The sequence below is a fragment of the Amblyomma maculatum genome, chromosome 1 (assembly GCF_055883805.1).
Source record: "Amblyomma maculatum isolate TAMU_Amacu chromosome 1, ASM5588380v1, whole genome shotgun sequence".
Classification (NCBI taxonomy): domain Eukaryota; kingdom Metazoa; phylum Arthropoda; class Arachnida; order Ixodida; family Ixodidae; genus Amblyomma; species Amblyomma maculatum.
Genome location: NC_139344.1, coordinates 410,087,529 through 410,231,707, shown reverse-complemented (window position 1 = coordinate 410,231,707; position 144,179 = coordinate 410,087,529). Strand labels below are relative to the sequence as shown.

The 144,179-nt window shown below is 46.4% G+C and overlaps 1 protein-coding gene, 1 long non-coding RNA gene and 2 pseudogenes across 2 annotated transcripts; 3 read left to right on the top strand and 1 right to left on the bottom strand.

The window, feature by feature from the left end:
- Positions 1–1,634: 1,634 nt before the first annotated feature.
- LOC146208923 (decapping and exoribonuclease protein-like) lies at positions 1,635–32,564 on the top strand. The gene is made up of 6 exons (XM_084596496.1): positions 1,635–2,098; positions 5,174–5,403; positions 12,754–12,997; positions 26,616–26,751; positions 29,550–29,635; positions 31,815–32,564. Exons 1-6 carry the CDS (start codon positions 1,707–1,709, stop codon positions 31,933–31,935), a joined length of 1,209 nt encoding a protein of 402 aa, XP_084452622.1. The 5' UTR covers positions 1,635–1,706; the 3' UTR covers positions 31,936–32,564.
- Positions 32,565–68,802: 36,238 nt separating this feature from the next.
- Positions 68,803–69,607, top strand: LOC146208922 (uncharacterized; annotated as a pseudogene).
- Positions 69,608–73,473: 3,866 nt separating this feature from the next.
- On the top strand, positions 73,474–127,689 carry LOC146208920 (decapping and exoribonuclease protein-like; annotated as a pseudogene).
- Positions 97,254–100,215, bottom strand: LOC146208921 (uncharacterized). The gene is made up of 2 exons (XR_014705669.1): positions 99,879–100,215; positions 97,254–97,387 (listed from the first exon to the last, which is right to left on the bottom strand). It is a non-coding gene; the product is annotated as an uncharacterized LOC146208921 (long non-coding RNA).
- Positions 127,690–144,179: the final 16,490 nt, after the last annotated feature.

Sequence of the window (144,179 nt, the reverse complement as noted above, 5' to 3'; positions counted from 1 at the left end):
AATAGCTCTTATTTTCATGACATGATTCGCACAGCAAAAACGTTCTTTGGGATTACGAATCTTTAGAACCGCCCTGCAGGCGGAGCATCGCGAAACGAAGCGTCTCGACAGCCCTGCTCCTGTTGTGTGAAATTCCCGCCGAAGATAGCGCAGATAGCTTTCTCTTCAAATGACGCCTGGTTATGGTTGGAATTCCTATCAGGGATTCTGTCATGGAGTAATGATTCCATGACCGTCAGGGCCATTACCAAATAGGGACATTCCCTTTCACAGCCTTTGGAGTGACAGCTATATTACTCCAGTTTTAGCCAGGGACACTAGGTGATGCAATTTCACCTTGAAACAAAAAAAAAAAAAGATCTTGACACTTGACCCTTGACCTTTAGCATGAAAGCTTAACCAAAAGCGTAACCAGGCCAACCAGAGCTATCATTTTGTACCTAGCTTTAGCAGAGCTAAATTTCAATGAAATGTGTGCACGTCGCAGCAGAAATTTCAATAAAATCGTAGTGTTTTGTATAGGGGCACTTTCATTTACTAGTAATTGCTGTTGAGTTTATTGTCGCGATGCCATCGGAAATGCCTTGCTCATGAAAATATTTATGGGCGGATGGTAACTTGCGTCTCAGCCGCGCATTTTTGGTTTCTGGACACGAGTACAACGATAGAGAGAGACAACGCATGAGCGACGAAGAAAGCGGGCAACTTATTAGTTCCGCCTAAACTCCCGATGCGAGGGCCACCGATCTTCGACTGTTATTACAGCGCCCGAAAAATGCACAACGCAGCTATGCACAAAGGTACGGTGATGGTAGGCCACCGCTGTTATGCATAAAAGGGAACGATGTGGCCAGTTGGCGCTTAAGGAAAAAATTCTAATGGAAACACAGATTCGTTTATGGCTCAGATTACATAAGGTTTACAGTCCCAAAGCGACTCGGGCTATGAGGGACGCCATTGTGAAGGGTTCCCAAATGTTCTGCCGGCTGACTTTCTTTAACGTGCGCTGACACCGCGTAGCACACGGGAGCCTTGCTTTTCGCGAAAAGCGACCGCCGTGGCCGCGATAGCACTCGCGTCCTTGAGTTCGGCAGTCGAGAGCCCTTACAAGAGCTCACCGCGACGTAAGACAAAAGGAATCCCCCGGTCTAAGCATTGTGCGAAGAGGTTCATCACTTTTGTGTACGCATTCATGTGATACATATAACGCTCACAGCCGACGCACGTGTTCGGTTACAGGCCGCTGTGGCGCTGTAACCTTGATCCGACCAGATCCGACTAAAGCCCCTCGACATTCCGGCACATGCGCTGTTCATAAGAATGAAGAACTCGCGATTTAGATCTCCAAGACGGATTATGGTTCCTCTCTCCTGGTGGTTGCGACGCAGTACGTGAACCCTCGCTCTTTCTCTTCATCTGACGGGGAACTCAAATTCCATGCGTCGTCAAATCAAACTGCTAAAGCCGGCAGCCCGATCTACTATGCGATGTACACGAACGATAGAAGCAGACAATTTCTTCCCTCCGCCTCTTTCCCCGCATTCTCCTCGTATGTGTCTCTCTCGCTCAAAGCCGAGCATGCGCAGAGAGCAGCGAGGAGAGGCGTGGAGGAGGCAGTACTGAGGCATTGTTAGTGGCAGCGGAGGGTCGCACATCGCTGGCGGCGTCAAGTTGGTCAAGTTGGCGCTCAATCACACCTCGGCAGCATGGCTACGGTTGGCAGCGGAGCATCGGCGCGGGAGCGGCAAATATCTACTGTCCCGGGTGATTTCGTCGCGTCCATGAATGTGCGCGAAGCCATTACCAATTCGGAAAGCGCGTCGTTCCCCAGCTTTGGCGATCCTCGCGAGATCGGCAGTTTCTCCGTGAGGGGAGAGCAGCGCGAAAACGTCGACGGCCCCGAGCAACTGAAGTACTTGCGGATGCCGAGCCGCCGGCGCGGACTTTTGTGGGACCTCAACTACGGATACGGGATGGCACTTCGCCGGGACTCCTCAGTACCGGATAAGCTGGACATGCTGCTTCGCTGGATCCTTCGAAACCGGAACAAGTTGGTTGTGGACCCGTCTCTGTACTCGTCGGGCGATCAAACTCAAAGGTAAGCAAGCATTCGCTTGCGGCCGACGGTTGATAACCGCGGCGGCACCTACGGGGCCTTATTCCATATGCCTAGCTCGTTCGCGCGTGCGACGGTTCGTGTCTCCTGCACAGTGCAAGTGACGCGTCCTGGCAAATGGGTAGAATAATTCCTGATGCGCTCTTCCTTTTTCATTTCATAATAAATTGATTGGTTCTAACTCACACTACGCATGCTGAACTAACTTGTTGATCAAGGCGCATTATAAAGTCACACTGATCGCTTCGTACTGTTTCAAGACCATCAATAGAACCGTGGGCGTTTTTGGCCCCAGACGTTGCCTCAAGCGTGGAGCCTGTTTAAAAACGGCCGCATATAAACGCGCGCAAAAGTATCCGCGCGACGGTGAAATGAGGAGAGTGTCTTATCTCCGCTTGCTTACGTGTACACTTTTACTGTGCCCTTATTCGGTCGATGTATATGATTATGTAAAAAAAACGTCAAAGCGAGAGGGAAGCTCGAATGACCATCTCTGCTTCTTGATGTCTTTCTTCCAGAAGCAATTTGTAGTTCGAACTCGCGGTCTCGCTCCGTAATTTCGCAACCTGTCTCAAATTTGCGTTTTACACCAGGTTTGGAAGTAGTGTGCTTCGTTATTAAGCCAAGCGATCGTCTTGAGCCAACGTGAAACATTCATGGAGAGCCGGCGTCTAGGCAAGTGTCAAACGATGAGTAGCTAATCGGAGTTCTCTACATGCATGATATAACGGACCGAATCGGTACCGTACACCGTGACGCCCTCTAGAGGCGCTTTAGTGCCGACCATCGGCCCACTCTTTCTCCGGCCGTCTTGATTCGGCATGTTTCTGCGCCACGTGTCTTCTTCGAGGCTCGAGCGTGTGCATTCGTCCGGCGCCAGTATGTCTTGCCATAGGACATGACTGAAGACGGCAATACCGAGCAGTCATATCCGATGGCATGGGTGGTAAGCCAGCGAGGCTTCTTCGATAGATGGGGCGCTCCGTGTTCGATACCTAAGCATCTCTCACCAAAGCTGTTACTTGAATAGTAAGCACAGGGGGTTTGTAAATACAGACAGATCGATCGAAGCAGGACAGCGACGAAGCCTATCAACGTCCTTGATGTTGATGATTAGGATGTCCTCAGTCAAAATGGCCCAATACCTACGGTGGGGAATTGGCCAGGCTATATTTCTGACACTAAATATATGCGGACAAGGAGTGGAGTATTTAGATAATTATGCGTTAAAAGTTCATCGAAGGCGCTAGACATGCATATATATACATTGTTACGTGGTGGCATGACAAGCCATGGAACACGGCGACACAACAGAAACAGAACGACGTGATGACATGACGATGAAATATGCGTTAATGGCCAGCGGGCCTGGCGCGAGCGCTCCGCCCCGCGCCACTGCCCGCTTCGTCATCTTCGTAGCACTACCGGGGGCCACCGAGCGATCATCCCGATCGACTGCTAGAAATCCATTGCATGAAGTGACGATGAACACAGACACAGGATTAGGACATGAAACGCTGGACATCACAATGAATGCGAAGATGGGATGAATGCTTGCCCCGGAGTATCAGGTCCAATCTTCATCGTTTGCCGAAGACCAAGGCTCGTGGACTCGCCGAACAGCTTGGGCGGGGGTGCTGTCTTCGCTCGAGTGGTCGTGAGGTCGCTTCGTCGTGAGGTCAGTCGGGTCGGCTTTGGGCTCTTCCTGGTCGTCGTGTGTTGTGGTCAGGGCTGGGGACAGGGCTGAGGAGAGCGGCTGGTCGGGTCTGAGCACAAAGGGCTGAGGCAAAGCTGGGCGGCGATCTCCACGGGCTCTCGGCCGATGGACCCGGCGTACGGTATGCTTCGACGGGGCAAGGCGAGGATGAGGATGAACCGCACCTCCAACCAAATGTTACGTAGTGGCATGACAAGTGATGGAACACGGCGACACAACAGAAACAGAACGACGTGATGACATGACGATGAAAAATGCGATGAGAAATCTATCATTTATACCGAAAGGGCATTGGCTCACAGTGGTGGGAAAGGACCGGAAAACTAACCAGTAATTATCTAGGAAGGTAGGGTGGAGAAATAAAGAACATTGAATGGCAGGTAAAGAGCACAGAGGTTGGAATAATTCAACGGAGAAGAACACAACCCTAGATATATATAAAAAATTGAAAACTCAGATTAAGAAGAAAACTTTCTATGACAACTAAAGAGGCAGCGCCTTCCCTTTAAAGTTAGTTCAAGATATCTTAGAACCAGAAGCTACAGAAGGTAGTTTAATCAAAAAGATGAAACTTGTGCTATGTGCGGTAGACACCCAGAAACAAGTAAACATCTTAAAGTCCAGTGTGGCAGCATCCAACCAGATGTCGATGCGGACATACATACATACATACATACATACATACATACATACATACATACATACATACATACATACATACATACATACATACATACATACATACATACATACATACATACATACATACATACATACATACATACATACATACATACATACATACATACATACATACATACATACATACATACATACATACATACATACATACATACATACATACATACATACATACATACATACATACATACATACATACATACATACATACATACATACATACATACATACATACATACATACATACATACATACATACATACATACATACATACATACATACATACATACATGCATACATACATACATACGTCCGTCCGTCCGTCCGTCCGTCCGTCCGTCCAGCAGCGCCGCCGCTCGACGCTTTGGGAGCCTATAGCTGCATACCCTTGAAGCGTGCAGCTGCGGCGAAATGCTTTATGTTGGTTACGTGTTATGTCTGTTATGTCGTTATTTTGACTCATATTTCCGCTTGCGAAACGGCTGCTGGAACTCCTGACGGTATTTGCCGCCTGCGTTAAAATGTATTTCAAAGGGTACCTCTACCGAAGCCGCCATGGTGACACAGAGGCCATTGAGGCTTGCACTGTCGGCTCTACTTCAGTATGCTTTGGTTTTAACAAACGGACCTCTTGCAGCCTGCAGGCGGATTTCGTCTTACGCCGGGGCGTACTGGTGGGACTGATGTGCACGCCATACACCATGCGGGATGACTGGTTAGTGGCCGCCTGCCGATTCCGAGGCAGCATCTACCTGTACGATTTCGAGACGGAGGCCCAGCGCAAGCGGAGCCTGGAGGACGCGGCAGACCCCCGGCGCGAGCGCATGACCTTCTGGGGGCACAAATTCGAGCAGTACATGGTCAGCAGTGAGTAATATGCCATGGTACCTCTACTTCGTCCATTTTTTTATTTCTGCTTCCTTCCAGTGTAGATACTAATGCTGAGGTATGGCCACCCAACCTGGTAACTGAGGTTACGCCGAATGTGATCTTGTTAGTGCTAGAGCACTTTCACTGTGTTGAGTGAAACGAACAATTAGAGGTGCTGCAGCTGCCAGAAAATAATGTGCCCATTGTAAGAACACGCAAAGCATATCCTACATTTATTAGAGGGCAGCCCTTCAGAAATAGTTTGAAGATTATATATGGGGTGGGTGTCTGCAAATAACGGTAATCAAGGTCGCATCACCATTTCTTGTTTTCAATGAAGTTTTTGTATGTGATGAGAAAATGTGCCGACACAAATAAATGAACCTTAATTTGCAATATACGATGTAGTTCAAAATAAATCGTATACCGCAATAGGTGGAAAACGCCTTGTTTTCTATTTCATAGTGCGGTCCACTCACTTTGACCGTGCGCCTAATGCTGAAGGAAACATGCATTCCTCTGTATCTCTTTCGTGCAGTAAAATCTTCGTCAAGGACTTCTACATGATAGACGAGCACTGTGTCAATCGCCCACAAAAGAAAAAGAGACGTGTCCTTTAATATTGCAGCCTGCATTGCAGACGACACTTTGCCGCGTATTCTCTTCTGACGTCACGCGAGCATTTAAAAATGGCGGTCGCTCTCGGTGGGAGGAGCTTCTCTATTCCGATTTCAATCGCATTCTTTAGCAATATGCGCCGTGTGCTAGGCACTAAAACTTTGCGAGTAGAATTACAGGCCTATGTATCACATAGAAGTATAAAACGGCAATACATTGAATGACCTTGTCATCGCCCCTTTAAGATCGTAAATTCAAGGAGTGGAATTGCAAATTTTCGTGTTGACAGGTCGATCACAAACACCACGAACATTTAGAGCGTGAAAAGAAAGGACACGAAAAATAAATACTGAAACGACATGGCTAGAACTATTAATGCGGAAGCATTACTTCGCTATATTCACAGATTTCTGTCCGCAGACCGCGTCAGCAAAATCGTGTTCGCAGCAGTTGTGAGTAATTGAGAAGAGGTAGAAGTTAATGAGTGGTGTCAATCGATAGAGGTTGACGTAATGTTATGTCCAAAAATAATTAGGCCAATAAGTTATTTAGGTAATTAATTAGAGGCAACACACGCAAAATCGTGTCCGCAGCAGTTGTAATTGAGAAGTAGGTTAATGAGGTTTCAATCGATAGAGGGTGACGTAATGTGTCGGAAAAAAAAATTGGCCAATACGTTAATTAAAAATTAGTTAGGGACTAAAAATGTAATAGTAAAGGCGAAAATGGTTCCATTAGCCAATGGCTTGGCGCCAAATGTCGATGTATCAAATACTAAAATAGTTAATTAAATCAGTCAATTAGGCAATCTCAAGGATGTGACGTCACTTAACCTCAAGTCGAGCCAAAAAAAAAAAAGGCAAAGGAAGGGATTGACGCGCAATTTCAAAGAACCAAAGACTAAAGCAGTTAATTAAGGCAGTCAATTAGGGTGACGTCAAATATGTGACGTCACGCAACCGGACATAGAGCCAAAAAACGGCATAGGAAGGGAATGACGCGGAATTTGAAAGTACCAAAGACTAAAATGGGTAAACAAGAAGTGAATTAAGCAACTAGAAGCAACCAACAATAGCATCCGTGCTTTCGCATTACTCCAATGCAGATTCTGCAGTGCTCTAAGGTTTGTTGTTTTTGTATTCCTTTAATCATGAGGGTCAGTCCAAGGCTGTCACAGCTTTTCATTTGATTTATCTTTTCCCTTAAAGGCTCGAGGGCATTACATAAGGGGCGAGCAAACTCAATATACAGTGCGAACAAGAAGAGGAAAACATTTAAACAACAACAAAAGGAAACAGAAACAAGAGAAAGAATGCATGGGTTAAACGAAACAATATCAAAAACAAAAATAACAATATACCGTAAGTAAATGATGCCGGAAAGGTTGTACAAATCTATGTGATATGCATGAGAAAAACGCTTTCAAGAAAGTGGTTAAACTTGAGCTGGTTGGTACGCCATCGATGGCAACGTCAGCAGAACCACAAGCACACGCAAAAAAAAGTCAAGCGTAAGCGCCGTCTCCACCGCGTACCCACAATTCTGCCTACGTCATCAGCAATGACTTCACGAAAGATGGTCGCTTAATTTCTTTTTTAATGATTTGCGATCAGTGCATGATACGATAGTGTTTGGCAGGGCGTTCCGCAGTACTATGTTTAGCACGCATTTCGGCACAAATTCTCTTATATAGTGCATCGTCAGGAAGCAGTTACCTTGACTGAATTAAATTGTGGACTACCCTTGAGGGCAACACCGTTTATCGACAACCGCTGCTGCAAAGACTTTACAAGTACTCTGTAATTGTCCACGAAGACACGCCACTTGTAGAAACGTTGGCTCGACCTTCTACCCGTGTTCAGTGCTCTTTCATGCCATGTAAGCCATCTTCATCCTCTCGATCTGCCTGCATGAGATAAAGAAATATTTGATTCTACCAAAACTATCATGCTTTCAATTCGTTTTGCTAAACGATAGTAAATAAGTACACATTAGGAATCTTGATTTCTATAATATAATGTTGCTAATTTAATAAAATATTTAAGAGTTGGATTGGATACCGTTGTACCTCACAATAAAAAAAAAAACATGGGGTATAGAAATGTTGTACGGCCAATCTTTCCACGAAATAGCGAACTTATTCCATTCTACGTTATTGCCAACCCTGGCAGAAGAAAAAAAAAAGGGGGAGGGGACTTTAAAAGCACTGAGAACGCTTTGGATATAAAATTAAAACACATTCAGTAAACACTAAACCGAACTTCTGAAGCTTCCTCACTGAGAGGAAGCCCTAAGCAATTCTATAAAATAAAAATATGCGCTACATTTTATATCTATTTTTACATTTATAAGGTATACGTACTGCAGTACACTATTAGGGACTAAAATTAATATGATGCTGAAGTCTGTTTCGAGCAGATTTAATAACAATCGAAGACGTTCTTTATTTGTAAATTCTAATCATTATTGTCAATTTTTCGATGCTTTTGAATTTTGGCCGATGTTGAACCTATGTTGAGAAACAAATTACCATTCTAGAGCTACAAAGATTGCCGTAGAAAAAGAGCATCACTTGAGTAATAAGCGCAAGAATTTCACTGCCACCACCTCATTTCATCATGCCGGGGTGGTGCAGTGGTAAGACGCCCGACTACTGTGCCGGAGTACCCGGGTTCGAACCCGACCTCGGCGGCTGCGTTTCGATGGAGGCGAAACGGAGTGGCGTCCGTGTGCTGTGCGATGTCAGTGCACGTTAAAGAACCCCTGGTGGTCAAAATTTCCGGAGTCCTCCACTACGGCGTCTCTCATAGCCTTAGTCGCTTGGAACGTTAAACCCCACAAACCAACCAAACTAACCAACCATCATTCCAGCATTCGAAAATTTCCGGCTGACTTCTTTCAGAACATGCGTTGAGTTTTATAAACAATCTTTTTAATCTTAAATATTATAATGCAACGCCTTTTCAGCCCCTTACAATTCCGAGGTATTCCGAATTGTCGAGGGGTATTTTAGCAACAATAAAAAATTTTAGTTTGTTGAAGTTGGAGTAAAATAGGTTCCTGTTTCTTTATGGTTTTAATGTTTAGCCGAATTTGAAGCGCTGTGCGGCAAAGAACTACCAGCTTAGAGGTACAAATTTTGCCTGAAGGAAAGAATGTAGCCTGCACAGCACAGAAAAAAAAGTTTCAGTGGCAACTAATTATTACATTGCACCAGAATGTAGGGCTAAAAATTGACCTTTTGTAGCGTGTTGCTGTACAGACATCTTTTCTCTGCAGACCTCTATACCAGGTGTCGTAGCTAACGTGTGCCAAGTGTTAAAGAAATAAAGAATATTTGAGATAGGCAAGGGAAACCAGTTACATATAGGGGCCAGCCGTCTTGCGCACTCTAGGTTATTTTTGTTCTCAAAATAATTTTATTCAGATTAATTGTTAATTTACTCTCTATTACTTCAGACAATAAATTGATTTGCATAGTTGTGGAGCCCTTTCATAAACCTCGTTCCATCGATTTGCGTTAATGTCGCACATTTATGTTTTTCCCGAGTTCTAGAGAAAGCCCGTGAATCCGTGACTAGCACATTCGCGCCCCACCATAGTGCTGCTCCAAATTCGGGGCTTGAGTGAGCGAAACCAGCCGCGGCCCTGGCGGCATGGCGCCGTTCGCAGCGGCAGGCCGATCTATCTGCGGTGGTTTCTAGCGCCCGCGTTATACCTGCGTGAGCCAGCCGGCGCACGTGCCGGCGCACGTTGTAGTTAAGGCGGCGAGCCAAATATCGCTGGTGAAGGGTGAATTTGCTCCAACCGCCGCCAACATGTCAGCCTGCCGCTGCAACTGGACCATCGAGACAGGGCTGCTGCTGATTTCGTTGGCTCAAAGCACGATTGAGAGCGCCACAATCGTGGCGCGCGAATGCGCTGGTCACTTGATTTTATTTGTATTTCGCGAGCTTTCTTTCGAGCTGAACAAAAAAAAAAAAAGTACACGTGACGTTCTTTATCGCATATAATGGAAAGAGGCTTTTTGAAGGTGCTTTCCAACTTTGGAAATCACAATTGTTGCCTAAAATCACTATTTAGTACATTACAAAAAGTAACCTAATTAACGAAATAATATGAAAGCGAATAGTCGCCTGTGCTGCGCAAGACGAATGGCAACACACTCTTACTTTCTTTGCCACGACGCACACGGTGCGCTGCAGCTCTCTTATTTATGCAACAAATTAACTACCCTCTTTAATTAATTTTTAGTTATCGCGGTTTGGTTGTTAGTCCCAATTTGGAGTTTGAAGCAGTGAACAAGAGGATGTGATATCGGTTTTTGAAACGATGAAATCTCAATTTCCAGAGCCCTACAGCGCGAGGCAATTAGCCATAGCTTCACTACGCGGGGTAAAGCAATGGACACCGTTTGCTTCCGATGGCCTTTAAACAGCTTCGAGCACAAAAGTTCGTACTTAAGCCACAACCACTTTGGGTAGCTACGTTCCCACCAAAGGTCAAGGTCAAAGGTAAATAGACGAGGGAAGTAGCTTAACGCGTGAGGCGATAAACATTGCTGACGTCAATATCATCGAGTATATCCTATAAAGCCCCGGCGCACGCCTCTGCCGTAGCCGCACCATGGATTCGGAGGAAGAGCAGCTGAGCAGCAATGCTCGTTACGATCGTCGGTTGGCTGCATCTGACGATCCGGAGAACATTGCGTTAAGAGCCGAAAATTTGCTGACGAGAAATAAAGGGGCCAAAAGCCAAAAGAGCGGCGGAAGCGTCGAAACAACGTGAGGTGTGTCTTGCGAAACGACGCCGCGACGATGCTGCAAGGCGTGAGTGATGAGCAGCGTAGATGGCTGCCGGCACTGCCTCATAAAGATCTTTACCATGTGTAACCATGCTTCAGCTATCGCTTCACACTAAGTTTAACCGAAGCTGAACCACAGCCAAACTTCTTTCCTGATGAATCCAAGGGATGCGCAGGACGGTGGGCAGAGACGCGACGTCCGATGATGACGTGATGTGGCTTCGGCGATCAGTTTGAGCAGTTGCAAGTAGTATTGTGCCACGTCTTGCACATTCTTTTGCCTCGAAACTGGATGCAAGGGCCAGGACAACCATTGTCAGCTTTTATTTACCTCAAGAGCTGAAACACTGAAAAAAGAAGACGGTAAAAATAATAAAGCACATCACGAATATATTTAATATAGCATGGTTGAAAAATCAGTCAACAATTCAGTAACACAAAATGTAAAGAAATCGGCATTTATAATGGAGGCGCTGGAGCCGGGGAGGTGGTTCCATTCCTTGGAGGTCCTGGGAAGTGAATGAGCAACAATGTAAGTTGGTGCCGCCGCTGGGCACGTGAACCTCGACCTGATTATCGCTGTGTGGTGAAATATATGATGGAGGTACAACTAGAAAATTCCTTAGATGACGATTAGCATAACAAATGTGGTGGAGAATTCAACATGAAATTTTTTGATGCACTGAAAGATCTGGCAAGTTTAGGATTGTCTTCATTAGGGTTATGCTCGCAGCTCCAAGACAGTAAGAATGGAACGATTTGGACATTCTATCCGCACAGTTAGCAAGTTAGTGTGCGTCCGATGCTGACGATGCATGTTCTTGGTGGTGCTTAACAAAGAATTTCAATACTAATTGGTTGAAAAATATTTGCATGGACAATGAAATTATTATTTTCAGAACGGATTTAACTACGGTGAATATTTTGGCACCACTGGTTTGGAATCCTATACCAGTTATTGTCTGATTATAGTGCGTGTGCACGTATATTTTCACCATTTCTAGCACATGAAAAGTACTGCATGATATCGAAACAATGAAAGAAATGCAGAGTATATAAACCTGAGTATATCTTCTAAACATAGGTTGTGGGGACCGCGCCAGCCACATTCAAAGTTCCCGCGGCTACCGATGCGCTGCCGCTTAACCCTTCCCTCTCCCCGCTCGTTCCGGGGATAACCGGTCCCGCGCGAGGGTATAAAGGAAGGCGCACGCCATCGCCTCTCTCTCTTCACTCCCGAGACGACCCGCGGATCGCTGCCTGCCCGCCCAGACGACGACCCTGACCTCCTGCACCGCCATGGACAAACCCCTTCGGATGTGAGAATAAAGATGTTTATTACACGGCCCGCTGTGAATCTGTCTTGCGTATGCCTCGGGCAGAGGAATTGCCCACAAGGTCTGGAGTATATCTTCGAAACATAGGTCAGGTCATACGTAGGTATACTGTAGTCCATGCCGTAGATTGCCAGTAAAGTAGGTTTCATGGATATGAATTATAAAAAAATGAAGCGAAGCATTCCGAAACGCTACACAGAGCTGCAAGGAACGTGTTATTGGAGGCCTTCTCGTTTCGAAAGCGATAGCCTAATTAAATTAGGCCAGGTCGGGTTTCTAATATGTGCTGATATCGCACAGCACGCAGGCGTTTTGCTTTCTTCAAAATGTTGCCGTGGTCGGAATCGAATCCGGGTCCTTAGTTGGGCAGCCGAATGCCAAAGCCGCCAGTGTATTTAGCATATAGACTAATAATATATGCTACCTGCGACCTTTCAGTATGCACGGAAAGGTCTGTATACCCTAGGTGTTTCCGCACTTCGGGTGCACTTAGTGAGTGAAAGCTGCGCATAAAGTCGGGCAAAGCAGCTGAATAATGCAGTATCAGTTGTGAGCCCTCATTGTGGTCTTTCCACGTGTGTGATGCAGGGGAGCCTGATGGTGCGCCAGACGTGGACGCCGTGGTGAATCTGCGCGAAAGTTATTCCGTGGTGTTGAGGAATACGCTGCACTCACATTCGCTCGTCTTTGACGCGGAAGTGGACGCCGCTGACCCCGACATCTACCACAGGTGCGGCCATGAGCCTCACCAAGCAGGCTCCATGGCCGGCTACGTCGAGCTCAAGACCTCCCGAATCTGCAGCTCCGAGCGGCAGTACTTCAGCTTCTGCCGGTCTGTGCCAGCGGAATACCTTTTTTCTCTTCCCTCCTTTCGCAATCAACTTCTTGCCTAAGCTCGTTTAGATTAAGCGATAGCTTCAGGGCCTCGTATCAGAAGAAAACTCGGCATCATGTGGCATCGTTCTGGACCAGATAATCATTGAACGTTTAAAAAAGAACAGCTGTGGGAAAGAAGAAAAAGTTAAAATCTGGAAGAAGTTTCCTGTAGCGTGGACAAACAAAGGGATGGTATCAGAAAGAGGGGTTGAATAGGGCGATTATGACAGGTACAACCCTGATTGTTGTTTGGGAGACAAACGCGTAACACGATAGCTCTGGGATTGGGTTGGGTTTTGGGGTTTAACTTCCCAAAGCGACTCCGGCTATGAGAGACGCCGTAGTCAAGGGCTCCGGAAATTTTGACCACCTGGGGTTCTTTAACGTGCACTGACATCGCACAGCACACGGGCACCTTGCTTTTCGCCTCCATCGAAAAGCGGCCGCCGAGGCCGGGAATCGATCCCGCGTCCTTGGGAACAGTAGTCGAGCGCCGTAAGCTCTGGTTCAGGTGTGTTATATATAAAGGGAGCTATAGTGAACTATTTGCGGTCCTTGACTTATTAAAGCATTTATAACCCCTTGTTATGATAATATAGTCTTTTTTTTTCGTAGACTATTTATTAATGCGCAAGCATTAAGGGGCTATGTTGGTGAGTCTCAAATGTGGTCGCAAACTGTGAAGCCATGGCGCTTCAGGTGTCGACAGAGAAAGTGTGACAGATACTGCGCCTTTCCTGGAAACCAATCACTAAAGATAGATTTTTTAAAAAATGATAAGTAGTTATGATGATGAATAATAACAATATTATTTGAAAAGTAATACTAATTATTGATGATAAATATTGATAGAGCTAAATCAAAAGAAAAATAAAACAAAAGTAACAAACAAAAATAGCATAAAACGAATATTACAAATTAAGGAATAAAATATACAATAAAAACACATTAAAAGTAAGATAAAAAATTAGAGTCGCGGCAGTGCTAATGCTTTCGCATTCTCCCATTACAGTTTCTGCAGTGAATTCTAATTTTTGTCATGTGTTAATGATACATACTGTTGCTAGAGTTTAGTAAGAGTACGCTATTCTGGATCTGATACTTACGTTCAGAGCGGAGTTTTCTTGAAAATAAGTGTCGTTGTGAACCCAAAGAACGGAACTGAAACCGAAATAAGTTCGTTGTCTTAGTGAAGCGCATGAGCAGAACTCGGTAGCGAGCGGCGAAAAAAGGCTAACACAGGGTAGAGTAACGTTATCGCGTTCCACTTCAAGGGGAACTTAAGCGCCTGTCAAGGCTTTTGCTCAGAGAAGTTTAGAAGTCATCATATCAAACCCGGCGCAACATTTCGCAGTGTACGTGTTCTTTTCCCAACAAGCAGCATCATCAACTTCGTTCTTAATGGGTCCCTTAACTTCTGTACCGAAAACAGTTATCAAGTATAGTTATATAATAGAAATGACACAGAGTGCTCATGCCGCGTACAAGGTGTCAAAAGCGATGTCATAATTCATAAACTTTACTAAACCTGTCAGCTTCGAGCAGTCTGGTGATAGAGACGCCTCGCTGTCTATTACGAGCACGTCACCTTTAGGGCACGAGACGTCGACAGTGCAGTTCTCTCATTTGTTCTGCGGGCTGCTCGCGTAGCCCTGCAGGAGACCGCGGGGCGTCTCACTCTCTCCATTGTTGTCTGACCAGGTTGGCTCTGAAGCGGGAAAAAAACCTGCAATAACGAAGATGGACATTATCTTCAGCGGCATACCTATCGCTGCGAGGGCCCAGTGCTCGACAGGGCGGAATTCGGATGATTTTCGAGCTGCTTTCGTTTCGCAGTGCTCCTTGTTAAATGCGTTTAGTTCGAGGAGGTGCTGCTGCAAAATTGGCCCGGAACTCCGTGGCTGTTTTTTTCTGGCACCTGCCATGTCTTGGCCCGTTCAAAATCAAGTCTTGTAAACGGGCCCTGCTCTTGCGAACGCTGGCTTCTTTCGCTAGCCAGAAGACTCTACCCTAGCGGGAGCGATGACCATGTTGTGACGATTGGCTGACATCCTACGAACGAGTGAGCTTGTATAAGAAATGGAGTTATCTGATAAAACTCAACCTTATTTGTTGTCTCACCGCCGTAGTTAACATGTGATGTCACTACCACGAGGGGGGCATCCAGACTTTTGCAACTTTAAAGCGATTTTCGAGAGGTCATTGGTCGCCCGGCCATCGCGGATTGCCGCTGAATTGAATGCTCGCAGCAGGTCAAAGAAATATTAGAAGCTATATATGTTCTATGTTTCATTAATCAAAATAATATACAGAAATAAACAAACGTGTGAACTTCAACACGTCGAGAGGTTACATGTGAAAAATTTTGAACAACATTTATGATGACCCTTCCAAGATGTTTGCGCGCCTTGCGCACCACTGGTGAAGCTTCGACAGCATGCCAGAACCTAGAGGAGCTGCACAAATAGAGGGTGTTCACTCCCACACCCAGATCAGGTTGCGTCACTTACCGTGGCTGACGTCTGCAGCAGCACGTCACTGTTCCCGAAGAAGTGATACATCAACTCTCCCTTTAGTCTAGCCCTCAGAGCCGCCACTATGTTTGGCTTTCAGCTTTTCGACATGCTTTGCAATAGTAGCATCCTATGCTTTACAAAAGTAGCACTTTATAAAGCGCTTCCGTCAGTAAATCAAGTATCTATACTAAAGCGAAATGGATGACTTGGTGATCCATTTCAAGGCCAAACAGCGTGAAACACATAGGTAAAAAGCAGAGAAAACACTGGACGAGCGTTGTCGAAAGACAATGTAACAACATATTCCGGTGAGCAAGTCAGCTTGGGGAAGATATTTGGGAACATTACAGCTGGGGAAGAGGTCAGCTGTGGGTAGGTAAGCAGCTTGGAGACATGCTTGCAAAAATCCCTGGTGTATTCGAAGATCGCTTCTGGATTTTCGCCGCTTTTCCTTCTAAGTGACGTCAGCCCTGGCCCATGCTGGATACGATCCTTCCATGCAGCCCTGACTACTCCGGGAAGCGCGCTGATGATCGTCGCCACCTGCCACACTTGTTGGCTACGGAAAACCAAATTCTTCAACAAGCTCGTGCCGAAACCTTTGACCCGGGCCGCCGCTTTTTATCGGGCTATCTTACTTGGCTGTGGGTTCAGGCAGTCCGAAGACAGCTGTCTCAGAATCTTCTGGCCATGCACATTAAGCTTGGGCCCATACCAAGTGACTGAGCCAACACACCGCTGATTTGTGTCCTCGAGCCCCTTACACCTTCACACTATCGGGGGGCGGAAATTTCTTATACGCCTCACGACGGACGGACGGACGGACGGACGGACGGACGGACGGACGGACGGACGGACGGACGGACGGACGGATGGATTGATTGATTGATTGACTGATTGATTGATTGATTGATTGATTGATTGATTGATTGATTGATTATAGGAGCGTCCCCTTTGAAACGGGGTGATAGCAGTAGCTATCATGCTCATTTTTCTCCCTATATCCCAATTATTGATTGAGATTGGTTAACTAAACCAGCATTGTATTTATTAAACTTTGTTTCTACATTACTAACATTATGTCACTTCTCTGCTTTTAAGCCACCAATCTTCCAGTCGTTTTTCGCTAGTTTCCACCGCCGGTTTATTCACCTGGCCACTGGTATCTCTAAACCCCAGAGCTTCAGGAACAGTGACTGCGCCTGTATCAACTTCCGGATGGATACCATTACATTCGAGTATATTATGGTCAATTGTTTCACTGGAGTTACCACATACAGCAAATGCGCCATCTTCATTATTAAATTTCTTTTTGTAGCTGCGTGTTCTAAGGCACCCTGATCTAGCTTCAAAAAGTAGGGCACTGCCTCTTGAGTTATCAAAGGAAGCTTCCTTCCTGATCTGCATTTTCCACTTTCGGTATAATTCCACACTCTGTTTCTTTTCCATCGAATTTATCCAATCTTTACCTTCTGTGTTTTTCACCTGTTTCTTAATGCTCTTTATTTCTCTGTCCTTGTGACTAGCATACTTACTAGTTAGTTTCCTAGTTTTTTTCCTCCATTGTGAGTCAACGCTTTTTACGTACAGGTATTTAAATACTTTAGCTGCCCATCTGTTACTGTCCAATTTCCTCAGACGTTCCACATATAATATTTTACTCTGAGCTTCCCGTACTTCGAAAGATGCCCAGCCCAGCCCTGTACCGCCTCATTTGTGGTTTTACCGTGGGCACCTAGTGCTAATCGTCCAACGGCTCTCTGATTTATTTGTAATGTCGACTCTATACCTCTGATTTTAGGCACAAAACCGTATTTCCGAAAGTAAGTCCGAGCATCATAATTCCAGTAAGTACGGGCACCATAAAGCGACGACCACGCCACAGGGCGATGGAGTTGAAGAATGAATCCGGGACTGGAGCCGGCCGCGTCGTCTGCTAGCCGTGTGTTCATGTGCAGAAATTGTGTCATGAATTCTTTTTCCCACGGCGTTTTCGTCGTTGTATTAACAGAATCTGTTGCCAATACACTGCGACACAATCTACGGGGCATCTCCAGAAATATTTTATCCTTGGGTAAATGTACGAAAGCTATAAAAATGCATTGGAATTTGTATTTACTTGCCCCAAATCGGCGAGCAATACGATCGAGAGCGGACTGTTTGAGTTCACTAAGTGTCAACGAGCCTTTGTAATAACTGTCTAATTATTCAATTCTGAAGTACTTAAAATAATATCGGCACTTCATTGTGCATTGTCTTACGATCGCTATCATTCGCTTCTGGTACAGGACACAAAATAGGTTCGCTACTACGTAGACCTGTAATAGTTCATTTATTTAGTGCAGTGCTGCATTTTTGTGGCGCTTTATTTTGCAAGGTATTTCATGGGCCCTGGGCGCAAAGTAAAGAAAGATATGATGAGCGTCATGGACGAGATTCAATGTATTAAACATTGTGCCCCTAGCGCGTGGTTCATGCATTTAATAGCTTATAAGCGGTGCTTGCTAAGAGCTTGTGTGTCTAAATATTTTGTCCTTTTACCTAGGCGCATACTAAGCGTAGAAATTATTGAAGGTTGTAAGCTCTCGCTTTATCGCCTTTCACCCATTTCCGATTGTACACGCCACAAAACGTGTCATTTCCACGATCCAAGCCATCGCTATGGGTAATTCCGTGGGGGATGCTTCAAGCATGGGGCATTTAGTGAAGCACCGGCCTTTAACATCAGAACGCGACTGCGTTGTGGCACCCCTTTCCTGTCACGAAATCAGTAGGTCTGCCTTTATTAAACTTGAACCGGCGAGGCTTCGCTACCTATTAGCAATACGAATGTCAGTCGTATTAATCGTTGTGGTCGTCGTGTCTGCGTTGAGATAATTTGGTCACAGAATAAAACTCCGGTGAAACTTAACAAACTGATTTAATGGCTACATATTAAAGAAACTGTACAGGAATTCAAACTGACGACCGTTTCGTTGGGCGCCTTGCAATCTACTGTCTTTCGACGACGGTTGGCCGTGTTCCTCTCTCCAGGCCTTCCCTTCTTTCCCTTTTTTTTAGGGGGGCCCCACGCTTGCGTGGGCCCTTGGAACCTGGCAGTCGCGGCGCTCGTTCGGCGGTGTCGGTAACAGAGGAATCCTCCTCACTCACTCCTCGCGTCCCCGGTGCTGGTCCGCAGCCCCCTAGTAAGCTCGGATTTCAGGACAGGCGGGCGTCCGAGTCTTGTTAGGCCCATCGCTGTGCCCTCAACGATCGGGACGCTTTGAGGGGCGACGAGCCGTTGGTCCACTGGCCGGCAGTGGCAAGAAGCAGCCGTGCCATTTCCGAAAAGGGCACTGCGGCGCGTAAACATACACACACACACAAGCGCGCACAAACACACACACCCGCGAGTGGCCGCTTGGCCGGCGATCAGGGGAACAAAACAGCCGTCTCCTGACACGTCCTTCTGATCTGGTTTTTGTCCGTTTTTGTCCCCGACACATTCCCCCCCGAAATGACGAAGTCATTTGTTAGTCGGAGAGTTGCAGAGGGTAGAGCAACTGAATTGGACGGCGAAGTCTGGTCCCCCCTGGCAGTCGGACTTCAAAAGCTCTTGTTCGGTTGTCTCTTCCCGTGAATGCCCTTTCGATTATTTCCAGCTTCCACATTTGCCGCGGCTGTAGGGCTTCTTTCAGGAGGACCACGTCTCCAATTTTAACTTGCTTTCCCCGTTGAGCTCCTTTGGAATGGGTCAGCTGTAGCTCCTTTAAGTACTCAGTGCACCAGCGTCTCCAGAACCCTTGCAATGCTTTGTTGCGAGTTGAAATCATTTGTCGCAGGTGGTTACAGGACAGGGCAGAGATTTCCTTTCTTTGCAGCTCCGGAAGAGAGGTCAGCCGTCTTCCGGTAAGAAACATAGCGGGACAGAGCGGTTCAGGTTCGTTCGGCTCTGTGTAAACATGAGTAAGTGGTCGGGAGTTCAGCACCGCTTCCACTTCAGCCAGCGTAGTTGACATTTCCTCGAACGTCAAGTAGCTCGTTCCTAGCGTCTTCTTTAAAGCTTGCTTCGTTAGTCCGACAAGACGCTCGTAGAAGCCGCCCCACCATGGTCCGCGTTCCACAATAAATTTCCATTGAACCCGCGAGTTCATAAGGTGATCTTGTACCGGGTCACCTCGCATCACATCCCAGAGGCAGCCCAAATCCCTGTTGACCTTCTTGAACGTGAGGGCATTATCACTGTAGATGGTGCTCGGGAGTCCTCGTCTGGCAGCGAACCGGCGAAACGCGAGCAGAAACGTGCCTGCCGACATGTCGGCAACCAGCTCCAGATGGATGGCTCGAGTCACCGCGCAGGTGAACAGCGCTACATAGCACTTCGTAGGCGAGAGCCCCTTGACGACAAGTGGTCCGGCAAAGTCGACGCCCGTCACCTGAAAGGGTTGGGCTTCTGTTATGCGGTCTGTTGGCAGCGGTGCTGTTACTTCGTTTGCCGGCTGTACGTTGAACCGCTGGCACGTTATGCATTCTTTTACAATTCTTTTCACCAGCTGCCTTGCTCCGATCACGTGATATCTTTCTCTGAGCTGCGTAAGCGTGTGGCGTATCCCTCCGTGCAACACTTTGAGGTGGCAGTAGTGGGCAAGCAGCTTCGCTAGGTGGCTTCCCTTTGGTATGACGACAGGATGTTTGGAGTCATAGCTCAAGTGGCTCCGTTGTAGCCGTCCGTCAATCCTCAGAACTCCGTTTTCGTCCACCACAAGAGAAGCATTTCTGAGCGGAGAGTCGTTGGGCACCGCTTTCTGATTTCGAATGCTGTGCAGTTCCTTTGAAAAGCCTTCTTTCTGCTCATTCCGTATCCAAAATAGTTCGGCCCGATCTAGCTCTTCGGGGGTGAGGGGTCCGGCTTCATCGCTTCGTCGTCTTGCCTTAAAGATGAAACGAAGCACCCAAGCCGTGACTCTGATCAATCTCGTGAAAGAGCTGTAGCTGCTAACGTTCATTAATGCAGGCGCGGTCACCTGAGATGTCATGGCCGGCAGTGCCTTGGTTGGCTGCCTGCTCTCTAATTCCTTGTCCGTGAAGGTTGCCGGCACCAGTCCATTTGGCCACTCGCTTTCATGTGCGCAGAGCCACTTGGGTCCCGTCCACCATATCTCACTAGTCGCAAGGCGGGAAACTGTGACGCCACGCGTCAGGAGATCCGCAGGGTTCTCTTTCCCCGGGCAGTGCCTCCATTCATAGCATCCGGTGCTTTGCTGTATCTCACGGACGCGATTTCGCACAAACTGCTGCCAGCGCTCAGTGTCACCTCGAATCCAATGGAGAGCGATCGCGGAATTGGTCCAAAGAGTAACGCAATCAGGGTGCTTCCCGAGAGTCTTTACTATGTAGCTGCACAATCGAGTTGCAAGCAAACATGCCATCAACTCCAGCCTTGCTAGCGTGAGTTCTTTAAGTGGAGCCACCCCCGATTTGCTCATTACAATCGTTGAAGTTAGGCCGTCTTCCGAAGCAATGGTGAGGTAGGCGACTGCCCCATAGGCCGCGGGACTGGCGTCTGCGAAGATGTGCAGGTGCGTTTTTGTAGCCGGCCCACTGAAGTCCGCTCCGTAGTACCTTGGTACCTGTATCTCGGGAAGATGTTTCAATTCACAATACCAGGTTTTCCAGCCTTCAGCTATGTCGTTTGGTAGGGCATCGTCCCATTCGACGTTCTGGCGCCACAGCTGCTGAAACAGGATCTTAGCCCGTACGATAAAGGGTGACAGCCATCCCAGTGGGTCATAGATCCGTGCGGTAGCTTGCAGCATGGAACGTTTGGTGTCTGTCTCCATTGTTTTGGAGCTTGCGACACATGGCGCAAATGTCAGGCGGTCGGTAATGGGGTCCCAGGTCAGTCCCAGCACTTTCAGCACCCCTGAGAGGAATCCTAGAGACTTATTTTTGCTGCCGTCTTGCCCAAATAGCCGGCGTAGCCTCTCGTTATTCGACGACCACTTGTGCAACTTCATCGAGGCGGAGTGGAAGATCGCGTTGGCTTCGTTGTAGAGCTTCAGAGCCGCCTCTTCGTCATCTGCACCGGTTAGTAGGTCGTCTACATAAAGGCTTTGCTGCAGCTGGCTGGCAGTGTGGGGAAACTCTTCCTCGCAAGCTTTCAAGTGGTGCTGAAGGGTAGCGGAGAGCAGAAACGGGCTTGCGGTGGTTCCAAACGGTACTCGCTTCATGCGTCACGTTTCAATGGGAGGCAACGAAGTACCGGCCTGAGGAGTCTCTCGGAACCAAAAAAATCGCAGAGCGTCTCTGTATTGCTCTCGCACTCCAATTTGCAGAAAGGCCTGCTCAATGTCCGCGACAAGCGCAACTCGATACTTGCGAAAATTGAGCAAAAGCCCGACGAGGTCTGCCGTTAAGTTGGGTCCTGTTTCAAGGTTGTCATTAAGGCTCCTTGTACTTTTAGCGTGGGAAGAAGCGTCAAATACAACTCTCAATTTTCTGGAATCACGGAGCACTGCTTGATGAGGCATGTGGTAAACGCAGTAGTTGCGGTCGGCCTTTTCTTCTACCCGTTCTGCCATGTCTAGAATGCCGTACTGCCTGATCACCGCGTCGTATTCTTCGAGAAGGTCAGGAGCTCTTTTGAGTCGGTTCGCCAATTGATTGAGGCGCTTCAGAGCAATTTCTCGGTTATCCTCGAGCGAAATCTCGGATTTCCAAGGCAATGCAACCTCATAGCGGTTACCGACTCGCTTGATGTTGTCCTCAAAGAACTCTAAAGCTTGACAGATTTCGTCGTTCTCCTCGACCTCCTTTACTCCAATCGATTCCAAATCCCAGAATTTGGTCAGAATATCTGTCGTCTGCCTCTCGATTACAGATGTTCGTAGTGCCACGGTTTGGAAGCAGTGGGTCTGCTCGGCATCGTCCTCAATGGGCCCTTGAACAGTCCAGCCCGCTGATGTTTCCACGGCTCTCAGTCGGTTTTCTAATTTGACCGATCTACCTGTGGTAAGGTCCCATATGTGGTCAGATCCGATAAGCTGATCAACACATTCTGTCCCGTTGTTGTTTGAGAATTCGGCCGGTTCGTAACCAAGGGACTTTAGTCGTTTCATTATTCTCTCTGGTGGTGAGGGAATAGGTTGATCGCAGATGGTATCTGTTTCCAGTACTTCGAGTTCCCGATCGTCTCCGCGGTTAGTCTTTAGTGTAACCTTTACTCTTCGGAACTCGCGTTCGGCTTGGTGGCCTCCGAACACCCCGACGGTCAACCTCTCATGCCCGAGAAGCGTACATCCCAGTTTCCGCGAGGTGTCAGCTGTGATGTAGGAGCGCTGACTTCCCCCGTCGAACAGAACTCGTACCTGAGCCTTACCAGTCTCTCCACTACATAATGCAGTTGCGGTCTGCAGCAAAACGGTTTTTTTGGAAGTAGAGCCGTTTCCCGTCGTAGTAGTTTCGAGGCTTACTTGCGCGTTCGTTATGGTGCGGTTCGGCTCAGGTGGCCTGTTTCCGGTGTACGAAGGGTCGCACATTGTGCTAGCATGCTTCTTGCGACATTTGTTGCACTGGATGCTTACGCGGCATGCTCGTGACGGGTGTCCAGATTTAGTGCACTTGAAACATCGGCCGGACGACCGCAGAAGTTGTTTCTTCTCTTCCAAAGTTTTTGCGGCGTCACAGCTCTGCGTTTTGTGCTCGTTGGAACCGCAGAAAAAGCAGGTCAATGGGGTAGCGTTTTGATGTAGCATCGCAGCCGATCGGACATGCCTGTCATGCGTTTTCCCATGCAGCCTCAAATTGCCTTTAAGTTCTTCTCTAGGTTGCTGCTTGAGGTCCATGCATTGTAATGCATTTAAATTCTCCCGACTTTCGACTTCTACTCTCAGAAAGGAGAGTAGCTTTAAAAGGGAAGAAACCGTACCTTGGCCGCTTTCGTTAGTTGCGTGTGACGACGCATCGGAGAGGGAGCTCTGTTCGCAGGCGAGGCTGTCGGTGTCGACGACGCACTTTCGGCTAAAGTCCAACAGGATGTCACGTGGCATCGCTCTTTGCACGATCGGAATTAGCATCGAGCTGTAGGACTCCAGCTTTTGTCCGAGCGTCTCGAGGCCTTTGATGTGTGCCGCCAAGGTATCGTAGAGACGGCGAAGACCACGGATATCGTCTGATGAGCGCACGGGCTTCAAGTCGATCAGCCTCTTGAGATGTTCCTGAACAAGAAGCTCCTCGTTGCCAAACCGTTTCTTGAGCAGCTGGATGGCATCGTTGTAGCACCTTACGGTCAGTGGAAGACCCGCGAGTGCCGCTGCCGCGTCGCCCGTGACTGATGCTCGCAGGTAGTGAAATCTGTCGATGTCAGACAAATCTTCGTTTTTATCCACTACCTGCTCGAACACTTCCCAAAAGGGTTGCCAGTCAGAGCGCCGTCCTGTGAATTTCAGTAGGTCGATCTTCGGCAGCTTCACTCTTGTCTTCCCAGATGTGGCCGTTTGGGGGGCTGGCGTGGTCGTTTGAGTGGCTGGCATGGCCGTTTGACTGATGATGCCACTACCCGCCGATTCCACGGCAGCCTGCGTTGATAACGGACCACTATCAACTTGAAGCTTTAGTCCAGCGAGGCAGGTTATGATCCGGTCTTGATATTCAAATACTTGCTCGTAGTCGTTTTCTGCGTCATCTTCCGGTACCAATGGTTCAATTTCCGTGTTGACAGTATCGAGTTGTTGCTCCAGCTTGCTGAGTCTAGCATGTAGCAATGTAGCTTCAGTAGTTGTTAGTGACGTTTGCCGCTCGTTGAATTCGTTGATGACCTTTGTAACTTGCGAGCGCAAAACCTTCCGTTTCTTTAAAAGGCGTTCCATTTTCTTCGAAATTAATTAGCCAATAAGTAAGCTCACCGGATCGATGACGTCGGTAGTTGTGACCAATCGTTGCCGAGACGTCCCTGGCGTGGATCCGTTGACGTGAGCGTTGAAAGAAAGCGTTGAGCTCACAAATCCACGGCAGATCGAGTCCCGGGTTTCGGCACCAAACTTTTTGTCAGTCGTATTAATCGTTGTGGTCGTCGTGTCTGCGTTGAGATAATTTGGTCACAGAATAAAACTCCGGTGAAACTTAACAAACTGATTTAATGGCTACATATTAAAGAAACTGTACAGGAATTCAAACTGACGACCGTTTCGTTGGGCGCCTTGCAAGCCACTGTCTTTCGAAGACGGTTGGCCGTGTTCCTCTCTCCAGGCCTTCCCTTCTTTCCCTTTTTTTTAGGGGGGCCCCACGCTTGCGTGGGCCCTTGGAGCCTGGCAGTCGCGGCGCTCGTTCGGCGGTGTCGGTAACACAGGAATCCTCCTCACTCACTCCTCGCGTCCCCGGTGCTGGTCCGCAGCCCCCTAGTAAGCTCGGATTTCAGGGCAGGCGGGCGTCCGAGTCTTGTTAGGCCCATCGCTGTGCCCTCAACGGCGCCAGTGGATCGGGACGCTTTGAGGGGCGACGAGCCGTTGGTCGACTGGCCGGCAGTGGCAAGAAGCAGCCGTGCCATTTCCGAAAAGGGCACTGCGGCGCGTAAACATACACACACACACAAGCGCGCACAAACACACACACCCGCGAGTGGCCGCTTGGCCGGCGATCAGGGGAACAAAACAGCCGTCTCCTGACACGTCCTTCTGATCTGGTTTTTGTCCGTTTTTGTCCCCGACAACGAAAGTTCTGGATTCGAATTCCACCACCGCTCAAAGTTGACTGAGTTCTAATTTCTGCTTAATTATCTTCCTTTCCTTAGGGAACCTCTTCGAGAAATTTAGCGTCAATGTAAACATGTCAAACTGCTCCAGAATTATCCATCGAGATTTTTCGCTCATGGATAATGACGACAGGTCACTGTGTGCGCTCGCCTCGCTACGCTCGTTCACTGTTTCCCAAAACGTATCGGTTCTGCTTGTCGAATTTAATTAACGTGTCGATCCGAGTCGTATCCGAAGACGTTTCAAAAGAGACAACGCATAAGTGGTGCCGTCCAAAGTGAAACGTACCTTTTTCGGTGGCTTAGGCAAGGAATCTTCAAAGGCACGAGTTGGCGCTTACTTTCATTGTCGAACTTAGCGGTGGTGAGCGAGCCCTATCACACACGATGGTCGCGAACAAAAATGGTAATCATCACCGAGAATGTAGTGTGTGTGCCGACGCACAAAGGATTCACGGCGCTAAACGATCGGCCCAAGTTGCATAAGCAAAACCGAACTAGGGCGTCACGAGACATTGTTATCGGGCTTCTAGCCGTGGTTCCCGTTCCGCCTTCCACGGTAGAAGACTTGAGCCGAGCGGGTGCCGGCGAGCGCCTGACGCCCCACTCTAAGCCCCAGTGCGCTCCGCATGGCACCAATGCATTGAGAAGAAGCTTCGGCGTCAGGCTTGTCAGGACTCGTCATTGCAGTTGCCAGACTCCATGGCACCTCAACGACCGCCGGCGCCAAAGGGATGCGCCCTCCTCCCCTTCCTCACGTCGCGACAGATACGCAACGTGTGTCTAGTGATCATTGTGGCTCTTGAATGGACCCTTAACACTTTTTATATCGTATTCGGAGTAAATCTCGAGGCTTTATTCTTTGTGCATGGGGTCTGTCAGCCCCCCCCCCCCCCCCACACACACACACACACACTCAAATAAAAATCTGAATTATTGGTGAGAAAATTCCCACCGCAGTGTTTGTTGGTCCGACTTGAAATGGTCACCATAAACCAATAATGGCAATAATGGCATTCAAGTGAATAGCCACAAAGCATAGCCACGAAAATTCGTGCGTAAAATTTTCTGTCATCAGATGTAGTTTACTCGCAAAGTTTGATTGTGACAACACTGAAGTTTCGTCGTTTTTCTTGTAATAGCTCTGCATCGGGTAAGAATGACACATTTTTTTTTTCATGAACTTGAAACTTCGTCTATACAGGGCAATAATAACATGCCTTGATTTTCTTCATGACGACGTCTAAATTAATCCGGAAACTTCTACTACGTCGTCCATTGTAGAGCATGAGCTGCTTCGAGACGTTAAACTCAACGTTTACAATGCGCAGGTTTAAGCTGCTCAAGTGGTGGGCGCAGTCATTCGTGGTCGGCATCCCTCGGGTCATTTGCGGTTTTCGCGATGACGATGGCCTAGTGCGAAGACTCGAAGAGTTCCATGTCAGCAGGATGGCACAGACAGCCCAGGTAAGGTTGGTGGTACACTATTTGCCTTTGTGTCACATTCTGCTGGCGCTCTTAGAAGAAAAATTGTCGCTTGCACTTTACTGGTGCAGTTGATACCATTCCCGTTTAAGATACCGTATTTGTTCAAGCGCGACATGAAGAGGTAGGTCAGCCTCATGATGAGAAGGACCTTCCTTTGCAAGCTTTTCTAACGCAAAAAAAAAAAAATGCTCTCTATGGCTGACAACGTTCGCTGAGAGTCACCGTGTACATTCATATCACCACAAAGGCATGCATATTTCTCCTCGTCTTTCTTGTGTCGTCAGCTCTTGCCTTCCTCGTCTATAGCCTTGTCTTGGGGACATCGGAACTCATATAATGCGGTGTCAGAACATGTAACAGCTATCATCTACAGCCTACTACAGTGGTTCTCAACAATGGATGTCTGTGGTCCCCTTGTGGGCCTTTGGAAGGCCCCTTGAGACCAGGGGAAGGGTAAGGAGTGCGGCGGTTTTATGCGGACTATATCAAGGCTTTATTCAAGGTTTAACTGGCCGCTAAAAATGTGCGCTTGATAGGCCCTCCTGTCACAGCCTACAAGGGCGTGGGGGAAGAGGCTAAGGACACACGAGATGCATTGCATTGCAGCCCCTTCCAGCAGTGCAGCCAGAGCTAGAGTTTCACTGATCCCGGCATCAACAAATAGTGGAGAGCCCCCCCCCCCCCCCCCCCTCCCCCCTTCCCTCCGTGCGCTCTATGTTTCAACACTTCTTTCATGTTTATTTCAGTTTGAGAAAGTAATGCTGGCTTTGGGGGGACCATCCGTGCGTTTAACCCTACACAAGCGTGTATAGTGAGGTCAGAGCTATAGTATTGTCGTGGGTTTCGCGGACCACTTTGTGAGAAACACTGAGCTACACTATACACAGCGAGGGCTCCCAATAACTTATTTTGTCGTGAAAGTGTGAAATATGAGGCCAGAACACGTATATTTGATAGGTATGTTTTCAGGCAGGCACACAGGAGTGTAGGCAACCTTTCTAGCAAACGCTGTCTGGACGTCGCCATTTTCCTCACTGGATTGTGCCTTACATGACGCCAGATGTAGTATGAAGTGTCCTCGCTGATTTTCACTAGTTTGTACAGTAGTTTTGGCATCATCTGTCCATACACTGTGTTGGCGACAATGAATGCCCGCACTCCATATGCGAGCAACGTGTGCTGGAATGCGAGTATGAATGGAAAGAGCACGGAGGCCGACGTAACTGCTTCGTTTAAACTTCGAGTTGCCACATTTTGAGCATACAATATAGTTCCTGGAAATATGAATATAGATAGAAAAGAGTACTCACCTTTTCAAGAGATGTAAGTATGAAATCGTCTTCTGTCTTCTGCTGTGGCGTAGAACTCTTGAACCGTCGCTTTTCATTAGGCACTTCCTGCCTCTTCTTATCACGCTTCATTGCTCAGCCTAAGCGCTCGTGACGGTGTCGGCATTGAAATGCAGAACAATGCACCTACACGTCATTGCACTTTAATTATCTTACAGTAAGCCGTTCTGAACGCGTGACTCTAAGCACGACGTGATCCTTTCCTTATGCATTGCGTTCTGCAGTTTCAATGTTATCCATGTGCACTTCACGGATCATGCTGCGAGCTTCCATCTCGATACCAAAGATTCTGCAATAGTTTTAGGTTACTCCTAATTCTTGTGCACGGTTGCGTGTTCTCTCTCTCTCTCCTTTTTTTTGCTGGGGCATAAATTTGTGAATGTAATGAGATTTGTGATCAGTTCAGTTCAGTCGTTCAGTCGTGTCCGACTCTTCGTGAACCTATGGACCATGTCACGCCACGCTTTCCGGTCTCTCACTATCTTCCTAACATCAAATAACTTCATCTGCAGTGCCTCGAGGATGCCATCTAACCATCGCGTTCGCTGCCTACCCCTTCTCCGGCGACCCTCAACCTTTCCCAACATCAAATCTTTCTCCAGCGACTCCTCTCTTCCCATCAGATGACCAAAGTAGCTGAGCTTTAACTTTAGAATTTGACCCTCCAATGAGCAGTCAGGGTTTATGGTCGACAATATCGACTGATTTGATCTTCTGGCAGTCCAAGGAACTCTCAAGAGTCTTCGCCAGCACCACAATTCAAACGCGTCAATTCTTCGGCGGTCAGCCTTCTTCACAGTCCAGCTCTCGCATCCATACATCACAACTGGAAAGACCATAGCACGAGTTATACGAATCTTGGTTGGCAGACTAATGTCTCTGCTCTTTACTAGGCGGTCAAGGCTAACCATTGCTCTCTTTCCCAGAAGCAGGCGTCTCCTAATTTCATGGCTGCAGTCTCCTTCCGAGGTAATCTTGGAGGTTTGTGATAGCTTCGATGTATAAGAGAATAAACACCTCTGTTGGCTCATCCAGCAGCGTGCAGCGTAGAAAGCTGGGCTAGTTGGTTATCAGTGCATTTGTGAGACAATATTCTAGTGATCAACAAACACACGAACGAAAGTAGTGAAGACAGCACAAACGCTGGCGTTCTGCTGTGTACTTTCGTTCATGGTTTTTTCGCTACTGGAATAATCTCTCACAAATGATGTGCATTGTTCCCCACAACGGACAGGAATATTTATTGCTACGCGAAATCCATGCCTCGAGTAATCAGTGATCTGAAATGTTTAACGAAGAGCAAATTTCGTCCGGAGAGGGTATAATTATATTAAACCACCCGATATTCGTTCATTGCAGGCATTAACTCTAAAACGCCATCAACATCGAATTAACGGGAATTTTTTTTTTTTTTTTGCTCTCATGCAGCGACTGTGGTCTAAAGCAGTGTGCATGAACTTCTGTGACCAGGTTCTTTCCTTCATCAAGCAACACGTCGAAGAAGATGACCCAGGGTTAGTTCTGTCTCACAGTTTTTGTTCTTGCTTTCACCTGCTACTCATGCAGCCTGCATACGCAATGTATCAATGCATTCCATAGAAAGATGCATTGTTCACCCACCAGCGCTGCAGGTTATAGAGCTGTAGCACGTGCCACATATAGCTCCTTGTAGGCAGTTAACAACAAACTTATGTTGTGGCAAGCATGCATATTCACAAAGTCTGTAAGGAAATAATGGTATAGTTCAGAGCATTGCTACATAACCAAATTACCAGAAACAATCCATATGAAAGAGAGGCATGGAGAAGAGTGTTTATGGGGGGGATTTTTTTTGCATATTTGCTGTATGCTATCTTTATTAAGATGTTTGGTATTTCCTGGTGCATATAGTGTGCCCGCTGGGACTTTTGCTTCAATGTACTTTGTCCATTCGCAATTTTTTTTTTTGCGACACAGCACCAATCAGCTTCTTTATTGTATTTAGCCTTTGTCCATTTGTATGTAATAAATTATCATTCTTGTATTGGATGCTTGCATCGCCATTTCAATCAGCTTTGTTTTCCCATATATTAGATATCACTAAGGGCCATTTCATGTCTTAAATAAATAAGCTATAAAATGCTGGGTGCCTTAGGTGCCTTATTTAAGAATAATAAAATTATAACATAAAGAATGTTTTTTACAATTTATGATATCTGAACGGCAAACCATCCCAAAAGAGCTTGCTATAATGCCAGTTCATATGCTATATCATAGGGGAAATGGGAAATTTACAATTTCTTTATGATCTGATTGAAATCCTAGATTTTTGTATATTTGGGCTACTGTTCAAAATGAATTATTTGTCAGCTGCATTTCTTTGAGCGAAAACCTCGACCATGCTTTGGTCGCTTATTGCAGAAGGGAAATGTCTAGCTATGCTGGTATTTCATGTAGCTCTGCCAGTATAATTTATTGTTTTCACATTGTCCACTCGGTATTCAAAGTGGTTAGCTAGGAACTTCAAAAGTGTTGTGATTTTTTTCTGTAACGCTTTTACCCTCACTTTTTTTTTTACTATCAGTGAACATGTTAGCGTCCAGCATCAGACAGTTAAATCAGGCAAGAATAGTCGGAAGGTGCAAAACTGTGTGCTGGTTATCGCTCCATAGTCATGGTATCTATCAGTCAAGTTTGCTTGTAATCTATAGAGATAGAAAATCGAGAGAACCATGTGAGTTCTTTAAAGATCATTTGTTTCTGATGAGCCACGTGCATTCAGAGACAATGAATAGTTTTTGTGCCTGGGCATCTCAGGAGCGTATGATCCCTGGGGCAATGGCAACGAAATATATCTTGAAGGCATGATGCTTTTACAATGCCTAGCTTTCTGAAGCTTAGTTTGTGCTTTCTTTGTAATAAGAGGATAGGTCCTGTTTGCAGGTTATTTTTACACCTTGCTTTGAAGAAGTTTAGAATGTTTACGTGGACCTATAAAGCTAAGAATGATAATAATTAACAGAGGCTGACTATGAAACCACTATTGAGAAAAGAAATGCCACACTTGTAAGCAGTTACATCTATGGGTTATATTGGCTTTGAGCATCCTTCTGCAGTAAGTTTTGGGGGTGGGAGGAGGGGGGGGGGTAATGAAAATAATAATTGGGGCAAAACAGTGACCTTGTTTGCCATGCAGGATATTGCCGCATTGTGGTTTTACAATAATGTGCAAGTCTACAACTAATCAATTAAATACAAAATACAAACATTATTTATTCTGAGATGGAAGACGGTGGTAACAGCACATGTAGAAACCCTCCCCCTTTACCTGCCCTATTAGATATTAATTATAAGGTCGTCAATACTCAGAGTGGTATGGGTGACCTCGTTCAACGCCAATGACCAGCCCTGAAACATGGGCTTTGAGTTCCTGTATGCTGCCGTTTAACTGTGTGAAGCCGAGAATACTTAGAGTGCCATGGGTTACCTGGTATCAATACTCAGAATGCCACGGGTTACCTGATACCAAGTTAATGAATATCTATGAAGTGCGGGTTTTGAGCTCCTGTATGCTACACGTATTCAACAGTCTCTCTCCATCTACGGAGGTGCTATTACCAATACAAGGGCTACTTGGAGAGTAAATGTGAGATGGTTTTTATAGTTCTGCACCTTATCTAATCAATTGTTACCACTCACTGTTGCACTATGCAGGGTGGTCTACCTGTTCAAGTACCTGCCGTCATCGCACGAGATAGTTTGCACACACCTCAAGGAACCCGGAATGTTCACCTTGCTGCCAGACTGGTACCTGCAGGGATTCGATTCTGTGTGAATACACACCTTTGCACCTGCTGCAGCCCAGGACTACCGTTTTGATAATGGAAGACTGTTTTAAACATAGCTTTTTAGTGAACACAGTCAAATTATCAAATTTTCAGTGAACATAAGTTTTTACATTGAATCCAGACACATATTTAAACTTCAATGTTTCGAAGTCACCCACTTTTGTAGCATGATTGACTGTTTTTGTCTGGCGTTTTTAGATGTTCTACTAAAGGAATCATTTCATGGCAGCTTGAAGGGCAGTTTTAGAAAAGCCATTATACAGGTTTTGATTGAACTTCCAGCATATTAAAGTTGCCACATTATAAATTGGAGTTCGTGTCTTGTTCCGAATAGCAGATTGAATACACTGGAATTTACCTTCCAATAAATCTGTATAAAGCCCTCAGAACTTCCCAATGTAAGAGGAAAGAATAATATGAGGAATTTTACACAATTAAAGTTTTCCGTGGTGCATTTTCTTAAAAGCTCCAGCAAAAAAAAAATGCTTGGTTAACTCATAAGAACTTACAAATGGCTGTCTTACTTATGAACACTGGTGTACTGTAGAGCACTGTCATTTCTCACATTTTTATCTTTTTTCATTTTTATATATTTGAAAATAAATGCTGTAATGAACCATCAAATTGTGTGCATGGTCTTCTTGAACACTGAACACACCTTGTCAAGAGTTTGCTTTACCAGCCATGGTGTTGCCTCTGAATTGTGCAAAATCTTATGATTTTCACTCATTGTGATTACTAGCATTGGAGGCCTTTCTGCTTTTTTTTTACTGCAGTTTGCTCTGTCAACAGGGCAGCACAAGGTGTGGTAGTGTTTAGCTATCGATTTATTCAACTGAGCTATATCTCAATATCTCACCTATCTCATTACAGATCAAACAATAGCTTGTGTTATTAGCACCTGCAGGATTTTGGCACGCTTAACTCTTGATTTCTATCTCTGCAACATTTAGCAGGTAAGAGTAGGTTCAATAAGACAAAATAAAATTACAGGTTCAACTATCCTTCAACCAATTTTCGTGAGAATTACCCATCGGCCGAAGCAGCAGTAGGAGGCCGAAAAAACAGCAAATGACGTCTATACAGAGAAGAGTGTGCACGTCTTTCCTAGTGACCGCATTTAGGAGACGGTAGTCAACGCAAAAACGTGATGTGCCGTCCTTCCTGACAAGAATTGAGGGGCAGCCCAAGGAATTGACAACTCTTGGATAATATCCTTGGTTAACATCTCCCATTTATAACTTTTCGTCTAAACGGGGACACTCGGTAGGGCTTTTATGGAATCGGATATGTGAAGCGTCAGTGTCGATGGGGAGTGTCGCCCTAGAATGGGCAGCAGTGCACGGCACTCCTTAGTTGAGAGCCAGGTGTCGATCATGCGAAGCAACTGCGATTCATCTTGGATATCAGTCAATGCTTCCTCGACGGCATTGGTAATCAAGCGAACAGACATTTTCGGGTCGGTACCGCAGGGCGCAAGTTTAAAACCTGTGGGAAGAATGACAGATTCGATGGGGAAATTCACTTCTCTCAGCACAGTGCGGCATTTGGCGACAGACATCATGGTTTGAGGCATCGAGAATATTTTTTTTTTTTTATGTAGGGGATGTGCATCGGTTCTAAAGTCGCATCAGATATGTCGAGAGTGGCGTCGCGGCAAGAAACCGGGTACGCATACAGCCGAAGATGAAGGCACACTGTATCTTCGGAAACAAAACACACACCGCTACGCGAGTCTTCTATCAGACAAGGGTTACATATTTGCAGACGCTAAGCTCACCAGTGTGGCAGTACACACTGCGTAAGACATCTTCAAAAAGTCGAGCCCGAGGATGACGTCGTACGCTTATCGTGCGAAAACTGCTATATCCGCACGTAACACTTCACCACCAAAAGAAAGTTTAACGCTGCACACCGCAATAGCAAGCAATGGTTCGTCACGCGCACCACAAAACTGAACGCATTTATTCCCTCAAATACCACTTTCTTCTGAGGAGACGCTTAAAGAAGCACTCCTTATGGATATGGTGGCCTCGGTATCAACTAAAGCCATGACAGGCACACTAACTAAAACGCGGACTTTGTTCCGTAACATCAGCACAGGCGGGGGTATCTCTTCCAGCAGCGAACTCACCCCACCAGTCGTGCCGGCCTAGTTTCCCGCCGGCAGTGAGCGGCGCCGGGCCGATGGAGATCGCCGCGCGCGGGAAGCTGGAGGTGGTGTGATGCTCCTGTTCGGTGCTAGTGAAAGGTCCCGAAACGACGCATGACATCGGTCCACGGAATCGGGGGTAGCGTGAACGCCGAGAAGAGCCAGGATTATAATACTGCTGCTCAGGATAGTTCATGGAGCCGTAACGGGAGGCTTTCGGCAAGAACATGATGGCGAGATGTGACCGCGTTGGCCGCAGCGGTAGCACACAGGAGGCCGACGAAAAGGCGTTGCGGGTAAGTACAGTCGCCACTCAAGCTGTCGCATCGACCATTGTAATGCTTGATATGTGTCGGCTGGTAGCAACGGGTCCGTAATTTGTCTTGGGGGTGCCCTCGGTATGTTTCTCTGCCGCTGCTGTGGCAGTCCCTGGTATTACTCGATGCCCGCTGCATTAACGGCGCGTGCAAGAGGCGGACACGGCGGATGCGATCGATCAAGGCCGCTGATGAACCCCAAACTAATTCTAGTACCGGGCCCCTTCGCGAACGATCTGACGGATCATGGATCGCCACCCAAGCAGCAAGCATATATGGTCGACCCGCGCTCGACCCTCGCCAATATGGCCCACAAGATCTCATCGGGTCGAGCTTGGCCCTAGATCTGCGATTGACAACGGCCTAAGAATGGCCGATCGTCGACAATCTACCTCGGGCCGACGAGTATGGCCGACTTGGCCACCTTACTGCCTCGCTAGGGTCATACATGGACCATGGCGTACCCACGCACGGCCCAACCACGTCGGCGGCTCTCTCTGCCCGGTGGCTTCTCTATATCTTATAAGTGGTATACTCGTTCACGGGCCATGGTTTACCCATGCAACGTCTGCAGTTCGGTTGCACATGGACAGCATTTTTAGCTGCGCATCCTTTCCTCCAAGCGGGCTCTAACTTTGTGGCATCAACAATGGCGATGTTCTTCGGGTAGGAGAAACGGAACTCATACGTATTTAGTTTAACAAAGCCTGCGCTCCGACAAAGGTAGATTCAAAAAGCACTTTTTATTTATTTTTCTTAAATAATGGAAACTGGCCCGAGCCTTCCCAATAAAAGGTAGCACTTTTCTTAAAACTTTTTTACGTTTGTAAGGCTTCCCTGCAATTTATTCCGGCTTTCATCTTCTAGAAGGTTGACGGCTGGGCAAGTTGGTAAGGGTTCATTTTTAACCAGCCAAAAGACGAGACACAGGGAAGAAGAGGACAGGACAAGGCTGGGCTAACAACTGAATGTTTATTGAACGAAAAAAGACAACGAAGACTCGTTGTGAAAAGCCCGCGCACAACCCAACCGGTGAAATGGCAGGAAATTGAGAAGATGAAGAAAATTCAATGTCACAGCCTAACTAGCGACTCTCATCTTCATTTTCTAGGCTGAGTTGAAGATGCCACAGTTCCTTGCTCATTGTATCCGCCGTCCCATTCCTTCACTGTTACGAGCCATCGCTTGACGGCTGTCGCGGCCTTTCCGCACAGAACGTCACTCAGGGGCACGCTGTCAATCCGCAGGCATCATAGAAAATATATCAGATTTCATTCTGCATTCATGTGAATGATATTCCAGCCGGTTAAAGTGACTGTTACTCAGGCAATCATCATAAGGACCTTCAGTGTGATCAGTGGTGAGGTTCATTACTGTAGTCATCAGATGATACATGAAGTCTATTGAAATATGGAGTGCATCATTGTTACACATATACTGCGTGTCCCAGGTAATTTGATCCAAGGACTAAAAAAGACATTTCAGAGGCAGGCGAAGGAAGCCAGTTACATATTGCCTGCATCTACCTTGAGCTCCACTAAAGTGTTCGTTCGCAGTTTTTAATTAGTATTATTTGCCTAAATTACTAAATATTGGCCTTACGCAATAAATGCTAATTGCTACGTTGAAGATCACCGGCACAAACAAAATGGTGCTCCGCAGTTTTATTGCGGAGGCGTCCAGAACGCGGCCAGCTGACACTGCATATCACCGAACACCGTTAATGCGCCATAATGTTTTGCAGCTGGCAGGCTTTTTATTGGGAGGTAAAAAAAGTATGTAAATGGTATCTGGTTGTAAACATGTCAGACCAGTGATTTCCAACAGGAACTGGTACAGATTGCATATTGTAAGTTTCTATTTCATTACTGCCCTTGGAAACGTATGTTTCTTTAACGTTATGTTTATAGTTCAGCACCACATGACGCACAATGAGGCCTTTCTCGCTCAGTAAAAAAACGAATTCCCCAATTTCTTTCTGGAACGCACCTCATATTTCTTTATTCACTGCATCGTGTGCATTTAAAGGTAAAGATGCACGGACTGAATTAGTGGAATGAAAAAAGCTGACATTTCTTTTTTTGTCCCCAATACATCAGTTCTTGACAGGAAATTTGCAATACGGCGCAGCAGGCCCATCGCGCACAAATTGTAATGCGATGCGCGATCTAGTACTGCTTTTTTTTTCTTTTTTTTTTTTGCTGGTGTCTACTTATGAAACCACGTTGAAATGTTGCAGTGACAATGACCGATTCCGCTGCATAGCCATAGGGCTCTCTTGTATCGAGGTTTCTTAACTAAATTGAGTCTTGTTGCTCCCTGCATTACTAAGGCCCAGGCACTGTTACTTTTTTTTTTTCAAGTTGATTACCAGTGACCACAGGGTCTCTGAGTAAGTACCTGCTTCGTTTCGGTGCCCATCCTGCCAAGACTCTAGAAATTGTTGATTCCTTTTCCATGTTTAAATAATGTAGTCACTATTCGCACTTCGCCCTACGCAGACACTCCTTAAAGGAACAATGCAATTCCTTGGCATTTTAGGTTGCTGCCACTAAAAAGACCTTTCGGTGGCAAGCCTTATTGCTGTTGTATATTTTAAACGGTAACACCTGCCTACAAAGGCAGTGGTCCGTAACCTTTCGTCATGCCTTGGTGGTGACCACTGGGGGGGCGCTAGTTATTCAATGTATTCGTTTGCGGCTTCCGCCATCTAAATTTAAGATGTAATAATTAATGCAACTTAGAAGATTAGAAGTATTCAGTGACTTGTAATGGGAGCCGTTAGGGATAAGAGTAGATGGAGAATACCTCAGTATTCTGCGACTTGCTGATGACATTGCCTTGCTAAGTAACTCATGGGATTGATTGCAAAGAAATATTGATGACCTAGAGAGGAAAAATAGAAAGCTAGGCTTGAAAATCAATACGCAGAAGACTAAGGTAATGTTCAATAGCTTAGGGAAGGAACAGCAGTTTACGTTAGGTAGCGAAGCACTGGAAGTAGCAGGCGAATATGTCTGCTTAGGACAGGTAGTAACCGCAGATCCGGATCATGAAAGGGAAATAACAAGGAGAATAAGACTGGGATGGAGCGCGTTTGGCAAGCACTCCCAGATTATGACTAGCAGCTTACCGGTATAGCTCAATAGCAAAGTATAAAACAGTTGCATCTTACCTATACTTACATATGGGGCTGAAACGACAAGGAGGATTCTACTTAAGTTTAGGACAACGCAGAGGGCTATATGGAAAGAAAAATGGTAGGGATAACGTTAAGAGATAGGAAACGTGTATAGTGGGTCAGAGAAATAACTCAAGGCACTGACATTCTAGTTGAAATGAAGAAGAAATGGGCATAGGCAGGACATGTAGCGCGAAGAAAGGATAGCCGATGGTCGCTTAGGGCAACAAACTGGATTCCAAGGGAAGGAAAGCGTAGCAAGGGGCGGCAGAAAGTTTGGTGGGCGGATGAGGTTAAGAAGTTCGCAGGGGTCAATTGGATGCAGCTAGCACAGGACCGGGTTGATTGGAGGAATATGGGGGAGGCCTTCGCCCTGCAGTGGGTATAGTCAGGCTGAGGATGATGATGATGAACTAATACAATTTGAAGACACCCGAGAAAAAAATTATTTGTCCCTTTTTTTTCTGAGAAAAAAAAATTTAGAAAAGAAGAAAAAGCGATTGCCCACACCTATTCTAACAACCGATATGTTTTTCGTTAACACCAAAATGGAGGTAATTCCAGTATAAGGGCATTATTATTGTCCCAGCAATGCTACGGGGTTGAGCATCTGCACAAGATTCCATGTCACGCGTATTTGCATCAGCATCTAGGCTTCATGGTTCCAAGCTTCGCGGCACACCGGATAAAGGCACATGTTTCCATTGAGCCGGTTTAGTAGCTTATACTGTACACATTCCCAAAGTCAGGCCAATTTTATCCACAGGCAACAGGCCACAGATCTCAAAGGCTGATTGGAAGAAATGTTAGTGCGAATGCACTATTTCACGAGGTCTATCTGGGCCTTCAGGATGTGCGCTACAAATATTGCGCCTTTCCTTTCCTGTAAACCAATTTCTAATGAAAACAGGGCATGTAAAATGATAGTAATTATGGTAATCAATAACAAATAAACAAATAATAATAAATAGTAATCCATAATAATTAGAGGGTAAAGAATAAAAACTAGAAACGCGCAATTGCTACGGCAAGTCAGACCACGACAGGATGGCGAGTGAGCCGGGTCCTTCTACTGCCTGGGCCGAAGAAGCGCGCCATGTCTGGCGGATTGTATTGGAACCGGAGAGAAGACGCCGTAAACGCAAACACATTGCCTAATGTGTGTATATCCTAGAATGTAACCAAATCGAAACTTAGAACAACAAAATAAATGAAAATATAGACTAACTGTAAAACCGAAATAAACCACGCTTCCGCACGTCTAACTCGGTTTAACTTTAGTTTAAACCTTGCTAGTGTTAATTTTTGCTACGCACGTTAAATTGTTTCCAAAAGTGAACCACCTGTAAACCACAGCGAAAAGTTGTACTAATCACTCTATTGAGAAGTACAAACCAATAGTCGAGCCATAAGCTTCTCTGATATATCTAAACATGAAAACTACGGCGCGCCATTCGAAAATTAGGATGGCCAGCCTTTACCAGTTTCGTTTGGAGGTGTGTTATCGCGACTTGACCGCGAAACCACAACTCACGGTCAAGAATGAACCACATTTCAAAGTAAATAATTATGTCAGAAGAGTTTCGTTTTTTTTTTTTCGTTATATTACACTGACTCATAAATAAGAAGAAAAAAAAAAGACTTCCCCTTTATTTTAAGTGTTTTCACTTGGGTTATTACGTCTGCAATCTTAATATATCTCATGCAATGTGAAAGAATTCTGTTGCACTATTATGCTTCCTCCTCGAAATTTATAGGAAACATTCAGTCGCAAAAATTCATATAAAAAAAAGAAAAAAAAAGATTTTGGGAGAGGGGGGGGGGGGGGGGTTGCAGGCACGGGGCGCCGATTGGGGTAAGGCCGGCTGTGCATCTGGATATGACCGTCGCTCATTAAACGTCACCAATGCTTCAAGCGTATACCTTCAGCTCGCAGTGCTACAGGCTCGATCAGTTCAGTGAAACATTTTTTGGTGTGCGTAAAAATGTTCGCTGCACTTAGAGAGAGCGCAGGTAGACTCACGCGTCGTGTAGCAGTACAGATACATGCAGGCAGACCCAAACTCTCCACAGGCGCCAACAGCCGCATCGTCGTCTTGGAGGATCGTCGCAGCGGCCGTGCGATGCTAGGCACGTGCCAATACAACGTATTCCCAACCAACGTTTGTTCTAGTAACGCTATTCTCGACAGTAGCGCAGACTGCGCTTAGCGAAAACTTTACTGTCCTCGTCGAGATAAGTTCACCGGGCCCCCAGTATGCCTAAGGAGCGGTACGAGGAGCAGACGCTGTGCTTCCTATTCGCACGTGCGGCGAATACTACTTGTCACACCTGGTCCTTCCTCTTCACACGCCTGCAAACTTCATTTGCACCGGCATTGCCAGACACAATTCCAAACAGCCTTCCCGTTCCTTCCCTTTCCCTCCTCTGCCACCACTACCCATCTGGATCGCCTCCTGGTACTTGCCGCTTCAAAATACCCTCTACACCTTCGGGTCGTCCAGACCCGACTCTGGTGTCCTTGAGGTCTGCAGAAAGCCAAGGAGGAGCAGTGTTGTAGGCGTTACCGAAAAAAAAAGTAACTGAGTACGTTACTAGTTACATTAAAAAAAAAAAAGTTACGAGTTACCATCCTGCGTTACCTACAAAAAAAAAGGTGACGCGTTACCGATACCGTTACCAAGAAAAAGTAACGTACGTTACTAAGCCGTTACTTCATGGCACGAACTTCAGTGCACGAACTCATGATAACAATTTTATAACGCTCATATTTCACATACAACTCACAATAACAATTTTTTAAAGCTCATATTCCACATAAAACTCACAATAACAATTTTATAAAGCTCATGTTTCACATAAAACTTCTCGCGCAAACAAAACTTTTACCCAAAATCCTAATTTATTGAGAATACATCGTACAAATGGGCAGGGGGAGGAGGAGGAGAAGAAAAGGAGGGCGGAAGGCGGGGATGTTAACCGGAACTGCACTGGGGAAGGGGCATGGGGGGATTAAAAGGGGAGGGTAAAAGAGGAGAGGATGAATTCACTAATGCTATTGTGGCCTAAAATTGCCTGAACACTAACTGTGATGGCTTCTGCTATGTGGCACATAATAAAGACATTTTCTGAATATGACACCAAAAACAAAATGGCTTTCGAATGGCATAGGGAAATGACGCGCGTACGTTGTGGCTCTCTCCGACCACTCTGTCCAATCCCAACTCTGTGAATGCAATCCTTGCATTCCCTCCTTGTGTATGTCTGGCGTTTTAACTTTTGAGCCATATAAGCGGACAGGGATTTTTGAAAGTATTGTACCTAATGTCTGCAACTCGCGACCACCAGAAACCGGCACCTGTTGATTTTGTTTGTTTTCAACATCACTTTCGGTGATCTGCGCTTGTTTGTCCCTCAAATTAAATAGGGTGGAGAGGGATCAGTTGGAATAAAAAGTAACGCCGGTAACGCCGTTACTTGTAACGCGTGACCGCCAACGCTGCGAAGGAGCTACGCGCTCCAGTTCCTCGGCTGAGGTTCCTTGACGTTCGTAGACAGCCATGGAAGACTTAAACCACAGTAAACCGGATCTAACCATGCTCAATCGCGGTTCCGCTTTATAAACTAGGTTCTATTACGAGTCTAACCTGACTTAGAAGCACGACATAACCAAGCATAACGAAGATTTTGCTTGCATAACTGCGCTTAGCCGTGCTAAGCCGCAGCCATTTTTTTTGCATATATATGTTTATTGCGTTGTGTTCATTCTATCTCTTTCATGTATACGAACCTCCAAAGGTGGTTAACTGCATAATCAAATAAAAGAAATGCAGAGGGTAAACTATACTTGAACCAAGTTTCACGATCTATAGCCATCGGCCGCAATCGCTTTTGTCGCTTAGATTAGACTCGCTTCCAGGCTTGGCAAGCTTCTCGGCAACGGGCTATTCCGGATTGCCGGTGTGCGATACTCTCGGCAGCCTGACTGGCACAACGAGAACGGCGCTTTGAAAGCCACACCCCCTATTTCTGTCGCGCCGCCTGGTACATTCGCCCGAAACTATACGCTCGTAGCCCTCGCCTGCACTTTCTCAGATTTCGTAAATGTGTGGTGTATTTAACTACGTTAAATCAAGGAGCGACGCAGATGAGACTTAATGAAGACGACGATGTTCACTGGCAAGTGCGAGTGTGTGTTACAGTTCGAATTTTATCAAGATGACGCTGTCTGCTGTCCAGCGTGGCAGCGTGTATCAGTTTTACAAGCAGAGTTCTGTTCGTTCTGGCGCTGCTTCGAGACCCAATCGCGGCAATGTATTTTCACCCAGGCTGTAACGAGGGGCAATGATACTGGCGCATGCGCACTACCTAGCTTGCGTACTTGGACAATACAAAGTCCTTTGCTGCATCAGCCAATTGGGGCACTATACTTTCGACAATTCGCCATTGTGTTGAAATTGTGACATACGCGTCACGTGGTCAGTACGACCGGGCCAGGTTACGTAAGCGCACAATCGGATTACGCATTCTGAAGAAAAAGAAAAAAAAAGTGATTGCAAAAAAGTTCTATCGTCTCCTGCTATATATTGGCGCCAAGTATGAAAAACGACGATGCTCCATGAATGAGCCGCTACGGTGCATTCCGCGATTCGGAAGCCTCGGGTTACAGTGGGGGCGAGTGAAATATGTTGTGGCGTTGCGGTCTCAGTGTATCATCACATACTTGCGGTCAGACATTCGACAGCAGCTATAAGCACGGAGAGGCTGCGTGAGAGCCACATCGGCAACGGAATATTCGCAGTGGACTGGCGCGGAATGAGAGCGGAAAGTGGCATCGCTCCTCATAAGCGCCGATGACCTTTCACGTTCACTAATCAGCGGCTTCTATATTGCAAGAACTACAACGTTCAAGCACATCGTCGTAAACAGAAGGAACTGACATACTTCCGAAGTAGCTCCAGCACTGATGAAGAGGCGGCCGCTCAACCAGCATGGTCCATGTCCGAGGATAACGCTCGCGGTCTCAAAGTCTCAGTTACTGTTAGGTGCTGGCTGCGCTGCCCACGTTTTTCGAACGACCGCGTTATGACCGGCTACCGTCAGGTCAGCAAGTCTGCTTAAGCTTCTATATCTCTCCCTCCCCCCCCCCTTCCCCCCACACACACACCTGACAAAGGGGAAGGCACACGCTGGACCTTACATAGGAAGGCTCCTGCGAAACACGGAAAGATGTCTGAGAAACTGAGACAGAGAAAGAGAAGAATAGAACTGCAGGAAGGTTAACTATGTGCGATGCCAAGGCTACCGTGCACGTGCAGAGGGGGATAAACAGAGAATAAGGAAAGAAAACGAAAGATATGATTGAGGAAATCGTGGTATTAAGGTAGGGCTGCGCCGCGCGTGTTTTGCTTACTGTCGAAACGGTAAAATACAAATCAATGAAGAGATGTTATTTTCTGACTGTATTAAAAAAACAATCAACACAAAATGTCAATAAGCACATCATATCATAAAGGGTTCTGGAGCACATATTTCTTCTAGAACATAAGCAAATGGTGAACATGCATGCATATCAAAACAAAACTTTCATCACATGTGGCAAGCGAACATGTGCCATGCCCATGGCACATACATTCCTTCATTAAAATAGAAGCTGTCTGTATTTCCGCCACAAACTTGGAATGATGTCGCTCATACTCATTTTGCTTTCAGTTATTTAGAAGCTCCTTCTCTACCCCTTTGTAATGCTGGAGTCTTTTTCCCTTTAAGAATAAAAAAAACTGAATTTTACTTTGAATAAACAAACAATGCCAATATTTATTATCGGAGAGGAGTGGTCAACAACTTAACTCTGCTATCTTAATGCAGTTTTACATTGCTTTAGAGCATAATTATTACTCTGATTAATGGGGCCAGAGAACCCAATATTAGCGCTACAGCGATATGCTAAAAGCACCGTGCCGGAAGTTTTATTCTTCTTCTCTTCTTTACCACTGCACATAGATAGAGGCGTGCAGCGGTGGCGTAGCGGTAGAACATCCGCCTCGCATGCAAGAGGACCGGTGTTCAAATTCCGGTGCCGCGCAATTCTCCACCGGATGACAAAAAAAAAAAAAAAAATCCGCGTGTCGATGGAATTGCATATACAGGTTTGGGGTGCGACCTGATGCCGGTAAACACCTCCGGCAACGCACTCCCTCACCAGAACAGGAGCTGGCCACCCTGGTGCAGTAATTGGCCACAACCTCCTATGAGAAGCTCCATAAAACCCCGGCCCTCAGTCACCAGCGGCTGCGGAACAACTGACCACGGCGGCGGTCAGACCTGTGACGCAGCAGGGGGTGCTAAGAAAGCCTGGCTCCGCTGGACAGGCCGCCATTGGAAACTGACCCTGGCAATGTTTAATGCTAGAACCCTTGCTAGTGAAGCTAGTTTAGCAGTGCTGTTAGAGGAACTAGAGGGCATGAAATGGGATGTCATAGGGCTTAGTGAGGTTAGGAGGCCGAATGAGGCATATACTGTACTGAAGGAAGGCGACAACTAGGAGTAGGTTTCCTTATCAATAAGTATATAGCGGGTAATATAGATGAATTCTATACTATTAATGAGAGGGTTGCAGGCATCGTAATTAGGCTTAATAAGCGGTATAAACTGAAGGTTGTACAGGCCTATGCACCTACATGTAGTTATGATGACCAGGCAGTTGAAAGCTTCTATGAAGATGTAGAATCGGCAATGCGAAAAGTAAAGGCGCAGTATACTGTACTAATGGGCGACTTCAATGCCAAGGTAGGGAAAAAACAGGCAGGAGACAAGGCAGTAGGTGACTATGGCATTGGTTCTAGGAATAGCAGGGGGGAGTTACTAGTTGAGTTAGTTTGCAGAGCGCAATAACTTACGAATCATGAATACCTTCTTCAGCAAACGGAAGAACCGGAAATGGACATGGAAAAGTCCTAACGGAGAGACTAAAAATTAACTCGACTTCATAATGTGTTCAACCCCCGCCATTGTGCAGGATGTAGAGGTAATCGGGAAAGTTCGATGTAGTGACCACAGGATGGTGAGGTCCCGAATTAGCCAAAATCTGAAGAAGGAACGCAATAGATTAGTAAGAAAGAAACCCATCAACTAATTAGCGGTGAGGGGGAGGGCAGAAGAGTTCAGGATCTCGCTAAAGAAAAGGTATTCAGCTCTAACTGAGGATGGTGACATTACCCATAAAGGCAATGAACAATAATTTCAGAGATATCATTACTGAGTGCGTGGTAGAAGTAGGCGGTAGGATAGTTAGAGAGGATACCGGTAAGCTGTCTAAGGAGACGAAAGATTTGATTAAGAAACGGCAGAGTATGAAAGCTTCCAATCCAACAGACCAGATCGAATTGGCCGAGATATCAAAGCTAATCAATAAGCGCAAGGTGGCCGATATAAGGAAGTATAACATGGAGAAAATTGAGCATGCTGTAAAGAACGGGGGAAGCCTTAAAGCGGTAAAGAAGAAATTGGGCATAGGCAAAAACCAGATGTATGCGATAAGGGACAAGGCGGGCAACATCATCACTAATATGGACAATATAGTCAAAGTAGCCGAGGAGTTCTATACAGATCTCTACAGTAGCCAAAGTAGTCAGGACCGTAATGAGATTGGCGGTAGGGAAAAACAGTCAGACGTTCCACCAGTAACGAAGGACGAGGTCAATAAAGCACTAGAAACTATGAAAAGGGGGAAATCAGTTGGAGAGGATCAAATAACTACAGATTTGCTGAAGGACGGAGGGGATATCGTGCTAGAAAAACTGGCCACCCTGTATACGCAGTGCCTGGTGTCATCGACGGTACCAGAAGCATGGAAGAATGCAAACATTATCCTCATTCACAAGAAAGGGGACTCTAAGGACCTTAAAAATTACGGACCAATCAGCTTACTGTCTGTTACGAAGGTATTTACTAAGGTAATCGCTAATAGAATCAGGACAACCTTAGACTGCAATCAAGCAAAGGATAAAGCAGGGTTTCGGAAACGGTACTCTACTATCATTCATATCCATACCATCAATCAGGTGATAGAAAAATGCTCGGAATATAACCAGCCCTTATACATAGCATTCATTGATTACGAAAAAGCATTTGACTCAGTTGAAACCTCGGCGGTGATGCAGGCATTGCGAAATCAGGGGTTAGACGAGCCGTACGTGAAAGTGCTGGAAGATATATATAGTGGCTGCACAGCAACCACAGTTCTACATAAAGAAAACAACAAAATTCCCATAAAGAAAGGTGTTAGGCAAGGAGACACAATCTCCCCAGTACTATTCACAGCTTGTTTAGAGGAAGTATTCAGAGACTTGGAATGGGAGCAGTTAGGGCTAAGGGTAGATGGAAAATACCTCAGTAATCTGCGATTTGCTGATGACATTGCCTTGCTAAGCAACTCGGGGGATGAACTGCAAATAATGATTGATGACCTAGACAGAAAAAAGTAGAAAGGTAGGCTTGAAAATCAATATGCAAAAGACTAAGGTAATGTTCAACAGCCTCGGGAAGGAACAGCAGTTTACATTAGGTAGCGAAATACTGGGAATAGTAGGCGAATATGTCTACTTAGGACAGATAATAACCGCAGATCCAGACCATGAAAAGGAAATATCAAGAAGAATAAGATTGGGATGGAGCGAATTTGGCAAGCACTCGCAGATTATGACTAGCAGCTTACCGGTATCGCTCAAGAGGAAAGTATACAACAGTTGCATCTTGCCTGTACTCACCTATGGGGCTGAAACGTGGAGGCTAACCAAGAGAGTTCTGCTTAAGTTGAGGACAACCCAGAGGGCTATGGAACGAAAAATGGTAGGGGTAACATTAAGAGATAGAAAGCGTGCAGAGTGGGTCAGAGAAATAACTCAAGTTACCGACATTCTAGTGGAAATTAAGAAGAAGAAATGGACATGGGCAGGACATGTAGTGCGAAGAGAGGTTAACCGATGGTCGCTTAGGGTAACAAACTGGATTCCAAGGGAAGGAAAGCGTAGCAGGGGGCGGCAGAAAGTTAGGTGGGCGGATGAGATAAAGAAGTTCGCAGGGGTCAAGTGGATGCAGCTAGCACAGAACCGGGTTAAGTGGAGAAATATGGGAGAGGCCTTCGGCCTGCAGTGGGTATAATCAGGTTGATGATGATGATGATGATGATAGATAGATAGAGAAGACATTATAATTAACTTAGACCCTTAAGTTTATTTTCGAATTTATTTGTGCGAAATTTTTTTCTAATATTTCAGATGGAATTCTCTTGCTCTGGAATCCTTTTTCTACTACTCACACATAGAGCATTGCTGAACAAGGATTAATAAACTCTGACTTGTGTATATACTCAACGAAAATGTAATCTAAACAATCAATGCTTAGTGGACCTTCATTACTTATTACTTTCTCATCTTTTTCCGAAGAGAACATTTTGTTACAAGGTTCACTTTCCCAAACGAATACTTCGCAGAAGGCGTTTTATTAGGTGCTGAAGAATGCATTAGCGGCTTCGGGGAACGTATGCTATCCAAGCTGGTGTCCCAGGAGCGGAAAAGGTTTTTCATCAATAGCAGAAATATCACAAAGCATGCGCTGTTCCCGTGCACAGGACGCCTGCGGACAGCGCAGCGCAGGATGTGGGAACAGCGGCTTGTCCTTGGAGAACAATCTTATCTTACGGGCGCTGCGCTCCTCCCTGCAGCGTATGAAAAACAAAACAAAAAAGGACATCTCAAATACCACAGCCATTCCTTGCCCGAGAACAATGGGGGTTGGGAGGGGGGGGGGGGGGGGGGGAGAGTAGAGGTACAACGCAACTGCTTCTGTCTCCCGGATACCTGAGCAGCCAACTCGCCACCGCTTTGACGCCGCAGACGCCACACTAGATGGCGCTGGTGCGGCTGGGGGTATCGGAATGCTTCCGCTGCCTCGGAGTGGAAAAGCAAATACCTACAATAAAGAAGCAAGAGCTCTAAAAGCTCAGAACAAGGGGTTTGTGCCGTTGATAGCACGACTACAACAAGACGCAGATAAAGAAAAAGAAGCATGTAGGAAGGAAAAGAAAAACGAATTTTCTTCATAACCTGGAGGCAGTGTAGAATACGGACTACGCCAGTAACTTCACTGCCAGGGAAAAATTTTGGAGGCAGAATCATTATCGCGCACACCGCAGCCATGTATGCTTCATATGAGAACGATGGTCGTGTTGGTGTATGTTAAGGAAGACACAGGAGCGCAAAAAAAAAAAAAAAAAAAAAAAAAAAAACAGCACGAGCGCCAAATTGCAACTGGTTTTATTTGGAGAACTACGCTCGCGACGCTCTTTTTTGTTTTTAATTTTGACATCTGTATATCCGTGAATGCTTATGTTGTAGGGAACAATATCCTGAATAATATCCAGTTGTAAGGAATAATATCCTGATGAGTATATTATTCCTTACACTAATCAAGAACCAATTGCCTCCACTGAAACTCAGTTTTGCTATTTCAAGCCAATGCTGGAGTGGTCACAGGTTCCTTCGGCAACAGCAGCTGGCAGACGAGTCGGTTGACTTGTCGAGTAAGCTGGCTGCGAAATACGCGCCGCTTTATATTTTTCTGAAACGAAAGCACTACCAAGATTACATTTCGTTTTCATAAAAAAAAATATTAGTGCTGCTGCGGCCTTCTGCTTTCTGGATTCTTTTCTATATTCATGTACTTGATTTATCCACACCTAGTACGGTTTTTCTTTTCTTTCTTCTTTTTTTTTTTTTTTTTTTTGTAAATGGCGCGTCCATGTATGCTTTCTGTTCACAGCTGGTGGTGGGTAAAGCTGAGACCAAAACGAAGTTCACACATATTGTGCCGCCATTACCAAACTCACCACTGTGACCAGCATAGCTTTTTCTCGCTAAGTATAAAAAATGAGTAAGGTTTGGACTGAAGTTTTAAAAACTGCAGTAGATTTTTTTCTCGCTAAGTATAAAAAATGAGTAAGGTTTGGCCTGAAGTTTTAAAAACTGCAGCAGATAACGTAGCTTTACAACATTTTTACACGTTTTTTTTTTTTTTTTTTAAGTTGTGAAACACTTTTCAGGCATTGTTTGGGGTATAAGGAGTTAATATGTAGGACAGTTGCGAACCATGTCGTCGAGGAGACGCTCTTTGCGTTTCAGCTTGAAAGTACTGTTTTCGAGTGTCGCCTCAGCTTGCAGCTGCAGGGTCAAATCATTTGAAATAAGAAGCCGCTCGTAACAGAGTGTGGCTTCCGCTCTCGTGCATCGCGATGGAACCTCCATGCGTTGTATGAAAGGGCAATGTTCCCAAAAGATCTGGTATATCGCCTCACGCACGTGTGAGCAAATGTGCCGCATTGCACTTACATTTGCAAATTTCATGATAGGTTTTCCCTTCCACAACGAGAGCTGCACCTGAACTGTGGACTGCAAGGCGTATGAACAAACACATCCCGAGACAAATGACACCAAGCGAGCTGAACAATTTATTCGCCGATTTTCTTACGGGAACAGCTGGACTGGTTCAGCGCCACAGGTTCATCTCAGTTAGACCAGAACGCGCTGCTCTGTTCACAGCGCTCGTGAACCCTCATTTATGAAAAAACACAGGTCAAATAAAGCGAATAGTAAACACACACGCGATCACCCTTCGCCTTTTTCTGTAAGGAGCGCTGGCCATCCAGAATAAGCCAGGCAGAGGAAATGCATGTGTGCTCGACGGACGAAATGCATGCGAAGCGCGTAACAATCACAGGGCTAGCTGGCCTTAACAACACAGAAGAAGCTTGACCCGTATATGAGGTTACAATAGATGTGCGACGCAACATATCATCACAAATGCTCCATACGCAACGATTTTGCTGTTGTTTACAGCCGCTACTCTATAGCAGCCGTCAGTTAACTGCATGCCGCCACCTTCCAACGATCTATGTTGCCAGGTTCAAGCATTATTCATCGGCCAGGTTTAGCAAGCAAACATCATCTGGCAACCTTCAAGCAGCTTCATTATGGCGGCAATCACGTGGTCACCACTTAAATGCATTGGCTGAACGGACAGCTTTCCCTCTGGTGTTTGTGTATTAACTCTATGACATCTGGAGTGAGGAAGACTAGCTTACCATGACACCAGGACAGAGATCAAGGCCGTTGTGAAAGAGCATTAGCGAATTCGACCTCTCTCATTAGACGTACGGGTAGACATCGCCAAAGCAATGTTTGTGAAATGCCCAGCCTTGTAAAAACAATGTCTGCTTTGTGGAATGACTTGTAAGTGTCGATTTTTTTTTCACCATGCATGCCTCATCTGCAAAACAAATGCATACTGTCAAGGGCTCATAGTTTGCTCTCATCGCGTTTCATTTGTTAATTACATCTTCCGAATTGCTGTGCTGTTATGGTGTGTTCATTAACATATATTTTTGAGTGAGCGTACTCCAAATACTACGAACCATGGTCAAAGACCTGCTTGCATTTCTAAACGAGCAGATAAGGACTTCCTGTTTCAGGATGTTGGCCTTGCTCTCGTACTCGAAGATGTGAATATACACGTGTTTTAAAACCATCTACACCATCTTTGATGTTCTGGAGGTTCACATTGTCGATGCCGTAGTGTAGATTACTGCTCCATTGTGATTTACTGAACATTGACCATGAAATACTGTTCGAGAAAAACAAGAAAAAAATACGACGTTATCCTTTTTGTACCATTTTTGCGGATGCACTGAACAGCGGAGCGCCTTCCTTTAAGCACATGATTTCGGCTGATGGATACCCCGTGTCACAGACCACCACCCACAACTTTATTTAGGTGCCGTGTGTTGGGAATCCACGTGTTTGCTCAGCGCGAGGCACCCACGCCTGATATATAATGAAGTCGGAGGGAGGCTTGCAGTGAGTTCCCTCCGCTTCCGGTCGTTCACGTTCACCCACCCTTGATGTGCGGGCGAAGCCCGCGCGCGGCCCGACCAAGAGCGCCGTGCCTGTGAGCAAAGGGAGCGCACCGTACACTGTCGTTGAGAAACACGCAGGGGAAGAGCTGGGGTGAGTGGTCCGTGGGATGCGCTTAGGGTCGAAGTTCAGGCGCCGGGCGCTTGGCCCTCATCGCAACGAGTCGAACGCCTTCGAGCTAACGCCGCGTCAACGACTGTCTTTTACTGTGTTTGACTGTCCGTATGACTTTTCCTTTTCTTGCCCTCTCTTGCTGCCTATCATAGATTTTACGTTTTGATTATTTGCCTAATTGGTCAAGACCGCTTTGGTGCTTACACCCCTTGCCACGTTTTGTGTTTGCATATACGCTTTGTATCTTACTCTTGTTTTTTTTTTCGTTCTTACCTTTCTTTCCTCCTAATAATTAAATGTTTTTTTTATATATATTTTTCGCACTCTTCGAATTGTTTTGATTCACCCACGCACCCACGCACCGACGCACGTGAACCCTAACGGGCTGGCCGGCCTAACAAATTCTCTTGTCTAATGCTGGCTCTGAGGACAGGCACGTACTAAGCGTTAGGCGGCCTCTGTGCCTCCACGGCTCGCGCCAAGCAGCCGTGGCTAGATCAGTTTGTGATATCCCGTGACGACGCTCAATATTAGCAACAATTTTTTTTGTAATAAATGGCTAAAATGTTACTTCTTAGTACCACTGTGTCTTTCTACATGCTATGCGTATGGTTGAATGCATTCACTTAACAGGAACATCTGAACTGAGGCGCAGCTCTTGGGTACATTGCCAGTTTAAGTCAGGAAGATTTAATAGAGCCCAAGAACTATCACGTAATGGAAGGTTCAGCGAGCAAGCAGTAAAAGCACCAGTAAGAGTTAATAGTTTAGTTTAGGTTCCTTATCACAACTACACTTTTTCAGTGGTAGTTCGTATCTATTAAAGGCTAGGGCTGACAACTGAAGTTTTCTCTGATCCTGTGATCCTGTTAGAGAGTACCCCCATCTTGAACTAGTAACCTTGTGCTAATAAGGCTTTGCCTGACTAAGAATTCAGCATATATTGTGACAATCAGTATAACATTTTGTTACTAAGCGCTGCGATCTTTTTTTTTTAAGTGTGTATTTTTAGTCAATCATGAAAGACATGGTTTATTTGAAAGGGAGTGCCTGCCTTTAGGTAAGCAAGCTATTTTAGCAGGTGTAAATCAAAGAACCGATGACACACTGGAGAACGTCAGGCTATAGGCCTGCAAGCGTGAGCTTTACCAGCGAAGCCGGACGCGATAAGCCACTTTGAAGGTTTTTTGACTTTGAGTAAAATCTTGACTTGACTTTCTTGATCTTGACTTTTGAGCAAAAGTCAAGATCGTCACCGACAGCCTCCCCGCTTTAAGGAAAAATTAAAAAATCAAGGATATTTCGGATTTAATCCTGCATTGTTACAGGTGCGTAGCGTTTTTGATGTTTTTAATACTAACGCTCTAGCGTCGATTTCCAGGTGCAGCTGCGTCAAGGCGAAAGAGAGAGTATATATATCGGCAGAGGGAGACGGCTGGCATACGCATCGGCCATGCTGTTGGAGACAACGCTGTGTGCCTGAATGTTCTGCTAAAAAAAAAAAAAAAAAAAAAAGCCGAGATCTCTGCAAAATCTGCACTAGAGAAATGCGTGAGCCTAAGCGTTCTTTGTTATCCGCAAGATGTGTCAGCGGGATTCCGCGAGTGGTAGATACTGAACGTTTTCTTTCCTGCAAACCACTTAATTGTCCCTAATTACCTAATTAACTAACACCAACCATTTTGTCATCTGCACATCTTTCCTTGATGCTGTATCCGATGATACCACTCTTTTTTTGATATAACAAAGTGTTCCTCTTCCGCGAGTGAAATATATTGGCCTTTTCTGCAAACCATTTAACTGGCTCAGAGTTTCGATGGAGGCGAGGCGTCCGTGTGCTGTACGATGTCAGTGCACGTTAAAGATCCCCAGGTGGTCGAAATTACTCCGGAGCGCTACACTATGGCACCCCATTCCCTCCTCCCACTTTAAATCCCATCTTCCTCCCTTCCTTTACGGTACAGTTCAGGTGTCCACAAAGCAATCGTGGCAGATACGGCGCCTTTTACTTTCCTTGAACCAATTAATAATGTTACAAGCTCTAATTAATAAGCTAATTAAACCACATCAACCATTTGCTCACCTACACACCTTTCCTTGACGCTCTATCCTATGGTATACCACCCTTTTTCCAATGTACCAACCAGTTCCTATTTTACAACGCCGACAAAGTCCCGCCCACGCGAAATAATAATAATAATAATAATAATAATAATAATAATAATAATAATAATAATAATAATAATAATAATAATAATAATAATAATAATAATAATAATAATAATAATTTGTTTACAGGAAGGGAAAGGCGCAGTATATGTCACACTTGCTCTGTGGACACCTGAACTGCGCCTAAGGGAAGGGATGAAGGTGGGAGTGACCACGCGAAACCCACCTGCATAGCTATCCAATGCTTACACATTGAAAGGAAAACCGTGCGTAGCAACCCCTGTATAGCTGGCGTGTAGGAACCAATCAGCCCGCGCGTGCTGGCTGCGCGAGGTTGCACATCACGGCAGCGCGTCCCTTGATTGCACTATTCTCTGATGTCTCACGACATGGGTATAGGGTCGGAGTAGGGCCCCCAGCCTCATGCTTGGAAGCGGGAGAACAGCGCTGCATCGACACGAGGGGCGCTAACTATGGAGTACGTGATACGGTGACGTGTTTAGCTGTGCGAGACGTCCATTACGTTCACATTATTCAAGCTTGTGCGCTGGCATCTGTTCATTCATCTTCGCGGGATACAGGAAGGAATTGCTGCGGTGTTGCACAGTGTCGTAACTGCCTGCTCAAAAAGAAGAACCGGGACGCGGTGAAATTTTGCTAGTAGATGGTATGAGCAGCAGAGGCGTGAAGCTTGGATAGGCGCCACGGCAAAACCGAGTAAACACGACCCTTGCGACGGTATCAGCATTGTTCAGTCGTGCCTGTGAGAGTGATTCGAGAGCTGGCAGCTACATTTTGGCTGTTTCGCCATCCTCTTCCAGGATCATCGATGCGTCTGCAGCGGACGCAAGAGTATCAATCCGAGCAACGGACATTCTGGGACGTTCCAGCGCTGTGTCGACTACCGCCTGATGCCTTCTTCGGAACGCTGGTCCAGGGGCGCCCCTTTGCCACGTATCGTCGTGTGTTTGTAAATGCTTGTGAAAGCGCGGCGCCAGAGGGAGAGTCGTAGTCCCCGGAGGAGGTTCGTCGAAGTCGTATAGCGTCTGGATCGACAATATCTGCGCTGAGATGATCATCGGATCTACAGTTACGCTCTTCAGAACTTTTCACAGGGGGTCACTCCGACTGAAGAAAGTCGCCATCGAGAGACTTGCTTTGTGAAAGTGTAGTTTTTTCTTTCTTGGCCCTGCATCTCTGGCAGCTTTTACGAGATTCAAGATTAAACGTCGTTCTTGTTAGACGTACGGCGCGTCGTCTTTTGCCGGTACCGGCTGATGGCGCTTCCCGGGCTGACAATCCTGCCGCTTGCAAGCCTTGCGCAACATGGCCTCCTGAAACGAAAGCTTGCCTATAGTCTACAACCGACACGTTCAGTGTTAAGTGTTGTAGGCAATGCGCGTTTTTAGCTCGTAACGTTGGATTTAGTTATGGCGGATTTTATTTGCCCGAAGCAGCCCATTTCAGATGAGCAACGTAATAACACTGAAAAAGGAAGGCGATGCGAAATCGTATCTCAAAATAACGGCTTGAGGGGCTAGTTGGTGCTGCATAATATTCAGAAATGTGGCGCAACAAACACTCTCTTGTGTTTGTGTTTGTTGCGCCACATTTCTGAATACTATGCGAAATCGTCCAGCGCAGTGTTTCTCTAATGGGGGCCCGCAAAACCTCCACCCGCACACACACATAAAAGAAAGGTCGCGAGATGACTATCGCCTGGCTAGACACACTTTTATAGGGTTAAAAGCACGGACACTCAAAGCCGACATTAGTTTCTCAAAGAAGGCGTCGAGTGGAGCCGGTGTAAAATTTTTATGTTTTGGCTCATACGGGGCACCACCATAATATGAAGATGGCGGTGCCCAGGCATCGAAACTAAAATGGCATTCTGCACTTCCTCTGCAAGCCGTGGCGCGCTGGAATATCAAGTGGCCCTTTGTTAGAAGCGAGTCGAGGCATCACTCGATCTCATTTCCCTGCGCGACCTTCCCCCGGAACGGCGGCAGCAGTCCGGCCATGATCGCCCCATTCCCCCCGCTCCCCATGATGCAATGTGTCCTCCACGATTTTCATCGGTGTAAAATGGGTTTCCCGACGCATCCATAGCTGAGAACCACTGCACCAGTGATGCATCGCTTAGAGGTGGGCACACGGGCTCGGGTTACTCTGAAGCCCGCTGCCTCTGGCTCAGGCCGGGACAAGCTGGAGTTCTCTCGGGTCGGACCGGGCACACCGATCCCGAGTACCGCAACTATTGCGAGAGCGCAAAATATTGCCATGATGGTCTAGGCGCCTCGAATGCAGAAAAAAAAAAATAGAGCACTACAGACTCCCCATTGGAGTAATGCGAAAGCACGGATGCTGCTGTTGGTTGCTTCTGGTTGCTTCTAGTTGCTTAATTTACTTTCTATTTGTCCATTTTAGTCTTTGGTATACTTTTAAATTTCGCGCCAATCCTACGCCCTTTCTCATCTCTACTTCCGGTTGCGTGACGTCACATCCTCTACCTCACATTAATTCACTTCTTGTTTACCTATTTCAGTCTTTGGTACTTTCAAATTGCGCGCCAATCCCTTCCTATGCCCTTATTCCGGCTCTACTTCTGGTTGCATGACGTCACAATCTTGACGTCATATCCACTATGGCACTCCTCTTTCTCTTTCCGCTTTCACTCCCACCATCTTCACTTCCCTTACGGCTCGGGTCAGGTGTCCACAGAACAATTGTGGCCGATACCGCGCCTTTCCTTTCCTATGAACCAGTTATTCTAAATTATTACCTAATTAACTTATTGGCCTCACTAGTTTTTCGGACACAACATTACGTCACCCTCTATCGATTGACACTACTCATTAACCTCTACCGCTTCTAACTTACTCACAACTGCTGCGGACACGATTCTGCGGACACGGTCTGCGGACACGGCCTGCGGACACGGCCTGCGGACACTGTTTGCGGACAGGGTCTGCGGAGAAAAAACTATAAATATAGCGAAGTAATGTTTTCACTTAAAAAAAAAAAAAAAGACTTCCTGCATCCTCCCAAGCCGACAGCGTCTGAGTCCTTACGTCGATCTGCCTGTCCACTACGCGCCCTCCCCGTAAACAGACGTTTCATTACCAGTTTCGAGATTCTCGCCATGCTGCCGCCTCTCATGCTAAGTTTGTGGCTTCCTCCTGGCCTCGACATAGCCTCGGTGGAAACGGTGCATATAATCAAAGCATCCACCTTGCTAACGTCGTCTTGTGATTGCTCAGCTAAGAAAATGCAGTTGCGCCGGGCCTTGCCGGCACCGTGAAAGGCAAACGGTGAGCAAGACGAACTCACCGAGTAATCCGCCACAAATTACACCCTTTGCTCATAGTCAAAACCTTCGTGTTTATACAGAAGCAAGGAAGCTATGTAGAATAAACTTTTGCTGGCTGAGAACTTACTGGTCATTACAGCCACAAGTGAGAGCACCGGAGGAAGCTTCAGCGCGGCCGAATTCATGATCGGGATTCCGGTCGGGCCGGGCCCAAGCCTTATGTTTGAGCACAGGGCCGGGCCGCTTATTTGGGTTTGCTCGGTACGGTGGCTCCGCAAGGGACAAAACGGCAGAAGAGACGAAGAAAGCGGGCTGTTCCGACTAGCATCTACCGCCCCCAGGAGCCGAGCAGCCTAGCGATTAGCGGCGCGGGCTTTTTCAATGGGCGTCATGTTGGACACGGCACTAGCTTCAGAAAGCCTATACTCCTACTACTACTACTACTGTTACTCTACTACTACTACTACTACTACTACTACTACTACTACTACTACTATTATTATTATTATTATTATTATTATTATTATTATTATTATTATTATTATTATTATTAATTAGATTAGCAGTAGTAGTAGTAGTATAGAGGAAGACTCGTTTCACTAAGTTGGCACTGAATTGTCTGTAGGTAACGGCCAAATTAACTGGCTAAATATTACTTCCCAGTTTTAATTATTAATGATAATAATAATAATTGGTTTACACGAAGGGAAAGGCGCAGTATCTGTCACCCTTGTGTCTGTGGACACCAAGGGATGAAGGTGTCCACAGGCGCAAGTGTGACAGATACTGCGCCTTTCCCTTCCTGTGAACCAATCATTCTTATTATTAATAATTAAGACTGTGAAGATAATGTTTAGCCAGTTAATTCGGCCGTTAACTAGACAATTCAGTGCCAACTTCGTAAAACGAGTCATCCTCTATACTACTACTACTGCTAATGTTAATAAGAATAATACTAATAATTAGAGAAATATTACTGTGTAATAATATTATTATTATTTAGTAGTAGTAGTAGTAGTAGTAGTAGTAGTAGTATAGGCTCTCTCAAGCTTGTGCCACCCGCCTGGGTGGCGCAGTGGTTACGACGCTCGACTACTGTTCCCAAGGACGCGGGATCGAATCCCGGCCTCGGCGGCGAAGTGGAGTCCGTGTGCTGTGCGATGTCAGCGCACGTTAAAGATCCCCAGGTGGTCGAAATTACTCCGTAGTCCTCCACTACGGCTCCTCTTTCTCTCTTTACACTTTAACTCCCACCTTCCTCCCTTCCCTTACGGCGCGGTTCAGGTGTCCACAGCTACAAGTGTGACAGATACTGCGCCTTTCCCTTCCTGTGAACCAACTTAACTTTTTCGGTGGAGGCGAAAAGCAAGGCGTCCGTGTGCTGTGCGATGTCAGCGCACGTTAAAGAACCCCAGGTGGTCGAAATTTCCGAAGTCCTCCACTACGGCGTCTCTCATAGCCTGAGTTGCTTTGGGACGTTAAACCCCACAAACCAACCAATCAAGCTAGTGCAGCGTCCGACGTGACGCCCATTGAAAAAGCACGCGCCGCTAATCGCTAGGCTGCTCGGCTCCTGGGGGCGGTAGATGATAGTCGGAACAGTCCGTTTCCTTCGTCTCTTCTGTTGCTTTGTCCCTTGCGGAGTCACCGTACCGAGCAAACCCAAATACGCGGCCGGGCCGGGTCTAGCATTGGCCTGTGGCGTCAGGCCCAGGCCGGGCTCGAGCTCAGAATTTTAAGTCCGTGCACAAATCTCTAGCATCGATTAACATGTATAAACCAGCAATTCATTGCAATTAATTTTCAGATAAGCTCTTACCAAGGCCACTTGTATCTTCAGCACTACTATGACATATTACACTTAAGCTTTACTTTATTATTATATCACCTAAATCGACGCTTGCAGATCCAAAACCGCCTTCCGTCACAATCGGAAGCGTCTGCAAAAAATTATCTCCTCTTGTGAGAATTATTGCAATGCTGGGAGGTACGAAGAGCCATACATTCAAATTTTTCTTTCGACGCATAAAATGTAAAGTGCAGTTTACTACTTTAAAATAAATTTCGCCGAGTGCATATTTGGGTTATCGCGAATGTGTACACGCGAGGACAGCGATGAAACTGAGTTTTAAACTTGAAGTGTGTTCACGCGCAGTCGTTATCAAGAGCTCAGTGGGGCATATTAATCTTGGGGGACCATACCAGCTAAGTTTAAGCGTGTGTGGATGCATTGGCTACAAAGCATCAGTGCAGCTGAGTTTATATACTCACGAGGCAAATGGAAACGCATACAAAGCAATACGAAACCACTTGATATCAGAAATGGATAGTTCATGCAAACAATCCTTGCGGCGAGACCTTTACCTTTACCTATGTGGCCGCGTACGCGGAATCCGCAACCGCTCCTCACTAGCAGTAGACTTCAATTAATTATAAGAAAAGTCGAGAAACTAATTACATCGAGACGCGTCGTAGGGGGTGTGATCTCTCTTGCGACACACACTTCGCGGGCACGGCAACATCTCTGTCGTCGTGCTTGCTACGCAGTACACACATGAGATACCAATCGCTCTTGCTTTAGTGAGAGTTGGACACCAAAAACGTCCTTCGGGATTAGGAAACTTTCGAACCACCCTAAAGTCGGTACATGGCGAAACGAAGCGCCTCGGACCAACATTGCTAGAACCAGCCTCGGAAAGCCTGATTCTGTTGTACGAAATTCCCGCCGAAGAGGGCGCTGACGGACGATAGATGGATAAACGGACGGACGGACGGACGGACGGACGGACGGACGGACGGACGGACGGACGGATGGATGGATGGATGGATGGATGGATGGATGGATGGATGGATGGATGGATGGATGGATGGATGGATGGATGGATGGATGGATGGATGGATGGATGGATGGATGGATGGATGGATGGATGGATGGATGGATGGATGGATGGATGGATGGATGGATGGATGGATGGATGGATGGATGGATGGATGGATGGATGGATGGATGGATGGATGGATGGATGGATGGATGGATGGATGGATGGATGGATGGATGGATGGATGGATGGATGGATGGATGGATGGATGGATGGATGGATGGATGGATGGATGGATGGATGGATGGATGGATGGATGGATGGATGGATGGATGGATGGATGGATGGATGGATGGATGGATGGATGGATGGATGGATGGATGGATGGATGGATGGATGGATGGATGGATGGATGGATGGATGGATGGATGGATGGATGGATGGATGGATGGATGGATGGATGGATGGATGGATGGATGGATGGATGGATGGATGGATGGATGGATGGATGGATGGATGGATGGATGGATGGATGGATGGATGGATGGATGGATGGATGGATGGATGGATGGATGGATGGATGGATGGATGGATGGATGGATGGATGGATGGATGGATGGATGGATGGATGGATGGATGGATGGATGGATGGATGGATGGATGGATGGATGGATGGATGGATGGATGGATGGATGGATGGATGGATGGATGGATGGATGGATGGATGGATGGATGGATGGATGGATGGATGGATGGATGGATGGATGGATGGATGGATGGATGGATGGATGGATGGATGGATGGATGGATGGATGGATGGATGGATGATTGGTCGGTCGGTCGGTCGGTCGGTCGGTCGGTCGGTTGGTTGGTTTGTGGGGTTTAACATCCCAAAGCGACTCAGGCTATGAGAGACACCGAAGTGGAGTACTTCGGAAATTTCGACCACCTGGGGTTCTTTAACATGCACTGACAACGCACAGCACACGGGCGCCGGGCTTTTTGCCGCCATCGAAAAGCGGCCGCCGAGGCGGGGATTCGATCCCGCTTCCTCGGGAACAGTAGTCGAGCGCCGTAACGACTGCGCCACCCCGGCGGGAGGGGGGGGGGGGGGGGAGATGGATGGATGGATGGATGGATGGATAAGTAAAAGAATGGATGGGTGGGTGGGTGGGTGGGTGTGTGGGTGGATAGCTCGAATATAGGAGCGTCCCTTTTGAAACGAGTGGTCGCAGTTGCCATCATGCTCCTTTTTTTTCCTATATCTTAATTCTTGTTTTACATGGGTAAACTATACCATCATTCCATTTATTGAATTTTAGTGTCTACATTACTAACATAATTGTTAATTTTCTGCTTTTAAGCCACTAATCTTCAAATCGTTTCTTGCTAGGTTCCACCCGGGTTCATTCACCCGGCCACTGGTATCTCTAAACCCCAGAGCCTCAGGAGGAGTGACTGCGCCTGCATTGACTTCGTGATGGATACCAACGCATTAGAATCTAAAATGGTTAATTGTTTCAATGGATTTTCCACATACTGCACATTTGTCATCTTCATGGTTAAATTTCTTTTTGTAGCTGCGTGTTTTAAGGCACCCTCATCTAGCTTCAAAATGTAGGGCACTGCCTCATGAGTTATCAAAGAAAGTTTCTGATCTGCCTTTTCCACTTTGGGTATAGTTCTACACTGTTTCTTTTCTATAGACTTTTAACCTTCTGTGTTTTTCATATGTTGCTTAACACACTATTTCTTCGTCCCTGTGACCATAATACTTACTGGTTAGTTTCTAGTTCTTTTCCTCCATTTATAAGTCATCATCATCATCATCATCATCAGCCTGACTATACCCACTGCAGGGCGAAGGCCTCTCCCATATTTCTCCACTTAACCCGGTTCTGTGCTAGCTGCATCCACTTGACCCCTGCGAACTTCTTAATCTCATCCGCCCACCTAACTTTCTGCCGCCCCCTGCTACGCTTTCCTTCCCTTGGAATCCAGTTTGTTACCCTAAGCGACCATCGGTTATCCTCTCTTCGCACTACATGTCCTGCCCATGTCCATTTCTTCTTAATTACCACCAGAATGTCGGTAACTTGAGTTATTTCTCTGACCCACTCTGCACGCTTCCTATCTCTTAATGTTACCCCCACCATTATAAGTCAGCGCTTTTTAAAAAGGTATTGGTATTTGAATGCTTTAGCGGTCCACTTGTTGGTGTCCAATTTAGTCAGGCGTTCCTCATACAATATTTTACTCTGAGCTTCCCGTAATTCGAAAGATGCCCAGCCCATATCTCCCTGTACCGCCTCATTTGTGGGTTTGCCGTGGGCACCCAGTGCCAATCGTTTGACGGCTGACTGATTTATTTCTAATGTCTACTGTACCTCTGATTTTAGACGCAAAACCGCATTTCCGAAAGTAAGTCCGGGCACCATAATTCCTTTCCAAATACCCCTCAAAACCTCATACCTATTGTATCCCCACAATGCCTTATACTTCATTATCCCGGCATTTCTTCGTCCTTTGGCCTTAAGTGATTGCTCATGCTTTCCAATGTATGCCAATCCTTCGTTTACTCATACCCCCAGATATTTATATTCTGCTACTCTAGGTATTTCATGGCCTTGCATTTTAAGACCCTGATCAGTGAGCTGAAACTGAAGCCTAGAGCGTCCCCTTCGTCTCCGCAATACTTAACTAGAGTTTGCAAGTCTTCCAGACTCTCAGCTAGCTGCACAATATCGTCTGCACACATTACACCGGAGAGGCGCTGCTTTACCACCTTCTCGCCTAATCTATATGACAGGTTAAAACCTAGGTTACTTTCTTGCATCCTCCGTTTCATATTTATCATATATAGCATGAAGAGCAGCGGTGATAGAGAACAACCTTGCCTTAATCCTTTGCATATTTTGACAGCGTCCGTACTTCTTATAACTTCCCATGTAATTAATTCTACTTTGTTATCCCGGTATATTTCCTGATAGGAAATCTGTTATCTCGTGACTGATACCTTCTTCTTTTAATACTTTCCTTAGGAGTTCCCTGTTTACGTTGCCGTACACCCCCCGTGTATGTCCAGGAAGGCCAAATACAAAGATCAATATTCACTTTCACAAAATGCCACACAGTCCTAATACAAGAGTCCTGGTGAAACATTAAGCTCAGTGGAAGGCAATAGACCAGTAACACTGGCAAATGTGGATTACAAGATTTTCGCCAAAATTTTATCAAATCGCCTACAGTTCGCAATGTTGGTTCTCATTGGCCCTCACCAGACGTGTGGCTTGAGGAGCCATGTCATACAAAGTAATGTACATATTGCGCGCAAAACCCTCTAATCGTGCTCCTGCTCTCATAATCAGGTTGCTCTACTTCAAGTCGACCTCGTAAAAGCATTTGATCGAGTTCATCACTCTTTCCTGTTTTCTTTTCTGGAACGAGCGAACGTTGGTTCTGTAGTTCTGAGGGGGGTTCAACTTTGCTATTGAAATTGTTCTACTCGCCGAATTTTAAACAGTCACCTATCAAACCCCGTACCAATTAATTCTTCTCTGAAGTAAGGCTGTCCGATGTCTCCGCTGCTTTTTGCTCTTTACTTGGAGCCTTTTTGTCTAAGTGTTTTACATAACAGTAGTATCCATGGCTTCCCTCTCCTTGGAAATGAGGTTAAAGTGCTCGCAAATGCTGATGATCTTGCGTTTTTCTGCACTGACAAACCAAGCATAGAAAAAGTTATATCCAGCATAGAACAACTTGGCATTGTTTCTGGTGCTCAGATGAATCACTCCAAGAGTTCCGGCCTTTGGTTTAGTTTGTGGGGCTCAGCACCGCCCCTATATTTTTGTGTCCGGCCAAAGCCGCTCAGAAATTCAGCCGGACGCCAAACGTCTTCGGCGAACACCTCCTTCACAAAATCCGGATACTTCTCTGCAAAGCATAAGTGCACTGGCGGCGAGCCGTGCCAAAGGGAGAAAAGCGACGTGTTTCAACATGAGCTGAACGTCCAGACAGCACGGCGCCGTGGCCCTGGCGGTGGACCCCTTCTCGCCCCGCGGCATATTTGAAGCAAGAGCGCAGCAAGCTCTCCCATTGGCCCTGCGAAAGTGCTGCCTTCGAATTGGACCATTTGAGAGTCAACGGTTTCTCGGTTTGCGGAGACTCAAGTGCGTTCGTTCGACACTCCGAGTGTGAGTTCGTCACTAGCGTCCATAGGGAGCAGTTCGCCCCCTGAGAGAGCGGACGCGGCGGAATCTCACCGGCCGTCGCTGCGCGAGAACAGTCGCGTATGGCTATGTTAGCTTTCAGCCCCAGAGCCGAACTCGTTGTGTAAATGCCTGTAAATAGTTTATAAAGCCTTTTTCTTCATCTCACCAGCGCCGACTCGGATTCATTGCTACCGCCCAGGGAGCTGACAGCCCTCGTTCACGAAACGGGTGACGAGCGCTACGCAACCAACTCCTTGGCACAACCCTGTTGACGGTGGGCTACCTGTGATAACCCCACCGGCACAACATTGGATGGCAGCTGCGGGATTTACCGGCGTCAGGCACCTCGGCGCGGTGGGTACCTGAAGTTTCCCTCAAACGCCAGACTTTCTCTGACACACAGGGTAGCTTAGAGAAGGGTTGAGCGAGCATTGTGTTAACCTTGCGTGTTTCAAGCCTACAGGAAGTGTTTTGAAAACCAGGGGATGCTGAGAGGGCAATCAGTTTGTGAAAAGCTTGCGCGTCTCTTGCTAGGAGCGAGACAGCGAACCTCTTGTACACTATTCTAAAAAGGCAAACAACAAGAGGCCGGTGTAAAACATGGAGAGTTCAAGGTCAGAGAACTTCTCCAAATTTGTGATCAGTTGGGCATCGATTTGGGCTCAACAAAAAGAAAAAAGAAATTTCTTGAGATCATGCAGGCAGAAGTGACGGTTAAGGAAACCGCAGAGGCCTCGGACGATATTCAAGAGAGTAAAAGGAAGGAGGAAGCCAAAAGGCTAGAACTTCAAAAGCGCGATGAGCGCGAAGGGCTTGAACGCCAAGAGCGCTATGATCGTGAGAAGCTTAAACGCCAAGACCGCTATGGGCGTGAAAGGCTAGAACGCGAAAAGCAGTTTTCCCGCTTAAAGAAGCTTATGCAGCTCGAGCTTTCGGCACATGAAATAGATGTTGAAAGGCATGAAGCCTTAATTGCCATTCAAAGTAACAGTTCGAAGCCGCGAGAGGGTCTGCAACCGTTCCTCATCGCCGAGGATATGGCAGAGTATTTGGCAGATTTCGAGCGTGTCTGCAAAAGTAAGCGCTTTTAGCGAGATACTTGGCCACAAAATTTGTTAGCTCTTCTCTCCGCTGAGGCATCGGAGGAACTCAAGCGCGTGATAGACGTTGGCTTGAAAAGCTACGACTACCTGAGAGAGTCTTTACTGAAAAGACATCGGCTGTAACCAATTAAACTTAGGGACATCAGCGGGAGAAAAACTGTACCAAAGCGTTCTTGGATTTGGCGTGTCAATTGAAAGCCGATGTAGCCGAATGGCTAGACAGTCAGGAAGTCTCGGAGCAAATTGTACTTGCACCAAAGAATGAGACACAGCTTGGGGAAGCGGCCGAGCAACGCGATAGCAGCAGAGAGCCGATCGAGCCGATCGAACAGAGGTGTCTAGGGTTACCTTGGTCGAGCCACTGGCTGCTGAGACGGTTGGAGCCGACTTCATCGGCGAGAAATCTGCAGTGACACCCTCCTGTATGCCGCCCTACGTAATTGTAAGCAATCCACTTAACGATAGTAGGGAGCTGGCAGTAAATGAACCGCCTGACAGCTTAGAAGCAGAAGTTGTAAAGCGTGGCGGAGATGTAGTCAGGCTGGGAGCCGACAAATTGGCAATGTCCGAGATCAGCGTTGTCGTAGATCATCACTCGCGGAAAAACGAAGTGGCGCTCATGGAAATTGCGCAGCCCACGTGTGTTGAACAACGAAGACAGACCCATGACGCGGACGCTGTCGAGAGCCACACTTGTGAAGTCCACAGCGAGCGACTAGACAGAAGCCATGAATTTTCGCGTCCTGACGCGCTCAGTTGTATTGACGAAATCAACAACCCTTTTGCGAACATGGACCTCATGCGATCCGAAACATCCCAGCTGTCAGACGACCTTGATCGTGCGTCGGTTAGCGCTGACTTAGCGCTGACCGACGCGGCACACCGGCGGATCAGTGTAACTTGAGTGGCAAGCCTGCAGAGGATATGCCTAGCTCGGGGGCTGGCGTGAGCGAGCCTTGTCCTTGTTCGGACGCGACTGGCAGTGAGTCATGCGCTGCTGGCCGCGATGTAGGCGCGGTGCCGCACTTCGACGATGTCGGCGCCATACTAGCTCCGGTTACCGGCAGCTTGAAAGAGCTGGCACCAAAAGGTGAGAAAACCCAAACGATCACGAAAGGAAAAGGAAGCGGCGATCCCAGCGGCACAAATGTACCCGTGCTGAGAAAGTGCGCGATTGATGCGCAGAGCATAAAGAACGAGACAGATCGTTCAACAAAGCGAGTAACTTCTGCTCGTCTGTTCTTTCGTGTACAAAGTGGAAAGAAACGTCTCGTAGAGAAATGGACAGCCGAAGCTGTGGCGGAGGGAGGAGAGCCAAACCACCCGAATACTGCTAGGCGTTCTGCCGCTTGCGGATGAGAGCTAGCAGCACAGTGTGAACTCAGATGCTTTGAGTCGTGCATTCGAGACATAGCTACCTTCGACGCGAGCTTCGTCGCTGACGGTAATGCTGTAGGCAGATCGGGGCAAAATTAAATGACCTCCTTGCTTACTCAGTTGTGGTTTACGGCCCAAGTGATTTCACGGAGACTTTTTCATTATTGATTATTACTTTCCCTGCTATTTAATGTATCAGTAATGTGCAAAATTGTTTTTGAACCTTCTGTACTGCATCCTATACACTTGTCTCTTGTTGTAGTGAGAGCAAAAAGGGGACAACAATTTAGCTAACTGAATTTGAAATTTTGCCGGCAAGGCATCCGGACACCGGTCCCTCATATCTATCCCAACCTTCACCCCCACCCCCACCCATACCCTCACCTCCACCCTTAACCGCTCCTCCACCCCTACATCCATGAAGCAACTTAGTTCTGCCGCAAGGTAAACGCCTACCGTAAGCAGAAATAAAGACGTAATAAAAAAAAATTGCCTTTGTCTGGTGGTTGACGGGTGACCGAGGGTACTTGCTTGTGTTGGGTGTTGCCTGTTGTCGGTCGGTTTTGCAAGCCGCAGAACAGTCTACCGTTACCAGTGGCGAGTGACAAATGGCATCGGAGCGACCCGAGCGAAGTTGATTGACGTGCCCCGGCCAAAAGGCTGCCGGCAGAGATCCTGGCCTGGCGAGTGGGACCCGAGGGACGTGAGGCTACGTGGCACCCGTACACTGGACGTGAGCTTGGAGGAACCTGGCGAACGAGCGCACCCGGCATCCGAGCCACATGCGAGCCGCTCGTCTTCCCGGCGCATTGTCTGATGGCGGGGGTGCTGTTGTGTCCGGCCAAAGCCGCCCAGAAATGCAGCCGGACGCCAAACGTCTTCGGCGAACGCCTCCTTCACAAACTCCGGATACTGATCTGCAAAGCATCAGTGCACTGGCGGCGAGCCGTGCCAAAGGGAGAGAAGTGACGTGTTTCAACATGAGCTGAACGTCCGGACAGCACGGCGCCGTGGCCCTGACGGTGGACCTCTTCTCGCCCCGCGGCATATTTGAAGCAAGAGCGCAGCAAGCTCTCCCATTCGCCCTGCGAAAGTGCTGCCTTCGAATTGGACCATATGAGCGTCAACGGTTTCTCGGTTATGGAGACTCAAGTGCTTCCGTTCGAGACTCCGAGTGTGAGTTCGTCACTAGCGTCCATAAGGAGCAGTTCGCCCTCTGAGAGAGCGGACGCGGCGGAATCTCCCCGGCCGTCGCTACGCGAGCACCGTCGCGTATGGCTATGTTAGCTTTCGGCCCCAGAGCCGAACTTGCTGTGTAAATGCCTGTAAATAGTTTATAAAGCCTTTTTTCTTCATCTCACCAGCGCCGACTCGGATTCATCGCTACCGCCCAGTGAGCTGACAGCCCTCGTTCACGAAACGGGTGACGAGCGCGACGCAACCAACTCCTTGGCACAACCTTGTTGACGGTGGGCTACTGTGTGATAACCTCACCGGCACCATATGCAGGAGTTGAATGGTCATGCGTTCCCCCTAAATACTTGGGCATTCCACTGCCTGCATTTAGTTCAGTTCAGGCGTTCAGTCGTGTCCGACTCTTCGTGACCCTATGGACCATGTCACGCCACGCTTTCCGGTCTCTCACTATCTTCTTAACATCACATAGCTTCATCTGCAATGCCTCGAGAATGCCATCTAACCATCGCGTTCGCTGCCTATTCCTTGTCCGGCGACCCTCAACCTTTCCCAACATCAAATCTTTCTCCAGCGACTTCTCTCTTCTCATCAGATGACCAAAGTAGCTGAGCTTTAACTTTAGAATTTGACCCTCCAATGAGCAGTCAGGGTTTATGGTCGACAATATCGACTGATTTGATCTTCTGGCAGTCCAAGGAACTCTTAAGAGTCTTCGCCAGCACCACAATTCAAACGCGTCAATTCTTCGGCGGTCAGCCTTTTTCACAGTCCAACTCTCGCATCCATACATCACAACTGGAAAGACCATAGCACGGGTTATACGGATCTTGGTTGGCAGATTAATGTCTCTGCTCTTTACTAGGCGGTCAAGGCTAACCATTGCTCTCTTTCCCAGAAGCAGGCGTCTTCTATTTTCATGGCTGCAGTCTCCTTCCGAGGTAATCTTGGCGCCCAAGAACAGAAAATCTGTCACAGCTTCCACTTCTTGTCCATTGATGCTACAGGACTTGATAGGGCAAGACGCCATGATCTTCGTCTTTTTAATGTTCAGTTTAAGCCCAAACTTCTCACTTTCTTGTACGCGCATCAGAAGTCTCTTGAGTTCCACTTCCCTTTCTGCCATTAAAGTGGTATCATCCGCATATCTAAGGTTGTTGATGCGTTTTCCAGCGATCTTCACTCCAGCTGAAGACTCGTCCAGACCGGCCTTCCTCATGATGCACTCTGCATATAGGTTAAATAGGCAGGGCGACAGTTTGCTGCCTTGCCTCACCCCTTTCTCAATCGGAAACCAATCAGTAAGACCATGCCCAGTTCTGACTTTGGTCTCTTGCCCTTCATAAAGGTTCCTGAGGAGACAGATGAGGTGAATTGGAACTCCCATCTCTTGGAGAGCTTGCCACAATCTGCTGTGATCTACGCAGTCAAACGCTTTCGCATAATCAATAAAGCAGAAGTAAATGGGTTTCTGGAACTCTCTTGCTTTTTTCATGATCCAGCGAAGGTTGGCAATTTGGTCTCTAGTTCCTCTGCCCTTGCGAAAACCAGCTTGCACGTCCGGAAGCTCCCGATCCACATACTGCTGCAGCCTACCTTGCAGGATTTTTAACATCACCTTGCTAGCATGCGAAATTACTTGAAAAAGCGCGTTCCAGTCTTCCAGCGTTATGCTAATACATTTGTCCCCTATCGGCGTTCAATATTCGGTCGGGTTCAGGCCCGCAATATGTTTTTGACGACAAACATTTATTATGTGCTTCTGGTTATCCACTGTGCTAGGCATTACATCCAGCGTTTTCACCGAACATTTTGCGACGTTTATTTGGTCATACAATTTATTTTGAACCGATTCGACGTGATAACCTATTCAGACCTGTTTATGCAGGGGGGGGGGGGGAGGGGGGGGGGGAGGGGGGGGGGGGGGGAGGGGGGGGGCTTAGTGCATCTGTATGTAAGGCAGTTAGTTGCCCATTTCTTCTTGTTTCGTGATTGTTCATATCCGATTATTAGAGAATTTCTACAAGTTCATGAATTTGCTCCCTGACTTAGTGGTTTCTTCATATTTTACTGACCGCCCACTGTTACTAGGATTTATGCAGAAAGTTTGTGTTTCGGTGATGTTTTTGACAGCACGATTCTCGAAGGAGTACTTATATTCTGTTTCACGCAATACACTATACAAGGAACTGATAGCAATGCTTTTCCCGCCGCTACTGTATCGTTCGTTATACTTTGATCTTAAGGGTCATGATGTGTTAAAGAGGGTGCGCCAAATGCAGATTTCTCCTTGCACGAAAACATTTTCCGTTAAATTACACACCGAAGCTCTACCTGTTAAAAGATGGCTCAATAGGAAAAATATTTTTGTATCTTCTGAAAACTGCCGTCTGTGTGATGTGCCTAGAACAATTGAGCAATATTTCATTAATTGCAAAGACGCAATTCTTTTTTGGGATGTGCTGCTAAGAACTCTAAAGAACGACTTTGTTCTAAATTCGTGCAGTTTGCGGTATCTTGCTGTTACACAACCTGATTACGAAACATATGACATGCTTTTCCTTATTGGACTTCATAGCTTGTGGAAGACACGCATGTTGGATCGCAACGCTCAACCTGTTGTTCCACCTAGACTCCATTTTAGCAGAATGATGCTGCAACTGAAGGACACTTATGATGAAAATGACTTTCAACCTGATTGGTTTCCGCTGTTGACACGGTGCTTATCTTCGCCTGCCTTTTAGTTGTGTTTTCTCTCGTGCATCTCAGCAACGGCTGAGTGCATTGTAAATAGTCTGTGTACATAACCCTTTCTGTACATAACCACGTGTAATAAATACCATGTCAAAAAAAAAAAAGAAAAATGTTTCAGTAGCGCAATGGATTGACACTACTTATCTGACCACTAAGCAAATAATTCGAATGCTGTAGTCCAACTTTTTTCAGTTTCTTTTGAAATCGTGCAACTCTTTTTCAGATTTTTTTTTTTAATTGTAACGTTATATTAACCTAGTAAGGTCGCGCCTGGGGTGTGTTCACCTTTACGTCACATTATGTTATGTTTTTAATTTTTAATAGCCGTGAACAGAGCCACGAAGTGACGGCATGACAACGGTACCACTATTCAATTACCTTCGCCGTAGCAATTTCCTGCCTTCAGTGAGTATATGTTGCCTTTAAATTGCGTTCAGACGCATATCTCGGTAACAATTGCCGTTTAACCCGCTGAGAGGCAACCAGAGATGAAATAATTTGCGGGGCCCTACCGTGTATGAGACGGAATTACGCGCCCGTAAATGTCATGGGTCACGTGGTGCGCCGCGGTCCGCATTCGCCTTCAAGCTTCCAAAAAGTCGCAGCGTGGACGCCTTTCACCGCAGCGGAGATTGCTATATTTATCTTCTGGCTTTTCTTACTCGGAGATATTTTTTTTTAAGTACTTAGCGGCAGAATGCCATGCTACAGCACCATTCAGTTGCAGCAACCTGCATGAATCCGGAAAGATATTTAAGGCGAAAGGCTTTCTAGGTTAGCTCGTTTAGCGAAAATGTGTGCGCGTGATCTGGGCTTTGCATATATATAATGTGTCGCTCGCAAATAGCGGACGTGTGAGGGAGAGTAAGAAGGAAAACGATTGATGGTGACAGCTAAGGAGTAAAAGTTGTTATAGACATCGAGATAGTTATTCACTAATGTTAATGTCTAGTAATGATGTTAATAATGACTTGTAATGGCCAGTATGTCAAACTATGACTTGTAATGACCGCAACTGATTGGAAATGAGTAAAAATGCTTAGCGATCAGTAGTAATGACTACAATGAGTAAGCATGACTCATAATGACTGCTAATTAGTAATGACTACAAAACGATCAATATGTCATAACGATGACTTGTAATGGTTGGAAATGAGTAAAAATGCTTAGCAAAAAGTGGTAATGACTTCAATGAGTAAGTATGACTCATCATGACTAGTTAACAATAAGTATGTGAAAAGACGACTTGAAATGGTCGGAACTAATTGGAAATGAGTAAAATGACTAGATATGACTAATCATGACTGCTGACGACTACAAAATTGCCAATATGACAAACGATTACTTGTAAGTAAAAATGCTTAACTATAAGTTGCAATGACTACAGTGACTAGGAACGACCAATCATGACTACGAAGCAGCCAATAAAAGGAAGACTTGAAATAACCGCAACTGATAGGAAATGAGTTAAATAATTAGCTATGAGTGGTATTGACTACAATGACTAGGCATGACTCATCATGACTACAGAAGGACCAATATGTCAGACGACGACTTGTATAGCCGCAACTGACTGGAAAGGAGTAAAACTTAACAATGAATGATAATGGTTACAATAACTAGGCATGACTCACCATGACTACGAAACGACCAATGTGTCAAACGACGGCTTGAATGACAACAACTGTGAGGAAACGAGTAACAACGTTTAGCGATGAGTGCTAATGATTAATGATAAAGATTTTGATTGCGTCAACAAAGATGTTTGACAAGCAAGCGCAAGTGAGCCAGTGCCAAAGTGTGCACGCGCATTTGCGACGACGGACAGTTAACCGGCATCTGAATCGCCATAGAAGATCACTCAATGTTATCATTTATGGTGGTTATCGAGGAAGCCAAGAAAGTGCGAGTGATCACAATACCATAAAAATCAAAACAGAATCGCGCAGGATGCGCGATTATTCTATAGAGCTCTTTGGAAGGAGTAGAAAGATCCGCATGCAGACCGCCGCTGAGCCTTCCGTGCAAGTTTACCATTCAGCGTTTGCAAATTCTATTGTTTCTAAAGTAGCTGCGGTGCCCTTCAAGGTAATGCACAGGCAAATGCTCATGCTGCTTCCAAAATATCCTCTGCGTTCGAGTTGAATATAGCCACGCCAGAGGCGCGCGTCAAGCAGTTGGAAGCTTCATGGCCGCGCCGGTTATGGTTGCCAGCTTGCGATGGGACCTTCTCGGTACTCTGAAAATTATGGAGTGACTCTAGATAGTTATCTCTTCGAGCGCCACCTAGCCGTGGTTGAAATCCTTGTCAAGGATTACACCAAGTAGCAAGGATTCCATGAGCATCGTGACGTCAGGGCCATTACCAAATAGGAGATATTCGAGTTCGCAGACTTTTGAGCGGAATTTCTATTATGCCAGTTTTCGCTAGGGTCATTAGGTGCATGGTGCAATTTCACATTGAAGCCAAAACGATCTTGGCATTTGAGCCTTGACCTTTCGTATGGAAGCTTAACTAAAAGCGTAACCAAGCCAAACAGAGCTCTCGTTCTGTACGTAGATTTAGAAGAGCTAACCTTCAATAAAAAATGTTTCCACTCCCCAGCCTAACTTTTCATAAAATAGCGTGGGTTTCGTCTACGGGCCCTTTTGTTTCCTAGTAATTGCTACTACGTTTATTTTAGCGATACCATTAGGCGTGCCTTGCACACGGACACATTTATGGGCCGATGGCAAGCTGCGTCCCATCCGCGCATTGTTGGCTTCTGCACACGAGTACCAACGCGAGAGCAACAACACGTGGATGAGGAAGAAAGGAGGCAGCTTACTTCTTCCGGCTAAATGTCTAATGCGAGCGCCAGCTGTCTTCAACTGCTCTGACCGGGCCTCAAAAAATTCGCAACGCAGCAACAAATTATTTTACAAAGTTACGGTGACGGCAGGCCGCCGCTCCTAAGTATACATGGGAATGATGTAACCAGTGCTAGTGTAATCACGAATTAGTTTATGGTTTTGGCTACATAGGGTTTACCGTCCTAAACCGGCTCGGGCTATGAGGGACGCCATTAATGCTTAAAGAAACAGACATAAGTTTATGATTTAGGCTACATAGCGTTTACCGTTCCAAAGTGACTCGGGCTACGGAGTCGATATTGTGAAGGATTCCCAAAAGTTCTGCCGCTTGGGTTTCTTTAATGTGCACTGACATTGCATATTACACGGGCGCCTTGCTTTCCTCCTCTGTCAAAAAGTGGCCGCCCTGGCCGCGATAGCACTCGCGTCCTTGACTTCGGCAGTCGAGAGCCCTTACAAGAGCTCACCGCGACGGAAAACCAAATGAATCCCCGGGTCTAAGCATTGTGCGAAGAGCTTCGTCGCCTCCTTTGTGTACGCATCCATGTGACCCGGTAGTGCTCACAGCCGACGCGCGTGTTTCGGTTACACGCGGCTGTGGCGCTGTAACTCTGATCCGATGCTCCGACACATGCACTGTCCATAAGAATAAAGAACTCACGATTTCAGTTTCCAAGACGGATTATGGTTCCTCTCTCGTGGTGGTTGCGACGCAGTGAACCCTCGCTCTTTCTCTTCAGCTGACCGTGAACTCAAATTCCACGCGTCGTCAAATCAAACTGCTAAAGCCGGCAGCTTGATCTACTTATGCCATGTACACGAGCGAGAGATGAGAATTTACTCCGTCCGCCTCTTTCCCCGCATTCTCTTCGTGTGTGTCTCTCTCGCTCAAAGCCGAGCATGCGCAGAGAGCAGCGAGGAGAGGCGGTGGAAGAGGCAGTACTGAGGCATTGTTAGTGGCAGTGAGCGGAGGGTCGCACATCGCTGGCGGCGTCAAGTTGGCGCTCAATCACACCTCGGCAGCATGGCTACGGTTGGCAGCGGAGCATCGGCGCGGGAGCGGCAAATATCTACTGTCCCGGGTGATTTCGTCGCGTCCATGAATGTGAGCGAAGCTATTATGAATTCGGAAGGTGGGTTCCCTATCTTTCGCGAGCCTCGCGAGATCGGCAGTTTCTCGCTGAGAGGAGAACAGCGCGAAAACGTCGACGGCCCCGAGCAACTGAAGTACTTGCGGATGCCAAGCCGCAGGCACGGGCTTATGTGGAACCTCAACTACGGATTCGAGGTTGCACTTCGCCGGGACTTCTCGGTACCGGAGAAGATAGACATGCTGCTTCGCTGGATCATTCGAAACTGGGAAATGTTGGCTGGGAACCATGAAGCACACTCGTCGGCCGATCCTTCGCACGCCGAATTTCAAAGGTAAGCGTTCGATTGCGCACGAGGGTTGCTAACTGCGGCGGCATCAACCGGGCCTTATTCCGTTGGCCTAGCTCGCTCGCGCGGGCTGGCGTTTTGTGTCTCCTTCACTCCTACTGACGGTTAAGGCGGCGCGCCTTGGCAAATGCGTAGTAGAAGTAGTACTTATTCCCGATGCCCGTAATTAGGGCGCCCGTACTGTTGTATATCAATATTTTCAGTGGTTTTCCTCGCACTTCGTGCGCTGAACTACCTTAAGAGGCTGCTGTCGGGCAGTTTATCAAGGCGCATTATGAAGTCACAGTGACGGTTTCATACTATTTCAAGGCCATCGAGGGAGCCTTAGTACGTTTTCTGCCCCAGACGTTACCTCAAGCATGTCGCCGGCTTAAAAAGAGCCGAATTATAAAAATGCGCAAAAGCATCCGCGCGACGTTGACCTGAAGACGGTATGTCAATTCCGCTTGCTCATGCGCACGCTTTTACCGTAGCCTCATTCGGCCTATCCATGTGATTATGTGAACAAAAAAAAAGTGAAAATGAGAAGGAGGCTCAGAACCTTCTCTGCTTCTTGATGACTCTCTTGCAGAAGCAAACAGTGTTACCTCGCGGACCGTAATTTTGTGACGTGCCTTAAATAAACGTTTTCCACCAGAAGCTCGCGACAACGCCGCAAAGCTCAGAGACAACTGGCTAGGCAAGTGCAGCTGCCAGCGCGACTCCATTTATTGTAATCACTGTTTGGAAGTAGTGTGCTTCGTTATATTAAGCCAAGTGGTCCTCTTGAACCACCCTGGAAAAACCATGGAGAACCGGCGAGTAGGCAAGTGTTGAAACGTTTATCGGACCATGATACATATACTTTAACGGACCAAAGGGGTATCGTACACCGTGACGCGTTTTCAGTTCAGTTCAGTCGTTCAGTCGTGTCCGACTCTTCGTGACCCTATGGACCATGTCACGCCACGCTTTCCGGTCTCTCACTATCTTCCTAACATCACATAACTTCATCTGCAGTGCCTCGAGGATGCCATCTAACCATCGCGTTCGCTGCCTACCCCTTCTCCGGCGACCCTCAACCTTTCCCAACATCAAATCTTTCTCCACCGACTCCTCTCTTCTCATCGGATGACCAGAGTAGCTGAGCTTTAACCTTAGCATTTTACCCTCCAATGAGCAGTCAGGGTTTATGGTCGACAATATCGATTGAATTGATCTTCTGGCAGTCCAAGGAACTCTCAAGAGTCTTCGCCAGCACCACAATTCAAACGCGTCAATCTTCGTCGGTCAGCCTTTTTCACAGTCCAACTCTCGCATCCATACATCACAACTGGAAAGACCATAGCACGAGTTATACGGATCTTGGTTGGCAGACTAATGTCTCTGCTCTTTAATAGGCGGTCAAGGCTAACCATTGCTCTCTTTCCCAGAAGCAGGCGTCTCCTAATTTCATGGCTGCAGTCTCCTTCCGAGGTAATCTTGGAGCCCAAGAAGAGAAAATCTGTCACAGCTTCCACTTCTTGTCCATTGATGCTCCAGGCCTTGATAGGGCAAGACGCCATGATCTTTGTCTTTTTAATGTTCAGTTTAAGCCCAAACTTCTCCCTCTCTTCTTGTACGCGCATCAGAAGTCTCTTGAGTTCCACTTCACTTTATGCCATTAAAGTGGTATCATCCGCATATCTAAGGTTGTTGATACGTTTTCCAGCAATCTTCACTCCAGCTGAAGACTCGTCCAGACCGACCTTCCTCATGATGCACTCTGCATATAGGTTAAATAGGCAGGGCGACAGTATGCAGCCTTGCCTCACTCCTTTCTCAATAGGAAACCAATCAGTAAGACCATGCCCCGTTCTGACTCTGGCCCCTTGTCCTTCATACAGGTTCCTGAGGAGACAGATGAGGTGAATTGGAACTCCCATCTCTTGGAGAGCTTGCCACAATCCGCGTTCTAGCTGCATTTATATGCTGCATTTCCTTTTTGTGTATAACGTAGCCTTTTAAAGTTCTGCTATGTTTCGCCACGGTCATTGGGGGGGTCGCCGACGCGGCTGACCACATTAAAGCTGTGCAGTCGGAGCGACACACAATTTGGTCATTTCTGCGCTGTGCCGACCGCCGCCTGAAATAATGAACAAATAAGTTGTGCAAAGAATGCGATGCACAGGTCAAATATTGCTTATCATCGTGAGGCGCATGTAAAGCATAGTCGAGAACAGAGAAAGGAATTTAGAAAATGAATGAAAATTTGCTAACTAAAATGATTGTGTATGCATCCGGCAGGTGATGCAGCGCTCAAAACATTAGCCGGAGCGAGATTGCCAGCCGATCGGGCTTGACGGTGCTAGAGGATGAAGACGGAGATATGCTCGCATACAGAAGGAAGGAGACGTCGCCCAACCGTATACCGCTATACCGCTTCGAACACACAGACCAATCTCTGCGCAGCACAGTCGACCGTAACAAACGTCAACCAAACTAAACTATTGTCTCCCAATTGTCAGTTATAGCCACCTCCCTCATAAGGGCTGTTTTCTCGACTGGTCCCAACATCGCGACCGTGGCTTGGTAGTTCGCAACAAAGCGATAGCTGATACTGCTGGTTTGGTCGAAAAACCGTCGGCGTGGTAGAAGTAGTAATAGTATAGTAGCAGTAGTGGTAGTAGTAGGAGTAGTAATAACAATAAAAGGGGTGCGTAAAAAATCGTATCAGGTAATCTGTGGGTGTAGTGATCGATTATTGATTTTTGTGATAGGTGATGACGATTTCATGCATGGCCGCGGCCTCCAAGCTAGCGCGCCCTAACCCTCAAGACCGGGCGTGTTTAATGAAATCATGCTCATTAATTGATAACTTCAATAAATTGAAAGATGAGAAAGTGGGAAAGGATGCATCAAAGTTGTCAGAATGCTCTGAATAAAAGGCCGATGATTGCTGCTAACTAATATAATTCAGTGTGTAATTTACCGATTAAATAATAATATAAAAAGTGCTCAGAATTGTAAGGTAACGTTTTCTGACGCTAAGTATTGGTATGAAAAAAAAAAAGATAAAAATAAAAAAGGGGAAATAAAAAAATAAAACAGTGTAAAACTTAAAAGGAAAATAAAACCAACAAAGATAAAAATAAAAAGGGGACGAAAACTTCGCCCGTTAGTGTGAAATGCTATTACATCAAACCGTTATTGGCAGGTCCTCCTAATTATTATTCTTTCCCTTCTGATTGTTGTGATCTGTGGCAGTTGAATATCGACAGAATCCCACCAGACCAATTAAGGTTAGTCATAAGTTCATGTGCTTGTTTGTGTGTGTGCCTCTTCTATGTTTTGTCATCTATTCAGCTGCCTTTTTCATCATGTCTGAAGGCCCACTAGCTCAACGTTCTACTGTACCCTTAATACCCTTAAGAATTTAGTGCTAATCCCCCTAACATAAGCCAGTCATTTTGCCGCAAATTGCTGCAGTCTTTATTTGTTGCTCCTGGCAGCCGCTATTTGCGGTCTTATCGCTTTTCGTGTATTGGGCAGGAACATATTCTGTGCTTTGTTTTTTACGCTCAGTATTGCCTTGGCAAGGCTTAATCATTTTTTTTTTTTGTCACGCAAGAAGAGCCGAGATCTGTTTATAACGATTCCAACCCCTCGCGTCTGTTTCCAAGATGTTACAAATCGTGGTAGTCACATTTGACAGCTTTATTTAGATGTTTCTTCGCCGACTTTAAATTCAGCGCTGACGAGTGCAACGCGTTTTCGTATAGTTCGACGACCGACGGACATGCTTGCTGCTATCACCCCCGTCGCGTGGCCTAATTCTTGTGGGGATGTCAGTCAGCCCAATACAAATTTCGTTTATGCGGTTTTATGTGCCAAAGCGACTCTAGCTATCAAATACGCCCAAATAAAGAGATCATTTCAGCACAACCTCAGTCTTTTCGCAAGTTTCCTTCAATTAACTGCAGGTGGGGACTCATACGGTTCGTAGCCTCACCACTGGTGGCGTTTGCGTCCCTTCCAAGACTAAAGGGAGTTTTTCTACGGGTATACTATGGCTGTTCATATTTATCTGAAACGTAAAGAGGAGATCGTTTTATTCTTCAGCGCATATCTTTATAATCTTGCTTACAATTCACGTATCACCTCTGTCGTTTCAATAGAGTCCGGACAACGTACGGCACCCAGCACATAAATTGTTGCAGTTATAATACGTAATCCCCCCGCCCCCCCTCCCCCCCCCCCAAAAAAAAAAAATAATGATGCCATAAGTTTGAATTGAGACTGGCTGTCAATTTAAAATAAAATGGAATTCCATTTCCTAGCATGTTTGATGTTAATAATCTTCGGATTTTTATTGTCTTCATATTTTTTCTTCAAAATTTACTGCTTGTTTCAGATTATATCCAATGGTTCCCCGAGTAGAATGCGATTTCAAACGTTGACGCCTTTTGAAAAAGAATGTTAGAATAATATTTCTACTCTTTATTTCTAGTAGTCCGTTTGGTGTCGGAAGTCGTCATTTCCGATTTCATCTGCACTTGACCTTATGAAGTTACATGTTTTGGCGCTTGCCGTGTTATCACAGTTTTTCGACCGCGTACAAGCGCCTTTGTGCCAGTAAGGTGTTACTCGTATTGAAGTCTCGTCCGGAAATTTACGCCCTGCCTTTTGTTACGAAACCACTCAAACTCTAATCACCACCGACCAAGAATCTTGTCCAATCTTGTTTGTGCCTTCGCTATGATTGGCTAACATGTTTCGTGGGGTCACAACCACGGCACTTTGCGCGAGTAATTGGAACTAAGTACGTTATACCGGATACCGGTCCAAAGCACTCCCCAACGGGCCTTTCAAGTTCGCTAGCAAATAGAGACTGATGGAGATTATGAGTGACCAAGGACTGACCTTGAACTTTTGTAGTGCTCTCTCACTAAAAAGCGTTGGAGCGGACTCGAACCGGTCGTGCTCGAACCCGGCTACTATTCAGTAGCTCCAAGCGCTTTAACCTTTGAGCCACAGCGTCGGACGGTTTCGCTTGTCGTGACCAGGTTTCATTAAGGTTAAACCTCCGCTGTTTGACGTGACGGCTCCCAGATGGCGCCACATGTACAGCTGAAGCGGCGTAATTCCGTTCTCTCAAAGGCAGGGTCCCGCAACTTCTTTCTACTAACTGGTTGTCGCTCAGCGAGTTAAACGGCGATTGTTTTTGAGAGGTGCCTCTGAACGCAACTTAAAAGCGTATAGACATTTTATTTTTGAGTTCGTGTTCTATCTTCTGTAATGATGCGTAAGTCATTACTGTACATGAATCGTGTCATGACATTTGCCTATAGCCGCTGAACAATTTATGATCGAATTTATTTTATCATCGGTTTCGGTTTCAACAGTTGACTGATGGCTGTGACGTCAAAGTCAAGTCTAGGTCACGTGAGGGATGAATAAAACAGCGATATAATTGTACCTGTGTCGTTTTAATTCCACAGAATCCTGAAGCCAGCGTGCGTCAGGAATTACAAAAGGTGCAGAGTCAGCGATTATATCGCTGATTTTCATGCCGGCGCTTGGCCTAGACTTGATTCTGACGTCACAGCCACCTCGAAACTGGCGAGAAAAACATTCGGTTACAAATTACTCAGTGGGCGTAGGCAAAAATCGCGTAGTGATCCATATACAGGAATGTCGTACGCATCATTATGAAAACGAAAAACGCCAACAAAATTTGGTGTCTCTAGTCTTTTGAAGGTAACATACACACTGAAAGCAGGAAATGGTTACGGTGAAGGTAATTGCAGTGTGACCATTGCCATGCTATCAATTCCTGGCTCTGTTCACAGCTGGTTTTGTGGCCATTAATAATGAAAGAAAACATGACATAATGCAACGTAAACGAGAACAAAAGCCGAGAAAGATGTTAGTAATTTGTTTTAATGTTGTGAATTGTAAAAAAAAAAACAGAAAAAAATTGCATTTAGAGGTTTTAACAGACATTTTAGTGCTGAGATAAGTATAGCGTTCAGAGGTGGGCAACCTCATGTCGACCTCAACCTCAAAATGACCTCAACCTCACGGAGTGAGGTGAGGTTGAGGTGAGGTCGGTGACAGCTCGAAATTTTTTGAGTGAGGTCACGAAATTGTACCTCAACCTCACGCGTGAGTTTGAGGTTGAGTGAGGTCGTCATTGTGTGAGGTCGAAATTGTGAGGTCCAGGCTTTTTGCTGTTGCCACGGCTTTCTTCGAAGAGCGCCCCCTTTTGACGCGGAGCTCGAGCGTACTGCCGCGGAGTGCCCGCCGACTCTCGGTGTATGGTTACCCCCCAATCGGACGACCGGATGCGGCAGCCCCTGCCCAGCTTTCGGCATTCCACCGTAATGTCCGCAGCCCGAGACCGCTTCCCTCTGGTCTACTTGGAAGGAGATATTTTTTTTTTTTTACTTCACGAACTCCTCATGCCCCCCGTCAGCCACCCCCGTTTCCTCTGACTTGTTTGTGCCGATGCTTGCGGCAGGCTCAAACACCCGGGAGCGCGCAAAGCACATAACTCACGTTGACCCGCGGTGCTTTTGTCGGAGGCCGCAAAGAAAGCAGCAAACTAAAAAGCGAAGCAAATTGTCTTTGCGCAGACGGCGCGGAGCAGAACTGTGTCTTGTGCATGCCCGTTTCCAGGCGCTATAACGGCTGCTGCCTTACATTCGATAAAGGACCCTGCTGTACATTACACGGAAACTTAACAGAAAATGGTGCAGCGAAATTGTTAGGGGACGTGATACTGACAGATAAAAAAACAAACCATGAACAAACCAGAAAAACCGGCACAATACCATCTGGGCATTTTATCGAAGTCCTCCCTTTCGAATTGTACGTCATCGTTTTATATTTCGGCCCTGTAAATTTATATTCTTGTATTTTCCAGAACAACCTCTCTTTGGAATTGTGCTGCTTGTTTCTTATACAGATTCACAGGTGGCCCCGAACAACTGCAATGGGATGAAATGGACGGCACATCTTATAAGACGCAACTGGTATACAGGAAAACGCATGCGCATGTTAACCATTTGACGAGATAGAACAGACAAAAAAATATATGGGGCTTGTATGCAGTCAAGCGCAATGAAAAAAAAAATGATTTCGCTCCGCTAAGGCCCTTTATTTCTCTCTCAAATTCTATTGAAATCAAGCAATGCAGGAGGAAGGAGGAGAGTAAGGGATTCTTAACTTCATAATATCAGGTTTTTCTTGAAATCTCTTGTTCAGGCGCAGAAAAAAAAAAAAAAGAGAACAGCGTTCTCCTACATGTTTTTGTGAGCTAGAAAGTATTCAGATGGTTTCCGGCTGGACATTTTGGTGTCTAGACGGACGAATTGGTGTGGCGAACTGAACGTGTCTGTTTTGTGCTCCCGTCTGCTCGAGACGGACAAATCAATCGGATGAAAATTTTTGTGGCCAGATGTCGGAATAATTTTTTCAGATATTTGTTTTTTCTTTAAAAATCAATTTTAATGTACGTGATGTGAAGCCAATTACATGCTAGCACTGAGGAATGCCGTATTAAGTCGATGTCTGAAACCTTCTATAAGCTCTGGGAAGCGCAGTTCTCTTCTGTTTTTAGTGTGCGATATTTGTTATTACTTTCGTCAACAAGGTATTCATTTATATATATTTTCTTGTATGTCAATTAAGTTCGTACACTGCCGAAAAGAGAACAGGCTTCTTCCCTCACATTAGGCTCTTTTTCAGAGGCCCATAGCCCAACCCTCCTTTCCACTTACCCGCGCGGTCATTTAGTTTTTTTTCTTTTTATTTTGCAAGTATTGGAAAGCGCGATCTAGTCTCTGAAAGCGGAGCTGGCACACATACGCCATTGCCGTTTGGTGTGTATTGGTGACAGTTGGGCATTCACCGCATGAGCAAAACCAGATGCCTATACACCATGCATGGCAAAATTACTTTTGAAAAGGAATTAAATTACATTACTAATTACTTTGCTGAAAATCTAAGAAAAGTAATTAAATTACATTACTCATTCATCATCATCATCAGCCTGATTATACCCACTGCAGGGCGAAGGCCTCTCCCATATTTCTCCACTTAACCCGGTTCAGAGCTAGCTGCATCCACTTGACCCCTGCGAACTTCTTAATCTCATCCGCTCACCTAACTTTCTGCCGCCCCCTGCTACGTTTTCCTTCCCTTGGAATCCAGTTTGTTACCCTCAGCGACCATCGGTTATCCTCTCTTCGCACTACATGTCCTGCCCATGTCCATTTCTTCTTCTTAATTTCCACTAGAATGTCGGTAACTTGAGTTATTTCTCTGACCCACTCTGCACGCTTTCTATCTCTGAATGTTACCCCTACCATTTTTCGTTCCATAGCCCTCTGGGTTGTCCTCAACTTAAGTAGAACTCTCTTGGTTAGCCTCCACGTTTCAGCCCCATAGGTGAGTACAGGCAAGATGCAACTGTTGTATACTTTCCTTTTGAGCGATACCGGTAAGCTGCTAGTCATAATCTGCGAGTGCTTGCCAAATGCGCTCCATCCCAATCTTATTCTTCTTGTTATTTCCTTTTCATGGTCCGGATCTGCGGTTACTACCTGTTCTAAGTAGACATATTCGCCTACTACTTCCAGTATTTCGCTACCTAATGTAAACTGCTGTTCCTTCCCGAGGCTGTTGAACATTACCTTAGTCTTCTGCATATTGATTTTCAAGCCTACCTTTCTACTTTTACTGTCTAGGTCATCAATCATTATTTGCAGTTCATCCTCCGAGTTGCTTAGCAAGGCAATGTCATCAGCAAACCGCAGATTACTGAGGTATTCTCCATCTACCCTTATCCCTAACTGCTCCCATTCCAAGTCTCTGAATACTTCCTCTAAACAAGCTGTGAATAGTGCTGGGGAGATTGTGTCTCCTTGCCTAACACCTCTCTTTATGGCAATTTTGTTACTTTCTTTATGCAGAACTATGGTTGCTGTGCAGCCACTATATATATCTTCCAGCACTTTCACGTACGGCTCGTCTACCCCCTGATTTCGCAATGCCTGCATCACCGCCGAGGTTTCAACTGAGTCAAATGCTTTTTCGTAATCAACGAATGCTATGTATAAGGGCTGGTTATATTCCGAGCATTTTTCTATCACCTGATTGATGGTATGGATATGATCGATGGTAGAGTACCGTTTCCGAAACCCTGCTTGATCCTTCGCTTGATTGCAGTCTAAGGTTGTCCTGATTCTATTAGCGATTACCTTAGTAGATACCTTATACGTAACAGACAGTAAGCTGATTGGTCTGTAATTTTTAAGGTCTTTAGAGTCCCCTTTCTTGTGAATGAGGATAATGTTTGCATTCTTCCATGGTTCCGGTACCGTCGATGACACCAAGCACTGCGTATACAGGGTGGCCAGTTTTTCTAGCACGATATCCCCCCCGTCCTTTAGCAAATCTGTAGTTATCTGATCCTCTCCAGCTGATTTCCCTCTTTTCATAGTTTCTAGTGCTTTCTTGACCTCGTCCTTCGTCACTGGTGGAACGTCTGACTGTTTTTCCCTACCGCCAATCTCATTACTCATTACTGCTCCTAAAAAGTAGTGAAATTACATTACGATTACTTTTACTGAGAAATTAAATTACTTTTAAATTACTTTCTAGTTTCCATCCATGCAAAAACTAATCAAAGCTAACAAACAAAACAAAAGCTTGTTCTTCGGACGCGAAGGACACACATTCTTTCGTCTTCCCGCCAAATTCTGTCCCAGAGAGCTATTCCTTCCCTCTCTCCTACAGCACGGGCCATTACAAAAAAGAAAAAAAAAAAAACCACGTGGTCGAACAGTCGTGAAATGACCGGCGAACTCAGCTTCTTGCTGACACGGAGCTGTCTCCGCCATTTGAAGGGCCCGAAGAAGCTAGGTTATTTATTGCTTCCGCAGTCCCAAGAATTGACGTCGGCACATTTGTGCTCACTGCTCAGTAATGCTCAAGCCACGGTGCCTCACGTCATGGACCCTTCCGCCTATCTCACCCAGCCCCAATCCTCCCTCGCACCGTGGTGTTGAGTGTAACCAGGCACCACTGTGCACTAGCCGACGCAGCAGGGAGTGCCGCTGCGCCGCGCTCGCAACTAGTTTTCAGCTCCAGCCTCTTTGCACCATTTCTCCCTTCGGGATTCCCTTGACGCCTTGTATCCTGCTACTTGGAGAATGGTTGCCCCTGCTACACACGAGGTCTCAGACGCACTGTTATGCTTAATCTTTCCCCCTTTGCCGATCCGTTACGCTGGCTTCGCTTGCCGCACGTCGTCCTTGCTTTCGCGGCACTCTACTTCGTTGACTATTGAAGGAGTAGTGGCGCACTTTAGTAAAAGTAATTTCGAAAGGAATTAATTACTTTTGCTGCGAAATTACTGCCAAAAAGTAATTCATTACATTACTAAATTACCAACCCGAGAAAGGAATTAATTACATTACAAATTACCGAGAAAAGTAATTCAATTACAGTAATTTCATTACTGTAATTTAATTATTGCATTGTCTGCTACAGACGGACGGCGAAGGGAGGAGCGCGTGCACAGCGGGGGGCGCGGTCCCTCCGGGCTGCTTGCTCGCCTCCTTTCTGTTGTTCTTGCCTTTATTTTACGTTTATGTGCTGTAACTATACGACAATAACAGGGATAAGGTTTCTCTAGATTCACCTACTGTGCATGCGGCGAAGCAGCTTCTGACCACCGTGCAATTTATTTGTTCATTCTTCAAAGGAAAACAAGTGAATACCACAAAGAAGCTCGTCCCAGAATTGTTGGCGAAATGGCATCCAGTATTCGGTTCGGACGTACAAGTATTTATATCGTGTGTGCGTGTGCGTGCGTGCGTGTGTATGTGTGTGTGTGCGTGTGTGTGTGTGTGTGTGTGTGTGTGTGTGTGTGTGTGTGTGTGTGTGTGTGTGTGTGTGTGTGTGTGTGTGTGTGTGTGTGTGTGTGTGTGTGTGTGTGTGTGTGTGTGTGTGTGTGTGTGTGTGTGTGTGTGTGTGTGTGTGTGTGTGTGTGTGTGTGTGTGTGTGTGTGTGTGTGTGTGTGTGTGTGTGTGTGTGTGTGTGTGTGTGTGTGTGTGTGTGTGTGTGTGTGTGTGTGTGTGTGTGTGTGTGTGTGTGTGTGTGTGTGTGTGTGTGTGTGTGTGTGTGTGTGTGTGTGTGTGTGTGTGTGTGTGTGTGTGTGTGTGTGTGTGTGTGTGTGTGTGTGTGTGTGTGTGTGTGTGTGTGTGTGTTTTTAGGCGGGTGGGAGTAGGACATTTTGCTCCGGCGAAATTTGACGGGCGAGCCGATGTTCGCGACACCAAAGTGGTTCACGTTTACCCTTTTTCCTAGCAGTTCCGACCCTGGTAATTTTTTAATGTAAGCGTGGTGTTCGAAGAAGCAATTTCGCCAATTCTTGCAATACGCCACGGGATCACAGAATTATAAACTAACGCCCAGGATTGGCCGGTTGGGACCTCATAAGATAAACAGCATTCCTCTTCGAAATTTTATGAAGGTTTATGCGGCATTAGCCGAGATTTATGATTAATTGGTGTTTTGCTGTCTTTTCCTCTTTTGTTTGTTTTGTTGGGGATTTAGTCTTCACAAGTCGTTTCATGAGTGGCTTTTACGGAAAATTTGGGCCCCGTTAATATGACATCCGTTAATATGGAAGACCCGAATTATGGACAGTTTTTCTAGGGGCGAAGATTTTTCAATGTATTTATGTCTCGTTAATATAGAAACTCGCTCTCTGAACAATGGAGATGGGATGAATGCACACAGCCTATTCGGCCCATGTATTTGTGTCTCGTTAATATGGACACCGTTTGAAAAAAGCAGTAGAGTCCGAACGCAAGTTAAAGAAGGGTGCGCAAGCCGGGAACCTATGCGACAGCCGGTACGGTCGGATGTCTGAACGAGTCCTGTGGAGTTGGAAAGAACCAAAGCTGGCGTGTCGTCGTTTTAGGAAGGAAGGGGGGGGGGGGGGGGGGCGCAAGAGCGGGAAGAAAGGGAGGAAAAGGAGAAAAGGAGGGTGGATGACAGGGATCGTACACAGCAAACCGAGGGTCAGCTAACTAAGAAAGACCCCAAAAGGAGGGAACCGGGAAATTTCTGGGTGCAGCGGCAGCGCCGGAACTAGAGGCCGCAGTCGGGAAAACAGCAACATGTGGTCGCAGAACATAAGAGAGGTCGGTAAAAGCGTAAGAAAGAAACAATAAGAAGAGAGACAAGCGCCAAAATTGGGGGTGGGAACTGAAGTTTTTCTATCCCAGAACACAAAGTGTGTTCCATGAAGCCGTTAACGCTTTTCGGTCAGGGTTAAGACACACTCACGAAGTAGAGCGACAAAAGAAACGCGACGACCACGCAACCAGGACCGGGCGTCCCGTCCTGGACGCCCTTCCTTCTCATGCTCCTGGTTTTCGTCACTGTTGCGCTGCCGAACTACCACATTTTGCACCACAGCGATCCGCATGTCGGCTTCGCCTTGAGTCAACGATGCGGCCTTGACAAGGTCTGAGCTCTTCGTAGGCGGCTAGCCGTCGTTCTAAACTGTACTTCAGCTTGCAGTGTTTGTTTCATAGGAACACATACAAACGGCACAGGAAAGGGCTGTTTGATAGCCCTCTGTATAGTAGCCTGCCAACTTGACTCCCTCGCTTCCTTACAAAAACAGTACAAGGCAAGAAAGAGAATCAGAAGAACGGAAAGTCAGGGAGGTTAACTAGGGAAAAAGAGTGCAAAGAAGCAGGAGCCTGTAACTCTCAACTTTAGTCTGACTTTTGGCATGGTGGGAGTTAAACGCAAAAGAATGGAGCTGAACTTAGGCGCGAAGCGGGAAATCTGTGAATACAAGCGGCAAAAGCAATCTCAGTCAATCCAAGCCGTGAAAGACTGGACCCAAGTTCAACTAGGCATCAGCCTCGTCAGGTCGACGGTATACCATCTATATATACTACCGGACTCCGATAAATGGCTCAACGTCGGCATCACAGCGTAAGCCACAGTCCGACAGCGCCCAGCACAGTTCGAAGAAATGGAGTCAGCCTTGTTAATGTGGTTCGGGAATGTGCTCGCGAATGGTGCTGTCGTGAGCGACGAAATGCTTCAAGAGAAGGCTCGCTGCCTCGGCAACATTATGGGTGCTTCTTCTCCTCCGCCTTGATAGGTTTTACCTGTGATGACTTACGGAATTTTTGTTCAGTAAAACAGGGGGATGTTTACTGAGAAATATTCTACGCTCTGTCTAGGCGTAACTGACTTCAGCTACTCAAGAGGATGGTTGACAAGGTTTAAGAACAAACATGACGTTTCGGGTCGACGGATTTATGGAGAAGAGGCTAGCATCGACATCTCGGCTGTGTTTATATACCCAAATTAATTAAAACAGCAGCCATTAATTATACTTTTTTCTCAGTTATATACTTTTCGTTTTTATTCATGACTCGTTATTATGGATCACTCGCTTTATGGACAGTTTTGGTCGGAAACCAAAGCGTTCATACTAACGAGGCATGACTGTATTCCTATTTTTTCTTAATTTAATGTATTCTGTGCAAAACAATGTACAGTGTATTAAAAAAAAAAAGCTCGACAATCATCAATTCTTTTTTTTTTTCGAATTAAGAAAAAGAGCAAGGATGAAAGCTTGGGCGCGTTGGTGTCGGTTTTCTTGCCTAATAGCGCTAAACAGACAGGGACACAGCCAGACATACGGGATGGAGATAAAAAAGTGCCCGTCCCGTGTGTCTCGCTGTGTCCTTGTCTGTTTAGCGCTATGTGGCAAGAAAAGAAAAAGAGCATATCGTCATTGTTGTCGTCGTCACTAGGGTCAACAGCATTTGTCTTTTCAGTTTATAGTAAGAACTGGCTTGTTTTATTTCTAATACGAATCTTATTCACGTGGCTCAGGTGGGATAAACTCTTTGTATTGCATTATGGGCCTATACGTAGTAACGTGGAACCCATGTAGGCCTTAGATTGAAACCGACCACAAAAGGGTAGGCGAGGAGGGGGAGAGGATTGCCACTTTAGTGCAGAGTTGGACATGTAGTGTCCAGAGTTTCTCTGCTTTTATCCAGGATATTAATTGTAGTATAAAATTAGGAGTAAAATACAGCCTTCATACGACAAAATTCTCGCTAGCCTATATATACCCCAGGATTACCGAGAAATGTATATTTGCTTTAAGTTATGGTTTAATTTAATGATTCTTTTTTTTTTTTTTTGAGGTCGAGCGCCCGACCTCAACCTCACATTTTCAGTTTGAGGTGAGGTTGAGTGAGGTCGCCAATGGTCACCTGAAAAGTGAGGTGAGGTCGCCTGGGGGACCTCAACCTCAATTGATGAGGTTGAGGTTGAGTGAGGTCGCCAAATATTTTTTGAGTTTGAGGTGAGGTCGAGGTTTTTGAGGTCAAATGCCCACCTCTGAATAGCGTTAATCCATCGCGCCACAGAAGCAACCAGAATAGCGGGATTTAAATGCGCTCTTGTTCGGTTTGACAATATCTCCGATATATCTGACGCTGCTGAAGCGACCGTACAGTTGAGAGGACAGAATCACGTGCCGAAGCGGCAGCTACCAGTGCTTTCGCATTATTTCATAGTGCGGAGATAAACCTGTTTATCTCGGCACTATGGGTTTAGTGGGGATAAATCCTGCAATTGTTTTCTTCTGCCTCACCCCATGGGCATTTGCTGCTTAGATATGTACGAAGTATAGGTTTGATTTGATTATTTACCAAGCGTCTCCTCTCTGTAAGGCTCAGCAGTTCGAACGTCTACGCTGTGGAGGGCGTGCTGCCGGTCGATGCATGGCTGCATGCCCTTGAGCCGTGCAGACTACATCTTCCAGTGTATCCTGCACGTTCCGTTCCGACCTTCGCTTCACCCAAGCCAGGCAAAAGAATAAAGTGAAAACTGAAGTGCTCCATCTTGAAATCAGTCGCCACACTCTAACGCAAGTGGGAATTGAAGTGGCCCCACTTGAAAGCAAGTGGGCTCACCAAGGTCGACTTGTGACTTCAACATTTGCATTTTCGATAAAAACGCAGAACTAAAGTGTTTCTTATAATATTCAGACCTGTTTGCAGTTTAACCTGCTCAGTTGTATTCATCATTTCTGCTATCACCACTGAAAGTAAACGTCTGAAATAATTTTACTCAACAGGCAATGCTTCACAGGTGCCAGTGTGAGACTCTAACTAAGAGAATATATAAATTGGAGCAGAACTAATCCCAGTGGATGCATACAGTAACGCATATAGTACTATAACGTCTGACTAGTTCCTAGTGCTATATGGCTGTTGTGCTTGTCTTGAGTTGCATAAAAGAATATGTAATATTTTGCTTTTTCAACAAGGAAGTAGTCCCATTTACCAAGTGGTTCCAATTGCAAGTGGTCCTTGTCCAATGAACCACTTCAATTAGTCCTACTTGCAAAAGATTCGCCTGGGAAGTTGGAGCGTGGCCTTGTTTTGGTTAACCGAACAGTGGTCTGTAATGTTGTTATGTGCAAATGTGAAAGGGATTCTGGAACTCCTGGTGGTCTTTGCGGCCTTCTTTGCAAAATAGTTCAAAGCCTACCGCTACTATCTAAGCCGCTTCGATGACATGGAGACAATTGCGCCTTGGTTCTAGTTTAGTGTGCTTTGGTTTTAACAAACTGATGTTTTGCAGCCTGCAGGCAGATTTCATCTGCCGCCGGGGCGTACTGGTGTGGCTGATGTGCACACCGTAGACCACACGGGATGCCTGGTTAGTGGCCGCCTGCCGATTCCGAGGCAGCATCTACCTGCACGATTTCGAAACGGGGGCCCAGCGCAAGCGGAGCCTGGATGACGCGGCAGAGCCCCGGCGCGAGCGCATGCACTTCTGGGGGCACAAATTCGAGCACTACATGGTCAGCAGTGAGTAATATGCCACGGCACCCCTTTTTCGTCCTTATTTTCTGTTTCCTTGCAGTTCAGATGCCTTTGGTGAGGCATGGCAACCCAACCTGGCATCTCACGTTACGCCGAGTGTGATCTTGTTCGAGCATTTTCGCTTTGTTGAGTGAATATGGAAGGAGGGAAATTAAAGGCGCTGCAGCTTCCAGACAGTAATGTGTCCAGTGTACGAGCACTAAGAACATATCCTGCATTTGTCACAGGGCGGCCTCTCAGAATTTCTTTGAAGATCGTATATGGGTTTGTGCAGGTAACGGTAATCGAGATCACATGACCATATTTTGTTTTCAATGAAGTTCTTATATGTGTTGGGCAAATGCTTTGACACAAATAAATGAACCTTATTTTGTAAGATACTCTCTAGTTTTCTCGAAAAGAAAAATTATATACCATACCACAAGAGGTAGAAAACGTCTGTTTGCTTTTTAAAAAAGGTAATTTTGGATCCCTGCTGCCGGAACACTAAAATTGTGTGGTCCATAATTTTGTATTCCCTAAATAAGGGACAGAAGTCTATTCATATAGTAATAGAGTAAAAGACGGAAATATATGCTAGAAACAAAGAGGAAAGGTCAGGGCGGACAGTCCGCATACGGGGATCATGGCGTAAGTTCCGGATAAGGTGATTGCTAATAAGGCGCTGACTCGAAGACGGCCAGCTCGGTGCGATGAAATGCGCGCTCCGCGTCGGTACTTTGCCCCAACGCTCCAGAACAAGAATCACAAAACCTATTTCGCTTTCTGTCTCCCACCGACTGTGCTGGCGCCATTCACGACGAGGAGGATTGATGTTCTGTTTGGGATGGTAGGAAGGGGGGAAACGTGGTGCTTTCAACTGTCTCCTCTGTTGAGGGAATCACCGCCGTTGCACCACGCGGGGAATGGGTATTAAAGAAAAGAAGGGGTGGTCGTGGCAAAGATGGCAAAGACAAGGAGAAGATCATGTTCCAGCTGAGCTAATACGTGCATCACCAGCACACGTCTCCACAATCGAAAGTTCCACATACGGTGCCGCCCCCGCTCGGCTACTTCTGTAACCACCTGGAAGGTGGTAGCGCCGGAGGCACCCGGCTTGATGCGGCGCCCGTCGCTGAATTTCTATGCCATTTTCGCATCGCGTACTGCTTTTAACTTCTCGTTATGTTTCGAGTGCTTTTTTTTTTGTCACAGCCACAGGTTATAGTGCCCATGCGTCCGTGTAGGTAAACAGAAAATGCAGTTGCCCAGTTTGAATTTTGTGTCTTCCGCGCAGCCCTCGAACCGTGTGGCCAAAGACGACATGAACCTGTATACACAATTTTCCTTATGATCATCGGTTCAAGGAAGAGTGGAATTGTAAATCTTCGCGGTGGCAAGTCGGTTACAGAGATCATGAATGTGTAAAGCAAAGGAAAAAGAAGGGGCACGAATAAAAAATATGCAAACGACATGACAAGAGCTGTCTGTTCTTGCAACGCTTCAATCCTTTTAATGCCCCGCACGTTATCTGGGGTTAGCCACACACCTTCCGACCTGGCCGTATACTCAACGACGCATTAAACGGAGCTCAATTAACTGTTTATAACACCCCAGACTCCATTACCCGGGAAGGTTACAGGAACCAACAATCCACCATGCCAGACCTCACAGTGGGCCGCGGACTGCGAGAGGTCACCTGGCAAGTTACAGATGAAAAATTGCTCAGCGACCATTACATTATTAACATAACTGTCCCTAGCCGTACCCGTCCGCGTAAACGTAAAATTTCCCACACAAACTGGAATACATTTCGCACTATACGCGACACCTCTCATACTACTGGCAGTCTTCAGAGCTGGACAAAAGCACTCAAACATGCTCAGAAACAAGCTACGCAGGAGAGTTCCACTTCAGCCCCGTCAGATAATCCGGACCCTTACCTTGTACGCATCTGGAAGAGGTGGAAACGACTCTTGCGCACTCTTCGCACTCAGCCCAACAATGCTCGCTTCTCCGATCGAGTCACCGAATTAACGCGGCAGGTTAAAGAACACTGCGTTACACTTGACACCAATCAATGGAACAAAATTTGTAACACCATTAACGGCACACTAAATCAAAAAAGAACCTGGCATTTACTCAGAAAACTACTCGGGCCTCAACCGGCGCCTGTTCCCACTCTCGAGAAGCACTATTCTCAACTAGGCGCGGATGCCTTAACAACCCAACTCCGCGATCTCTACATTCCTCCTCCCCTACCCAGCCTTTATACTCCGTACACTGGTGCTTCCAATGTAGAACTCGATCAGCCGTTTACCCTCTGGGATCTCGACTGGGCGCTAGAACAGCTAAAGCGGAAGTCAGTCCCAGGTGAAGACCAGATTACATACTCACTCATTCGAAATTTCTCTGACAAGGACAAAGAACATTTTCTGAGCATTATAAACTTACAATTGGATGAAAGCACACTCCCAGCATCTTGGAAACAATCACTTATAACCCTACTTCCAAAGCCAGGCAAAAAACCTGCGCTTCAAAACCTCCGCCCAGTTTCTTTAACATCATGCCTGGGAAAAACCATGGAGCGGATGGTGCTCAATCGGCTCGAGACTCATCTTGAATCCATAGATTTCTGTCCCCCTCAACAAATTGGCTTCCGAAAAGGTGTGTCTACTCAGGACCTATTTTTTCTCCTCATGCACGAATTTGACCCTCCGCCCACTTCCCAGATCCAAGCCATAGTGGCCCTTGATGTGCGAAAAGCTTTTGATAACCTTGCCCACGATCCTCTATTAAACATCCTTGCCTCTACTGGCTGTGGTCAAAAGATGTATGGCTACCTCACAGCATTTCTCCGCGACCGCACGGCCAAGTTCCGTCTCCCCGATTCGACATCTAATCCCTTCCCCCTCACACGTGGTACTCCTCAGGGCGCTATTCTGTTACCCACCCTTTTTAACCTTGCAATGGCTCCCCTATCTCGTACTTTAGCGTCTATCCCAAACCTAAAACAAACATTCTATGCAGACGACCTGACTCTTTGGTGCACTTTTGGGTCTCCTGGAGCAGTAGAGGAGACCCTACAGCAAGGTATCGATGCAGTCGTTAGTTACCTTGATAAAGTAGGGCTATCTCCCGCACCTGAAAAATCCGAATTGCTGCTGATTGCAAAAACTCGCTATCAACGCCAACATAACCAGCTGATCAATCTCACAATGGCAGGTCACCCCATCCTTCGTGTATCATCCTGCCGGATCCTCGAACTTCATATCCATGAGTCAACCAATCAGGCCAATGTATCTACAACCGTTAAAGTTTGCAATCAGCTTACGCATCTAGTTCGCCGCATAGTCACTAAGCACGCCGGGCTAAGCGAGGGTCAAGTCAGGCAGCTTGTCCACGCATTAGCACTTAGCAAAATTTTATGTACGATTCCTGACCTTACACTAACTTGTCGCCAAAGACATCAGATTGAGGTTGCGCTTCACATATTGTACAAGGCCGCCCTTAACGTCCCTGTACATACGTCCACGAAGCGCCTATACTCTACGGGGCTGTTCTTGCCCCTGGGAGACCTCTTACAACAACATCGCGACCGGCAAATGGCACGTCTTTCTAGCACCAAACAAGGACATTGGATACTACAGCAGGTTGCACTCAAACCTATAGACCTCCCTATAATTACCCTTCCTTCTTCGCTCCCGGATAACCTCAGAATAATCCCCATTCCAAAAAACGTTGCATCCGACACTAACACAGGCAGACGTTCCGCTCGCATTTCCAACCATGTTCACCCAACAGATTCCACGATCATCTACACAGATGCATCACGAACTAACGTTGGAGCGGCTCCTTACTCAATTCAGAGCTGTAGCGATGTAGTGACGCATAACCTCGGTCCTTACATAGATCCTCCTTCTAGAGCGACTCTCGAGACCCTACCAATAGTTACCAGTATTCAAGACCTCGCACAAGCACCCCCTAACCCTTCAGGATATACCATATACACTGATTCAATACAAGCTATACGCGCCATTCACAGGGGTCGCATTCCTGAAGAACTACACGATGATCTACACAGAGCTCTTACCAAACTACGTCCCCACACTGTAACACTGAGGTGGATTCCTGGTCACGCTGGAATCCCAGGCAATGAGGTAGTGCATCGCCTCGCCCGCGAACTTCAACACCGGGCGCCTGGGATTCCCTGGCCTTATCCACCAACGTGGGACACTACTCTTCACTACAAAAAAGAAATCAACGTTCACTACGACAACATTAGAGAAACTCTCCGTAAACTTCCTCTTCCTGATAAATCTCTCACTACCACGCAAATCCGCATTCTTAGACGCATACAACTAAATACACTGCTTACTCCAGCCCGATCTTTTCTATACAGAATCATACATTCCCCTGCATGCCCAAATTGCCCAGAACACTATGCAAACTTGGAGCATTGCATCTTTTCATGCCCTGTCGCCCTCCAATCTCCTCACTTTCCAGACCCTCCCCCCCCCCCCCGCCCCCAAAGTGGCGGGCTTGGTTGGCCTCTGACCAGCTGCAAGATCAGTTGGCCTTGGTTACCCTGGCCCAGGACATTCTTAACGCCTAATGTAATGCGTTAAATAAAGTTGTTTCCTCCTCCTCCTCCTTCCATCCTCACTGTTTTATTTGCCTGCGCTACATCAGATTGCCTGCGCAACCAAGGTTAGGATAGGAAAACGTTGGACCAAGGTAGGCACAGTTCTTAGTATGCATTTTGGCTTCAATTATTTTATATACAGGGTGTTGCACAATTAGACCCGCGCTGTAGAATGCTTCTCCCAGCTAAACCGCGGAATCCTTGCAGTTCAGATTTCGCACAGAAATCGCATTTTGTCGCTAGTATTTTTTAATACTAAATTTGTTTGTGGTACTTGCCTGATTCGATCAGAAGAAGTAAAATATTCCCATCGCCTGCGGCGGCGGCGACGCCAGACGAACCGCTGCCCCAGCGATGGGACTTGTGGCGCCACCTCATGCTGCTAACAACAACTCTGTAGCAGGAAAAGAGGGGGCGAGCGTTTCTGGCAGAATGTTTGAGTTGTTGTAAGCAGCATGAGGTGGCGCCACCAGTCCCATCACTGGGGCAGCGGTTAGTCTGGCGTCGCCGCCGCCGCAGGCGATGGGAATATTTTACTTCTTCTGATCGAATCAGGCAAGTACCACAAACAAATTTAGTATTAACAAATACTAGCGACAAAATGTGATTTCTGTGCGAAATCTGAACTGCAAGGATTCCGCGGTTTAGCTGGGAGAAGCATTCTACAGCGCGGGTCTAATTGTGCAACACCCTGTAGTGCATCACCAGGGAGCAGTCACCAGGAGCCGTCACCTTGCCTGATGTATACGGGGAACTACCCTTGAAGGCAGCATTTTTTATCCGCAACCGCTGCTGCAAAGACCGTGGCGGTACTTTTTAAGAAATGAAAAGGACGTTTCCCACGCGATTCCTGAATTGCAATGCTTGCAACTAGTAGCTACCGCACGTTCATCAAATTAGGAGCATGTGATCAGTTTTGCGGCGACATTGGGCGACATCCGCAGCCAGTAGTAATCTTTTTAATACCCAGCAAGTTGTCGCTATTCTCGCTGTAAAGCCGGTATTACTCCAATTACGAAGCCATCACTACTAAAAAATATTTTCTCTAGGGCGTGCCAGGGCAAAATACCCATACCAAAATACCAAAATAAATACTATACAACGTAAAGGCTTTGCCAAACGTAACCGAGCAGCCCCTGCCCGGCCGCGTATTGACAAACCATATCCCGTAGGAGCACTCGAGCAGACGACGCTCTGACGCGCAAGCACGTGACACAACGTCACTTCCGCGAGTAGCAGCGACGCTGTTTCTCCCTAGCGCCTTGTGACGAGACTACTCATGGTTTCAGTTTCGTTTCATGCAGGGCTCGCATTTACGTTTTTTTCCCGCTGGTGTTTGTCAAAGGTACTCATGTTTCGGTGTCGTTTTCGCGCAGCGCCCGTATTTTTGCACGGCTGTCGGCTGAAGTTCAGGTAAAAATAACGCGAATCGCCGTCGGCTAAAAGTTCGGTCACGCGATCACGTTAATTTCGGTCCAGTGACCACTGCGCGGGCTTTTTGCTCTGGTGTTCTGTAAACGTCGGTCGGTTACCGGTCACGTGTTACGTAAATTTCAGTCCAGTGGTCACTTGCGTGGCTGTTCTTGTTCTGGTATTTTCTGGAATCGTCGCTCGGCTCGGCTACACCCCGAAGTTTGCACTTCTCCCCATCCGCATAGCTCCACGCATTTCGTCCGGTGCTTCTGGGTTGTACGCACGTGCACTTGGCTCATCCGTTGCGCGCTGCGCTAACCAGGGTGATTTTGTGCTTGGCGAACTTGTGTGTCAATTGCGGATAACTAGAGATGATGGACGAGCTCCTGCAGAGCCGCTCGAGCTCGTAAAAGATGAGCTCACGTCAAAAGGGCTCGGATCAGTGTATCGCGCGAACCTGACAAACGAGGCAGCCGTCAACGAATGGCTGGAAGCCTACAGCGTCGAAACCAACAAGTCTTGGATTGTGCAAAAGGTTCAAAAGGATGGAGAAAGATACGTACTTTGCCGATCAGCCAGTATTGCTCATAGCAGTATATTTCAATCATTGTCAAATAATTTATACTCGGCTAGTGCTATATGTGGGTTGAATTTCAGTCAATTTAACAAAAAGTGGAGCTACATTTCTCGCTTATACACTGGAGTCGAAAGTACACGAGCGCAATATATTAGGCGATAGTTTCCATGCAGACCAATGCAGTTAGCTGGCAAGCGCGAGAAGAGGCTTTTGAAGGAAGTCATCACCTCGAAGCTAAATGACTAATTGTAGAAATGATGACACAAAGTGCTAGTCACATGCCGTCAATCTGATAACTTTCCCTTGTAAACGTTCGTAAAATCAGTTTACAGAAAAAAAAAAAATCTTAGCCAAAGAACTTATACTGAGTGAACATCTAGTGAATATCTGCCGCAAATGTTAGTAATATATCATTATAGTATACATTATAATGTCCACGTTGAAGAGAGTAGAAAGTGGACATGTGCCGAATACCCACATATGCCCACACATCTCTTGATGAGATATTAAATGATATTCTGTAGATATGTAGCCAACATCTTTTTAGGGATCAGAGCAATTGCTGAAAAGTGCCAAAGAAGATAATTGTTTATCCAAGGTAAAAATTTCCTACTGGTTTCTTGCGGGGATCCTACTAGTTCCAGTAGTACAGGTTTATAAACACATTCCCCATAGCCACTGGAATCGGTAGCGGCTGGGTCTCCCTGCAGAAGGTCGGTTGGGTGCATTGGTTCTGGTGGGCCTGTTGACCTATGAAAATCTTGGTGCAGCAGCTGCCTAGGGCCGCACTATCAAAATGAAGACAAGGGCAAAGGTTTCATAAGTATGAATCATACTTTATTATTTTCCATGTCTACAAAAGTTCTGCAATCTGCGTGGACACTTTTGTCTTGCTGTGTGGTACTGCTGCAGGTGTTCCAGCTTCAATCAGATGTTGCAATGAAGTTAGCTGCACAGCAAGATTTTTTTCAGAAAAACATACAGCACCACACTACTTTAATTTGAATATCAACAATTTGGAAAGCAGCCATTCAAGAACAATGCATTTGGATTACGTTTGTGTACTTGCATCGCCAAGGGCTTAGATTACTTCCAACCAAAGCCATCATCTCAGCTTTTAGACATTAGTTGATGGCATGGTACCCTGCCAATTTAACAGTCAAACCATTCCATATGTGACACACCACAAATTGTTAGTGCTGTGCTTCGCATGCTATACAGCTGCTTACAGTGCGATCAATCATGTTTCTGTCTAGTTTGAGCTTTTTCAGAATCAGTGCGTGGCGAGCCTGTGTATGCATTTGGACCAGAATATGAGAGTGAAAGTGTGTGCAATGACAACTGGTGCATGTGGAGAATATGCACTTCATGTGTTATATGTAGACTATGCGAGACAAGTGCAATCCACTGTGTGCGTGGTCTTCTCTATAACTCGAACCAATTCACTGCACTACAACATTGTCATCAACCATTTGTATCCTCATTCTCCTTTTATTTCCCTTTTCTCCCTTCTCTAGTGTGGAGCAGCACGCTAGGGTCATATTGCTGCTGGCTGAACTCTCCACCTTTCTTTTCGTTGAATTATTTTCATCGCTATCTTGCTTATTCACTGTGCTTTGGGCCTCCTTGTAAACACAAATGTGGCTATTTGCAATTCAAAGTAGGTTCTTTGATGGCTGCATGGCTGCCCAGTGTCATTTGTAAAACTGAAGTCACATCTGCCACTTTTTCCTGCCGAAAAGTTGAAGGCATTTGCCAGTAAAACAAACTGCTTCTGCATAAATGGTTTACAATGTATTGCTTGCCGTGCATTTACTAAACAGCAAAGGCATTGTTTCACCTAAATTTAGAAGCAGTGTATTTTAGTTTTGTTTAGTATAGTGTCCCAAATTGACTTAGGCTTTGCAGGATTCTGTAGTGTAGGTCTCCGGCTCATTTTTGACCAATGATTTTTTTTAACATGCACTGACATCACACAGTAAATGGGTGCCTTACATTTTTCTCTATCAAAACATGGTCACTATGGCTGGGATCGAACTCAGGTCCCTCAAATTTAAATGCCTAAAACTGGTTGTTTCATACTATCTCCTAGACGACTTTCATCGGGGTAGCCTTGTAGTACCTAATTTACTATAGCCACAAGTCCTTGTAGTACCTAATTTACTATAAACACACTTGTGACACATGATGATGACATTAACAAGCGTTTCTTTGAAATGTTGGATTGCTAGCTGACCAGTGTGCAAACCATAAGGGAGTGATGTCAAAATACTCTGGTTCTCCCCTCTTCAAGTGTTGCTATAATTTGTGAGCTTAATCCTTTAATTTTGTAGCAATGATTCCTTCTTCAAAAAGATTGGTAGGCATAATGGTGCATGTACAACATGTCACCTAATTCAGAAGCTTTTGAAGCGGCTGTAAGATAGTTTGGAATTCAAATTAGCCAAGGTCACTTTGAGATGTATACAAGGAATAAACAGTTGTTGTGAAAACCAGCACTTAATAATTATTTGACTCAATATTGAACTGCACCATTCTGCGTAAGCATGTTATGGGGTGCCCACAACTTCAAAAATAAACACTGTTGTTTCTTCTTGCCATGACACTTGAGCAGAATACCAATCACATACATAAAGAGTTACAAAAAACAAATTACACAGCATGCTATGCCACTGCCTCTGCTTAACAAATGCAGTTAAGTTAGCTATTGCGCTCAACAAATGCCTATTCAACACAGTGCTCTCAAACAAGCGTGAGTAATTTAAGAGGGTGGAAATTCCGGCTGGTTGGTGCATGATCTGTGGCTAAAAACAGCGCTAACACGAGACGAAGCAGACGAAACAGCGTCGTGTCCCCTCTGCTTCGTCTCGTGTCAGCGCTGTTTTTAGCCACAGAAGCGTGAGTACTTGGTTATCGAGTTCACCTAATATCCCACTACTTTCAGAATCAATAGTTTGACGTCGCCAGATTATGGGCTTCAGAAAAGGGCGGTTGCCGCTATGACCAGGGCGCCGTAATCATGCGTGCGTTCACAAAACGAGAGCATGTTTTCATTTCAAGGATTATTACCGCTAATTTCAGAAAACTGGCTTCGCTGTTCCAGCATGTTGCCATATGAAACATTTCCGTATTTAAATGCCGGAAACTGGAAAAAGAAAGAAAAGAAAAACAATCCTGAGTGAAAACAGCTGCTCACAAGGTAGCATAAAATGAGAGACGGCCTTTGAGATGTAATTTAGCATCGATAGTAGTCTGCATTTGCCCTTGGGTAGGCCAGTAGCTTTAGCATCCTTAGCGAAGACCCCCGAGCAGCGATGCAGCATCACAGCAAATGTTGCACAAATACACCACGTAATCAAGTTTTTTTTATCTCTTTTTTTCCCCCCTTTTTACCCCCCATATTCCAGCGGTACTTATCTAAATATTGCAGCGCTACTAACCAAGGCACTTTCAACGATTAGTGGCTCCAAGGCGAGCTCCAACGGCGCTGCGCAGCTTTCTTGGAATCGACACACTTGCACATCCAGCACCAGCACAGTCGGCATCCAGCATGTTTAGGCAGCAAAAGTTCAGCAGTCGTGGCTTCACAAAATCGCTTGCTGTCAGAGTCAAACACCAGACTTCGAGATGACGGCCAAGACACTTGTTTCGAACTGCAAACATCACAGTATCCAGCATCCAAATGGCACGGCTTGGGCCACTGCATTTATAAAGCCTCAAAACTGCGGCCGCAGCACCCCATAAGCCACAGGCGCTACCACTAAGCCATGGTAGAAGGATACGCGTTTGTCTGGTTAACCAACGCCCCAATGCCAGCGTCGGCGAAGCAACGGCGCAAGCGTGTGCGCCGCCATCTTCCTTTGGCATAAAAAAAAATAGAAACAAGCAAAAAACAACTTAAAGGAAGTGACGTCTGTCACGTGCTTGTGCGTCAGAGCGTCGTCTGCTCGAGTGCTCCTACGGGATATGGTTTGTCAATACGCTGCCCGGCCGGCCGGCGGAGCAGGCGCAGGGCGAGCGGTGGCGTGGCGCTTGCTGTCCGTGGCCGCTGCTCTCCGGTTTAGAGTTTAAAATGGCTGACGTAATGCTACCTCCTCGCTGTTTGTTGCGATGATAAAATATATGCGATAAATATGTACGCCTTCCGATTTCGTACCTTCGGAGCGCTGTAATACTATGGGAGGCCACTGCGCGCAGGAAATCTCGCTCAACATGCATTTTTTGATGACGCCGTGAGGCTCCACTCTTCGTTAGAAAACCTGGCAAGCTTGATATCAGTACATAGCTCCAAAAGATGCAATGCTTTAGAAAATAGTTTCTTTTCTGTGGTTTGCAGTGTTAGCGAAGTAAGATGTACACGGTGTACGAATCTTGAAAATTCGATTTGGTCTTTTCCACGATCCGTTGTGGTGCTTCACTGATGTGGAGGAGAGAAAAAGAGCAGTATTTCACTATACTTTAAAAGCAACTATTGCTACATATGTAATGCGCCAAATCCGTCATTGTCACATTTGCCGCGACTTGGTACGCAGAAAAGTGCGTAACGTTTTTCGTGATTTCAAATGAGAGTGAATGTGGGAAATTTTATTGGGTAGATAAACTGGCTCAAAAATATTCATCAATGACGAATTCGTGATATAAATTAAATGTACCCTACTGTGTAATCCCTCAAGAAATCTTATGTATTATGAAGGATGGCTCCGAAGAAATAGTTATTCTGGTTGCATCTAATCTTGCGCTGAACTCTCGCCATGTTGCGTCCGGGCAAGGGTGGGAAGAGTCAGATTCCGAACGTGGTCTTACGTTGCACTTGTGGTTCCAAGCAGTAATTAATTTAACCATCGAGTTACAGATGCACTATTCCTCCAGTAGCCGCTAAAGTACCAATCAAATTAAATGTGTATAGGTAATGACGAGTGTCACAAGAATAGCTCGCAGTCCTAAGGCCTCATGTGCGATTTTCTATTCATTTCCAGAACATATTGCTATTATGTTCGTAACATAGTGGTCCTGTAAAAAAAATGCTGCGGTTATTGTAAAAATGAGTGATGTGTGTTCGAGCTGGGAGAAAGACAATGTCACTCGCAGTTCACTCATGGAACAAAAACACTGCCCGCAGGTTAATGCAAGAAGATAATTATACCAACACGAAAAGTACACAAAAGTTTTGTTATTTACCAAACCGCATGAATTACAGTATGTAGCAATGGCTGCACTAAAAAAACATCTTACCTCATTTTTGCTCCACTCCGAAGCGTCACACTAAAGCTCGCCGTGGTCACAACGTAAGAACCGCAAGAAAAAAGTGCATTGCGTTTTCCAGATTCTTTCACCGGGTTACTTTCTCGACATGGCAAACGAGCAGAAGAGCAAGCCTTTGCCTAGTTCGTGCAGCTACAGAAGCTGTGTACAGATTTTAAACGCGCACTATTCTAACAAAGAGCGCAGCAGCACGGAGCCAGCCAAAATGGTGTACTGGGTGCGTTTTGCATGTGATGAGGTGCCCTCCCGCACTATCAAAGCATTCAGAAGACGCCAAATATAGGACAGTGCGCATGGCACTAGCTTACGTTTTTATCATCCCATGTAGGAGAGCGAAGGAGCATGCTCATAGGTCGGCAAAATCACGAGTCCTCACTCATGCTCACTAACAAACGTTAAGACCCACTATTACTTACAACGCCCAGGTTCACTCACGCTCGTGAACTCAAACTCGATCACGCAGGCCGGCGACTCATTCGGACTCATTCAGACTCACGAACTCACTCATGCAGAATGGCGACTCACTCAGGCTCACTCAGACTGATCTGGGCTCACTCACTCATTTCATCTCACGACTCGTCTGAGTCTGACGAACTCAAAGTACTGGTGCCGAAACAATGGATAAAGTGACGAGTATACAAACGTGGGTTTTAGTCATCTTCTAAACAAAGGCCAGGGCATATGCTCGGTAGCTGTAGTAAATGCCGTAGGTTACTATTAGGGGAAATTTTACAAATATGAATTATGTTACTATTAGAGGAGATTTCAAAATATGAAGTATAGATTATGAAGCGAGGCGTTCAGAAGCGCTACACTGAGGTTTAACGAACGTGTTATTGGACAGCTTCATATTTGTTTAGCGCTAGCTTCGTACAATAAATGGCCACACACACTCGACCACGCACAATTAGTTACGCCAGATGGGATCCCTAACCTGTGCCGATATCGCACAGCACAAAGGCGTTTTGCTCTCATCGAAATGTGGCTGTGGCCGGAATCGAAAGCGGGACCTTTGGTAAGCAGTCGAATGAACCCCCCCCCCCCCCGCCCCCATCCCCCCGAGTCGATGCAGGAGGTAGACTAATATCTACCACCTGTGACTATACAGTGTGCACAAGAAGGTCGATACCCTATAGATGCTGTATCGTTGTGCGCAGAAGCTGCGCTAAAAGTTAAACAAAGCAGCTGGACAATATCGTGGTGGTTGTGAGCCCCCATTGTGGTCGTTCCACCTGTATGATGCAGGGGAGCCTGGTAGTGTGCCAGACGTGGACGCCGTGGTGAACGAGCGGGAGGGGTTCTGCGTCGTGGTGAGGAGTACGTTGCAGTCACATTCGATCGTTTTTGACGCGGAAGTGGACGCCGCTGACCCCGAAGTCTACCACGGGTGCAGCCATGAGCCTTACCAAGCAGGCTCCATGGCCGGCTACGTCAAGCTCAAGACCTCCCGAGACTTGAGATCCGATCGGCAGTACTACAACTTCTGCCGGTCTGTACTAGCTGAATAGTGTTTTTCTCTTCACTCTTTTCCCAACCAACTACTTGACTGGGCTTGTTTATCTTACGTGATAGCTTCAGGGCGTCATGTCGCAGATCTATCGCGTCGTTGTGGACGCAATAATCGAGCTGAAGACAACAGTTTAGGGGAAGATCAAGAAAAAGTTTAAAATTGGGAAGGTTCCTCTAGCTTGAACAACGACTGGGATGTTATCATAAGCAAGGATTAAATAAGGCTAGTATGGGAGGTACAACCTTGGTCCTTTGGGAGACAAAACGCACAACACACAGGACCAGAAAGCTTTTTGGTTCAGGTGCATTAAAAGGACAACTATAACGAGTGTATGTTCTGCTTGACTTTTTAACACAAGCATTGAAAACTAAAAATTAACCGACATTTATGATAATATTCCCTTTTTGGTTCATAGTCTATTAAGAATTCATTTTCATTAAGTAAAATCATTAGGTATGACTAATACTAAACGATCGCTGGGGTGGCATGATTTAGCGGATCGCCGAACGCATCTTCGTGTCAAGTTTTATTGCGAAAGCAATACTACGCCAGGTTTCGAGCCTTCAGCGCAGCGTGGCCCGGTAGTTACGCTTTACACCACCTGACTACTGACGTCATACCAGCGTGAGAGCTGGTCTACCAAGTCGGCTCTTCAGCGTAACGTGGCTCGTAGCCACGCCGGGCTTTTCGCCCTTCTCCCACTATGTGCCTTGTGGTCTAACATTCCTCAAAACACATCTCCAGGATATTCCTAAAATATTCCTAAAAACAAATCTACAGGAATAGATGGAATTCCGATCAAGCTGATTAATGAACTTGGTCCAAGAAGTAAGGAAACGTTGTTGAAAGCTTTGGAAACAGTCATAACGAATAAGCAAATTCCGGACAGCTGGCGGCAGAGTAAAATGAATTTGATATATAAAGGGAAAGGAGAAAGGATACACATAAAATCCTAAAGGCCGATTACCATAACATCTGTTATGTACAGGTTGGCCATGCAGGCGGTGAAATTAAAGGTGCAAGCATGGATAGAAAGTAACAAGATACTCGGAGAACTTCAGAACGGCATTAGAAGTGGTAGGCGCTTAGATGATAGCCTGTTCGTGCTTACCCAAGAATCGAAATATCTAGAGTGGAAAATGGACCTTTGTATTTGGTCTTCCTGGACATAAACGGGGCATACGACAATGTAAACAGGGAACGCCTGTGGAACATATTGAAATAAGAAGGTATCGGTTATGAGATAACAGAGTTCCTACAGGAAATATACCGAGATAACAAAGTAGAAATTACATGGGAAGGGATAAGAAGTACGGAAGCTGTCAAGGTATGCAAAGACAAGATTGTCCTCTATCACCGCTGCTGTTCATGCTTCATATGATAAACCTGGAACGGAAGATACAAGAAAGTAACCTAGGTTTTAACCTGTGATATAGATTAGGTGGAAAGGGGGTAGAGCAGCGCCTCCCCGGTTTGATGTATGCAGACGATATTGTGCTGCTAGCTGAGAGTCTGGAAGAATTGCAAACTCTAGTTAAGTATTGCGAAGACAAGGGGGACACTCTAGGCTTCAGTTTTAGCGCAGTTAAGTCTGGTCTGATAATTTTCTACGGCTCAACTGATCAGGATCTTAAAATACGAGGCCATGAAATACCAAGAGTAGCAGAATATAAATATCTCGGAGTATGGGTAAACGAAGGATTGGCATGCATTGGAAAGCATGAGCAATCGCTTAAGGCCAAAGGGCGAAGAAATGCCAGGATAATGAAGCAGAGGGCATTGTGGGGATACAACAGGTATGAGGTTTCGAGGGGTATTTGGAAAGGAATTATGGTGCCCGGGCTTACTTTCGGAAATGCGGTTTTGCGCCTAAAATCAGAGGTACAGTCCACATTAAAAATAAATCAGAGATCCATCGGACGATTAGCACTAGGGGCCCACGGCAAAACCACAAATGAGGCAGTACAGGGAGATATGGGCTGGGCATCTTTCGATCTACGGGAAGCTTAGAGTAAAATATTATAGGAGGAACGCCTGAGGAAATTGGACAGTAACAGATGGGCAGCTAAAGTATTTAAATACATATACCTAAACAGCGTTGACTAACAATGGAGGAAAATAACTAGAAAACTAACCAGTAAGTATGCCGGTCACAAGGACGAAGTAATAAATAGTGTTAAGCAACAGGAGAAAAACACAGAAGGTAAAAATTGGATTAATTCGATGGAAAAGAAACAGAGTGTGGAATTATACCGACAGTGGAAAAGGCAGATCAGGAAGGAAGCTTTCCTTAATAATTCAAGAGGCAGTGCCCGGCTTTTTGAAGCTAGATCAGGGTGCCTTAGAACACGCGGCTACAAAAAGAAATTTAACAATGAAGATGACGCATGTGCTGCATGGGGTAACTCCAGTGAAACAATTGACCATGTTATACTCGAATGTAATGGTATCCATCCGGAAGTCGATGCAGACGCAGTCACTGAAGCTCTGGGGTTTAGAGATACCAGTGGCCGGGTGAATAAACCGGCGGTGGAAGCTAGTAAAAAACGACTGGAAGATTGGTGGCTTAAAAGCAGAAAAGTGACAATGTTAATAATATAGAAACAAAAATTTATTAAATAGAATGATGATATAGGTAACCAAAACAATAATTAGGATATAGGAAGAAAAATTAGCATGATAGCTACTGCTACCATCATCATCATCAGTCTGACTATACCCACTGCAGGGCGAAGGCCTCTCCCATATTTCTCCACTTAACCCGGTTCTGTGCTAGCTGCATCCACTTGATCCCTGCGAACTTATTAACCTCATCCGCCCATCTAACTTTCTGCCGCCCCCTGCTACGCTTTCCTTCCCTTGGAATCCAGTTTGTTACCCTAAGCGACCATCGGTTATCCTCTCTTCGCACTACATGTCCTGCCCATGCCCATTTCTTCTTAATTTCCACTAGAATGTCGGTAACTTGAGTTATTTCTCTGACCCACTCTGCACGCTTCCTATCTGTTAATGTTACCCGTACCATTTTTCGTTCCATAGCCCTCTGGGTTGTCCTCAAGTTAAGTAGAACTCTCTTGGTTAACCTCCACGTTTCAGCCCCATAGGTGAGTACAGGTAAGATGTAACTGTTGTATACTTTCCTCGTGAGCGATACCGGTAAGCTGCTAGTCATAATCTGCGAGTGCTTGCCAAACGCGCTCCATCCCAATCTTATTCTTTTTATTTCCGTTTCATGGTCCGGATCTGCGGTTCCTATCTGTCCTAAGTATACATATTCGCCTACTACTTCCAGTACTCCGCTACCTAATGTAAACTGCTGCCCCTTCCCGATGCTGTTGAACATTTTCTGCATATTGATTTTCAAGCCTACCTTTCTATGTTTCTTGTATAGGTCATCAATCATTATTTGCAGGTCATCCCCCGAGTTGCTTAGCAAGGCAATGTCATCAGCAAATCGCAGTTTAGTGAGGTATTCTCCATCTACCCTTATCCCTAACTGCTCCCATTCCAAGTCTCTGAATACTTCCTCTAAGCAAGCTGTGAATAGTACTGGGGAGACTGTCTCCTTGCCTAACACCTTTCTTTGCTACTGCTACCACCCCGTTCCAGGGGACGCTCCTATATTCCATCCATCCATCCATCCATGGTAGGGTGCCTTGATGCGCGCGCCCCCCTTTGCCGCTGGGCGCGCGCATAGAGGCACCCTATAGGTGGTGTCATCTTCCATTCGAGATCCTTCACCTCTCTTGCTTTAGCAATCTTCTGGCTTAACTACAGCTAAGCCACTGTGAATTTTTTTCATAGCTTTTTATGGTATAGAACGAGAGTAGTACTTGAAACCGCTCGCTTATATATCAAAGAGGAAAGACAATATCTTCAAGTTTAAAGACTGTTCATTTAAGATGGGTGCTTTTCTGTATTCATTTTTTCTACGAAGAATTCGCCAGCGGAATGAGCTATCGCATGAACTCGTTTCACTCTCATCAAACGAAGCATTTTACCGCGCCCTAAGTGCCTGAGTTCGCTATGTCTGTATATATGTTTTTTGGTGTATCATGGTCATTGTACTTTCAAGTGTTGTAGTGTTTACCCCCTGCTGTAATGCCATAAAGGCGATGCAGGTATTCAATAAACAAATAAACAAAGCAACTTTTGGACGAAATGTTTTTTGTTTCGACCCTCGTTAATTCGCGAGTTCGGATAATTTGTACTCAGAGCGTGGTCACGACGATGCCCATTTAAAGGGGACACATGAGCGAAAAGTGAGTGCGATTGGCCGCGGCGCAACGGCCGATCGCAGCTCTTCGCCTGCGTCGAACAGGGTAGATATCAACAACAGGAGGCGCGCGGCAAACACACCGGCGTCCGGCGACACGTTGACATTCGACCCTCACCGCCAGCGATCACCGAAATAGGTCTCCGCGAACCTGAATTGCATGTAACTGTTGTGCCCACGCACATTGCGTGCTCTGTGGCAGGTGTGACGACGGTCGGAAGTTCGCCGTTTCCGAAATATAGATCAGTCTCATATAGCGTGTTGCACAAATAGAGGCGCGATGTAGATTGTTTCTTCCAGTCAAACCGCGGAATCCTCGCAGTTCAAATTTTGCACAGAAATGGTATTTTATTGCTAGCAGTTTTTAATACCAAATTTGTTTGGGGTACTTGCCTGATTCGATCAAAAGAAGCCGGATGTTCCCATCTTATGCGCCGGCGACGACACCAGACGAGCCGCTGCCCCAGCGATGGTACTGGTGGCGCCACCTCATGCTGCTTACAACAACTCTGTAGCAGGAAAAAAGAGGGGGCGAACGTTTTTGGCTGATTTGAGTTGTAGTAAGCAGCATGAGGTGGCGCCACCAGTACCATCGCTGTGGTAGCGGCTTGTTTGGCGTCGTCGCCGGCGTACCCTAAACAAATTTGGTATTAAAAAAGACTAGCAACAAAATACCATTTCTGTGCAAAATGTGAACTGCGAGGATTTCGCGGTTTAGCTGGGAGAAGCATTCTACATCGCGCCTCTAATTGTGCAACACGCTGTAGTTTTGGATCGGTTATACTTATGCAGCCCACGGCAGCCATTGGGTGCACGCATCAGAAACTGCTCTGAGCGCCACAGTTCATTTATTTTTGTTTTAGGATAGTGTCACCCTGTTCAAACCCATATACGCATATGTCCTGCTCATGCGTCCACATTCTGCTTCCAGCTGGTCACGCGCAGCTTCACCGCACTGTACGCTTTGCCGCATTGCGTAACCGTGCGGTTCTGCGGTGAAGCATACTCAAAACGCGAAGGGCCGCTTTGTCAAGAGGATCAATACAACTGAGCAGTACTGCGATAGGGTGGGGAGGCTTTTACAATTTTGAAGCAATCCTTCAACCTTCCCGACAATGTGCGTATGCAAAGCCACGGCCGCTCGATGGAAGCGCACTAGGTGCGGCCTGCTACGTCGCCCGAAACCGGCAGGAGGCGCCTACTTCCCGTCGCCACCACCGCGGCGCCACCGTTCGGGGACAGCCGCGCGCGGAGAGCTACGCTTGGCTGCGCTTTCAGGGAGGCGTCAGCGTGGTAGAAGCCTTTTATTTTAAGGGTATAAGAGTTCCGCTTCACACAGTTTGGCAACACGAATTAGTATATACTGTCATGTCTAGTGTGACCATGTCAGCACTTAGCGCTTGCTCGGCAACGTTGTATACTGGAGTGTACAGCGAAAAACTTAATGTGACGGTGGGTCAAGGCCACTCGATTCGAGAGCTCGCATTACTGTGATGTTGCATTCGGATCAAGTTGTTTGTCACACGAAAATGTCACCCGGCTGTGAACAATTCGAAGCTGTTCAGCTGCCATGGTAACCTAATGCATACCCACTTAACAATGGTGCGAATTCCGTGTGTCATTTTCATACTATTTACTCATTCCTGCATACAGCTTTTATACACAAATTGATGTCAACCTGTTCTAAGCTGACAGCGCTATCCAATAAAAATATATTATCCTACTGTGAGCATTCTCTGTGAAAATGCGACTTGTAACCAACCTATCTATCTCATTCTAACAAATGTTACGTTGGAAATATGAAGATGTTTATTAGGTTAAATCTACATGATAACCTGGGATCTTCGACACAGTTGGAGACCTTGAACTTTTTATACCAGAAGGCTATCCGTCATGGCTTCCCGCATTTTGCATGATCGAACTAAGCGCGCTTCATAGAGCCGGTCTGCCTCAAGGTGCTATGTATATGCACCGACACTTTTTATTACTATTTTTATTGGCTGCTCGCAAACCCATACAATTTTGCTGGTTTGAAATTTTCAATGGAAGAGCGCGCATCGAGTGTTCCTGTTGTGAAACTCTTAGCTGCGATCACAACAATGTTCACGCTTCAGAGCGCAACTGCAGTCGAGATTCAGCGAGCAGCCGAGTACGCTTATTAAATGGCCACACAAAAAAAAGGAAGAAAATTACCAATCGCAGATGGAAAACCTTTCATGAGAGAGGTTTATGAAATAGCCATAAATGTCGCTCCGCTGTTGAGTTGACATTTCCAGCCCAGCTCAGTGTCAGTGGGTGCCGCAAATTAACAATATCTTGCATATAGCTCCTCAGCATGGGCACGATCATTGTTTTCATAGATTAGCTGCAGGCACTGTGTACAGTGAGAAAACAATGCTGAAATCAAAAGTTTACACAGCTTGCATGCTACTTCACCGAACCTCTTCAGGCTTTAGTATTCTGTTAATGAAGGTGCTCGTAAGCAGACAAAGCTTGATTTCTTCCTTTGCGGGGTACATCAAGCCTCCATTGTCCTTGGTTTTCATTAACCTGTAACTGGTCCAGTTGACTCATATTTCCTGCAAAAGGCTCTTGCACGACTGATATGTCGCCTCAAAACTATTACCAAATATTGCATACACTAAGCAACAACTTGGTACTGATAAACAAAACTTGAGGTTCTTAAGTCTCCTTGCGGAGCCTCCTTAGCGTATCCACACTTTGCTACATAATTATTCACCGTATCCCTTAATTACTGCCTCTGTCGCATGTCATTAGAATACAGCCTTAAGCCACCGCATTATGTGAAATAGCACCCAACATATAGGTATATAAAGCCCCTCTTTACCGAAGCCGTACGAACATGTCCTATAGGAGTAAAATGTGCCTGACTTGGGACCTAAATGCCCCACTTTTAATTCTCATTGTATCCTTATATCTTATTGACTCTCTCTCGTTTGCTAGCCCCTATCACATTGAACATGTCATGTGTTCTCATTGCGCCAAAGGTGTCTGGCCATATCACCAACTAAAATGCCTCTTGCCAGAGAGGTATTTTTTCCAACTTTCCTCCGACAGAACAGGCGCTGGATTTTCTGTGGAACGTGGCTTTTCAGTTTATCGCATCGACTCAAACAGTCTCAAGAGTATAAACAAATGTTGTATGCACAGGCTCCTTTGCTTGCAAGGCCACTCAGACTAGCGCGGCAAAATGTAGAACAAATTCTATGCTTATATAAAAAAAGAACGCTTCGTACCGTTTTCTGATATGTCCTCGCTACATAACCTGCGAGAAAAGCTTCTAGTGCTACCTCATCGTGTTCATCTGCTTAACAACACATTGTTTAAAATCCTAGTTTACTGGCCAGCTGGCCAGCTCCCTGGTAACTAAATAGGTTAACCAACGTGACGGGAACACAGGAAAAGAGGAAGACACAACTAGCGCGGTTGTGCCGTCCTCTTCTCCTGTGTTCCTGTCACGTTGTTTGCACTGTTAACCTATAATTATTCACCAAATCCAATCTGGTGTCCCTTGTAGAAAATTCAATGGCAGCTGATAGGGCATTATGCTTCAGCATCTGGACTTTTTAACCTCAGCGCCGCTTTCATTTCAGAGGAAGCGAGTGCATTTCCGCTCCTCGCTACTGCCTTTGTCTGAAGCGAGCTCAGCAGATAAAATTTGAGGGCTTCTTAGATGCCTCTTAAGCGGAGGACGGCGAAAGCCTACCCTTGTCCTATCATTTGTCTCTCATCGTTTGCCACATTTCGTCATTTCAAGTCGTCGTTTGATATATTGGTCGTTTCCCAGTCATGATGAGTCTGCCTGCGTAGTCGTTGTAGCCCTTACCACTCATAACTAAGCAGGTTACTCATTTAGAATCAGCAGTGGTCATTACATGTCATCTTTTCACATATTGGTCATTTCGTAGTCATTAGCAGTAATGATGGGTCATGCCTAGCTATTATAGTGATTGCCACACATCGCTAAGCACTTGTACTGATTTCTAATCATTTGCGGTCATCATATGTCATAGTTTGATATACTGGTCATTACAAATCATTTTAGTCACTATTAACCATGATTAGCCATTAGCATTAGTCATTACCTCTATCAATGTCTATTTATAACTTCTATTGATTACCTACCACAATCAATCATTTTCGTTCTTAATCTCCCTCCTTGCACGTCCGCTTGTGCGACTGACACACCAGTGGACAGATGCGACGCACAGATTACAGCCACATCTTCTGCGCAAAAATTTTCGCTCCTAGAGCCTAGAACGGCTTTCGCCTTAAAAAACAAACGCATACCGTCTCAACGTTAACGTGATGCACATGCGCACACAAGAAAGTTTGCGTTTACCACGCAGACACGAGGCAGACGTGTGCAGAAAGGAAGCAAACCGCGCGCTCAGAGCCGGCACCCCCAGCGGCGACGTGTCCCCGAGCAGTGGCGCCCTCAGCAGAAATAGCGGGCGCAACTGTAAACTCCCCAAGGACGCGCTTGCCCATTGACGGCGGCGCGACGCAACAGGCAGCACCCAGTGCGCTTCCATCGAGCGGCCGTGGCAAAGCAAAGCGTTTGATGAAACTGGGAATAATTGTTCTTTTTAAAGGCCAAAGGTGTCTGGCCATATCACCAACTAAAATGCCTCTTGCCAGAGAGGTATTTTTTCCAACTTTCCTCCGACAAAACAGGCGCCGGATTTTCTGTGGAACGTGGCTTTTCAGTTTATCGCATCGACTCAAACAGTCTCAAGAGTATAAACAAATGTTGTATTCACAGGCTCCTTTGCTTGCAAGGCCACTCAGACTAGCGCGGCAAAATGTAGAACAAATTCTATGCTTATATAAAAAAAGAACGCTTCGTACCGTTTTCTGATATGTCCTCAGAACAAAGCAAAGCGTTTGATGAAACTGGGAATAATTGTTCTTTTTATTTGGGTTCTATCTGAAATGCTGACAGCTTTCATGCAGACAAAATTACTATAACTCAAATAGTTTTCGGCATTTTCTTCCACAATCCACTCAATAATTCGAACTTTAGGCTGATTTGAACATTTTTTTGTGCTCTTTTGGAGGCCAAACTAAAAAGAACTTACTTTAGGTGTGAGCAGGAAATGCTTAGCATATAAAGCATTAAGCCTGCTTGAGAATTCTCCAAATTTAGTGCATAAATTGCTCCAAACATGCTCCGAAATCGGGCTTTTGCTGCTCCAAAGCTGCTAAAAAAAGACTGCTGCTCCCGTGCCCGCTCAGAAAGGCTAGAGCCTGCTACCACCCCTGTAATGACTGAAATGACATGTAATGACCAATGTCAAAATGTGATTTGTAATGACTGTAAATAACTGGAAATGCATAAAGTGTTTAGCCGTGAGTGGTAATGACTACAATGACTAGGCATAACCCATCATGACTGCTAATGACTACGTAATACCAATACGTCAAACGACGACTTGAATGACTGCAACTGACTGGAAACAAGTAAAATGCTTAGTTGTGAGTAATAATGACTACAATTGTTAGGCATGACCCATGCCTTGGAGTACTACAATGATTGTAAGATTGCGTCAAAATAATCATATTACAACATGAGTGTAGGACAGCAACAACCAGGCAAACAGCAAATTCAGCGAAACAAACCCTCCTACAAGACGTCGCAATAGGCGAACCCATCAAAGTACTTTCCCCAGTTAAGTCGTCAGCGCAGGTTGCAAATGATAAGAGACAAATGGTAAGAAGCAGAGACAGAAGCAAACGATAAGAGGCAAATTATAGATTAAGGGCATTCGACGTTTTCCTCTTAAGAGGTATCCAATAGAATCTGGTTCTTTTCCTTCTGTTTGACCTTGCTTTAACTGACAAGTATGCTGCGTGATGTTTGTGCACAAGAAGCCCAGTTCACATATTGTTGGAAAGACAAGTACGCCGTGCGACATGTGTGTGGAAGAAGGCTCCAGTTCACATATTGTTGGGAAACCTCTCACGGGAAGAAGTTAAAACTGGCACGAAGGATTTCTCTGCACCTGTGGCATTTGGCCGCTGATGCCAAGGAAGCGGTTTCGACCCTTGGCCCCTGCGCATGTCGCTGGAGGCTCTGTATGAAGATGCCCGTCTGCCTTATTACCATTGTGGCTCTTGAACGGACCCTTAAGGTCTTAAAACAGCTCTATTCAAGTTTCATTCGGAGTAAAAATCGAGGCTTTGCCCATTGTGCATGGCGTTTATCAGGCACAAAAACAACAAAAAAGTACAACAAACTCAGTTGATGATGAGAATATATTGCCATAAGAGTTTTTTTTCTGACTTGAAATCGTGCCCTTAGACTACTGACGTCTGCGCGCTCAGCGCATTCAAGTGAACAGCCAGGAAGCATAGCCGCAAAAATCCGCGTGTAAAAATTTGTATCTTCACATGCAGTTTGCTCGCAAAATTTTGTGCTGACGACGACAATGACGCTTTGTTTTTTTTCTTGTAATGCCTATGCTTCCAGCAAGAATTACCAATATATGTTTTTTTTTTTACTGGAACTTGAAACTTCGGCTATACAGGCGAATATTAACATGTCATGAATGCTTTTTTCATGAACGGGTCTAAATTAATCCGGAGACATCATTTCGTCCACTTGTAGAGCATGTGCTGCTTTGGGACATTAAACTCACCGTTAACATTGCGCAGGTTCAAGCTGCTCAAGTGGTGGGCGCAGTCATTCGTGGTTGGTATCCCTCGGGTCATTTGCGGTTTTCGTGATGACGGTGGCCTGGTGCAAAGAGTGGAAGAGTTCCATGTTAGCAGGATTGCAGAGGAAGCCCAGGTAAGGCTTGCAGCGCACCGCTTGCATTTGGGTCGCATTCTTCTGCCGCTCCCAGAAAGAAAATCGTCGCGTGCACTCTTCTAGCGTAGCTGCAACGTTCCCACTTCAGATCCTGTATTTCTTTAAGCGCAACGTTACGGTCCAGGTCAGCTCGGGATGAGAACGACCTTACTTGTAACCTCTCCTCAGGCGAAAAAAAAAAAATGTCCGCTAAACTACTCTATGGTTGACAACGTGCCTTGAGGGTCGCCATGTCTCTACAAAGGCATCCACATTTCTTGTCTTCTTTCTGTCGTCATCTATCCCCTTCTTTTCTGTAGCCTTATCTTTGGGCCACTGGAACTCACATTAAGTGGCGTCATAACCTGTAACAGTGATAAGCTACAGCTTACAACAGTGGTTCTCAGCATTGGATGTGTTCGGACCCGTTGTGGGCCACTGGAAGTGGTGGGACCTCCTTGAGACCGGGAGAAGGGTAGGGGGGTTACGGACATCTTATGCGGACCATGTGAAGGCATTTGGTCAAGGCTGAAATGGCCACCACAAAACGCGCACATAAGCCAGCGCGTCACGGCTTATGAGGGCATGGAGGAAGAGGCGACGCATCGGTGCCTGTATGCATGCCACTAGAAGGGATTCGGCACATGCCAACGCTCGTCGGACACCTGAAATGCTTTGCATTGTAGTCCCGTCCAGCAGTGCAGCCAGAGCTAGAGTTTCACCGATGCTGATATCAACAAACGCTCAAAACGCTCCCTCCGTCTCCGCACTCCTCTCACATTTCTTTCGCTTTGAGAAACTAACGTCGGCTTTGAACTTCCATGCTTTATCCTACCCAAGCGCGAATTTGTTTATGGGCGGGAGTTTCGCGGACAATTTTTTGAGAAACACTGAGCTATGGTATACTTAAGGAGGGCTCCCAATAACTGCTCTTGTCATAAACGAGCGAAACATGAGGCCAGAAAGTGTATACAGGAGCGGTAGTTTTGCCGGGAGGCTCACAGCAGAGTAGGCGACTTTCCATCAAGCGCTTTCTGGCCGTCGCCATTTTCCTGGCTGTATTGTGCATTACATGAGTTGAGAGGTAGTGTAACCTGTCCTCACTGATTTGCACTAGTCAGAAGAGGAGTTTTGCCTTCTGCCCATACATTGTCTATGTGAGTATACGTGAGCACCCCCCATGTGGGCACCGTGTGTTGGAATGTGACAATGCATGGCAAGAGCACTTTGACCAAAGTAACTGCTTTATTTAAACTTCTTTAGCGAGCTGGCGCATTCTGAGTTTGTAAAAAATAGGTTCAGGAAATGTGAATATTGCCACACCGCTGACCATCTCCTGGCGCCACCAAGTGGCCGAATGTCTTGGCACGTGGCTAAGTGTCATCCTCGTCTCTCTCGAGTTTCGCTTGTTTAAAAAGGGCCAGCTCGGATGTTGTGCTGCTTGCTACGTGTGCGGGTGACAATATAGAAAAGAGTATTCCTCCCTTTTTCTAGAATAGATAAAAGTATGAAATCATTACAACACGAAGCCAGCAAGGGCGAGTTGTCTTCTACTGTGGCGTATATCTCATAAAGTGTCACTTTTAATTAGGCGCAACCTGCTTCCTCTTATCACACTTCATTGCTCGGCCTAAGAAGCTGTGACCGCGTCGGCATGAAATGCAGAGCAATGCACTTACACCTAAACACGCCCTAATTACCGCAACAGTAAGCAGTTGTGGACGCGTGGCGCTAAGGATAATGTTATACTTTCCTTTTGTACTGCGCTCCACAGTTTTCATTTTATTATGTTCATTTTGCAGATCGCACTCCTAGCTTCCTTCATGTTACCGAGGATTCTGCAGTCGTAGATTATTGCTAATTCTTGTGCACAGGGTGCGTCTTTTTTTGTGTGTGACTGTATGAATGTAGTGAGGTTTGTGATGACCTTAATGTATAAGAGAATAAACACTTACGTTGCCTCGTCCAGCAGCGTGTTTGCAATGCATCGTTTGCCATAACATACAAAAATATTTATAGCTACATAGAATGCATGCTTCGACCAATCTGCTATTTCAAATTCTTCTCGTCCAAGGAAAAGCAAATTTAGGCCATATAGGTTATTTTTATCAAACCATCCGATATTCGGTCACTTCAGGCATCATCTCTAAAACGCTGTGAACTCCAACATAAGAAGAATTTTCATTTACCTTTCATACAGGGCCTGTGGTCTGACGCAGTGTACATGAACTTCTGCGACCAGGTGCTTTCTTTCATCAAGGAACACGTTGAAGAGGATGACCCAAGGTTAGTTCTGTCTCACTGCTTTCCTGGTTTCTGGTGACACCTGGTATTCTTGCAGTCTGCATATAAAATGTGCCAATGCCTTCCATAGAAACGTGCATGGCAGATCACAGAGTTGTAGCACGTATCACATGTAGCTCCACGTATTTAGTCGACTACAAAACTTGTGGCAAGAAAGCATATTCATAGTCAGTGGACAATGAACCAAGTAGTTCTCCCATTGCTACATAAAAAATTGCCAGAAACAATGCATACAAAGGAGTATTGGCCTCGAGATCGAGCAGAGTCGCCACCTAGCGTAATTGCGGCGAACCCTACACAGTGTGGATGCGTGTTCGCGTCGCGTGCCAGCCCGCAGGGATTTATGTGCGCGCGTGTGGCGTGTAAAAGAATACTTTTTGTTTGTTTCGCGGTTCCTGTCCACGTTTGCTGACTTATCTGTCTCTTGAAAAAGAAATATGAACAGATTATTACCCCACGCTTCATTTAAAAAAAATTACGGTTGATTTGCATAGTTTATCGAATACGAAGCATGTGCGTAGTACAGCTTATACCCGCTATATCTTTCTATCGCTTACAGTCGCACAGCCCGTTGTCCTGGAGTTTCTACCGCATATTTGTTCCTGTTCGCTTCGGCATCCATTTCACGACGACGCTCAGTGTCTTGAACCGTTTCCTGAGCACACTCGGCACGTTTCCTCATTGTTTGTTCTTCTAGGCTCTTACACCGTTTAGCTGCAATATTAGAATCAGTAAACTCACGATCCCGCTGCCTTTGTAACCGTTGTACTTCAGCACGTCGAGCACGGCGAACCTGCGCCTCAGTGCCAGACGGCCCGGCTTTATTCATTGCGACGCGAAGCAAACACGCGGACGTAGCCGCCTCCTCAGCTTTCCTTACACCATTACACCTATCCGTGAAGGCTGAGGAGTGACTGATGCGAGGGAAGATGCCGAAGTTGACGCGCGAGCGACACACGACTGCTCACTCCAGACTAACGCACGCTTAATTGTGCAACGCTGAACAGTGACGGCCGTCACGTCCGCAACTGACACGCCCCTCTCTCACTGTATTACTCTCTCACTGGGTGCATCTATGCGGCCGCTCCGCCCCATCAGTGTTAAGTCGCGTTATGCGGGCGTCGCCAGTTTCCCTTCCTCCTCTTCAAGTTAACGTAGAGACGGAAGGACTGAGAGAGAGAGAGGCTTCTGTTGCCGCTTTGCGGCAGCTCCGCCTCCTCAGTGCTGAGCCGCGCGATGCGCGCGTCACCTTCCCTTTCTCTACTTCAAGTTCACGAAAAGAGAGAGAGAGATAGTGAGCGGCTTCGGACAGACATCGGCGAAATCCGTGATTGCGGCTAGTAGTGCTACGCACTAAAATACTTATCCATACCGTGTATGTCACGCTGGAAAGGGCATATCACCAGTCGCGGTCTTCAGCGCTTGAGATTCTTTGACAAGCGGTGCCTCAAACGAAGCGCTGCTGTCGTTAGGCGCCGTGCCAAAGCAAAACAGCAAAGTCACTACAGTATAACGCAAACTCTCAAAAATGGTATATTCCCGGTTCTGTTTGGAATGCTGCAACTGCTGAAACGTGCGACCGCAGACCCCTTCATTTCAAAATCCAGTTTGAACAAGCCACGCTGTGCCTGCAGCATCCAGGATAGAATTATTTGAGTACCTTTTTTTTTTTTTTTTGCTGGTAAACCTCTGTCGCGGTGTCTTAGTGGTAGGGCGCTCAACTGCTGATTTCGAGAACGGGGGTTTCGATCCCGGCCGTTTCGAAAGGCGCTCCTCGGATTTGGAATTTAACTGCACGTTATACAATCCCACATGGTCAAGAACACCGAGGCCCGCCCCTACATCATCCGTCATTAGCCCATGTCGCACGTTAAACCCATATATATGCATTTCATTTCTCCTTTTTTTTTTTCTGTTGAAGCATTCTGCGTACCTGTAACAGTGGTAATGAGCATATTTCGCTTTAGAGAAATGCTCGAACGTTTGACAAACAAATCTTCGCAGCACCTGTCAAACTAAATATTACGTAATACACATAGATCAATCTACGCTGGTAGCATATTAAAATCATTAAAACCCCTTTTCGTCTGTGTATTCTCTCGAATAAACTGGTTGTTGCTGTGAAGGGGAGTAAAATAGCTTCATACGGGCTTAACCATCGGTGATTAGTTCGGGAATAAATATATATTTATAGTCTCATGATAAGATGAACTCTATTTCTTTCAGAATAGTTTTATATCCGGCACCTTTTTTGGAAGTAAACGACAGAACAACCCCAAGTCACTGCTCAACAACAGTTACAATGATAAATAAATCTTTAGCCTTCAAATTTCCTAGCCAGAACATGACAGCGACCAATAGTAGTTTTTACGATGTCTTCGCAGCTACAGATTCGTAGCTTGCACTTTAATTTTATTGAAAATTAATCGCTGATTGTCGTAAATTTTGTGAAGCGTATAAAGGTTGTGTCACACGATGAAATTCATTGTCATTGAAAAAAAAATTACGCTACTAATTTACCCTTTATAAACATCACACAGATCAGAAATTCCTTATACTTCCCTCAGTTTCAGGAAATCATTTAGAGTCAATTGACAGTGCTACACAAGATTATCTGCCGCTGAAGCATCCGTCTTGTTGTGAGCTCGGCAAACTCAGTCCACTCACCGCTCTACACATGAGCAGTCAGTTTTCCTGTGCGGCCAGGTTTCGTGTACAGTGTCGGCGTAATCTCATTTTTAAGGAATACTTATGCCTAGTTGTCTAGCCAGAGTTGATGTCCACTCAGACTACGGCAACCCGCCGGGCAGTACGCAGTCAGTGCTGCATTTCACCTGCTTAATCCTCGAGTCAAGTATACGGTATAATGAACCAGTCTGCATCAATTCAATCTAAAAGTACTGCAGGTCAGAGCACGAACCTTCATCTCCGTGGGCTTGATACTAAATTTGTCTGTCTCACTCGTATGACACGCGCACGCTGTTTGAAAAGGCGATATGTCATGTTCAGGCCCAAGTATCAGGCCCTTGAGTGCCGTACAGCGCAAAATGCGTGCAAAGCGACGCCAATAAATTTAAAAGACGGTTGGTGCGTGTCTTGTTTTTCTAAAATCTGCGCATGATTTTTTTTTTTTTGCTGAATTGGCGACATCCACGGATTTTTATCTGCTTTCGGCAATAATGGAACACACTAAACAGGAAATCGCTAATACATTGCATAAGACACGTTTTTTTTTTTTCTTTTTTTTTTTTAAAGTCGATATTTATTGCCTCAGGGCATCAGTAGGTTATGAGATGAAGGATGAATAAATGATTAAATGAATGGAAATAGGTTGGCTGATTTTATGAAGTCCAGAAGTGAGCGATGATGAGGTCCCTGCGTCCAAGTGACGTATGAGGCAGAATTGGTTGCTGAAAGGCCAGCTATTCTCAGGTGCCGGATTCGTGTTGGCTTGAGTGCTGGGCAGTCCCACAGCAAGTGGTGGATGTCGGCCTCGACATCTTCGTTGTTACAGATCGGGCATCCTGGGCGTGGATATAAGTGTTGGAAGTATGACCACGTCCTAGTTACAGCTGGTGTAAGGGCAACACCGACCCGGATCCTCCTAAGCGCAACCTCCTCTGCACGGGTGAGACCGCGGGGAAGGGATATCGCACACGGAGGGATAAGTGCACGTGTGCGGCGCCGGAGGTGCTCCTTTCTTGACAAAAGGAGGGTAGCGTCGTCGACTTCGAGACGCCGTGGGATTGATGCGTCTTGGTTCACGAGGCGGGTTGCAAAATCAGCTTGACTTTGGGAAGGCAGCAGATCCCGTGGGACCCACTCAATGCGAATTGACTGTGGGATGCGCGCCGCAAGCTGGTGGATGTCCTGGCAAATTTTAGGGCAGCGGCTGACACGTCGGAGCTGACGTACTGCATGTAGTGCGTCAGTGCGGATGACAATGTGGGCTGTAGGGAGCATGGTTATAGAAGTCAAGGAGCAGAGTGCCTCTTGAACTGCCACAAGCTCAACGCAGAAAGATGTAAGTGGTTCTGAAAGCTGAAACGTAGTTGTCTGATTCAGGATAGGTCTCCGTGGACAGTGGATTGCCGTTTTGGCTTCACAGCCTTGCAGGCTTCCATCTACGTACACTACTATGGAATCTTGAGGCAGGTTAGTATCTTGCTCTTCAAATCTCTGGCGTAGCAACGATGCAGAGTTGGCAGACGTCGGTCTGCGGATGTCAGTTGGCTTGTTGTCTCCTAACTGTATAAATTTCCAGGGAGGGAGAACTGGCGCAGGTGGCTGAAGAATAATGTGTGACGTTGCATACGCCTTCAGTGCTTGCGTTGAATGTGACAAAGTGGCCTTGAGTCTGCGAGCATCTCGGCGCTGCTGCACCAGTTCATCGATGGTGTTGAGCTGCGCATTCTCCTGTAAAGCTACGACCGGTGTGATTCGTGGAAGGCATGTTATGGTCCTCATAGCTTCTCGATTTACGGCTTCAAGGCGATCCCATTGTGCCCTTGTAAGATGCTGGAACTGGGCCTGATAAACAATACGGGGCTGCAGAACCGCCCTCACTAACTGGCGTGCAACAGACGAGCCAGCGCCACCCGTTTTAGGTGCAATTCTTCTTATTAAACTTATAGTTTGAAGTGCTTGCTTTTTTGCCTGAGAGAGCCAAGCAGTCGCTGATCCTGATTGGTGAATTGTTAAGCCCAGAATTTTCAGGCTCGAACTTTCTTGTATTGGGGTGCCTGATAGAGAGAGACGAATTGGATTTGAGGCAAGTTTACGGCGTCCCCAGCGGTTGGCGACTGACGTGTATGAAGTTTTACACACAGAAAGTTGAAGGCCAATGGAGGATGCGTAATCAGAGGTTACGTCTAATGCTGACTGAAGGGCGGCCTCTTGAGTGAGAAGATCATGGTGAGTGCTCCATACCGTGATATCATCTGCGTACTGCAAAAACTTGATTTCAGGGATATCATGTAAGCGCCACGCCAATGGGATGAAAGTAATATTGAATAACGTCGGAGACAATACTGATCCCTGGGGCACGCCACGTAGTGAAACGAATGAACCAACAGTGTCACCGCTGAGGCGTATTGCAAATTTTCGTCCGTCCAAAAATGATGCGACAAAAGTGCGTACTCTCGGAGGGAGATGGAGCATGTCAATGGCATTCAGGATTGCAGCATGACTGATGTTGTCATATGCCTTTTCAACATCCATTGCTAATATGGTACGTACATCGCGGCTGCGGGTAGATGACAGAACTGCTGAGGCCAAGACAGCCAACCCGTCCTCTGTACCTATGTATGGACGAAATCCAATTTGAGCAGGGTGATAAAAACCGTGCTGTTCAAGCCACCAAGAAAGTCGTGTGGCTAGCATTTTCTCTGCGAGCTTGCAAAGCGTTGATGTTAAGGAGATTGGTCGCAAGTTGGCGAGGTCCGTTGGAGGCTTCCCAGGTTTGGGAATAGGGATCACGACAGCGGTTTTCCAGCTCTCGGGTACGACACCATCAAGCCACACTTTGTTTATGGTGTCTAGTAGTTGAGGAAGTGCAGCAGTACTGAGGTTTTTGTAAACCTCATACTTAATTTTGTCCAGGCCGGGCGCTGTTTTCCGTTTCGCATCGTCAATTGCAGCCAGCAGCTCGCACATCGAAAAGGGGCTCGCAATTCCATCTGTGTCGGCAGCAGCTGGTAATTTCCATGCGTCTGCAGGGATACCTGCCAAATTAAGGTTTACAGCTGAAGGAGGCAGTATATCGTATTTTGGGAAAAATTTTCGAGCAGCTTCTTTGGCGAAATCATCCGGCGACAGATTAGCCGCAAAGCATGCTGTTGCTGCTGCGTCAGTAGAACGACGACCATGTTCCATTGCACGAAACGTTCGCCATAGTGAGGCATTCGATGATTTATCAGAAAATTGTTCACACCATGCATGCCACTGGCGTCGCGATAGATCGCGTTCATATCTCCGAGCCTTCGCGGTAAGATAATTCAGTCGTGTACGTGCCTGCCCCGAAGTAGGGTCTCGCGTAGCAGCCAGCTCAGCTTGACGGCGGGCTGCCCACAAGTTAAGCAGGCCGAGATCTGGTGCCGGTCGACCTACATCAATCCAGGTAGTAGTCGTAGCGCTGTTTAGTGCTCTCTGTATACGGTCAACAAGGAGTGACGGCGAATCTGAAGACATGCTGTCGAGACATGAGCGAAAGCTGTCCCAGTTTATCACAGAACATTTGCGGCGTAAAGGGCGGAGGCGGGAGGGATGGAGACCGATGAGGATAGGGTGGTGATCACTTCCCCAGCAGTCCGGCTCCATGTGCCATGAGGGAGTTCCTGCGCCCAACCACCACGTCAAGTCTGGAGCATAGGCAGCACTATGTATGTGACGCACAGGCCGTGTTGCTGTCCCAGGGTGATTAAGCAGAACAAACAGGGCATCAGTGAAGGCGTCCCGCACACGCCTACCACGAGGGCTTGCAGTCGGATACCCCCAATCTGGGTGAGGGGCGTTAAAGTCGCCTCCGACTAAAATTGGACACCCGGGGTATTGCCGACGAACACTTAATAACCAGCCAAGATTAATACGGGAAGAAGCGCCTCCAGCTGGTCTAACGTAATAAGAAACAAGAACAACGGTTCCTTTCAGAAATTTCGCAGCAACTGCTACTACCTCTTGGTATGATGTGCACCAGTTTTCGAGAGAAAGGCGTACATGAGGAATATTCGTTTCAACATATATCGCCGCCTTTCCCGGGGGAGAAGCAGTCTGCACGCGACGGTCGGTCATTGAAGGAGACACGTAGCCGCTGAAGCCAGGAATAGATGGTAAGGCGTTCGTTTCCTGAAGTAACATAGCCCACACCCGAAGCTTGTTAAATCGCAGTCGGGTCCTGAGCTCGGCAACCTTCGTGGAAATGCCTCTACAGTTCCACTGTAGTACACCAGGACGACCGGATTTCGCCATTTTTGTGTGCTAGTCCAAGCGCTGTAGTATCACAGATGTCAGGTTGGATAACTGGTTGACCATATAGCGGAGCAGCGATGTTGCAGAGTTATCATTGGGCGTTGTGGTACACTGGGAAGAGGCAGCAAATGGCCCTTTTGTGCGGAATGAAGGCGGTTGTGTTGGGCAATTACTAGATTTGGCGGTTACTTCTGTAACTCGCCGACGTCGAGCAAGCATTTCGCGGTGTTGTCGGAGCTTTGAGACCTCTGCTAAGAGACGATTGATTTGCTCATCCACTACAGCCATATCGTCGTCTGGTAGATCAGTACACTGCTGTATTGGCTGTTGTCGACGGCGTTTCTTGAGCACCGTATCATTAGACTTTGTCTTAGCTGGAGGTGCATTCGAAGCGGGCTCAGGAAGCTCTGGCCACTCATCATCATCCCACTGAAGAGCTGCAAAGCGATTGGATGTCTGCACCGGTGTCATGTCCTCTATTGGCCAACGCTTAGTGTTCCGAAGACGAGCCTTCTGCGTTGCCTTTTGCTTTGTCGGACAACTTGGAGATGTTATCTCGTGGTCATCCGATTTGCAGAGGCCGCATCGGTACGTAACTTTTCCTTCAGACGCACCTTCATCAGCAGTAGCAAAGGGGCAAGATTTGCGCATGTGCCCTGCCCGAAAACAGTTATAACAGTAAACCACACTCGGTTTATACGGCCGTGGCCTTAATATGCAGCCGTAGTAGTACAGACAAGCTGGGAGTGTCGGAGGGCCTTGCAAGGTGATCATGCAGGAACGCCCCTTTCCTATGTGTCGGGCCTGTATGACTCGGTGCGTTGGGCAGTACAGCTCACGTTGAAGGGTGGTTTGATCATCGTTTATGTCGACGTTGTAAACAACGCAACGCTGCAAGTCGGAGCCTTCAACTAGATACACTTGCACAGGCACTGATATCTCACTTGTGACTGAAATATAACTAAGCGTTTGGACACGTTCCACCGCAGTAAGTGTCGGGAGCCACACAGCTATAGTGTTTGACTTCTTCCTTGCCGTGAAGCCCCGAAAACCTCTGGTTCCGAGACACGCGTCCAAGTTGGCCTGAATGATCCTGTTTGGTATATCGGTGAGGCTTTTGTTGGCTAGAGATTTAATCGCCACTTTATAAGATGACGATCCCGGTGTAGGTGCAACCTGGTTTTCGATAGTTAAACAGGAGCGCTTTCCTTGATAGCCACCACTTGCCGAGGACGAATTCGGTTGATTATCTTCCGAAGGACGCTTGTGAGGCGCACGGGTGCTCGTTGATACGGATGGTGGAGCCGATAGGTCCATTGAAGAGCTTGTCTCCTCAGGACGCACTGTTGGATGTGCATCTCGTCGTGTTAGCTGAGTGGCCATAGCCGTGCTCCGCCCAGAGAACAGTTCACTTACGGGCTGTTGTCCATTTTGGGAAGGCTGAATGGGCGCTGGTGCTGAAGAACCGGGAGCACCAAGCTGGACCTGAGGCCGATGGTCAGGTAGAGAGGTGTCGACGGCAGGGCAGGAGTTGCAGCGAGCAACTCCGGCGAAGCTGCCTCTGCCAGCGTGGCAGCGGCAGCACTAGGCCTAGCCTCCGTGCCGACCTGAGCTGCAATCATGCATGAGTAGCATGCGCCGGAGGTCTCGCAACCTGACGCGGAGAGGACGTCTGGAGCTTCCTCGGAAATAGAAGATCCACTTCTCTGGAGACAGGACAGGTGCTTACAGGAACGGCAAGAATTTTCAGAGGAGCGATGAAGCCACCTTAGCAGGAAGATACTTCTTCCTGCTAAGAAGAAGACACGTTTTCATCGCCAACAAACCCGCCGTAAGCTGGAAGCAGACATACGCCGCGTGCGTTTCTGCGAGCGGCGCCGGCTGCCGATCTCCACTACCGGAGCGACGGTGGCGCCATCTCTAGGTCGATCTCGCGGTGAATAGACAGGGGTTTTGACATTTGGACCTATTATCTCCAACAGTGCTGTATAATTTCCTAAACCTTTAGCACACAATATGTAGGTACATTGTGCGCCATAAAAGGGGGAAATTTGAAATTTCTTCACCATCTGGTTGAGGAGCAATGCTAAAACCTTGACAATGCTTGGATTAATTCATTGCACAAGGGAACTTCCTTCAACTATGCTGGCACTTCGTGTAGTTCTGCTAGTACAATTTATTAATGCGTAAGCATTATATGGCTATGTGGGCGGGTTTCGCGTAGGCACGAGTTTGCTGGCTCTGTAAAAGAGGAACTAGTTAGTATATCAGAAACAGAATGGTACCCTAGGATAGAGCATCGAGGAAAGGTGTGCAAGGGACAAATTGATGATTTGGTTTAATTAGATAAATAATTAGGGCCAATAAGGAAGGGAGTAAGGTGGTAGTGAAAGCGGAAAGAGAAAGGGTGCCGTAGTGGAGGGCTCCGGAGTGACTTCGGTCACCTGGAGATCTTTTAACGCGCACTTACATCGCTCAGCACACAGACGCCCCTTCGTTTCGCCTCCATCAAAACATAATTAGAGCTAGTTAAGTAGTTTACAGGAAAGAAAAGGCCCAGTACCTGTTAGTCGCGGAAGAGCCACTAGTCGGTATATCGGGAAAACTAATGGCACTATCGGATAGAGCATCAAGGAAAGATGTGCAAATGACAAAATGGTTGATGTGGGTTAATTAAGTAATTAGAACCAATTGAGTGGTTTACAGAAAAGGAAAGGCCCGGTATCTATTCCTCGTAGAATCCCGTTGACACTTCTCGCGGACAACACAGCAACGCTTAGTCTTACGCATTTCTGCAGTGATCTTAAAACATTTTTTGTTATTCACATTGTGCACTCAGTATTCAAAGTGATTAGATGGGAACTTAGAAAGTACTGTGATTTTTTCTATAATGTTCTTACCCTTACATTTTGTTTACTCTCAATCAACATGTTAGCTTCCAGTATCAGACAGTTAAAACATTGCAAGAATAGTCGGAAGGTGCAAGATTGTATGCTGGCTATTGCTCCATAATCGTGATATCTTGAGACTGGTCTCCAAATCAAGTTTGCTTCCAATCTGTGAAGAGCAGATAATCAATAGAACCATGCGAGTTTTCAAAGGTCATTTGTTTGTGATGAGCCAAGTGCAGTCAGAGTCAGTATTTTTTGTGTCTGGGCACCTCGGAAGTGCACGATTCTAGCGGTAGGACAACCAAGAAAATCTCGAAAGCATGGTGCTTGTGGAATGCATAGAATTGATAAGCTCTCTGAAACTTAGTTTATGCTTTCTTTCTGCAGTTGTAATAAGAGGATAGGTCCTGCTTGCAGATTATGTTTATACCCCACTTTAAACCCGGCCATAACATCTGCATGGACTTGTAACAGCTAGCAATGATGATAATTGACAAACAGACAATGAAACCTTGTAGGCAGTCACTTCTGTGGGTTATATTGGCTTTGATGCAGCATCTTCCTGCACTGAGTCTTAAAGGGGTATCGAAAATTATGTTGGTGCAAAACAGTGATCCTGTTTACCATGCAGGATCTTGCCACAATGTGACTTTACAATAATGTGCAGATATAAAACTGATCAATTCAACACAAAAAAAATTATTTCCAGATGAAGGAAGGTAGCAAAAGCACCTGCAGACATTCCCTGTCCTTTGCCTGCCATATTGAATATTATAAGGCCTTAGTTCTCAAAGTGGCACAGGTTACCATGTTCCAAGCCGATGATCAGCCCAAAAATGTGGGCGTCAAGTACCTGTATGCGGCCATTTAACTTTATGAAGCAGAGGGTACTCAGAATGACATGCGTTACCTAGTAGCAAGCCAGCGAGCAGCTGTAAACAATGGGTTTGAGTTTGTGCACGCTATGGGAATTTTCGACAAAAAGGGTCTGCTTCTACTTATATGCTATTAACAAAACAGGGCTACTTGGAGAGTAAAGGTCAGGTAGTTTTTCTGGCCCTGCATCTATACTTATCGACTGTTGCCACTCATTGTATCAACGTGCAGACTGGTCTACCTGTTCCAGTACCTGCCGTCATCACGCGAGATAGTTTGCTCTCACCTCAAGGAACCTGGAATGTTCACCTTGCTACCAGACTGGTACCTACAGGGACTCGATTCTGTGTGATGCACCTTTGCACCTGCTGCAGCCTGGGACTACTGCTTTGATAATGGGAGACTTTTAAAGAGGGAATTTTTTAAAAACAATCATAATTGTCAAATTTTCAGTGAACATAAGTTTTGCATTGAATCCAGGCACACCATAAAACTTCAATATATTGAAGTCCTTCCCAATTGTGTAGCGAGTTTCTTGTTCTGAATAGCAAATTTAATGCACTGGAATTAAGCTTTAATAACTCACTGTAGAGTCCTTACAACTTTCCAGTGTTTGAGGAAAAATAATGCGAGGAATTTTACAAAGGTAAGTTTCTCCATAGTACATTTTCCTATAAGCTCCTGCAGAAAAGCTTGCACAATGCATAATAAGAATTGTTTGCCTTACCTTTGAACAATGGTGCACTGTACAGCACTATCATATCTCACATGTTTATCACTTTAGTTTTCTTGTATTTGAAAATAAATGCTGTCTAGAACCATCAAATTGTCTCCACTGTCTTCTTGAATACTGAACAAACCTTGCCAAGAGTGTGCTTTAGCAGTCATAGTGTTGTCTCTAAATTGTGCACAACCTTATTATTTTCGCTCAATGTGATTAATCACATTGGAGGCCTTTCTGCTTCTTTTTACTACAGTTTGCTGTGTCAACATGGCAACAAAAGGGGTACTCTTAGCGTTTTGCTAGAGGCTTATTCAATTAAGCTATGTCTCATATCTTAGTTATAGGAGTTTGGTAATTTTACTCTTCTTTTCATCTGTGCAACATTTTGTAGGTGAGACTCAAGAGTAGGCTCAAGTACTCACTCCTGCTATATTTGCTGATGTCATGCAATATGCAGTTCATTGCAGGTCCAGGGTTATTTAAAAATACTGCTTCATCCACTGCTGTCATTATCAGCTTGAGCGTGCTCACTGCAAGACAAACGCTTTTCCCAGCACCCTTTCAACCAAACTACGTCAAGTGGAACATTATGCTGCATGAAAACGTTTGCTCACTTTTGCATCACAGGTGCGGCTGAATGTAATTGAAAAACTTAAATGGGAATGAAACCAGAACCGACGAGATTGTTTTAAAAGCTGTCTGTGTATGGGGTATAAATGTAGGAGACTGTGCAGAGTTGTGAAGAGAATCTGTTGTCTGTGTATTGGGTATAAATGTAGGACACTGTGCAGAGTTTGTGAAGAGAATCTGTTGTTAGATTTGAGTTGTAGAGGGCGTCTGTATACAACGTACTGAGCAAATACTCGAACATCACGGGTGCCCCTTAACCAAGAAACTCGCAATGAGAACTTGTAGCGTCTTTAAGCAGGCTCTTTATTCTGAAATGCTTCCGCATGGAGAAAGTGCTGTACCGCACGGAGCAAGTCTGCCATGATGCGCGTGAAGGTTGGCCCTGAACGCAGTCGATGCAAATGGTGCTATTGATGTTCTTTTCGATCCCACATGGAATGAGGCGCATGGAATCGGCTTGTAGGTGAGCGGCCGTAGCTGCGATACGCGACCTCTTGAGAAGTGTGTACTCTGTGCATGTGCCAGTGGGGATCGGACGACGCCGCAATAAAATTTGCTCCGGGCAAAAAGACGAGGAGCATAATTTCAAAAGTTTAATCAGATATGAATTCTAAGCTTGGCAACAGTCGAAAGTATGCTTCAGAATCGTTTAGCTATAACCGCGACTCTTATAAATGCTTTATACAACACCAATGCTTTGAGCGTAACTTTAACTAACCCTATACTCGATCTAATTGGCAAAATATTTCTGATGAGATGAGAAAAAATTTGATGCCAAACTGAGTCTGCTGATTGTTTTTAATTGTGATAACATTTAACCTGCTGTTACACCTTTTTGTTTTTACACATACAAATTATTGCTTAAGTATTCTCAGCACTCAAAGAGCGCGTAAGCAGACCTAGTCATGGTGTAGAAATACAGGGAAGTGCAGGCGGACCCAGTATTAAGGTTTTTAATTTACGGGAACTACCTAACGTGAACTCCATAGGCGCCAACAGCCGCTTCCTCGTTTTTGCGGTTCAGCGCAGAGGTCGTACAGTGCTAGGCATATTGCAATGTACTTTTTTCCTGACACTAGTGCTGTCTTGTTATAGGACGGCAATGACTTAATTGTCAAGTCTTTTGTCCGTTATTTTTGTATATTTGTTCACTGCTTTTTGTTCAGTTTGTACTTTTCATGTAAAAGCCTTCGAATGAGGCTCATTTCATAATGAAATATATAGTAAAAAATTACAGGTTCAACTATCCTTCAACCAAGTCTCACGCACATTTCCTATCGGCCGCAGTCGCTGCCAATTCAATCTTGTTTCGCTTATTCCGCGTCTGGTAAGGTTCTCGGCAACGGGCTCGTTAGCTTGCCGGTGTTCTATGGACTGGTAGCCTGACACTATTGTAGTCGCTATAATTAGCGAGAGTGGCGTCCTCTACAGAAGGCCGCTCCTTTTTTTTCATGTCAGCTTGGGGACTCATCCGACATTACGCTCGTGGTTCGCAGGCGCACTCGTCCAGATGGCGAAGTGCGTGACATATCTAGCTAGGGTAAATTAGGGAGCGGCAGAGATGAAACATCATGAAGACGATGTTCACTGTACACAGCGCGAGTGTGTGCTACAGTTGGAACTTGATCAAGAGGACCACGTTTGCTGCCCAGCGCAAAGTGTGTTGCAGTTTTGCACGAAGAGTCGTCGGCTGGAGCGATAGCATAGCCATAGAGAAACATACTTACGTAAAGAGCGGACACTTCCATAGGGCCCTGCGGCCGAGCAGCACCAGCGCCCCTAGCGGCTGGTCAGACCGCTAATATCGTCCTCCGAGATTTTCGGCACGTGATTTGCTCTGTTTCAGTTTCGCTTTCGATAGAAATGCTTTCAATTCTGACTTACCTTAAGTTGTTAAAATATTCAACTACATCGTCTAGTGTTGGGCGCAAGTGCTTTAACGATGCCATGCATACGGATGTATTAAAGTCGCGGATCGCAACCTATTTGCTGGAAATACCGGCAAGGTTCTAGAAGAAAATAAGCGTGGCTGACTTAGTTCATGCAGGTCACAATAAAGCGATCAGAGCTGTTATTGTAATTGTTTGGCTGTTATTGAGCCGCTTTTCTCAGTGGCACACAAGGAGGCAGTGGTTCCATACAAAAAGTTTATTTTCTTGTTTACATATTGAATGGCAGAGAAAGAAAACTGGATCACACACTTTATAAAGTACATCATATTACAAAGAGAAACAAGACTGAAGGTATAGTGAAGCACGCGGAACAGTGTCACGATGAAGAAATTTCGCATACCGACTGTGTGTTTTTCTTCCAAAACATCACCCGTGAGAACAACAGAAAAGGAGTTGTGAACTGATAGACACAAGTATGGAGGAAAAAATGCAGGCACAGCCCGCGCGGAATTTCTGTAAATCAGCCTTGATCAGTAGGCTGTTCAGAAATTTAAACACACCCCACTGAATACATAATAGTAACTCAATGCTATGCTTATACTCATGATCGCGGGCAAAATGTCCCTCTGCCCGTATGGCAAAGGTATAACAGGGAACCCACTGTTAGCGACTAATAGCAGTATATGTCGTCAAAATGCAGGCCCCGAACAGGCAGCAGCGCTTTGTAGACTCCAACGAGAATGCTTTAGCCATGACAAGGAATTCGGTATGTAAAAATGATGCTTACGAAGCGGCAAAAGCCCATGCATTTTGCAAACACAGCGAAGTAAACACCATTCACAAAACGATTACAAATGCGCAACACGCAGTTCTTGTAGGGACGAATAAAAGTTCGTGTTCAGATACATCTGAGCCACCGAAAAATTCCTTGTCTTAAAGTTTTCTTAGAAAAATACGCAATCGGAGGAATGCACATGTTCTTCAGAAAAACACGACCCAAAAACATGCCGTAACTGCACACTAAAAGTGGGTCTCGGCTCCTATTCTATGTTACATGTGCAAAATACGTTCACGTTTCGCAAGAAACGACTTGCTAAAATGGTTCTCAGCTCAAAAAACAACAAAATTATTTCTGCAGACAAAAGGAAACAAGTTACCGGCCAAACGAGGTGACGCATTGAAACGCAAGGTGAGGTGGGCGTACCAGGCGGCACATGACCGGCTCAGCATCAACGTTTATATGGAAAGAGCAAGGAAAGCATACGCTTTGATGCAAGCCGGTGTACGTATGATAAGGTATCTACCTTTGAGGTGGAGTGGAAGCCAACATCGCTACGCCGCCTGGCGGGTGGTCAGACCCTTACTTGCTCGGCCGCGAAAAGGCTCGAGTGTCCGCTCTTTACGTAAGTAGGTTTCTCTATGGCATAGCAGTCTCGTGCCTTGACCTGAGTAGCTGATATGTTCGTTTTGGCGCAGCCCCGAACCTACTCTCGGCAATGCTTTTGCGGTGCAGCTATTATTCGGGTAGAGGATACCAGCGCATGCGCAGTACCTAGTTTGCGCCGATTAATGATTTTGGAGAATGAAGACCATGTTTTTCCACAGCGCGAGAGCTCATAGCTCTAATGTCCGGAGCCAGATGACTGAGAGTTCACGTGGGAAAAAAAAGCACTTACTTTAAAAATACATGGACTGACACAAAATCGGACCCAGAGCTCCTCGTAGTCTTACTTCAGCAAGCGTACAAGTTTTAGCCGCGATGAAGCATCTCCAGATTACACAAAACCGTCGTTCTGCGACGTAACAATTTATGCTGATCACCGCGTACTTCACATGATAATAAAAGCCAAATGAATGTGTGAAATCCTTATCTGCATTCACTTGCGAAGATATATAAGGTCTCAAGCGGCTTTTAGGGTGTCGCCGTATGATATGCATAATTACTTAGGGTGCACCAACGGAAACCATCTCCAGAGAAAGAAATGCCAGCCGCTACATTTAGACTCCGGTTTACAAGCCCGCGCTACAAGCATTTCATGACTGTATTTTTTTAAGAGATTAATGCCGAGATCTACAGCTAATCATGAATCACAAAAGGGCCATTCTTGTGACACTGTAATCAAATGAGACAGCGGCAGTCGTCCTGTTGGTAAATAATGGGCAGGCGCCTGTCACCTACAAAATAAGAGCTTGAGGGAGAGTTCCACGTACACTTGGTAATATTCGTGGCTTCACCAAGCGCTCTCAATCTGTAGGAGCCAAGCATCGCGTGGATGGTGTTGCAGTTTGCTGATTAATACAAACGAGAATAAGTGCAAACTTAAAGAAACAGGTTTGTTAAGCAATGTCCCCTGCAAAGGTTGGAAGAGATGGTATGGATTGAATTTCAAAAATGTACCTAATAGCCAGAATCATTTATATTTATGCGGAAGCAATATTGTACTAGTGCTTTCTGCGATCGGTAAAAAAAAAAAACGAAACAAAAGCATGCAAGTAACTTGAAACAAAACGTGCTTTGAGTGCTTCTGGAGCGATATATCTCATTGGAAGCAAAGAGCGAGCGAATTCTATAGTCATGGAGTTGTTTTCAAAAACACCTCCATGACTATAGAATTCATGGCGGTGCATCCATGAGTGCATGGAAGTGCTAGAGCACACAAAAGAAGGATTAAAGGGGAAACGGTGCCCTATTAGCTATATTGCTAAATGGATGGCCTCAAGAGACCTCAGAGTTATACTATCAGATAAAGAAGGGTATTTTACTATTTTTTCTGAGAATCAGTTTCAAGAAAAAGCCGAGGCTGCTGTTGAGAAAAATTTCAAAAGGTTTCCTATGGAAGCGACCAAGGTAAAAGAGAGGGCTATGGCTCTTCTAGATGATCTGGGGCTTGAACGGATACGTGAACAGGTGAAGAAACGCAAGCAACTACATTTGGAAGTATTCTTTTCGGCAAAAAACCATAAACCAGATGTTCCGTTCAGAGCCATCGTATCTGAGAAGAGCACGTGGCATCACCTGGTGTCCAAGTATTTGCAGAAGCACCTTTCCTCGTTGACTTTATCAAACCCTCTAAGGCTACCTAACTCTGAAGCCCTTGTCGTGTTCCTCAAAGAACACAACCCAAGAACTTGTGTCGGCTTCAGCATGGATGTCAAGGATTTATATTATAGCCTTCCCCATGACTGCCTCCTTAAGCGAGTACAAATGTGCATTACAGAAGACAATAATGAATGTGACTTCATTGACGCCTCAGGTGTTAGTGTTGAAAGTTTCCTTGAACTTTTGAGGTTCTACCTGGAATCCACCTTCATAGGATGGAAGAACAAGCTGTATACGCAGAAGGCTGGAGTTTGCATTGGATCGAGTGTTGCACCGGTCTTGAGTGACATCTTCTTAATGTACGTGGACAGACACCTGAAGGATAACTTGGAGGGCTTGCATTATTCCACCTTCAGGTATGTGGACGACTTTTTAGTATTAACAGACCGTGAGGGATTCAATCAACGAATGAAGGACATTATGGATGTTTTTACTGAGTGTGGATCCGGCCTGGAATTTACTGTTGAGAAACCAGTGGACGATCAGTTACAGTATTTAGATATTTTGATTCAATTCGGTGATGATCATGTTTGTTGGGAATACAACCCGAGATCGATGAAGCCGTTGCTAGGCTCCAATTCAGGACATTCCAAATTAGTAAAGAATGGGATGATAAACACTTGCTTATTAAATGCGTTGACGAAATCTTGTTACCACGGCATGGGCAAGAGTTTTGAAAGACAAGTGAAGAGAATTGCAAAGGCCGGTTATCGGGAGTCAATTATTATTGAGGCCAGTTGCCGGATACTGAAGAACCTTAAAAGAACGCACAGACTGAAATCCCTGCCCAGCATGGGTGAGAGGAAGAGGAAGGTTGCCGTGGTACCGTATGTGCACAGGATTTCGCATGGCCTCAAAAATGTAGGCAAGAGGTATAATGTGGATGTCGCACTGACCGCCCCGCTCAAGATGAAGAGGGTCTGCCCGGCTGTTCAAAGGGAAAGAGAAGAGAAGAAGCAAGAATGTGGGGTGAAACATAGAAACCCCTATGTTGGATGCAAAACAGGTGTTGTGTATAGGCTTCCACTCTCTTGTGGAGCCAGTTATATAGGACAAACCGGACGGCGTATAAATAAGAGACTACAGGAACACTGTAACAACTTGGAAATTGGAAAGGACAAAACGTTTCTGGTATCCCATTGCCAGTCATGTGAAATAATGAAGAAGGAGAAGAAGAAGTGCACTCCTAAGTTTGACAGTGTTAAGATTTTATATCGCCACAAAGAGAAGATAACGAGAGAGATAGTGGAAGCGTATTTTATTTCAACGGACAATAAGTGTATCAGCAAGACGTCTCTGGCTCTTTCAAGCAAAGAGGTGTCTTTTTTAAGTGATTTTTTAAAGTAATTTTTATGCAGCAGGTGAACCCAGGGGTTTTTTCACGTGACTGTTTCGTTTTCTTCATGTTTGTTTTTCTGGGCCTTGGAGTAAACGGCTTAGGCTTAGTTGTGAGTCAGCGCATGTACTGTGGCTTTCTTGTTTCTTGTCCCTTGTTTTCGTGTTCGCGCTGTTTATATTAATAATGTTTTCAAAAAACGACTCACTTAAATTAAAGTGTCTCTGCAATATTTAGGTGGTCATTATATGTATATATATATATATATATATATATATATATATATATATATATATATATATATATATATATGAGTAGGGATAGTTTAGTGCAGCAAGATTTGTTAACGAATATTTTTGCCGTTGGTGCATTGCATTTCGCTGGTGCCTCCAGCCGCGAAAAACGCCTTCGTGCTACTAAGCAAGTCATGCGACGGCCACCAGGCAGTGCTAATAATAATCGGAACGCTCCAGCAGAAGTTCTCGAGAGGTCAGGTATCATGGCAAGGAATAAAAGCCGGCTACGAAAATCGCTCTCTTCTTGCAGAATCGAACACCTATAGTGTCTTATGCTTTTTAAAGATTTCATGTATAATATATTCCCTAATCAATGTAGCGGCGCTCTCATTGATGGTCCACAGATGGCGCTATATGGTGAAAGGAGTTCGCAATGATGGGCTCCTACTGACGATGGCTCAGGACCTTCCACTCGAGGTCACTAAACCCCAGAAACCAACCAATATATTCCCTAGTCAATGTAGTGGCGCTCCTCATTGACGGTCCACAGATGGCGCTAGATGGTGAAAGGAGTTCGCAATGATGGGCTCCTACTAACGATGGCTCAGGACCTTCCACTCGAGGGCACTAATCTGCGGGCGGACTGCCAAGGTGCGTTCAGTGCTCAGGGGAGTGCCACTTGCATAGACTATGCTCATGTTAGCAGGCGTAGCTTTCCTCATGTCTCGGAGCCTAGTCAAGAGAACAAATTGCGGGTATCTACGGTGACATTCTGGAAGGCGCACCGATGCCAGCAGACTGGTTCTGTGCAAGAGTGACACTGATCCCTAAAAGGGGCGGGGACAGTGACCTTCTGCAGGACTACCGACCGCTGACAGTGACAAGCGTAATGTACAGATTGTTTTCGCCGGTGTTAAAAGTGTGGATGAGTGGCTGGGCGGAGCAATATTGGCGTCTGATGTAGCTTCAAAATGGTTTTCGACGAGACCGGCGGCTGGAGGATAGAGAGAGAGAATAAACATTTATTTCATTTATAGAGTTTGTGGTGGTTAGACATCTACCATCTTCCGTAGCGGTGGACGTCCACCCTTATTCCAGGGCCCCGCAGGATGCCGCCGCCAGCTGGGCCAGTCGGATCAGACCTTCTTGGTCTTCCCGCCGGTCGCTGGAGACTATTCCCTCCTGCTGCTCCACACTCGGCTTTATTATGATAGACGCTACTGGAATTCCCTGACATTCCCACGTCGTGTGATATAGCATGGGTGTCTCTAAGCACCATGGGCATTTATTTGTGTATTGTGGGGGGTATATTTTTTGTAGCGTGTGTAGGTTCGGGAAGGAACCTGTCTGTAGCTGCCTCCACGTGACGGAGTCCTCCTTGCTGAGGGTCTGTGCGGGGGTGGATACCGGATTCTGCAGCCTTTGTAGTAGTTCAGGATTGCCGAGTACTCTTGGGGTACGGGGCCGTTGTCCAGAGGGCCGCACGTGTTAGATACCCGGTATTGAGCGTAACCTCGAGCTGTCTCGTCCGCCTTCTGGTTTCCCCTTACCCCAGTGTGTCCCGGTGTTCACACGATCGTGTGTCTGATTAGGTCTTCTCCCTCAGGTTGTTTCATTGGGTGGCCACTCGAACGAATTATGCGAATCGCTCGATAACCAGTTCTGCCCCGCAGATAGTTGCGGCACGTTGTTTGCGAGTCTGTCAAAATTGTCAGTGACTGCTTCTTCCTGTAGCCTTCCGCCAGGGCCATAGCTACGGCCACCTCCTCGGCCTCGACGACCGAGCAGTCTTTCAACGATGCACTGGTCACTTCTCGTAGATTCGAGTCAACAAGCGTCGCTACCGCGTTTGAGTGTTCCTGCCCACTCGTCCTGACGTATGTGGCCGCATCCACATATACCGTCGTTTCTTGTGGGGCTATTACTCTCTGCAGGTATGCGGCTCTTGCCTCTCTGCGGTACGTATGAAGGTTTGGGTCCATGTTCTTTGGGAATGGTGCTATCCTTATCGTTTTGCGATATTCGTCCGGAATGTCAGCGGTTCTTAGTATTTCTTTAATTTGGTCTGACCATCCTAGCTTCTTCAGAAGTTCTCTGCCCGTCGGTATTTGTTGCAACCTGCGCAGTTGCGCGTTGATGTGACCGAAGCGCGCCAACCAGGATAGGAAACAGCGTTAGTACCGACACCTGCCCGAACCTCACGTTTATACGGGGTGCGGAACAGGCCGAATGGGAAAACCTACAAGAAAATCTAGGCAGCGACCACTACATAGTAAAAACCCAAGTTATGGGTGGATGATAAAATTTTTGTCCTAACCTAACGTATTCAAATTGCAAGAAGGGAAGCTCGTGGACTAACCTGCTGTTTTATGAACGTCCCGAAGGCGTATGACAGCGCACCACATGAGCCACTGATGCAATGCCTCGAGTCATTGGAAATGCCTCCCACTTAGATCGGCGTGCTTCGTCGCCTTTATGCACGCTGCACAGTAGTGGCCGCAGTGTACGGCGTCAGCTCAGAGCCACTGGTGGTACAGAAGGGGTTGATTCATGCTGCCCTTTATCCCCTCTTCTGTGTGTTGTACATTGCTGGGGTGGAGCGCGAGCTCTTGGATGCACGGTTGAGAGCAACATCAGCGGTGGTATGAAGGACCGATGGCTCTTACCAGGCCTAGTCTTTGCCGATGATGGTAGAGACAAATGCAGAGCTCCAGGTCCTCATCAGCATATGCACTGAAGCCATCGCACCACTGGACTGAACTTCAACGCAAAGAAGTCGGCAGTGCTGTTTCTCAGCGCCGTCAGACGCCGAGCAGCTGGCCCACTTACCAAGCGGGGACGTCTTCGAGATGGCAACGGAACACCGATATCTCGACGTTAGGTTCAGCACGCAGCCAGAATATACAGCAAGGCATGAAGAACACCTGAAACAAGCTTCACAGCGAGCGGGACACATACTGCGAAGGCGGTGCCAATGGGGCTGCAATCGTTTTGTTATGGTCCGCGAGCTTTGGAAAGCAGTTCATGTACCCGCATTATTATTTGTTCACTCAGTAATTTGCACGACATCGCCCACAAGAGAGTGGCTTGAGCGTGGCCAACTTGCGGTGGGACGTCTGGCGCCGGGTGGGCGAGTGGCTAACCAGGCGGTGCAGGGAGGCCTCGGTTGGTCTGCCTTCGAGGCTCGCGAGGCAAAGAGCAAAATAACCTACGACGGCAGACTGCGACTGGTGCACAAAGATAGGTGGGCGCGCAGTCTTCGACTATATCACCCAAAACATCCTGCGACTACATAGGTCAAGCGACTTCAATACCTTCGTCGAAAGTTCGGCTTTTTCAGTGATTCAGTACAAGCCGACAGCGTGAATAAATGGGCCACGGCAGTTGATGCCAGAGTGCGCGCGCAAGAGCGAGAGGAGTGGAGGGCTAGCCAACTGTACCGGGTAGCCAAGCAGGACATCTGCGTCGAGATGTGTTACGACAACAGTGTGGGCAACTACTTGTTTGAGACACGCGCGGGTGCTATGCCAACGCTTACTTATCGAAAGCGCTTTGACACTACTATCGAATGCACCCTGTGTAGAGCCTGCGGAGTGCACGAAGTGACAACGAAGCACATCGTCCCGTTCTGCGAGAAGCTGCCAACGCCACCACAGGAGGGCGCTACGCTTTCACAGGCCCTGGGTTTCCGCCCTTCGAGCGAGAGCTGCACAACGGATGACGCAAACCAGGCGGCAGTTTCATCGACGAAGCGCCGATTGACTGAGTGGTGGACACTGGTGCGACACTAGAACTGTTTTCACGGGTATTATTCCGTCGGTATTGTGTGTATATTCGCTTCGCGCTTGATAATATTATTGTATTTGTATGTATCCAGCCAGGGAGCCCTTGCTAGGCGCCAACCCGTTACAAAAGGAAGGCTGCATGACCACGATCATCATCAGCATCATCATCATCAGCAGCAGCGGCAGCAACAGCAGCAGAAAAATGACCGGCCTCCTACTGCATGGAAGCGGTCTCAGCTATCTATGGAGGCGCTCACCTTTTTGATAACTCGCTTGGCCTTCTGTTTTTTTTTTTTTGTTTTTTTTTTCACGCTGAGCGAGCTGCGGTGTGGTCGCCCTGTTAACATTCTAAGTGGCCACCGAGATAAGAATAACCGTCGAGCGCGGAGCGATGGGACAGCGGCTAATAGTAGAGTGGTCTCATTTATTATGTTTGCATATAATTATATAATTAAATTTAGGATAGTTTATTGAGGCGCAGACCATACAGCAAAATTTAGCTCATGATCCTTGATGCCAGGTAGTTGTCGGAAATATCAAACGAGAACAAAACGTGATTATAATCCTCACAGGAGGCCGAAGGCGCGCCTTTTCTATGTCTGCGCATTATCACGCCTAGACAGGGTTCCCTAAAAAAAACGCCTTATTAGCGTCATGTACGCATGCTCTAGAAGAAAGCGAAAGGTAAAAAATAAAAACAAAACTACTGGAGCACCTGCCAGACGCCGCGCGGGAAACGTAATCGCGATTCGAGAGCATTCCACGTAAATGGGGCCTGCGCGGGCATGGTCAGATATAGAATGTGAGATGCGTACTTCGGGATGGTTTCCGATCTTTTCCGTTCCCCTCCAAAGTGCAGAATAAGATCCAGCCGGTTGAAGTTGGAGGAGATAGAAGATATATTTACATGTAGAGCGAGTCAAGACCAAGGTCTAGATCAAGCAGATGAGAGAATATTCTATGGCCCCATTTTAAGCGTTCAGAGTTCCACAGATGCCTATCTGGGGATTGTTTTTTTTTTCATGATCACCAATTGCGTTCGTTGACGAAACCCGCCCAAGATAAGGCGGCGCCTTCACAGTCTTGCCGGTCCTTCTACCGCGACGCTGGTCGACTGATGTAGAGTTTCGCCATCGCTCATTGGAAGTGGAACATTCTTCAGAGCCGGTGAAGGTGATGTATGCCCGCCAACTGTCGGCCCGTCTTCAGTCTAGCGTGAACTTGAGTGTGCAAATGGCCGCATCTCCGCCGACCGCCGATTAATGCCCCGCTGCCTCCCGGTTATGTCACCACACTCCGTTTGCAGTCGCCGTTTCCCGTGGGACGAAGGTCAGAGAACAGCGTCTCCCGACCGCTAACGAGGAGGTGCTGGCGGGTTTTCGACCACAAAGAAGGGGGTAACGGGTCACTTCGGGAGCACATGAGCACGACCAAACCACTTCTCTGAACGGGATGCCGGCGAATAAACGCGGACATCAACACGGACACATCACTCTGTCTTGCAGGAACCGGCCGCTATTCACATAACACAGTCGGTTTAACTGTTCGGGTTGCAGACAGGTCGATCCCAACAGACGGCAATCAGAATTTATAGGGGAACCGGACTGGACAAGGGCATGTAGCACCTTGGAATTCACGAGGCGGTGGGGACGAAAGGAACAAAGTAAATTATAAAATGGAGGTCACGGTCAGCGATAATTGGAGCAATAACCAAGAGTGAGGAGGTATGAGTATCGAGGTGCTTATCACTGCAGATTCAAAGGTTCAGTCAAGCTATAATAGAGCCCATGAATAGAAGGCAATAGGAGGGTAGCAGTAGATACTTGTCTAGACGGACAATTAACGCGATGCTTAGAGGACAAGGAACACGCTGCCGAAGATATGGCACAGTTGGTGACGGCAGCAGCGGGATGAATGATGCCCCCCAAAGGTGGCGCCGAGAAGTGATCAAGAGGTAAGCTGAGCAAGTTCACGATATATGCTCACCTTTCGCTGCCTACTGCCGCTCCTGTGTGCAGATGTCAGGGCAGCCTGTCGATCACTCATTTTTATTGCGAAATACTACTTTCACTTTCAAGCCTTTGCGGTGCGATGGCGGTGCACATGAAATGACCTTTCGCATGACCGCCGTGTGACGTCACGCCTCAAAGCTGGGCGACCAACTCGCGCCGTCCGTGAGAGACAGCGGTGCACATGAACGGCGGCCTAACTCCCGCTCTCTTCACCAGGAGCGCCACAGGTGTTATGACGTCATGCCTCAAAGCTGGGCTCTTACTGAGTATATGCAAGAAATTTGGACTAAAGGGCACCTGGCTCGGCAGTGGAAGTCGGCAAACGTAATTCTAATCCCAAAACCGGGCAAACCCCCGAAACTAGAAAATCTAAGACCTATTTCTCTAACCTCATGCATGGGAAAATTGATGGAGCATGTAGTCCAGACACGACTGACGCGCTTTATGGAGAAACACGACCTGTGGCCGCACGAGATGGTCGGCTTTCGACCGGGTTTGAGCACGCAGGACGTGATGCTCCGACTTAAATACGATATAATCGACTCACGTTCTAGAGACGCCAAAGTGATTCTCGGCCTGGACTTGACAAAGGCTTTTGACAAAGTCAAACACGAAGCGATCCTCCACGGTCTCCAAGAAGACGGAGTAGGTGAACGAACATATGAGTACATCAAGGACCTCTTGCAAACAGAACTGCCTGCATAAAGTTTCAAGACATTCAGTCCCCCACAGTGAAGTTAGGGAGCAGGGGGACGCCGCAGGGCTCGGTTCTCTCCCCGTTCCTTTTCAACGTGGCGATGAGGGGCCTCCCAGAAGCTCTGAGGAGCATAAAGGGGCTAAATTTCAGTATTTATGCGGATGACATCAATCTCTGGGTTAACCAGGGTAGTGATGCGAGCATTGAGGAGCGCCTGCAGGCGGCGGCGGACACTGTCGTAGACTATGCTGCCAGTAGGGGTCTATCATGCTCGCCGCAAAAATCAGAATCATTCGTCTACAACCCAAAGTCACTCCGATGCCAGCGCAGCTGGGAATTTGACATTAAAGTAGAAGGAAAACCAATTCCAAAGGTAGATCAAATCAGAATCTTAGGACTATTCATTCAGGAAAATGGATATAATGATGGAACAATCAGAAAGCTAGAGGGATTCGTCACACAAGCTAACACAAGCCAATGAAATATTTAGATGAATCGCGTTGAAAGGACGAGGCCTGAAAGAAAGAAGCTTGCTTAAACTCATCCAAGCTTGCGTAATAAGTCGCGTAAGCTATGCCACGCCGTTCTTAAATATCAGGTCGGAGGAGAAGAAGTTAGACTCTCTCATTCGACGGTGCATAAAGAGGGCCCTGGGCTTACCAATTACCACATCCACAGAGAAGCTCCTTTCTATGGGAGTGCACAATAGCTGGGACGAAATAGCGGAGGCTGTCAGAGTTTCGCAGCTGGAAAGATTAAGTCGAACGACCACGGGTAGAACTATACTCGACATGGTAGGCCTGCAGACAGATAGGGGACTACGAGAAAAATCAAGTATCCCACAGGACTGCCGAGAAAATCTAATTCCCCCCCCCCCCCCTCCCTCGTAACATGCATCCCATATTCAACACAGAGAGGAGGGAGAAGAGAGCAGAAGCACTAATCAGACGCTTCGATTCCATGGACAGCAAGTCGGTTGCGTACGTGGATGCGGCAAGTGGCAAAACGGGGGCGGCGGTCACCTCCGTGGTCGACGGCCGAGGTGTCCCGGTATCAGCCGCCACCATTAGAAGCCGCAACACTGAAACGGCTGAAGAAGTTGCAATAGCGCTCGCTTGCGTCGGAACGAAAGGCAATTTCATAATCAGCGATAGCAAAACGGCTATTTTGAATTTTGGAAAGGGTAGGGTCTCGCCGGAAGCGGCAAGGATTCTGGCCAGCAGACGACTAAACAGGAAAATTCGCCTAATTTGGACCCCTGCACACACGTCCGTTCCTGGAAACGAAGCGGCCCACGAGTTAGCCCGAGCTCTCTACTTCCGGGTAACTGTGGAGCCGCCCGATTGCCGGAACATGGACGAGCGTCTGCAAAATTATACGGAGATTCTTCACAATTACAGGTTAAGCAGGAGACTTGTGCCACCACCGGATAAAAGTCTAAACAATAGGGAGGCAGTCGCATGGCGGCGCCTGCAAGCTGGGAACTTTGTAAACCCGGTCTGGGCATATTATGTCCAAATGGAAGATAGGAGAAACGATAAATGCAAGCACTGTGGGGAGAGAGGGACCCTCGACCATATAATCTGGGAATGTACTAGCTCCCCAGGGGCTAAAACAAATATAAATTGTAGAGAAGCCTGGAAAGCCCTGCTGCGGAGCGAGGTCCCTGCTCCACAGCTACAAGCCATCCGCCTGGCGGAAGAAGCCGCGAAGAGCCAAGACCTCTTTGCCTGCTTTTGATCACGGAGGTCTCTGCTCCCGTCCCTTAGGCCTGCGTGCCGGGGGCGGGAATTGGGGGCCTCCTTATCTGGTGGAAAATAAAGTTATCAGCATCATCATCATCATCTGGGCGACCAACTCGCGCCGTCCGTGAGAGACGGCGGTGAGCAATAACGGCGGCCTAACTCCCACTCTCTCCGCCAGAAGCGCCACAGGTGTTGTGATGTTATACAGCTGTATAAAGCGGCGACCGACTCGCGCCGTCCGTGAGAGACGGCGGTGCGCATGACTAGGATGCCGCCTACTGCTAAGGATGCTTTCGCAACCTACCGGGCTTAACCAAGCTAAGCCTCTGCCAAGTTTTAAGCACGACAAGGGAACATCGGTGCTCCAGAGGTTGTCAACCTTGTTGTGAAGCCAGAGGAGCGGTAGGAATGACAGAGTGATCTAGATCCAGCTGAGATGAGATCGAAATTGGAGGTTTTGCAATAATAGTGCATATAAATTATAGCAGATCGTAAGCCCGCTCTGCCTGCCTCAGCTGCTGTCTGCAAATCTCCTTTCGATATTTGATACCGTATATGAAAGCCTCTTTTCCATATTCGAAAATTTCAGTGTTCGCACACTCGACTCTGTGAGGTCACTGCGCGTTAAAGAACCTCATGTGGTCGAAATTTCTGGAGACGTTCACTAAGGTGTCTCTCATAGCCC

What these genes read in the sequence shown, in the direction of transcription:
- LOC146208923 (XM_084596496.1), top strand. Translation starts at nt 1,707, where the DNA reads ATGGCTACGGTTGGCAGCGGAGCATCGGCGCGGGAGCGGCAAATATCT. An exon ending in CGAGCAGTACATGGTCAGCA is followed by an intron (nt 5,404 to 12,753) that starts GTGAGTAATATG and finishes TGTGTGATGCAG; the next exon opens with GGGAGCCTGATGGTGCGCCA. An exon ending in GGATGGCACAGACAGCCCAG is followed by an intron (nt 26,752 to 29,549) that starts GTAAGGTTGGTG and finishes GCTCTCATGCAG; the next exon opens with CGACTGTGGTCTAAAGCAGT.